Here is a 144,179-nt window from a genome sequence, read left to right on the forward strand (position 1 = left end):
GAGTGAAATTATCCATAACCATTCAATTTATATCCAAAACAAAATATACTACATGGATTTTTTTGTCCTCAAATTTTGTACAGTGTAATGTTAGATAAGATTATAACAAGGATACATTCTTTAGTAATGTTCCAGCCTTCAACAAAGAAAATTTTTTGAAATCTTTATCATAAAGTAACTATTGATTTGTTGAAACTGCGAGACACAAATGTATACCCTCTGGAGAGTATAGCAAATGTATACCCTCAGTATAGTATAGCAAATGTATACCCACAGTATAGTATAGCAAATGTATACCAATTTTTTTAGCCGGTGCCTTCGGCACCTCGGGGCTAAAAAAACTAGTTTTAATTTTATAATTGTACGTTCTATATCCGCGGAAAGCCGTTTATAATACGATGCGAGAAATAACTATTCTAGTGGCCACTGATTAGAACCGGTTCCTAGCTATACTGAAAAATTATGAATATGCTCATATTATATCCAGTTTTCTACGAATATAAAAATGTACAAAAATGAGATTAAAATCACAGAGATGCCGAAGGCACGGAGCTAAAAAAAAAACAGGTTATAATCTTATACTAATGTAGTGGCTTAACGTAAAATTGATTGTCTATATTTTTCAGATATAAATTTTTCAAAAAAAATTATATCTGAAAAATTATTTGTAGTTTAGCGAATAGCTTTTGTTCGTACAGTATAAGTATACAGTATATTCATGCGTAATTAATGGTTTCAATACATTTTTTCTTCGAACAAAAGTTTTTACTACAAACTACAATTATTAAAAGAAGGCAGGTCTTATAATCTTAGAATCGTTTTAGGTTTTTTTTCTGTCACTTCCTCCCCTTTAAATATAACTTTACTTTAATGATAATTCTTTTTTAAACATCTTATTGATCGTTTTTTATTTACCTCTCAACCTTAAAACTAGCCCAAAACTGACAACATTTTCTATAAAAATATATCCTTGATTGGTAAAGCAGTAAATAAGATGCTAGATTATACTTTATTTAATTTTAACTTTTCAAGTTTTATTTACTTTAAATAAGTTGATAAATTGCTTTTAAAAAATATTAGTATAACATTGTTAAGAAGCCGCGCCTTCAGCCGCTTTATTTAATCAGAGGTGAATTCTTAAAAAAACTTTTGCCCCACTAAAATCAGTGAGGCAAACTAAAAATTTAGAGGGGATAATTTTGCCTCACTAAAATTTTAGTGGGGCAAACTGTTTTTAGTTTTTTTAAGAATTCACCTCAGGTTTCGGTGACTGGATTTAAATTAAATATTAAAATATTGAAAGTTTTTTTACTGTTCAACTTGTAGCTGGACAAAGTTACTCAAAAATTCAGCCATATGACGTCATAAAAATTATGGATTATCCATCTCTTTTTTTAGGGGTTTCTTTCCCACTTCTCCTCTCATCTCTCTCATTTTTATGATGTAACATGGCTGATTTTTGTCAAGCTGCTTCAACTTCAGTTTTTTAAAATAAAATGGCATTAAGCCTGATGTTGACGTAATAAGGAAATTCCTCTCCTTGTTTCCCCAGGCCTCAAAATCACATAGAAACATTACAATTATTAGGAATACATTTACTAAAATTTTAATATAAAATTATTGTGCGTGCACAGGGTTTTTTCATTTGGGTGCGCAAAGAGCACCTACTACAAAATCAAGAGGATTGTAGTAAGTTGTGAGAACCAGAGGGGTGCAATACAGGGAAGAAGAGTGAAGTATCCACCCCGATTAGTTTTGCCAATGGGGATGGATATGACAATCTTTAGCTGGATTCAACTCTAGAAACTACAAATTAATTAGTAATTAGTGAGATCTATAGGATTGTAATACAGGAAATAAGATCCCCAGAGGGGTGTACCAATACCCCTTAATTTTTGCAGGGGTCATATACACCACCCTTTGGCTTCCAACTGGTTTGAGCTCTATAAACTACAACTTAATTAGTAATATTAATTGAAATAAGGAACAAAGTAAATAATTTTTACTTAGATTCAATAGAATAATAATAACTTCTAGGAGACAAGGACATCCAAGCTTTAACATGTTACAGGATTTTACTTAAAATAGTGAAAGAGAGAAGAAAAAATTCTTTAAGAAAGCTCTTCGTAGAAGTTTAGCTCCAACATGTGCAAACTTGTTAGTAAAGTATTCGTGGTGATATCTAACAGGTATACTTTATCTGGAAATCCCTGAAAGAAAGTATTAAAATTGGTTTAATTGTGTGCAGATGTGCTGAATTTTAATTTCCATATGTGTACGCAGTTTCCGCGGTGTTTCCTCATCCTATCTCAATATTTACTACTAGCTAAAAAAGCTTCAAACTTCCAAACTTTCAAAATTTTGAACGAATAAACGATTATTGAGATAGGATGAGGAAACACCGAGGAAACTGCGTACACATTTGGAAATTAAAATTCAGCACATCTGTGTGCAATTATTATCAGAAAAGAGAATAAGAAAAAATGTTAATAAAAAGATCAGATAATCTAATCAATTCTGAAAAGAAAGTCAAATGATTTAGATTTATACAAAGTGTGATGATCTTATATATGCATGGTAAATTTGGATTTTGGATGTCAGCATCGTAGTATACTTCTATCTGTTTGCTATTAGAAAGTAATTTATACTAATGTCAATTTTATCAGGTTTAGATTGTGTTTTAGACAATAAATTCTATTTTCATCTCTACTCATTTTGATTTTATAATTTTGTGCCAAGCTAAAGTTTGTACTAATGTAATCTAGATTAATATAGAAAATTTGAATAAACGGACTAACATAACTGTCCTCACAGATAGGATAACCCTTTTCCAAAATATTTACTTCCCCAACAACTAGTGGACTAGAATGGTTGCATTTCACAACAAAGCCCCCTTTCAAACGAAACAATATTTTTTGATAATTCCATGAATTTTGAGTTCAGATACTTATGAATGAATTACTGATCTTTGCCTCATAAAACCAGTCATGCAAAACATCTTTAAAATTCAATAAACAGATTTTTGATAATTTTTATTTCTTTTATGCGTAGCTTCTCTTCTCTTTGACGAGAGCATTATATAGTCTTATTATTTTTATTTTATCTAGCAAAATCTTTTTTAAGAATATAAAAAAATTCAATTAAGATTAAGTTGTGATGATAAAAGTTGATACAAAAATTTAGGATGGACAGACCAGATACGTGCCCGCCGTCCATCCTGCACAGTGCATTGATGATAGCTACATCAGAAGAGTCCTATTGTCCTGGTAAGATTCTAGGGTAGATGCCCGACTGAATCTGGTCTATTTCCTGTCGTGAGGGAATTTGGGTGGGGCTAACACAAATCAATCACGTTATTTTTATGGATTTATAATAAATTCTACGAAAGTTTTAATCCCAAAATTTACTACATACTAATTATAACAAATTTGACCTTATATTTTTTTATTTAAATATTAATAATATTAACTTTTTCTTTCAAATGTCTTTCATATTAACATTAAATCTTAATTGTAACAACAAGTATTGAAATATTAGTAGCAAATGTAGGTAACTCCCCAAATAAAAATAGTACAAAAAAGAGAACCAATTAGAACTGCTTCCAATTGTCAATTTGTGAAGTTATAATTATAGAAAAGCTTCGCTTTTAAAAATACTGTTATTAATTCCCTATTAAAAGACACTATTTTGTTTGCCTGGACTTTTGGCCCCTTGAAGACAACTAAACTGGAATGCTGTCTATGATACGATGCGATAAATAACTATAATTAACTTTATCAACAAAACTATATAGAATTTTTAGAACGGTGTGAGACCCGGCGTGGCTGGACAAGTACTTGCTGCTTCCTGCCCTAGAGGTTATAATATCACATATCTTTATCCAGGGAGGGATTGGAGAGAGGGCTGTTTATTACACTAGTCCCCAAAGTTTCATAATGACATTTCTCGTATTCATTCTCAATCCGGTGGATAGGAACCGTTTCTCATACATACGAAAAAACTATGTCTAGCATCGTATTACATATAGCTTTCTACGAATATATAAATACAATCATAAGATTAAAACTAGTTTTTTGGCCCGTGCATTCGGGATCTCGTGGCTTATAAAACTGGGTATAATCTTATAATTGTAAATTCTATATCCGCGGAAAGCTGTTTATAATACGATGAAAAAAATAACTATTCTTGTTCGTTGGTTTAACAAATTAAGGGACTTTTTAAAATTTTAATTGGTTGGTTCATTAAGTTGAGTGTCCGAACGTTTCAACCACTAATTGAAATCTACAGCAGAAGTAATTTTGTGTATTATCTTTGGAGATATACATCAATTTAATGACCATTGTCTTTTCCTATAGATCCTTGTATCTTTATCCTTAACCATATTGAGCCGAATCCTATTATATGTATTTTTCAAGACAAGCCTGGGGCCTAGGAATTACACATATTTCCTTATATCTATGTAACCATAACTTTTTTGTTAGACAATGAAACCCTATAAAAGTTCAGGGAAAAGGGAATGTGATTCTGACAAACAATTCTAAAGGAAAATTTCCCCATAACCCCCTTGCCTTTTTTCTCGTCCTTCTTACCCACTCCCCTTCACTTACATAAAAGACAAGTTATACCCATCATTACCCCAACAAAATATTAAAGTTTGCGGCAATTTTGATTGTAATTAATTGGCTGAATAGCATCCCCTGATATTAGTTGGCTTATTATCTAAATTATATGATCAGATAAATGTCTACATATTTTTCTCCAACAATTACAAAAAAAAACAATGTATGACTAAAAAATTTAAATTGATGGGTATCTGCAACAGTTCAGGATTAAATTTTATCTCTAATTACATGATAGATACTTAAAAAATACGTTTTTATAAAAAAAATATTTTATGTTACTCTATCATTAAATCCGATTAGGTTGTCACAATATAATTTAGTTTAATTTTAGGTTGTTCTCCAAGAAGATGTAATGGGTAAGAAAACAAAATTTCCTAATTTTTTTGCTGGATTTATTGTTAGTTACTAAAGGAAGTCGCCCCTTATAGGTTGCTTTCAAGGGTGGGGTGAGGATATTTCGGGAATAGTCCCTTTCGTAACATCGCCCCATAAGGGGCGATTCGTCGTATTTTTATAATGGCTTTTTAAAGGTTATTTTATGATAGGTTAGGTTATATTGGGTTAGGTGATTGCCCCACAGAGTTAGGTAATTGGCCCCGCAGGGTTAAAGCCCCCCACAGGGGCTAGAAATAGGAGAAAAGCTACTGTGAAAAATATGAAAAATCGCCCCATAAGGTGCGATGTTACGAAAGGGACTATACCCAATATTTCTTTTCTAGGTGTGATTTATCTTGGGAGGGTGGATTAGTTCCTTTAACAATTAAGCAGAGTCATATATGTAATTCCACCAGTCAGAAAGATCTTACTTAATGACACACAATCATTCAGATAAACTAAACATCAAGGCATTTCTAAAAGATGATATGATTTTTAAGCATGTCTGTCAACATACAGTAAAATATTATTGATTGCAAATGTCATATGTTTCCTAAAATATATATATTTATTTTTTAAATTAGATAATACTTTTAGGCAATTCAAGTGTGTAAAAGCCTTCAGAGGATGCGGGTATGAATGCTTCATTTTCTTAGTCTCATTTATAATTTTAATTACAAAACCATGCATTATAATATCAATAGAATATTTTAAAAATAGCTTCGCGGACCATAATCCATTTGGTCAAATTGTGCAGAGAATTTTTTTAGTTTAATTATCTTCAGAAACTTAAATAAGAAATCAAATTTCTTCATTTTATCATTAGCAATCATTTAAGGGTACATTGAGTATTAAAATCTTATGCAGGGACTTATTTTATGGGATTTGGGTTGATTGCTCCTTTAAAACAGCAGAATTTTAAATAATAGTGCAGTTACTCTATATTCAGAGTTCCTCCGAACGTCACTCCGTCACAACAAAAACGTTTTTTAGCTTGCAAGGTTTCGTGAATTTAAGCAGTTTTTTTTTTACAACTTACTCTATTTTCTTTTGCCAACTTCCTGTTTTCCCAGCCAAGCTATTTTGTTAATTCCTATGTTGCGCTTCTTATGTAAATAATTATCGCTGCTATTTTCAGAGCTCCATGCAATGGAGGTGGCAAATGATCATGCACGAAGGATTAACAATAAAATATTGGTGACAGATAATTTTTTGTCATTTTATTACATTTGTACTGTGTACACATTCATTTTTGAATAATTTTAGTTGTTACTTACTTTTTGGTCATTAATAAATATAATATTTTTAACAAACATTGTACTTATTTTTAAAAACATTGAATTACAAGCTTGTAGCAATCTCTACAACATTTTTGGAAGAGAAAATCACAAAAAAACAAAGAAAATTACCTGAAGGTATGTTTGTGTTTCCATCTGTCCAGTAAGATCTCGTAAACAACTTAACCGAAGTGAAGTGGTGAAGCTGCCATTAAAAATTTTATGGACGTTTATTAATCTTTAAAAAATATGTATTTTAGCTGTAGTTTTCCATTCTCGTACTTAGACAAATATAATACACAAATGTAAATAATAAAAATATGATTTGAAGCAATTAATTAAAACTACAAATTGTCTCATTGTCTCAAACGGGATCGCGACGTCGACGTTTTTGTGTTTAATTCTGTAGGAACTAGGAACATATTACAAATGTGGGGAGGGTGTAATCTCCCCCCATAGTTTTTGTGGTTTTTGATAGGGTCAGGTCTTATAACAATCTGTTTAAATGCAATTTCTACTGTTTAAGTGGGATGCTTCAAATAATATATGTATGTTGCTTTCGCTCAAACATATTTTTAAAATCATAAACCCCTCCTTTTAAGATGTTGTGAGGGCTTTAACCCTGCGAGACGTTATACTACGGAAATTAATCCTGCGGGGCTCTTCTAACTTATCTTGACCTAAAAAATCATAAAATACAAAAATAATCTTCTTTCCGTCCCTCAGTTTTGTTATAGGAGTTTCCGAGATCTTCAGACACAATTACACCCTATTATTTCTAATTGAAATTAAGCTTCTTGTTATTTTTTAAATTTTTGCTATATGAAGAAAAAAAAATTTATTTGAGCCTACATTAAACAGACAGTAAATATCAGTCTATTCTTCGTGTCAATTAACAGTTTGCAGACATATAAAAATAATTTTTTTTTCTTATTTAATTTTATTTGAAGGGTCGTTGTGTGCTTTGTTTTAAAACTAGATTTTATTTTCCAAATAAGGAAGCACATGATTATTATATAAACTTTGCTACTTAGTAGTAGGATGTTTGTGTGTGTGTGTGTATTCAGGAAAGGTATTTTGAATTTTCCAGCTAAAGAAAGCTCCCTCAAAAACACAACATTACGCGTGTGGTAGGGGGTTGTAGAGGGGTGACAAGAACTCTATTTTTCTTAAATATAAGAACAGTTCCTGTGCTACAAATAATTTAGGAGCTATGTGGTAAAATGTCCAGAAAGTTTTAACTCAGTTTGAACATTTTACCTCGCAGCTATCTATACGTAGCCCAGGAACGGTTCTTCTATTCCCAAAAAATCATATCGGTTCTAATAGTAGGCGTAGTATTTTTCTACTATTAACACAAGCCGCGCAATGAGAATTTTAAAAATATCCACAATTTTTGGCACACCCTTCATATATTAGTTGTGTACTCTAAAGCATGAATTTATATCTATTCCTAAAGTCATATAAAGATATATTAAATTATTTATGTATTATTTGTTTTTGTCATCTATTTTAGATTTTAGATTTACACAGTAATATATGACCTATTTTATTATAACATTAATTATGAATTATAATTATCCAGGGATTCAGCGATTAAACAATGTAAGATAAAATTTCCTTCCTGAAAATCTTTTGTGTGGTTTTTTTCCATTGGTGGCTGGTAAATTTTGAAGGGTAATATAAAATTCTAAATGTATTTACCTAGCTTAGTTCCTTAGCCTTCCTGAAAATTTTCAGCTTATACAATTTATGTAAATATCGTTTTTTATAATTTTTAAATATTTGTCTAATTCTGTCGTATGAAAATGTACAATTATAATCAATATAATTGTACCTTTTTTTTACACAAGAGACCATCCGTTTTGTTATTTTATAAGCAATAAACGCATGGAAGATTGACACAGGTATTATGTAGTATCGTCAAAAACAAGTCCCCGAAGAGAAGACAGAAATTTCAACTTTTGCCATGTGATCAAACATTGACAAAATGTCTGGAATACCCATTCCAGCATGATCAATGTCATGGAAATATGATTAATAATAGATAATTATTTTAAAAGCGAATAATATTTATTATAATTAGGGTAGGTCCGTCCGTCCGTAACGGTTAATTTAGACATGTTAGAATTGTCATATGATAAAATTATCCTATTTATCTGATTTTTGGAATACTTATTCCTAGTACAATTATAGGCGAAGCTTCTCTATAATCAAATCCTAAAAATGTAAGTATGTCATTAGACAGTATCCTGTAATTAAGCAATTTTGCAGCTCTACAAGTGTTACTGTTAGTTTGTCCTACCATATCAAAGCTTTGCTTTTATTGATGTTGTCATCCATGTTTTCTAAATATTTTTTTGAGAATAAGTAAGACATATATTGCTTTAAAATACTAACAATTTATTAAAATCTTTGTTATTTACAAGTATTTTTTATGATTATTTACATTTGACAAGTTTTATTTTCATATTGACACCAAGGACAGTTGCATGCATTGTTACATAGCTTAGGGTTGGTTGCAAGTTACAACAGGTGCAGTTACACAGTAATAATAATAATATTAATAACATGGATGTATAAATCACAGCTAAGCTCACAAGTAATTAACAAGAATACATGAGCATCACGGAATTATTTACAATTATTTACATTTTTTTTTGTACAAATTGGTTTTCATTTTGATGGTGACATGAAATTAAATTTTGTTTTCAAATATTTAATGCAATAATGATTTAAACTTAACAATAATATGTGTTATGATAAAATAATATCAATATCATAAACGGTTGTTATTGTAAAAAAATAAATATTTACTTAAAGAATTACTTTATCTATTTACATAATTATGTACAAGATACAAAGAGAGCACTGAATGAATACTATTTCAGTTGAACAAGGATAAGAGGCAAGCAGTATATAAGCTATAACAGCTAGATCTAATCTCTCCTATAGTTTAGAAATGTGACAAAAAGAGCTTTCCAAATTTGAACTATTTTCTTTCTTCACTGTTCGCTCAAAATTTTAGCAAAGCAACTTTTAAAACACATTTAAACAAAATAAGAGATTTAATAAGAAATTTTTTATGATTTGTGATGAACTTTTTAAGCCTTGCTGATGGGGTAGGGATGGTCAACAGCAGTGATGCGCCTCAGTTCAGGAGTTGCTTCAACCTTCACATCATCAGAAATATAAGAGCGGATATCCTCAAAGGTCCTGAAAATAAATTTAATAATTAAAGCAAAGTAATTTAAAAGATTTTGTTTGTCAAATGGCAAGGATATAAATACTTTGATAGGTACAGGAAAATTTCTCCTCACTTCCTGCTTTCCCTCCTCTTTCTTACCAACGTCCCTTTAGTTACAGCACAAAACAAGTTTTACACCAACATGACGCCGAAAACATATTCTTTTTTTTCATTTTCAAGTGAAATTAATTTTCAGACTCACGGCCTCTGGATAGGTACTTCTATGTGGTAGATAAACTTACTCATATAACTAATGTGTCTATTAGACAGATAGACTTATATTTTGCGCATTTTTTTCTTGGTCTTTGTTAGAATATTTTAAGAATATAAATACCTTAGATAAACAGGAGCCATGTGTTGCAGGATTCCACTTCTGAAGTTCTTGCTCTTATTTGGCATGGCACAGTGTTGGATAGCTCCATGGAAGATAACAACATCTCCAGGCTTTCCGGTCATCTGGATGGCGTTAGCGAAAAAATCCTCAACATTATCAGGATATCTGGGCTTGATGTGGGAGTATGGGCGCACTCCGGTACCGCCATTTTCGGCGGTGAATTCAGTCAACAAGGTCACAAACTGAAGGGATAGTGGGGGAGCGTCATCCAAAACGGCGGGGTTACCACGAGGCATAAAGTTTCTGTAGTAAGGATAATCCAGGTGGGGCAGTTGTCCCTTCATACCTGGCAGCACAGTATTGGCCGCGTGGCTGGAAATTTGAGAATTCTGGCCTAGGATTGTGTCGGAAATGTTTAGGATGAGGGGGTGCTGAGCCATCTTCTGGAAGATCTTGCCCTTGTTGATGAGAGCCCAGACCATACCCCGGTAGTTGTTGTGTAGCTCGTCCTTGTTCTCGTGCTTCTCATTCCTTCTCAAATATCATTCAATAAGTAAGGGAAGAAAAATTTAAACAATTCAAAATTATAATTTATTATCATATTTAGATAGATATATTTCAAAAATCTTTAATTATAGACAACAATCAGCTACGCCACTAGAGTGTTTTTAAGGGAGTGTTTTATCCCTGTATCTATAAAAGCTTAATTATAAAAATTAACAATATTAGTTCCGTTTTTTATCGAGATCCCTTGCTACACAGACAGATAGACATCTTGTTACTCTTATTAGGTGATAATTGCTGTTTTGTTTATCTATAAAAAAATTAAAATCTCACTTCTCCATGTAGAATTCTGTATTAGTGTGGTACATAACTCTTTCTCTGGCCATTTCAACATCCTTCTCAGAGTATACACCTTCCAGCTTAATCCAACCAGAGGCCTGAAACAAGAAATAATAACAATATAAATCCTTTTCCAGATTTTTAAACTTTCTTATAATATAACGGAGGTAAAGTATTATTAGCTTTATGGTTTTATTTTTTCTTATCATAACATAAATTGTGTGAAAGATTTGAGTGGAAATTGACAAGATGAAGAGTTTTTAGGTAGAAAATAATTAAAGTTACTACATTAAAAAAATAAAATATCCTTATAAGTTTACAAATGGATGGGGGTAACCCCCACCCCTCTAAAATTTTCAAAATTTGCAAGCTAGTAGAACTTACACTGGGATGAGTGACTGCATGAATGATTTCCTCCAGATTATAATTTTTGGGGTACTGGTAATCATAGGTGACATCATCATCTGTATACTTCAGGCCTTTCTTTCCTTTCTTGGTACACTCTACAATTAATAACATCAATAAAGTAGAGCTTTAAAAACAATCTTTTTAAGTAGACAAGGATGACAACATCCATAAGTAACGAAAAATCATGTAATGGGCAAATGGAAAAAGTAAGTTATAGAGCAGATGTTCAGTTGTCACAACAAAGAAAAAAAGAGAAATAATATGAAGAAAATCACGAAACCTTTCAAAATGAGGTTTATTTTATAAAAGAATTACAGGTTAGAGGCGCATATGTGATATAAATCTTGATTGAAAATTTTATCCGTCTATCATAAACAGCAGCCGAGAAAATAACATTTCCCCCCATAGAGTTACGGACTTACAAACGGTCAGACTAAGTAAATTGAATTGTGGCTAAGCTTTTTTAAACTGCTCAACTTTGATCTATTTAGTAGCACATCTTCTCCATAATTAGTTATGACTTGCCTAATTTGTAGAATACAAATATTTGTATTAAGAATCAGAGCTATCTCAGAAAACCTTTTCTTTTTAAAAATTAATACAAAATATAACCCTCGTTACCCTCGTATTTCTTGGTACAGTGCTCGACAATGTTGGTCCTGTTGGCCAGGCTAATCTTCTCATTGTTGACCAGGGGGGTCACCAGGCCGAATAACACGCTCAAAATTACCTAAAGAGAGATCAAAGTGTCAATTTAGGATAAAACCTTTTTAAAATGGGTAAACTGCAGAAGAATATAAAGCTGGTAAAAGTGTCTCCTAATAAAGAGGAGAAATGTTACAATGTTAAGCCAAACTGTTCAGATTGACGTCATATTATATGACGCCAATTGGAATACTTTAGCCAGAAGTGTTTAAATTTTTTCCACTTTTTTAAGGAAAACTTTTACAAGCTTCAAAAAAATATTTTCCAATTAAAAAAAAAGAAAATTTGCTTTGACAATTCTCTCTAATGATTGTAACTTTTTCGAAATTAAGTATATAATTTTGCTATATACGTTTAATGAAAGAGATTTCCAAATATAAGAAGCTAGAAATAAATATGCTTAATAAAAAAAATAAATCAAAGATACTAGATATAAAAGATAATGTATAAAATGTTCTTTGACTTAAGATAGAAAATTTAAACGTTTGAAAATTATAAAAAATAGGAAAGATAAGATAGATGGAAGATAGAGTAATTAAAAAGGATGAGTCTGTGTCTTAACCTAACCTAGCTTACTTAGGACATCTATCTAATTATTCTTAATCTAAGTCAGTGCAGGAACCTACCCGAAGGTAGAATTATTAATCTAATCTAAAACTTAATAACTTCTAATTTTCTATTCTAAATCTCTCACTGGATGACACTGTGTCAAAACATCATTGAAAACAAAGTTCAACGTATGCTTTTGACAAATAAATAAAACCTGAAATCAACCAAAAAAAATAAAAACACACAAAACCATTGTTTTTAACATCATGCAACTTACGGAGGGGGAATTTAAGGGGTTAAAAAATAATAAATAAATAATCATTACATTGTTACAACTATACAAAGAAAAACACATGATAAAATAAATAAATAAATAATATTTGTCTAGCTGTTGGTTCAATAGTAGACAGCCTAGGCAAATTACTTAGGAACCTTAGCACTAACAAGCTCCAAACAGCAGGATGACTAAAATCTGGAAGAGATCCAGGTATAAATCAAACTACCGTGCTGAAGGTTGGGTCCATAAGAACGCAATGCTTTTTTACTTCAACGAACCCAGTAGTTTAGGAAGGGAATTTCAAGTTATTTCTTATTTGATTTTTATGTTTGATTTTGTAGGGCACACAAAAAAAGGGAATAGGAAAAAACAGAGTAAACTAAATCTGCTCTAACAACTAAACTAAGGAAAAAATGTGCGTGTTAATAAACTGACATAGAAATGAAAGTCCAAAGTCAAAGAAAATAAACAAACAAAATATAAAAAAGAAAAAAATAAGAAAAAAATTAAGAAGAAAAAAGTTGAGCATATAAATGCTTAATCTTTGAAAATGTTGACATACTCTGGTGTGTACCAGAAGATTGTAGGTTGTGACAGGTCCCTGGTGCGACCAGCAGGGATGTGTCGATGCAGGGGCCGCTCTCTTGCGACGACGACAACTGAAATAGCAGGAATAAGATAAATAGCGAGGGCCAGGCAAGGGGCGTACTGGAGGAGCCAAAAGGGAAGCGTGGTGGACACGCCCCCTATAGGTCTGTCTCCACCCCCCACCCGGACACCTCTACACTAAGGATGAGAAGTATGAGAGGTTGGATGTAACCAACCTGGATGAAATAACGATGGTTTGTGACATTACAGTTAAATAAATAATAAATGAAAAAAATACAATTCTAAACATTTTATTCATTCTTTAAGAGTGCAAATTTAATTTTAAGTTTAATTATTAATTTTAATTCTTGATAATTTTTTGTTTTTCCTCTTTCCAGTTTGTTATTTGCACAAATAAAGAATATAAACATTAATTTTCTGATGAAGAAAGACCTGATTTTAAATTCAATATTTTCCATTTCAACATTATTCTAATAATCTAATACATGTTATTGTTCATAAAACATTTGGAAATATAAAAAATACAAAAATCAATTCTTTCTTCAAACTGATACATTTTAAAGTTTAACTCTAATTGTAACAACGCTCAGACTTCTGCTTCTTACTCTATCTATCTAAATGCAGAAGAACTATATCTATCTAACAAAGATTAAAACTAATCATAATTCTTAAGTAAACCATAATATACTATGTCTATTTAACCTACAATAAAACTAAAATAAACCTATCTAATCTTAACCCTAACCAACCAATAATATAAATAAACTTCAAAAAGTTAAAAAAAAATTATAACTCACATTCAAAACCTTTTATGTATATGAATATAAATAGTGACGCAAAAAAAATTAAACGCGAAATCGAACTTACTACCCAAATAAAATCCTGTTTATCATTAAATAAATAATACCTTACCAGAAGAATAAATAAGTTGAATTCGACAAACTCATGCAGTATGAAAAAGAGGATTAATCCACAATAATAAAAAAAATAAAGCTGCTCAAGATCTTTGATTTAATTGGAATTTAAACAATGCTTACTGCTTTTATTAAAAAAATAAGTTAGCGTTAAAGAAAAAAAAAAGATTTAAACTTGACATAAAGAATTGCATGGGGTTGAAGTATAAACTTATAAAAAAAGAATAAGATAACTTACAATTTGCTTCATGATTATGCTGACTCTTTCGATCAACTGAATCTGAATCCTTGTGGAAGCTCCTTAATATTTATACATTTCCTCCCAGAGGTTGGCTACATAGGCATCAGAGGTTAGGCGGAGAAAGAGAGGGAAGAAAGGAAAGAGACATGTAAAGGAAGAGAGAATTAAAAGGGAGGGGTAAAAATTAAGAAAATCGCGGAAAATATGAAAAACTGGGGAGGTTTTAACATTACAGAAGATTTTTTATTATGAAAAAATATTTGTTTACATTTGTGGGGATGTTTTTTAGGGAGAAGAAATCATACAAATAAGATGTAAAAGGGAAGCTTTATTAATTGAAGATAGGGGGATAAAACGCGCTGAAAACGATTTTAATCGAAGGTGATTTGTGGACAAAAAGGGAACGCTAAGTGGAATGAGGAAATTCGAACAACAATGCAATTAATGATTTTTTTCTTACAGACATTATACATGAATTTGTATACATTAAAAAAATTTATTAACAAAATACATTCACGAGCTATAAACAGATATTAAACAAGGACGACAATATTTAAAAAATACAATTATGTAAAATTTTAGAGGCATTATTGTCATAAAAGTTCTGTAAATGGTCTGTCCTAGTTGTATTCCTAATGAATAATATTGTACTTGTATGTCTTTTATGTTCTTATTCATCTTTTTGGGATGACAAACTATTGCCCATTGGCACCCAAAATTTTTTACACTCTTTATAATCAAAATCTAGGTGGGTTTCATATTTTTTTTGGAAGGGAATTATCTCATAGGTATTAACACATCCAAAACACTCAATGGAGGCTGTGGCATCCCATTGTATGGCGGAATGGGTAAATAAATTTTTTTTTCTCAAAAAAATTTAACTATCAAATTCGGGGGAGAGGGGGGGGGATGAACTAACACCCCATTAAACAACTTTTAATATCATTTAGGTCAGATAACGCCGCATCGATTCAAACATACCATCATAAGTAAAGGGTGAGAAAAAAAATGCGTACATTTTTAAAATTCAAAATGCGCGGCTTGTGTTAATGGTAGAAAAAGGTAGGCATACCGTTAGAACCGCTATATTTTTTTGGAAATAAAAAAAAACGATATCTGTGCTAGACATAGGCAAGGAGCTACGCGTTAAAAGTTCCCAACTGGCGTAAAACTTGACTTGCGAGTATATTACTAAATATTAGAGAAAAGGGCGTGCAAAAAGAACTGCGTACATTTATTAATTTTAAATTGAGCGGCTTGTGTTAATAGTAGAAAAATGTTGTGCGTGGTACAAATAATCTAAGAGCTAGGTGGTAAAATGTCCCAAACTTTAAGTTTAAAGACAGTTGGGACATTTTACCTTGTAGCTCTCTAACCATATGAAGCAGAGGAATCGTTCTTATATTTCCAAAAAACTGACTTCTTAGCGGTTCTAACGGTATGCGTAACATTTTTTATTATAAACATAAGCCGCCCTTTTTTAATTTTAAAAATCTGCAGGTTTTTTTTGCTCACCCTTTAATAACGTTTTTTGTGTATCTGTTTAGTTCTCAATTACCACTCAACCAATTGTTTTTTTTATTTTTGAAATTTTTTTCTGCCCTTCCGATTCAGGGAATTGGTTTAGCCTTTTTGGTAAGGGGGTAGGCATAGGCGTCCAAGGGGGGGGGGGGGGTAATGGGGCGATTACCCCCCCCCAAAATTTTTTTCATTTTACCCCCCCCATTCAAAATTTACCCCTACCCTGGGGGTGCCGTAGGCACCCCCAACCATTTAGTAGGGGGTATTTACCCCCCCCAAACAATTTTAGGAGGGTAAATACCCCCCCCAAAATAAAAATCTCTAATAAAAAAAAATTTTGCGCGCTTCGCGCGCATTTTTAATACTATATATTTAATAAAATTTAAATTACCCCCCTCAAAAATTTTACCCCGGGGGTAAATTTTGGGGGGGATAAACTAAATTTACCCCTGCCAACAGATTTCAGGGGGGGTAATTACCCCCCCCCCCCCCCCCAAGCAAATTTTACCCCCGGGGTAAAAATTTTGGGGGGGGTAAAAAAAATTTGCGGCGCGCTTCGCGCGCCATTTTACCCCCCGAAAACACAAATTACCCCCCCCCTAAAATTTTTTTACCCCCCCCAAAATAAAAAGCTTGGACGCCCCTGGGGGTAGGGAAAGTCGACCCGGCCCAATTGAAAAAGTTTACAATATATTACCCCCCCCCCCTGAAAAAAAGACAAGAAGAAAGATGTTGGTACCTGAACCTCCTGCCTTCCTCTTTGGCAAAGCTCCTAGATACTATAGGCGAAGCAACTATGGATTAAAAAGGCACATGGACTAAATCAATGTGGCTTTAGATATTCTCTATAACAAAGAAAATGAGTATTGTTATATAACTGTTACAAAGTAATTCGCAATATAATTATAAAAAGCACATGGTAGAAAAAAATTAGCATAGGACTCTCAAAAGGACTGTCCGTGGCAAAAATATTAGTTATAATAGAAGGATGATTATGTTCAATAATAAATGTTAAAAGTATAGATGTGTAACCCAGACAACTAACTGGCCCCTGTCTTGGGGACCTTTTCCGTTTTGTTTATGTTTTTTTGTAGCGACTTGAATGTGTTCATATTTACGATGCTGTTGTCTGATATTCATAGACCCAATTGAAAGTCGGCAAAGGTCCACGGAATGTGGACATAGTTATTAAGCCCCTTCCCCTTTCTTTTGTTAAATAGTATAGGTCGGAATGCTTTTAGGCTGCTTTTTAACCCTATTGGCAAAATGACAGAAAAAGTAAGTTAAGGAGCACTTAGTTTTTCTTCATAAACGATTGCATATAAAAAAGACTTGAAATTACATACATAAGTATTTATTATAAACAAACATTCATTTAAAATTTTCCATATTTGGAATACGTTTTACATACTAGTATACTAGTTTTTTGTTGTAGAGTTACAATCATAATAAAGTCTTTTATGAAACGATTGCTTTTATGAAACAAATTCTATGATATCATATGTACTATGTAACTGTAATTTAAACTTTAAATCGTATTAGGAAGGGTATATTAAGATGATCTTTTTTCTGTCCCAAACAAAAAGAATTGTAAATGATGTTGTAAAAAAAACAAAAGCATCATAATAATTGTCAATAAATACCAAAATATGACACTTTCTATTACGGTCCTTTCCTTTTTAGGAAATAATGATTTAAATATACACCCCCTTCCCAAAAATACCCTGATTTTTATCTGTATTGAATTATTGTAATTACAAAAGGAAAGCATAAAATCTACTAAAACCACCAGTACATTGATTTCTACCTGTCCATAGTATAAATAAATTGGTTAAGCAGCTTTCTATTTATAATATTCTTTAGTTGTGTTTCTAACATGGAATCAAAACTATTTTTACAAAATTTACAACAAATTAGGTTAAAATTTTAGTACTTTTCATTTATAATAGTAATTCAAAAAGTTAAAAACGTTTTATTCATAAATCAATTAAAAATAAAAAGGTGTAATTTTTTTTCTCACAAAACATGTTTATTTACTTTTTTACTATGAACTTGTAATGTTTCTTAGTTGTTATAACTTTTGTGTTGTTCAACATTCAAATGTAGCCAAAATGGTTATAATGTTAATTGTATGAAATTGTATGAATATTTCTTGTATGAAAGTAAGAGGATGTCTCTTTATCTCTCTGGATTTCTGTTTGTAGCGAAGGATCTAGCTAACCGCTGGACCTAATTTCCCCAATTTTTTTTACATAAAAATCAAATTGAAAGTGGAGGGTCTATTCCCAAATACCCCCCACCCCTCTAAGCTTCTCCTGAGTGACACTAGAGGAATCGAGGGTTAAGGAATAATAACGAACCTATATATGCTTTAAACGCAATCGATATAAAAGAATCATATTCCATATAACTAGGTTTACATAGATTTTAATTACGTTTATGGTCTAGATTGAATGTGTAAATTATTTTACAACAATCGGTTTCGCTCCTAGCCTCTAGGGGCTTTGCCTGAAGAGGTATAATTAAATATTCTTTTACCTTCTTAGTCAAAAAAAATGCGAATGTGTCGCAAATTTTCGCGAATAAATGGCGAATTCGCAAAATTCGTAAATATTCGTAAAAAATGGGAAGGATTTTTTTTTGTTTTTAAGGGAATAGGGGTGTCCCACCCCCCAAGAAAAAAGCCTAAAAATACCACAGGACCAGTAGGTATATTCCCTGAAGAATAATCCGATCGGTTCAGTGGTTATTGAGATTTTAAGGGACGGACGGACAGACATCATTCTACTTTGTATTATAGAGGACTATCTTTTTTAGTTGCTTGCTTCAAAAGTGTTTTGGTTCTGATGGAAAAGGAATTATGATAGTAAGAGGTAAAACATTGAAAATTCTTCGTACAGGATGCTTAATATCAACATTCTTACATTTAAAGACTTAATTATATAGATTCTTTGCTTATAAAGTGCCTATCGTCTCAGAAATAATTATTTAAATATCAGATGAATACAATTAAATCATATTAAATTTTTTACACTTTAAAAATCGGGTAGATGTGCTACTAAAAAGTGACTTTTTGAACTTTAAACCTGTACTTAATTTTGTTGATGATTTTTGATGCAATGTTAAGAATGTCCCAGAGAGATGTGTATAACAAAGCATGGAAGTCAAATTCTAAGGGAATACAAAAATTCTTCAGATCACCTCACCAAACTTGCAGTTGAAATTAGCTTGGTGGGTATTCTTTAACTACAAGAATTCTTATTCATTAACCAGTCGTCTTTTTATATGAAACTTCTTGAATATCAAATTATGGGTACTCCAAAATCACCAAAACAGCAGTTTACACATTTTTATTATCGAAAATCTTCTAGAATTGCAACTAATCTTAGGTATCATATGTACCTGGGGATGATAATTAAATAACAACCTGTATTATTCTATTAAATGAAAGAAACTTTTTTGCCTGATTTAAAAAAACTCATCTGGTCTATACTGGTCTTTTGTATGTTCATACACAATGCACATAGGGGCAACAAGGGGCATCAATTCACCACCCCCAAATCAAGTTTTAAACATTCTATGAGTATTATCATACCCAATGTACATCAGATTTCAAAGGAATCGTAAAAATACGCTTTTCAAGTAAGCATTCTAATGCATGGAAGTCAAGAAATGCAAAAATTTTCTTACAGAAAAAGGCATACTTTTTGTGTTTCACCAACAATTTTAAAAGTATTATAAAATCTCTTAGAACTAATGTAATTAGACAAAATAACTTTTGATGAGTCATGCATTACATATATTTTGACAGTATAAAAGAAAAAAACACAAATTGAAGAAATTAGTCCTAAATAATTCTAGTTGAAGTCAAGATTTTAGTTTATTTTTGTTTGTTTTAAAATCAACATTTAAGTAGACAGTATCAGGAAACATGTTTTCACTGGTTGCCACCGACTAAAAAAACGATATTTGATTGCCCAAAGACATATTATAATCGCCTGTACTGGTTTCATTTACCCCCCCGCGCCCCCGTAGGGGTTTTTAGCCCGTTTTCTAAAGGTGGGTGCAAGAAAAGGTTGTAAGAAAAAGCTTTTAAATGCGCTTTTAAAGTCAAATGTAAGATGTAATACATATAAATAAAAGACGCAAAAACATAGTTATGAGAAATATTTATTTGATCAGACTTTGAATATAAGTTGATAATGAATATTTTCAAGTTCTATTGACTAAATGATGGGGAGGGAAGGGAAGGGGGGGTGCTAAACCTAAATCTAAACCTCTTTATGTTTGATGTTTTAATGTAACTAAATAAGCGTTTCTATGGATTATTACAAATATCAGGGATCTAAAGGGAGAAGACAAAGGTCAATAAATTGATGTACATCCCCAATGATAATACACAAAATTATCCCTTGTGTAGATCAAAGTTAGTAGTTAAAATGTTTGAACACACAACTGTAAAACTTTGGGGACTAGTGTTATAAACAGCCCAATGTCCCCTCCCTCACTGCGGAAAGGTAAAGCTAACATTCAAATAACGTAGTGTTCTTATAATCATTTTAAATATGAATTAGCAAGTAGTCTATCTGTCTGTCTATTGGTAATGCTTTGTTTTTAAGTTTTGTAGTTACATGGTCTTCATGTTTAGCGTCTTCAGTTTTATTTATAAAGGGAGGGGACATTACACTAGTCCCCAAACTTCAAAGTTTTATAATAACATTTTGTATTCGTTGGCATAACAACTTTAGGAAATTTGATTGATTTTTTATTGGTTGGTTCATTAAGATGAGTATCAAAACTTTTCAACCACTAATTGTCATCTACAGACAATCAATTTTGTAAAATAATTTATTATTTAATGTATCTATATTGGGGATGTACAAGTACATACATTAATCGGTTATTGTTTTGTTCCTTAGATCCCTGGATGTTAATCTATAATACAAAGTAGCTTGATGTATGTTTGTCTGTCCGTCCGTACCAATAGATCTCGGTAACCACAAAACCGATTAGATTCTACTCTTCAGGGAATATATCTACTGGTCCTTTATAACAAGCTGATTTTTTACTTTTATGACAACAAATAATGGTTTTGAATGTTAAAAATATCCTATTCATCTGATTTACTAAATACTCAGTACTTATTCTTAGTACATTAAGGTATAGTGTTATAAGCGAAGCATCTCTATAATCAAGCCCTAAAAACGTCAGTATGTCCTTAAACAGTAACATGTATTTAATCAGTTTTAATTACAATCTTTTATAGCAGGCATTAATATTCAGTTCTTACACTTCACAAGTGTTAATGTTCGTTTGTCCTTCCATTTCAGAAATTCGCTTCTATGGATGTTGTCATCCTTGTTTAATTACCTCTTGGAGCAAAGCCCATAGAGGCTAGGGGCGAAGCCACTAGTATACATATAAACAGTAAACAAGAATCATAATATCATTATAAATATAGATATTAGCTAATAAAAATCTATGTCAATAATGCCCACATTTATAATGGATTTATTATTAAGTGAAACTTGTAGCTTGTTAAAATAAGAATCCCCATCCACCCCCTTTACACCATCCTCGGGGAGAAATGAATTCTGTGACCCCAAATTTGACACTTTGAACACTTTGATGGATAGTTAGATGGATAGGTAGATGAATAGATATATCGATAGATAGATGGATGAGTAAATGGATAGACAGATGGATAGATAGATGGATAGACAGATGGATAGATAGATGGATAGATAGATGGATAGATAGATGGATGGATAGATGGATAGACAGATGGATAGAAAGATGGATAGATAGATAGATGGATAGATAGATGGATAGATAGATAAATAGTTGATGGATAGATAGATGGATAGATAAATGGATAGATAGATGGATAGATAGATGGATAGATAGATGGATAGACAGATGGATAGATAGATAGATAGATAGATAGATGGATAGATAGATGGATGAGTAAATGGATAGACAGATGGATAGATAGATGGATAGACAGATGGATATATAGATGGATAGATAGATGGATAGATAGATGGATGGATAGATGGATAGTTGATGGATAGATAGATAAATAGTTGATGGATAGATAGATGGATAGATAGATGGATCGATAGATGGATAGATAGATAGATAGACAGATGGATAGAAAGATGGATAGATAGATAGATGGATAGATAGATGGATAGATAGATGGATAGATAGATGGATAGACAGATGGATAGATAGATGGATAGATAGATGGATAGATAGATGATGAGTAAATGGATAGACAGATGGATAGATAGATGGATAGACAGATGGATAGATAGATGGATAGATAGATGGATAGATAGATGGATGGATAGATGGATAGATAGATAAATAGTTGATGGATAGATAGATGGATCGATAGATGGATAGATAGATAGATAGACAGATGGATAGAAAGATGGATAGATAGAAGGATAGATAGATGGATAGATAGATGGATAGATAGATGGATAGATAGATGGATAGACAGATGGATAGATAGATGGATATATAGATGGATAGATAGATGGATAGATAGATGAATAGATAGACGGATGGATAGAGAGATTAATAGATAGATGGATAGGGTAAAGGGGGGCTATTTTCGTGGGGTGTTATTCCGGTAATTTTCTATCTACCTTCATTAAATGACCTTTATCTCCATGTTCCTTTCAAATGACAGAAAAAAACATAAAAGCAAATTTGTTCGTTGTTAAGTTGCCTACAAAAAAGTATGAAATGAAATTTTTGTGGGATGAATTTTAAGGGTACTAAATAATTAAATCCCCTTTTTGCTTGATTTGCCCCAATGTGCAATGTAGGACCAAATCCTGTAAATTTCATAGTCTTACATATTAACTTATATCTATTTAGCGCTAAGGATAGGAAATTTTAAAAGATTTTGCCTATGGTATTTATGTTTTAGCGGCATTCAGAACATTTGGGTGATGGATCTAAAAGAATATTTATAGCAACAGAAACATTTATCAACAAACTGTTGAAGGTAAGTTTTACCTAATATTCTAGTTTTTTGGTATTTTTGGCATGTAATTGTACACAGTGTGGTTAAGACATTGCCCCTGTCATTTATGGACCAGTTTATTTATCCAGTAGGAGAGAAAGGGATGGGATAAAGGGAGTGGAGGGAGGAATAGCCCAATACTAGTTTTACTTTTTTAGAGAAAATGATAATCTGGTGTTAGATCCAAGTAATAATAAATCCATTTCTAGAATCTTGATTTTGTTATAATTTTTGGTTGTGGATGTAATCATTCCTGTTTTTAATAATAGATGAGAAAAAGAGAAAGTGAATCTTGGAAGATGGAAGTTGTACAGGTACAATTTACAGACAAAACCCGCGGCATTTGCGTAAATAATAGCGTACCACTTTGCTGTCTGCGAGGTGTCGGGTTCGAGTCTGGTCAACACTGCTTCATACTAGAGACGTTGAAAATGGTACATACTGCTGCTATGTCTGGCATGTGATACTAATAGTGAGAGTAGGAGGAATGCCTTGGCCCATAAATAGGCGCAACTCCTTACCATGCACAGTTAGGACATCCAGACAAAACAATCAAAGGGTTGGTTGTCTGTTGGATGTTAACTAACCTTAAACCTAACATAGAGTGTCGCAACCCATTATACAAGCATATAATGCTCTGGCTTCTCTAGATGTTAGTTATGTGATATAAATAGTACGTAGTTCAAAGGATTATCTGTTGCAAAAAAATTAGATCTTCGCAAGTACTAAAATTATGAGATTAAATTGCAATTATTACATTATTATTTTTATAATTATTTTTCCTGATATTTAGGAACTAATGCATGCCAAACAAATTCTGGCTTTCTACAAGAATAAACAAGTTCAAAGTTGCAAAACTGTTAGGAGAAATAGATCAGGTATGTAATGTATAAGGAAATATTTCAGTAAACCAAAGAAAATTTGTCCAAGTATAACATGCTTTTCTAGAAGAGACCATGGCTATCATTCTGTCTAACTTATGATTATCTCCCTTCGTTGTCCTTTCTATTGATTAATAACCTTATCATTCATAAAGCTTCGTTACTTTTGAACATTATTGTTCTTATTTTATTTGTTAAACGTAAAAAATATAAGGAAAAAATTTAATATAAATAAGATATAAAATGGGGAAGAAAATTGCAAATAACAAAATACAACAAATATATCTTGTTTTTTTTATCATTAAGATACAATAGATTTAGAATTTACACTAATTTAGAGTTTTAATTTATTTAGAGCAATAATATAACTTTCTAAGATAGATATTCAGTGCGGTGAAAATAGAATATTCAATATGCTAATGAATTTTAAGAAGCTGTGAGTTTTGTTTGAATTGATACCACCCTTGGCTATGTTTAGGGGGTGCATCAGGGGGGTGTAAACAAGCTTACATATTGGCATTGGCGGTTAGAGATGTGTTCCCATAATTGGATGTATCCATATCCAACCCAGGGACCTAGGGATAGGACATTGAATTAAATATTCAATATTTATGGGGTTTCAAACCTTTGTGAAGGAATTAGCAGGTTTTGACTGACTTTGGTGACTAGCGCACAATTGCCGCTGAATTTTTATGACAAAAATAATTAAAGATAATTAGCAAAATTTCTAGCAGACCAAACAATTTGTATTGAATAATTTTTTTAGGCTGGTTCTAACAATTTCTTCCCCTATAGAAATATCATTTCATAGTTAGAAACTTTACTGTGATATTTGTGTAATAAACAATCTAAGGACCCTCTTATTTCAAATTCACGATCTTGGTTTTTTTTGGCGGCAGTTTATAATTATGGACTACGGGTAATTAGGTTCAAAGGGTGGTTTTTCTGGTGATTAATTACAAAATGTTTTCTTCATTGTGATGTACTGGTAACCAAATCTTCAAATAAATGCTTTTTTTTCTTAGAACTTTTTTTCATTTTTGAGTTTTCTGAATTAGATTAACATTACCTTTACTAATTTCTTCAAATTTTCTAGATAAATCTGGTTTTCTTGGTCTTTTAGGGAAAACTCTTAAATTTAATTAATTGCCCATTGTTCCATCCCTGTATCCAACCTAAATATTTCTGGGGAAACACCCCTCCTACGGCTACAATAAAGGTGGAATTTGATCCACTGACAAGAGTTTTTGGATTTATTGTAACTAGTTTCTACCCCATCCCTTATTCTCTACCCCACTTTCGCTTTCATTACAAAATTCTTCCATCCAAACTTAACAACGCTACTCAATAATATAGCTCACCAAATTTATACATAAGCTGACGTTAAAATAGGAAATACATATCATTCATTATGAAAATAATATATCCAAGTGCGTCTGTCGATAAAAAGAGAAAGACGCAATCGCTCATTTAGCTCTTTATTTTTAATTTTTTAAGTTTAACAATATCGTTTTCGGCTATTCTTTGGCCAATTTAGGCTTTTAATTATATCCTGGCAGAGACAAATTTAGATCCGTTGACTAATAAAAAATCGGTTCAGTTAGAGGGATACCCAACGTCTCATTTTATTGCTGCCCAAAGTCTTATAAATTAAATACGTTGCAATTATATACAAAACCATAAATTGAGTTTAACAAAAGGAGTATACTACACATTTAAATCACGCCCCCACCGCGTGGTTTAGTTTGGCATTAGTTTGTTAACAACCACAATAAAAACAATTTAAATATCCTCCCTTATCTCTGACCTTATTTTCCATTCTTCTAAAATATTCTTTATGAAGCATAGTACAAATCTTATATTCAAAAATAACTGGATTAACCCTTACATTTTTTTATGGAAATTTTTTATTCTTTGTTTTTATTTTAAGTGTAAACTATAAATTTTGAATCAGTCATTTAACTCATGATTTATAGGCATACATTTTAAATTTTTTCTCTAATTCATTTCATTTACAATTTAGTTTTTGTACCTTGCAGATAATAAAACACCACTTTAACTTGATATTCTAATGGCTAAAAATTGGTTTTAGGATGCCTTGAGCTAACCCAAGTGATTTTCCTTATAATATTTTTCAACAATTTTTTGAGAAATATATAAATCATTTCATAGCTCCCTTAAAAGTTATCATATAAAAATGAAATTTACATGTACAGATACGCCTGGTTATGTATATAGTTCTATAGTAATAAATAAAATCTAGTCATACAGATATTTAGTTACATAAAAGTCTCATGTTTTTGTTCGGTTTTTGGTATAATAGGGATGGACTCATGAAATGCTACACTTCTAAATAAAGGATCAACCTATTTTTAAGTTGTAGACCCTTATGATGCTTTCCATTGTACATGAGACGGCCATTAACACTTGCCAATTCTCTAGGCCAGGGTGATTTAATAATCAAACAGCTTCCACAAAAATTTGGGGTAAACTTGTAATGTAACCTAGACTAGAATACAAGATCGAAGTCAGCTGTTCTCAAAGCTTACAGCTTTTATTTGTAAACGAGCCTAACTGAAAAATAACACAACTTAATTTTGATACCATTTTAAAAATTCTAAAGTTTTAAACTTACAAAATTATTCTATATAATGAATTTTATGAGAATATTCTCCTGTTTCATAAATGTTCATAAACAATCTAATTATGAATTTTCAAATGGGTATAGAGGGAATGTATGAAATGTAGTTTTCAGATTTTGTTTAAATAAACTGTTTTGATTAATATATGTAAAATCAGTATGCAAAAATATAAAGAAATCTAGCTTTTTAAAATCTATTATTTTTCTTGGTATCAAAGTACAATGATTGAAACTAGTATATAGCAGTTCATTTTCCAATAGATTTTTTCCCCCTTCCCTTCTCCAAAACAAAATTCCTGTATTTTAAACAGCAAAAAAGCAAAGAAAAAAAAACTCTAATACAGTCAATGTTCTCTTTTAATCTAAAGAAATTATGTTTCTAAAATATTTTCAGTCAAATTATTTTAATCTATGACCCTAATAGTAATTTTTTTTCTTATTGCCTTAAAGGAAAAAAGAAATATTAAGTCAACACATAATTAAAACTTATGAAAGTTCTACATTTTATTCTATGTCTAAATAGTATGTTTGTAATAAACAATATCTTTAAATCATGTGTTTTATTATTAATATGTATTTATAACTTAATTGTCTCTTTCCCTTTTAATTTCATTTCTCCTTCTTATATTCTACACTTACAAAAATATTCTAAAACTTTCAACTTTAACTTTCAAGATTTTTTGCATATTCGAGAAAGGTTGATGTATTGAATGTAAGAAACTAATGGAAAAGCATATTTTAATAAAATGTATTAAAAGTTTGTTTAAAGAAAACAAATTTGACAGTGTATTGCTATAATATGCCTAATATGGAATTTTCTAAGCACTGATCTAGATGATGATTAGTGTGCACAGTGATATCACAATTAAAGCAGTCTTAAAATATTGGAATTTTCCTCAGATGTTTTGTTTGTTTGCATTTTTTAATGTTTTAGTATTTTTTACATTGTTATGATTTATTTTTTAATAACAACAAGGATGATACTTTATCATGTGATATACTTTAGTTTACATAAATAATAACATGTTTTTAGAGGTTAGAAAGAATTTTACAAAGATATGAATTAATCAAATGTTTTGTAATTTTAAAAGTTATGCACTTCTACCTTTATAGAAACGGGGGTCCGCTGCGTCTGCGGCTTTGGGTGGCTGAAGTAAAGCGCGACGTGGCTGCGACTAGGCCCAATTAAAACTTGTTGCCTACGCAGAGTGAGGCTGATTCTTTCTCAAAGCCGCGCAGCTTTGCGGTACATAATTCAGTTTTGCGGCAACAGCTTAAAGAGGGTAGCTGCGGCTTGTGTTGGATGAGGCTGAATAGGGCTTAGGATAGCTTCGGTTGAGGCTGTTTGATTCTTGGAGTGGCGGATTAAAAATTTTTGTGGCTGAGGTTTACTAGGGGGCTTAGTACACCGCGCGCCTGAAAATTAGGCTTATTTGGTGGCTCTGTAAAAAAGGTTTACCTACATCTTAGTTAGTTTTACAATTTGATAGAATGGTGCAGACCTACACACAGTACACAGTTTCTAAATTTAATTTGAACGTAAAAATAGTGTAAACCATCTTTTATTTATTTTTAGACATTAAAATTGAAGTAACTTAAAAACGTAATACAATAAAAAGGACCATTGATAGGCCAGTATACATTTTAATACTGGACTATCATTGGTCATTTGTATTGGATGACTTCATTCTTTTTATAGGCACTATAAGCTGCTTAATTAAAATTTTATAATCGTATTTAATTGTTGCGTACTTAATTCATACAATATTGCCTTATATAAGTGTTTGATTTAATATTCCAATTCAAGGGAGTTATTTTCAAGGATTTTATGTTAACAAGGATGGACGAACCCCAAACTGTCCCAGTTTTGAGCAAGACGATTCCTGTGACGTCATATAAAAAGGGAAGTTGGGAAGAAAATCTCTTCCCTTTTCTCCCATCTCTTTTGAAGAGATTTTCTTCCCCCCTTCCCTTTTTTCTTTCCCGAAACTTATATGACGTAACTGGAATCGTCTTGCTCAAAACTGGGACAGTTTGGGGTTCGTCCAAGGATGACAACATACATATGAGCGAAGCTCATCAAATCAGCCAAATATAGAAAAGGACAATAAGTCTGAAAAAAATCTGAAGTTTACTTATTGTAAATTGCTTAATTTGCAAGATACCTAATAATCTAATTCCTCCCACTCCCCACCATTATATTTTGAAAATAGACTGTAAGTAGAAAAGGAAGTTTTCTGGTGCTGCTGTTAATTGTTTCTGTTGGCTAGGTTGGGTTAGGTTATACTGAGTATAGGGTATCCTCGCAGGGTTACAGAACCGCACAGTAAAATTCAATTTATTCTGTGCTGGTTTTATGTAGTTTGAGGGGAAAAAACGGATGATTTTATTATGTGATAATGAACGAATAAAAAAATCTGCAATTTTTAGGTGGATGTACTAACCTTTGATAACATATATATAGTTGCTTTGCTCCAAGAATATTTTCTTGGTCAGATTCAACAATAAAATGTCGGAAATTGAATTCATCCCGCAACCCGGATGTGCAGATGCAGATGGACAGACACACTCTATATTTAGAGAAATACGTTTGCGATTAAAGAGAGGGCCGGGCATCGAAATATTACACAATATCTATCATTATGTACGTTTAGTTCTCTATAATTAGAACAAGGTCTTTGTGATCATAAAAATATCTGAAACGCTTTTTTTCATTTTGTTTTTCAATTATAAACGTAAGAATGTCCATATGGCGGCCCGCCTGTCTTTAAGAAATAGAATTGGGGAAAGGTTACTTATCAGCTAATATTCAAGATAGGCGAATATTCCATGTACCAAGCAGCATCCAGTAGATAATTTACTCAGTCCGTGGGTCTGGCGGTTATGCTACAAAATGCATATTTATATATAGCTTCTTTGATTATATCTTTTTCTCATTATATTAATCTCCCTTCCTTTTTTATTATCACTGAAAATCTGTCCTGTAACTTACTTTCGTCACGTTATTAAGATATTTTTTGTTTCATTTGCTACACATGAACGATGTCATCCTTTTATCTCAATATTTAATTTTCAATAAACAAGGATGAGAACATCCATAGAAGAGAAGCTCTAAAACGGTAGGACAAACGGACATTGCTTTGCTTATAATATTGTACTTTGTTGTTAAAGGAATCAGTATGCCAAAAATCACATAAAAATTTGTTGTTAGAAAGTAAAAATCAACATGTTTAAAATAGACGTACGGACATTCTGGTAATGGTTATAGAGTTGCTATGCTTTTTAAATCGTACCTAACTACTATAGGAATAACCATGAAAAGTTTGAAATTGATAGGATAATATTAACATGCCTAAATTAACGAAAAAAGCTATCCGTCTCGGACGGACGTACGGACGGACCGATCCTAATTATAGAAAAGCTTCGGTTTTAAAAATTTAATATTTTTATTTAGATTTTGTAGAAGATGTATGTAAAACAGTAAATAGCGGACTAGCAACAAGATTTCCTCAATCAATTTCAAGGTAATGTGTTTTTTAGACAGTTTCAGTATTTAACTTATTTTTAAGTCCATTTCGTTAGACAACACCTTCATTTAGGTAATTTCCTCAAGAAACATATTTTATACACATTAACAACAAATGAGTGACGCAAGGAAATGCCCTGGCTTAGAGAATCTTTGCTTATAAATATTTGAAAAAAATTGTCATATAATAGACGTTTATAACAAATTAATGTTTTTTGTTGCTTTTCAGGACTTTATCTGGGTTAGCCAAAGAATTTTTGTTGAAAAACCTTGAACAAAATGAAAATGAGGATTCAACAGAAAATTACGCCACACAGCTAAAATCTTTTATCCATCGTTTTCCTCTTTTAGTATATCAGGTTTGTTCTATTTTCATCTATTTATAGATATTTTTATGTACATATTTATGAACAAACAGTACTTAGTCAACATATTAACAAAAAGTTTTAATGTTTAAAGTTCACCTTTTTGGCTTTTCTGCATAAGGCGCTACCTAACCATGTCAGCCAAGACCATTTTTTATTAAAGCAAAATAGTAGACATAATATGGGCAAACATTTTTTTAAAGCTGGCATGTCGATATTTTAACGTAGACGAAGACCAAACTGCATAACTTTTGCAGCACTTTTGATGTCATATTCTCCATCTCTTTTTTAGGGGTTTTATTTCCCACTTCTCATCTTCCTCATTTATAGCGTCAAAGGAATCAAAAGTGACACAAAAGTTATGCAGTTTGGTCTTCGTCTTAACATATAGTCGAAATTAACTGTTGAAATTGCAAATCGATAAAATGAAAAATTATTTTATTTTTGCCTACCTTAGCGGGGTTATATCCCTGTTGAGCTTAGCCCTCCTAAGTGCACCCTCACCTAATTTAAGTGAACTAAACCCACTGAAGAAAAATAAAATATACATATAGACTTCTTCTTTTCTAAAGTAGTACATGAAACGTATACGGACATACTTGTGTAAAAATAAATAAAATCTGATGTAACAAAGTCCAAGACAATTGCACGTATAAAGGAATAGGTAACTTGACATTTAAGTACGTCGAAGCTTATTATTTCTTTATTTAATTTAACACGTATTTTTGATTCGTATGAAAAAGGTAAATAAGCATAGGATATTTATTGTCTAAAGTTGTGTGAATGTATAGTAGTCATCCTTGTTTGAATATTATCTGCGGAAAATGGAAAAAAACTCTATTATTTTATTCCTATACTTAAATAAAACAACTAGTAAACAACAACAAAATGTGTTTGTAATAAAATTGCTGCAAGATTTGATAATTTACAATGTAAGCATTCTGACATTAATTACCTCTTTGTTTATTATGTGGACATTTTTTATCTTTAAAAAAATAATCATGAATGACTACGACCATAAGTAGCGAGGCTCAAAAAAAGAGATGAAAATGTCCTTCAGATCATTACAGAAAGATTGACGGACCAAATGAGTTATAGAGCATATTCCAATTGGACAGCAATATAAAATAATAAATTTCAAACATCTAAGATAGCAGCCAATCAAAAAAGATTTTAAAGGGTAAATAGCAGAAAAAATATAAACAAACTATCAGAATCTAATAATCTTTTTTTCCCCAATTAGACTAGAGTCTGCCCAGAGCGTATACAAAAATTCCATAAACAAAACATATCCACACTATTTGGTACAAACATTTTTTACCTGTTTTATGTGATTATTATTCAGGAGCAGTCGCGGCCAGTATCAACAGGACGTGTGATTCCAGGTTTGGTATTCAATCTTGGCTCTGCTGGTTTACCCTATTCATGGAAGGATGGAGTATCCGGCAATTTGGTCATTTTATCCAGGTAGAATTTATTACAAATACTAAAATGCGTGAGAATTGTCTTAAAATATTTGTACATAGAAACATATTTGTAGTTACATATTTTGTTTTAAAATTGTTTCAAAACTTCGAATGACTAGGTTTTAAGTAATACTCTTTAAATGTAAAGTTCTCTGAATCTGAATTTTTTTTTATTTGGAGGGGGGGGGGGACTTTTTTTGTGCTGCTTTAAAATAAATTCATATAAAGATATTTCTTACAAATGTGTACCTATTTTATAACTTACTTGGTCCGTAGGTTCATTGCGGTCGGTTATATTAAGTTTTTTTTTGTAGAAGTGAAAATCAAGATGAAATTGTATTAGAAATTGATTCGTCAAAGATAGAAGATATCGAATTAAGGGTAAGTTCATTGTTTGTTAAAGCTAATTGATTACAAATCTTTTATGACTATACTCAAATTATTGAATTGTCGAGCCAAGGATGTTCATTTTTTTAATTACATGCGTTAAATTTGTTGTTGTCAAAACTTAACTTAAAAAAGCAAGGAGCGAAACATTTCACCTCCACTCCCTGTTTTACCTATGGACTTTCTTCTATATTTTTTTACTAATACACATTTTTAGACACAATAAAAACTGTCCCGAATTTGTATTAATTTTGAGGAACACGACTCCAGTTACGTCATATTTTTCTTTCCCGAAAAAGGGAAGGGGGAAAGAAAAAAAGGGAAGGGGGGAAGAAAAAAGAGATGGGAGAAAAGGGAGTTTTCCCCATCTCTTTTGAAGAGATTTTCTTCCCCCCTTCACTTTTTCGGGAAAGAAAAATATGACGTCACTGGAGTCGTGTTCCTCAAAATTAATACAAATTCGGGACAGTTTTTATTGTGTCACATTTTTTTACTAGGAACTTCAGGTGCAAAGAAGGATAGCTGAAGAATTGAAATGGAAAGATGTAAAGCTGGTTCTATGTGAGCAAACTATATCACCATTGTTAAAGCAATGCTTGGAGTTAGTGGGAATTCAGGCTATACAAGATATCGGTCATTCTGAGGTTCTGATTTTATCTGATATTTTAGGTAATTAATAGTAAAATTCTTGGGTAAAATTTTTAGAGTATATTTTGATTGAACAAGTAAAATTATAACGTTTTGAAAAGTTCTTATCTAAATATTGAAAGATCTAAAGAAAGCAAAACATTTAAAGTCTTTAAGTGTTTGTAAACAAAGACACAAACATACACAATCAGTTTATCCGTTTCAAATGCATTTATATACTTTAGGAATTGTTCCCTGGGATGCCGACGATAATTTACTAGCCAGCAGCTGTTTAATACCTGTAACAGCCAATCTTATTGACCTTGGAAGCCGGGATGTCGGGGTCAACTTAACAGGACCCCAGATCAGCTGTTCTACCATGATTATTTCCGCGCCAAATCAAACTCTTGCCAACCAATATTCTTCTTCAATAAAAGGTTACTCTAAGCATTACTTGAAAAATTCCCATATTAGCCTCATTCAGTATGAGTACAAACTGTCAGGGATCTAAAGGGATAAGACAATGGACGATACATTGATGTACATCCCCAATTATGATACACAAATTTACCCCTTCTGTAGATTAAAATTAATGGTTGAAATGTTGTAACACCTAACTTAATGAGCCAACTAATTAAAATTTTTAAAGTCCCAAAAGTTATTAAGCTAACACATAAGAAGACGTTATTATACAACTTTGGGGACTAGTTTAATAAATAAATAGCGCATTGTCCCCTCTCGCTCTGACAAACTGTATATATCATTCAGAAAGCAAAGGAGATTGAAAGGAAAATATTTCATATACCTAATTTTTAAAAGCGAAGCTTTTCTATAATTAGGGTCGGTTCGTCCGTACGTACGTTCGTCCGCCCGTCCGTAACGGATAGGTTTTTTCGTTAATTTAGTCATGATAGAATTGTCCTATCGACTTCAAACTTTGTATGATGATTCCAGTAGTAGTTAGGTACGATTTAGAAAGCGTAGCAACTTTATAATCGTTACTATAATGTCCGTACGTCTATTTTAAACATGTTCATTTTTTAACTTTATTAACAACAATTTTTTTATGGGATATAATCATCCGATTGGTCTGATATTTGGAGAACTGATTCCTATTACATTAAGATACAATATTATAAGCGAAGCATCTCTATAACCAAGTCCTAAAAATGTCAGTATGTCCTTAAACAGAATTTGGTATTTAACATATGTATTAATATTTTGTTCTAAAACTTCAGTAGAGTTAATGTTCGTCTGTCATACCGTTTCAGAGCTTCGTTTTTATGGATGTTGTCATCCTTGTTTTTTTATATGCTTACCAAATCTAAGTTTTTATTTTGATAAAGACCTTATCTAACTAATAAACTAATACAGACAACAAACCGTTTGATTGTCGATTGTCTTACTGCACTGGTTTAATGGCCACGGTATTTTCATAACCGAATCAGTAACCATTCAAGTCCGACAAAATGGCAAACGGATCTATTTTTAAAGTCTTTATATTAAAATTTCGACCCCTACCCAATCCAAATATTTTTTAGGTTTATTAAAAACAAGCGAGCTCCTATCAGAAGAAAATTTCTCTGATGACTGTTCTATTCAACAATTAAACAAACTCTCTGTGGATAACAATTGTGCAGCTCTCTCTAATTTATCAAAATCATTGCAATTTGGAGTACCTGAACTTAGTCAACATGGAAGACCTTCAGAACCACGTCCTGTTGTACCTGGAGAATCCAAGTTGACCTGGCTGATAGCTGATGCTGTTCTGGATATAACACATCAAATAGCAAGGTTTCTTGTTTATATTAGTTTTGTTATTTTATCAAAAAGTAGATTAGGATGACTTTCAAAGTCGTTTTATTCGTAGAAAAAAGTATAGCTGAAATTCTCATGTAAAAAATTGTAAGTCTGAGTTTAACTATTTAATTAAAATCTATATTTTGCAGGATATCTGGGGTATATACTTCAAGAAAAAGAATTGCCCAACTAAATTTAAACCAGAATAGAATTAGTAAGCAAGATTCAGATTCGGATAGTGATGATTAATTTTTATTGTAAGAATTATTATTTATACCCATGATTTTTTACTTTTAATAAATTATAAATAGTTTTTTTTCATGGTTATATTAAAAGTATATATACCGAATGTAAGTGATGGGTTCGAATCTTGGCCTAATCTACTTCTTAACTAAAGATGTTAAAACTCGTACCTAAAGCTGTGTTATGTCAGATGTACGACATTAGTAGTAAACGCAGGGGGGGGGGGGATGCGTCTCCCCTATTCAGATGCAATACATTACAATGCCTAATGAGGACTTCCAGATAAAGGCCTTTCAATCAAAGGGTTCGTTGTCTGCAATAGTTAGAATGTTATTGCCTTGGGATCTATTATAATGTTTATTTACAAATAAAAGTTAAACCTGGAGATATTGTGTTGACATGCAGTTTTCACAATAAATTGGCAATCAACAAATCGATCTTAATCAATATTCGAAGCAATTTTTTTCATTTTTAAAAGGGTAGCCTTTCTTCAATTAGGGATGGTCCGCAAGTACAACCGTCCTTCCGTAACGGATAGTTATGATCGTTAATATTAGGCATGTTTGCCTTTGATTCCTTTATCTGTTGGATAGAATTTAGAAGGTTTAAAAACTGTATAGTCTTCAACAAACGTCCTTATGTACATCCGTTTTAAGCATATTGATTTTTAAATTAACAAATTTCCTGCTTTGTCCAACGTTAGTACAGAAACATTTTAAAACCCGGAATTAAATTGTGAGGCTTAAAATTGCTACGGTTTTTTTTTCTCTTAACAACTTTACAAAGAATTCATAAACATAGTCTTTCGAATGACCTGTAAGTGGCGTTTTTAAGGCCAATTTTATGAGCAATATCTTATAGATTTCTTAATTAATACCAACACAAATAACCAGCCACATACACATGCTAAAGAAGGACTATGAAACATAAGGCTTTGAACATTCTAAATATTGAGCTCTATTAGGAAAGAAAGAGACAGGGAAAATAATTCTACAAATAAAAAAAAACAGTACAACAAAAAATAAGAAAGGTTTAAAGAAGAGAGAATTAAAATATTCGTGGTATTATAGACAGCTTTCCCCGCATAATAAATTAAAAATTCTAAGATAACATTCAGTTTTGCCCCGAAAGATCGAAATATATTATTTCTGATTTTTATTTGTTGAAAATTGTCTATAATAAATATTAAATACGATACATTATTTTTCATTGTGGCTCAGAACCAGTTTGAATCCAGCGGATAAAAGTGATTTGAAGTTCTTTGAAGTGTTTTAGGTCAGTCCGTTAAGCTCTCACTAAACACTGAACCGTTCAGTTTTTTATACCCCAGCCCTGGGATGGCTTTTTCTGGCTTAAGGCTATTGGTCTCCCCGCTTGAATAAATAACCTCTAGTATCCGTAAAAGAGTTTAGACTTGACTGTTTCTAAGTCAGGCGTGTTTTGGAGTAATGGTGCATAGGGTTCAATAACCAAACGCCTAGAAAGGTTACTCTTCTTTTTAGGTAAGGAAATTTTAAATTTTAAAACAACTAAATATTATTTTTAAAATTTGTCTTCAGCTGTGAAAAGAAGGATTAGTCCTTAATCCTAGCTCAGCTCAGATAGGATAAGACAGACATTCAGCATGAGAGAGACAGAGAGAGCGAGAGGGAGGGAGAGAGAGAGAGAGAGAGAGAGAGAGAGAGAGAGAGAGGGAGGACAAAATAGAGGTATATAAAGAGAAAAGTAGGAAATAGAAATGAAAGAGAGAAATAGGAGAATAAAAATAGATAGATAGAGATTCGAATGAAAGAGAGATACTGAAATTGAACAGAAAGATAAGGAAAATAAAAAAGAAAAATAGTTAGAAAAACAAAAAGAGAGATAGTGAGAAAAGGAGAGAGAGAGAGAGAGAAGATAGTGAGAAAAATAGGGAAAGACAAGAGAGGTAGAAAATGAGGGTGATAAGAAAAAATTAGAGATAAAGAGAGACAGAAAATAAGTTAGGATTAAATGGGCTTAGTTATAGAGAAAGGGAGAGAGATGCATAGAAAGAGAAGACAGAGAGACAGAGAGAGAGAGAGAGAGAGAGAGAGAGAGAGAGAGAGAGAGAGAGAGAGAGAGAGAGATAGGGAATAAGAGATTAAGTGAGAGAGGGAGAGAGAAAAAAGAAAGTAAGATAAAGAGAGACGGAAAATAAGCTAGGATTAAATGGATTGAGTCTTAAAGAAGGATCAGTCTTAAACCGTATTCGTAAGAGAAATATACATCATTTTTCTTATAAAACTATATCATAAAACTATTATACAGTTAAATAAGTGATTTTGAAAAAATATCTAAATTAACCTACAAAAAATGTCTTTTTGGGCACTCAGTGAGAAAATTGGTTCTAAGCGACTGAGGTGATTTCTTTTTTATTTAGTCGGATTATTCTTTAAATAAGAGCTATCCTAATGGACGGACAGACATACGGCAGAACCGACTCTAAATGTGGAAAAGCTTTACTTTTAAAAATAAATAATACAGGGGCAGAACAGTGGACAATGAATTAATTATCCAACAATTCGTAAAATATCATGTCTATGGTAGATAGAATATACAATATACATATATTTTAACGCTTTGGGTAATACTATTGAATAAAACTGAAAAATAGGATTTCATCCTTAAATAAAAGTAACAGGATACCAATCTGTCTGTCGGATGCCTGATATCTTACTAACCTCTGGCGAGACATTTTCGTTTAAAGTAAAGCTTTTTATAGGTCCAGGGAAGGATTGTAACTAATTTGGGTGAGGTAATTTCAACCCTCCCAAGAGTAATCGTCCCAGGAAAAAATACCCCTCTCTCAAAAAAAATAAAAAGAAGATGATTGTCTTTTCAAACCCATTCCCTAAACCTTTCCTCAAAATCCAATAGATGCTTCTAGGGGCGTAGCCGTTAGTTCAATTATAGGAAGGCTATATTTATTTTCAATTTGAGATTTTAGTTTGAGATTATGGAAGCTGACATTTAGAATTTTCTTGTTTTATGTAGCTTCAATTCTTTGGCTCTGTGTCTGTGTCTATGTTTGTGTGTGTGTGTGTGTGTGTGTGTGTGTGTGTGTGTGTGTTGTGTATTATTGAACATAATCGTCCTTGTTAACTTTGAGTCAATGCTGTTTTGTAATGTATTAATAGGCATTTATGGTATCGAATTACATACAGTTTTTCTGCGGATAGTGAAATGAAAAATTAAAGACCAATTTCTAGTTTGTTGGCCCCGAATGGAAATGTATCGGACTAGGAGCCAATTTGGTAATAAAATTCTTGTTTTAGAAATCCAAATTGGACGGATGATGAAATCTACAGATTTCTGGAATTATTACAAGAAAATGAAGTTCTACAATATATGAAGGATAATAGAACTAGACAAGTAAGTTTAAGTATCGCTTACCTCATCTTAAATTGTTTGGAAGTTGATGAAAATTATATTTTATATAATGTTTATTTTTTTATCAAACTTGATTCTTTCACTAATAGCCAAAAAAAAGTACTTCAGCTTCTGTATTCGATACTAGCTGCTAGATGTCATATAATTGATGAAGCTTCCTTGAAAAGTACAACACATATGTAGCAGCAATTTAGGAGATCTTTAGCTTCGGACAAAAACTTTTCTACTTATAAGATAAGATAGAATAAAAAGTAGAGTTTTATCGAATAAGGAATATTTTGCTTGCTTATTCGTTGGTCATTTTTTTAGAATGTATTTATAGATGTTTCCATTCTTGTTATAGGTGTTTCATTATATCAGTGCCAAACTAACCGAAGAAGGAAGAGAAAAAACTCCATTGCAGTGTAAAGTCAAACTTAAAAATCTGAAGTTTCATTGGAAGTAAGATAATTCATCGATTCCTCTCAATAACAAGGGTCTGTCAGTATGTGCTAGTGTCACATAGTCAATTATCAAAAGTGCCGTGAGAAGAAAACTTTTTAAGCAAACCTACTTTGTAAATGTGACCTTACCGCATGTCTTTATCTTTTGGGTGCAATAAGCAATGAAAAACGCCGCCTCAATGATTAGATCACTAAAAATGATATTTATGCAAATATGCCAGGGAGGGGGGATGTTGCAATTCATTTTTAAATTGACCACTTTGATTAAATCTTGGTTGTTTGTCCTATTATTGTCCAAAACTAGGGCTCAGCAACCGTTCGTCAGCCTCCTGTAAGCTTCAGGGAATCAACCTTTTACAATTCAAATCAGCCTAAGTCTTGGAAAGCTCAAAAAATGGATATTATTTACGTGATTTTCTCTATAAATAAAAGTAATCAATATCTTTAGGAGTGTGTTAGAAAGAGTTCCTTTCCTAGAAAAAGCTAATCTAGAAAATGAAGTCGATATGGTTAAACTTATTCAAGGTATAGACGCGTTACAAGTGTCTAATAGTTTGTCATTATAGATCAATCAACATTACTTCTTGCATTATTTCCTTGCAATTTTTAAAAGCAAAGCTTTTCTGTAATTAGGGTCGGTCAGTCCGTCCATCCGTCCGTCCGTAAGTCCGTAACGGATAGCTTTTTTCGTTAATTTAGGCATATAATAATTGTCCTATCGATTTCAAATTTTTCATAGTGACTCCTGTAGTAGTTAGGTACGATTTAGAAAGCGTAACAACTCTATAATCATTACCATGTACGTCTATTTAAAACATGTTGATTTTTTTTACTTTTTTTACAACAATTTTTTATGTGATAAAATCATCCAATTGATCTGATTTTTGGATTACTGATTACTATTACAATAAGGTACAATATTTTAAACGAAGCATCTCTATAACCAAGTCCTAAAAATGTCAGTATGTCCTTGAACAGAATTCTGTATTTAAGAAGTTTTGCAACAAATTTACGTATTTTACGTAATTTAGTCAAAATTTATTTATTCATATTTTCTATATTCAGTTCTGACACTCTACAAGAGTTAATGTTCGTCTGTCACACTGTTTCAGAGCTTCGCTTTTATGGATGTTGTCATCCTTGTTAAAGAACATTTAAATGTAATAAACATTAATTGTAACAAATTATTGATTTTACGACTTTAAAAGAAAATTTAATTAGAATTGACTTTTCCAAGCCGATATTTTTTTTATTCTTTTATATTAAGAATGTGAGAAGAATGGAATATCATCATTTAATGTCAGACATGTCAGGTTTCTATTTCTTATTCTTTAAAAAAAGCGTTGATTTATAGTTACGTCCGTCTGTCTGTAACTCAATCAGTTCATAAATATGAAATAAACTGTATAACCTCTACGCAGTGAAATGCAGGCCGGTTGTGCAATTTAAAACGTAAATGTGCAAAATATGCAGCATCAATTTATTATTTTGGCATTACGTTTACTAAGATTTTTATTATCATTGTATTAAAGATCGTTAATGCAGCGCTTAAAATTGTCCTTGTTTGATTTTTAAAGAACCTTTATTCTAAAAATATCATATTTTTTTTATTTAGAATGCTGAAAAGATTCCTGGATAGCCTAAATGCTCTCAAAAATGGATTTGTGAAAAACAGAACATTCCACCAAATTCATCAAAAACCTCCAATTTCCTTTATCGATGTTAATTCTATAACACAAAATGGTATTGAATCTACAGGGTGATTTTTAAATTCATTTTAACAAATACCAGCCGGCTAGAATATGAGTAGAATACTTGACCTTTCAAGTAAGTTTTTACTCCATCAACTATTGCAACACAAAAAAAAGTTTACTTTTATGCATACTTGTAAGGAAATTTTAACTTGTTTAACAAACGCTTTGCTAAATTCAGCAAGTACATTAATCATCCAGTAAATGTTGATTAAAAAGAAATTCAGTTCAGAAAATAAAGATTTAAAATTTTAGAATTGAAACTCCTTTCTTACTTCGAAGTATAAAATAACCTAACATTACTATAAAGTTCATAATTTGAAATCACTATTATATTAGTGAAAATCTAGTCCAGGATGAATATAATGATTCTAATCACATTGTCATCAAAACAGAGGAAGCTGATATTGAAGAAGTTGAAGGTCAGAATTTAAGTTTTAGATCACTGAATTAAATTAATAAAAAGATTGTTCAAATAGAAATACGAAAAGTGTTTCAAATCAATAGGAAATAGAACATGGGAAATTGGTTTTTTTTTCGTTTGAAAAAAAGATTTTTAAAAGTCTGAAACAAACAGTATAATTTTTTCTCAATAAATGATTAAATTTTGAAATTTTCATTTATTTTAGTTTTAGATGTAAGCGGAGAACCAACTGATTTAGAAAATTATGAAACCAAAAATATTCCTGGTGAAAAATACATCACAAGCAATGAGAAATGCAATATTCATTTGGAAGAATATTTTTCGAGAAGGTAATTGGCACTTTTAACAGCTTTTGATTTTAACATGTTTGACAACTCCTGAAAACAAAAAATAGAATTGAAGAAGGGTGGCGTTGAGAGTATGGAATAAAAAAAAGAATGGACATGTGAAAGGTTTCCAAGGCTTTAATAAAAGAGCAGCTACTGTATGCTAAAGGTTTGTTCGTAGATCTTTCTGTCTGTTTTTTTTTTAATTTAAGAAGTTTTTAACTGTCATTATGTAATCAGGGATCTTAAGGGATAAGACAATGGACGGAAAATTGAAGTACATACATGTTGAACAAAAATTTCCTATCTGTAGATTTAAATTAATGTGTATTAATAATTTGGACACTGCTAGCTTAACGAACCAATCAAGATTTGATATAAGTACCCAAAGTTTTAAGTGAACGAATGAGTGTTTATAAAACTTTGGGTACCAGTATAATTTACAGTCTAACATACCCTACCTCTACATGTCTAATAAAAGTATGTTTATCAATTGCTGTTGAATAAAAATTTTATAATCTAATTCTTTATTTGGATTATACTTCTGGTTGAGCTACCTACGGATTATAGTGTCATTTAAAAATTAAGAATTTATTGTATTTTAGAGAATCTTTGGAAAAAGAGGAATCCATGTCTCGTCTACAGATAGAATTGTCTGATAAGTTTCTGACTTATCAGCGAGAAGCAAGCCAAAGAACACTTAACTTCGAACAGGTATAATGTATAAAGAGTTTATGATGAAAAGTTGACAATATACCTTCAATACACAGAAGAGCGCCAATAAATTATTTTTTGAATTTTGATAAAAGAAGAGTTTCAGTAAGAAGTATTTAATTAAAGTAATGTATTACACTTATTGATTCGAATTATTCAATGAAACAGCAAAATGTATGTCAACTAGTGGAGGGGTTTTCAGTTGCCATATATCTTAGGGGTTGACCTATACAGTGCACGACTAGCCGCTATACACAATCATGGACTAGTACTTAGTGGACAGACAATTAAAGAGTTATCGATCCAGCTGTTTACGAAACCTTGCTGGACACACAATTTATTCTTAAAAATTTTACTCAAAATTACCTTTTTTTAAGGAGCAATTGTTAATGGAGCAAAACTTCTTGGAGAAATGGAGACTGAGCCAGAATGCATTGCTGGAGCAATGGAGAGAACAGCAACAACAATTAATGAACAGGTATGTATACATTATACATAAATATCAACATTCATAATCAGTTTATTACAGCTTAACTAAACTAAGTTGATCGTATTATACATTAACTTCTTTTTTACTAAAGCATACAAAAGACATTATATATTTCAAAGTAAAATTTGAATCACTAAACCTTAAATATATTTTTACTTTTATTTGAAGCAAACAAGGACGAGATCGTTTGAAGTTGGTTTAGTACTTTATGCGCAGTTCTACTTTAAGGCGACTAAGAGACAGACTGTTACTTTATAGTGGAGCATTGTTCTTTAAAATTAACAAATTAAGTTAATTTTTTTTCAAATTTTTTACTTTAGGTCTGGTAAGGTTATGTTATATGCAGGGTTAGGGCACCCCACCATAAAATCCCCCAATTTTTAACCTATTTAAAAAATAGAGAAGGTTTTCAAGCTCTTCAGGTTTTTTTAGGGAAAGCAACAAAACATGATACTAAAAATTAATTATGTTGTAGATGGAGAAAAGAACAACGGGATCATGATGAAAAACTACTCGGCATTTTTACAAACTTTATCAACCAATCAAATAATATGAAAAATAATAACTAGTCATTGTTGTTACAAATATAATTTATTAATTCAATTGTAATAATTGAATAAATGTTCTCGTGAAATTGGACTCATTATTTCGGTTCTATTTTTTTGTATTTAAATTACAGCTTTTAAAATTTTCATTCTTTAATTTATTCTCTCATTCTTTAACTGTTTTCCTATTTTGTTCTCATTTTTTTCTATCTCCTTCTTTTTAAACTTTCTGATTCTGATTCTTCTTTCTAGATCTTTAATTCGTTTCGCTACTGTTTGACCTAATAGTCCTTGTTAAAAGCAAAGCTTTTCAATAATCAGGGTCGGTCCGTCCGTCCGGAAATGATTTCTTTTTTCGTTAATTTATACATGTTAAAATTGTCCTATCGATTTATACTTTGCATGGTGATTTGATAGTAGTTAGGTACGATTTTAGGAAGTATTAGGAAGTGTAGCAATTCTATAGTAACAGTTAAACTGATTGGGCTCTATTATTTTATGGTCACATTATGGTTTTTACTATTTTTGGGGGGCGAGACACCCCTACTCCTTACACTGGAAAAATGACTCATCTCTTGGGTTCAAGTTTCTAAAGGCAAAACCTTAAATATACAAATTTAATAGAGCAAATCCTCTGACTGCACAGTCTTAGCTGTTTTACCGATAAAAAAGGGTCTAATATTCATATTATTTGCACATATTGTGAGCTCCATTCGAGGGAATTTTTTGGTTTTGTTATATCGGTTCTAAGACAGACACAGTCGGCCATTTATGGAGTAGAAGATAACATCAAAATATAAACTACAAATATCATAGACCATATAATTTCTAGGAGGGTGCTTACATAGTACAACAAAAGACAAGATAAGACATATAAAGTGTGTTACCTTTTTTATGTTTTATTATTATTTGGCCATAGCTTGGTCAAAAATGCTCACAATTCAGACCTTTTTCGACCGAAGATACTCAAATGGTTCCTTTACAAGCCCAATCAATCTGTTTTAAGATATCTTTATATTTCAAGGAAAATTGATGAAAATACTAAAAAACGGCAAATTTGGGTGTTACCTTTTATATTCACAGATACCATAAAATGAACAGAAAAAAATACTTAATTTTACTTTTCTGTCTTTTTTAAAGTTCGATTCTGTTAAATTGGCTATTCTTGAAAGGATTTATGCATTGATTACACTGAAACATAATATTGGACAGAAATTAATGTATTTCAAAGAAAGAAATTTTGGAAATAAGAAATTCGACCTCTATCACTTCAGAGGACAGCTGCCAACCTCTAGTTGACAGGATGTAGTTAAATACTTGTTAGCAATAATAATTAGCCCAAAAAGTAAAACAAAATTTTTTTTAATATGGTAAAAAAATGATAATCTAAATCTTAATTTTGGGGATGATGATCTTAAAGACGCTCTTGCTGTTGGTGATGATGACCCAGATGGTATCCAAATACATGTGCATTATGACAACTTATCTATTAAACTATGGTCCGATTTTTGTATTTGTAGCATTCTCCAATCAAGAGAAATCCTAAAACATACAATCATGGTTTTAAAATTCTCCAATTTATATGGTAAATATAGTAGTTTTTAAAAGATGGTTATATTTCTTGTTACAACTTTTAATTGGAGGCTGCTACAAATACAAAAATTGGACCATAGTTCAATAGATGAGTTGTCATAATGCTCATGTACTTGGATACGATCTGGGTCATCATCACCACCAGTAGGAGCGGTTATGTAGACATGTAAGAAAACCTTAAGTTTAAAATTTGAAGTCTCTAAGTCAGGATCAGGACCTGCAGGATCATACCTGGAACCTGAAAGTGACTTGAACACCTGTATTTCATATAAGGATGGACTACTAGAGGATATTTTAGTATTTTGGTATGATAAAATGCTTTGTTTTAGTCAAAAAAAATATTTTTGCTCTTTACCTGGATGACCCTGCCAGGTTTGCTGGCATCCTGTGCCCGCCTGGATGGAGATATTAAAAAAATTCCAACTCTCAGTTATGTGTCATACCCATACTTAAAAAGTCTCGCAGTTTGGGCTGGAGGGAGGGGGGGGGGGGCATTCAACGCCCCCTCCCCAACCGTTAAGGGTGAAGTAACTAAAACCAGAATTTAACATCGATGATCAATATATCAGTTTAAACAGCCTGTCAGCCGTACGTTTTATCAATGAAAGCAAAAAAATTGCCGAACAGGCGACAAATTTATTGTTGGTACAGTTTTAATTAGTTTAATTAGTTTCATATTACTGTAACGACAATTCTGAATCAATATTTGTGGTAAAAGTAGCGGAAACCATCTATAGTTTGCATTTTATTTTTAAAATATTTTTTTATCTCTTTAATTTGCTATTTTTATGTTTATAAAATTTCATGGGTCAGTAAAACGTCCAGGAAACTTAAAATATAAAAAAATAAGACCTGTGCTTTTTTGGTCAACATATTTTGTGTGGCAACACCTATATTATTATATCATCAAAATCTGGGGTTTTCCATAAAAGTGCTTTGTTGAGAACATAACCCCCCCCCCCCCCCTATCCCAACCTTATTTTGGCATATAAATTAAAATGATGGAGGGATAGTTTTTGGTTTGTTTGATTATTACTTTTGGTCGGGAAAAGGGGAACAGGGTAGCCCCCTAGGGTTAGGACTCCGAAGGTAAAGAAACTTTGTAGGGATTAGGCATAGGGGAAAAATATGCTGCTTTCTAATACTTTCAATTTATTCCAAAATAAGGCGAGGGAGGAAGGATGGGGGGTCGAAAGTAATTTTAAGGGAATGCAAAAATCAAGTTCTTTCACATATTCTAAAGCACGTTTTAAAGGAAAGGGTGCTTTGCTTACATTACATTGTTAACTGGTCACTATAAAACTGTGTGGTTTACACAAAGAATAAACAAGATTTCTTCATTCTAAAGAAATTTATACTTTTAAGCAGTAATACGGTTAGTAACGAATAAAAGTTCAAAGAGTTAACAGACCTTCCTATATTGTTTTTGATATACCGAAGAACAAAAAACCATGGATTGGCAAGAAAATGTTTATTAGTTACAAAAAGAATGAATTTTTTAAGAATATAAAATTGAAGAATGATAGAAAATGATAAAACTATTTAGATGTATTTCTGTTTTATCGACAGACCGAAAGTAAGTTGTATACTGGAAGCTCTTTGGGGTATCTTAAATTAGCATTCTATCTTAAATTGCGGCCGACAAAATCTAATTTCAAATATAGTGTTACAGACTGACGGATATACAGACAGAAAAATTGAATAAAAGAGTAGCTTTGCTACTTGAAAATAAACTATAATGTAGCTTTGCTACTAAAATGAAATTAAGATACCTCAAGAAACATAAAGTTCTCCATACAAAAATATTGATTAAAGAATTTAAGAAAATGTGGTTAAAAAAATATGTATTATGTGAAAGTTGCGTAACTTACAGGTTTTTAGTGACATAGGAATTTCTAAGAACATAACAGTAAAAAATAGATATACAAATAGGTTATTCTTTATATCTTTACATCTATTTACAAGATTAATTAGGAAAGGAAACCAGTGCACCTCACATACAACCCATACGTATTTATTATTTTTTGGTCAGATTAACTATCCATATGTTTCTGTACATAGCGTCAAAGGCAGTTTAACATTGACCATCCAACCATAAAGATAAAGCAAGTTGAAACGGTTGTATAAAGAGAAACTAGATCTATAAGCTCAAAAAGAAGAGTCCATAAAGTATAAATAATACATATATACCAAAAGTGGTCAAACAAGTGAAAACATGAGAATGAGTGCTCAGACAATATTTGTGATATTAGCAGTGGTGAAAATATCCATGGTTTTTACACAAGAAAGGTAGATTTAAATTTTCAACCAATTACATAAATCATAAATGTAATACGTAAATGTTTTATAATATTTTGGCTATTTTTAAAAGCGAAGCTTTTCTATACTTAGGGTCGGTACGTAAGTCCGTCAATGTTACATATTAGAATTGTCCTTTTGGCATGATGATTCCTGTAACAGTTAGGTAAGTTTATAAAGCGGAGCAACTCTACAATCATTACTAGGAAATCATCCATTTTAGACATGATGAATTTTACCTTTTTAATATTTTGATCACATTCTCTTAATTTTTGGAATATGGGTTTCTAGGATAATTAGGCATAAATGATAAGCAAAATATCTCTATAATTCAGTCTCAAAATATTAGCATGTCGATCTTAAGCATCCTATAAATAGTAATTATACGGGATTTTTTATTTCTAAATTATGCTGAATATCAAATGCGTTGGTACTCTATTTTTGTTAATGTACATTTGTCTCATTTTATCATACATTTTATTAATTTTATTCCCCTTTTTAGAAAAACAAGGATGCCAACATCCATAAAAGCGAAGCACTGAAACGGTAGGACAAACGGACATTAACACTTGTATAGTGTCAGAACTAAATAATCATAATATATATGTATAAGAGTCAAAGCAAAATTGTAAGTAAATTTGTTGAAAAACTGCTTGATTCAGGATAATGTTTATGGACATACTTACATTTTTAGGACTTGATTATAGAGTTGCTTCGCTTATTACATTATACTTTGTTGTCCCAGGAATCAATATACCAAAAGTCAGATCAATCGGATGATTAGATCACATAAAAATTTGTCGTTAAAAAAGTAAAAAAATCAACATGTTTAAAATGAACGTACGGACACTTTGGTGATGATTATAGAGTTGCTATGCTTTCTAAATCGTACCTAACTATTAAAGGAATCACCATGCAAAATTTGAAATCTATAGGACAATTCTAACATGCCTAAATTAACGAAAAAAGCTATCCGTTACGGACGTACGGACGGACCGACCCTAATTATAGAAAAGCTTCGCTTTTAAAAACAACGTTTTATTTAACAAAGATTGGTCTGTCCGTAACGGTTAGCTCTTTTTGTTGATTTAGACATGTTAAAATTAGTTTTTATGGCTGTTGTCATCCTTGTTTAGTGTGCAATTGCATCTTAATTTTTTTCTCCTTCAACGTTTGATAATATATTAAAGTAAAAGAATAGAGGGGACATAATCTATTTTTAAATCTACCCATGGGGTGGGGGCCTTGTGCTGACTCTGTATTGGGTCTTTGAAATCAGCTAATAACGTTAGAAAAGAACATAAAGCAATTTACTTGGGTGATAATTCTCTGGATTATACATCTATTATTATACATTTATTGTAAATATCTTTGATGAGATTAAAAATGCATAATGCATAAGAGATTTTGTTTAATTTATATTGTAAACATATTCAATGAAATCAATCAATATGCATCTTTTTATCCTTGTTAAAAGCAAAGCTTTTCTATAATTAGGGTCGGTTCGTCAGTCTGTAACGGATAGCTTTTTTTCGTTATTTAGCATGTTATAAGTGTCCTATCGATTTTAAACTTTGCATGGTGATTCATGTAGTAGTTGGGTACGATTTAGAAAGCGTAGAAACTCTATAATCGTTATCAGAATGTCCGTACGTCCATTTTTAATATGTTGATTTTAAACTTTTTAACAACAAATTTGTATGTGATAAAATTATCCTATTGATTTGATTTTTGGAATACTGATTCCTAGGACAACAAAGTACAATGTTGTAAGCAAAGCATCTCTATAATCAAGTCCTAAAAACGTAAGTTTGTCCTTAAACATTATCCTGTATTTAAGCAGTTTTTCAACAAATCTAATTAAAATTTTGATTCGATATTTATATATTATGTTCTGATTTTTCAGTTCTGACACACTACAAGTATTAATGTTCGTTTGTCCTACCGTTTCAGAGCTTCGCTTTTATGAATGTTGTCATCTTTGTTTTACAACTGATTTGAAGGCATTAATTGAATATAACTTTAGCATATCCTGTACCCAGTATATTGACCTTGACTACCACTGTGTTAGCTATCTAGATTGTGATACTGAAAGGTATAAAGTTTTATATTTATTTATTAACAACTACTGCATTCCCTGACAATCATTAATGTTATATATTGATTTTAGGGTTATTGTCATGCAATAGTTGGTTATAATGTGAACATGTAAATAGGATCTTAAAAAAACCTTTCCTGCTGGCCGACTCTAGACTACAAAAGGGCGTTCAATGAAAGGGTTAATTGTCAGTTGAGTGTTTTTAAACATATGTTTTTTTTGATGATCATTTTAGGACGAAAGAGGATCATGACCCTAATAAGAAAAGAAGAAGTTATTAACATTAACTTATTTTCCAGCAGACAAATTATATAAGTTGTAAACAATAACAAATAATAATCATAGCATTGAACCATTTGATCATGACCACTATCTAAATTTATTTGAAATGTATCATCAACTATAAAACAACATTTAGCATATACTCGAAACCTATATCTTCAAATTTTGACTCATCTATATAACAGTTTTTTTTAATCTAGACTTTTTGATCCTTTATGGTATGAGAATTATGTGGAACAAGATAAATCATTAAGCGATAAAAATAAAAATAGGTAAATACTTTTCTATGCTACTATATAGAATAACTAGCGGCTACATCCATATATGCCTCTAGGGGCACTTGAGGGGGGAAGGAGTTGGACCCCCACTTCCCGAGAAGAATAACCTTCAGACAAGCTCTTATTATTTAGACAAAAAACCTTACAAGTGTATATTATAGGATGACCTCAAACTTAATAGTATTTTTCTTTTTTACCATCAAATAATGTGTCTACTAATTTTTGTTGTTAATGCACTGAAGTTAATCATAATTGTCCTTGTTTATAAAGATTTTTTGAAGCCCATAAAAGTGAATGTGGAAAAGTTTTAGAAGTTTGTTGTCCTTCTCAACTTATAACTCGGTAAGTTGTTTCATAATAATAATAATAATAACTATTTGTATTTCCTACAACAGTTAGGGAGTTGAATCCATTTTTATAGAAGCAGAAATATAATCTATGATTATGGTTTGGACCCTCTAAAACTGTAATCTACCCTTCCACTTTCCCCTCTCTTGGTGAAGATATCTTCAACGCCGATACGATTTTTGAAATGTAAGATTCTACTTTCCCCTCTCTTGGTGAAGATATCTTCAACGCCGATACGATTTTTGAAATGTAAGATTCCACTTTCCCCTCTCTTGGTGAAGATATCTTCAACGCCGATATGATTTTTGAAATTTAAGATTCCACTTTTGCCTCTCTTGGTGAAGATATCTTTAACAAGAGAGACAAAAGTGGAATCTTATATTTCAAAAATCGTATCGGCGTTGAAGATATCTTCACCAAGAGAGGGGAAAGTGGAAGGGTAGATTACAGTTTTAGAGGGTCCAAACCATAATCATAGATTATATTTCTGCTTCTATAAAAATGGATTCAACTCCCTAACTGTACAAGCCGCGACCTTCTCTGGCCTGACGACGTGCACCTCCAAAGGGTGAAAGATCTGGCTGGTTATATACATTTACTATAGTTGGTAATCGCACATCCTATGCGGAGCTACCAACGTTTGTTGAATTCAATATAATGTGGCAGTGATATAGCACCACAAGTAATAAGTTTAAGCATAGTATGCAAAAATTTGGTACATTGTTAGCTCTACAAATAGTATGGAATAGACCGTTCAAGCACAGGGAGTGCGCGGCAAGTGAAAACTCATATAGAATAAACCTTATTTGGTGATATACATTTTACAATTTTTTTTCTGGTTAAAAATTTGATATCAAACAGATGGAGTTAACTATTACCACAAAAGTATACTGATAAAAAATCGGTGTAAATAATACCAATATTCAACATAATTTCATTGAAAATGTTTTTTTAAAGACCTCATATAAGTTGTGGAGTAAGAAACGAGGCAGGACTGGATGAAATACAACATCATTCAGGTTACCTCTTATGACTAAACATTGATTGTATAATAGATTTACTCACACATATTTACTAAACATATAATGCTCTGCGATCATAAAAAATCAACTAAAAACTAAAATCTACTTTCAGTTCTATGAACTTATGAATTTTTTATTTAGAAAGCATGTAAATTTTGTAGGAATATCATCAAAGTTTGGGGAATGGCCTCATGTTTGTATCATTCTTCAAGGTAAAAACATGATTGACTATAGGTTTTCTGAAATAGATTTTCTGAATGGACATAAATGTAGAAAAAACGTATAGACTGCGTGGGGACAGGGGAATATTCAAAATCAAATAAAAGTGGGGCTATTTGATATGATCACTTATTAACAAAAAAAATATAAAATGATATCAGGAAGTTCAGATCTAAGCTAAATAGAAAAAAATTGGCAAAATTTTCTTGTTTTTCGGTGTTCTCTCCAATTTAGGATATTTTTTTTATCGAATATACTATCTCCTTTAAGTGTCAAAACGGTAAAACCTTTAAAAAATACCTTTCTTGTCAATGTTATTTAAAATTTTGAAGATTCAATTTGGTTGTATTCTGGAAGTTAAACCAATCCTGAATTCTAAAAAAGGTGGTCTCCAATCCCCTTCTACGCCCCATGTAAACACCCTTCCTAATCGACATTGGTGAATGGAAGAAATATGATGTTACATGGTGTTTATACAATTTCCATTTTTTTATTGGCAAATGATAATAAATAAAATTGTGTAAAAAAGAGATAAAATTATCTTAAAATACTCAATAATCTTGCTTAGAAAAGATTGCTTCTAATCTTTTAGTCAAAATATTGAAGGGCCTTCAATGAATTTAGGGAATACCAAAATGAAATGTTATTATTTTTAATGTTTTGTTTCTTACATAAAGTATAAAAGACTTTGGCTAAACTAAGTCTATAATATCCAGTAATGTTTTTCTGGACTGTTTCGAATTCACACTAAATGTCCAATAATGATAGTAGTAACTTGATATGGATTTCATACACAGCGACAAATAAACACTACAGCAAATATTCATGTATTATTGTTTTACAAAGAAGGTGTATCAACTATTTTTTTTATAGCTAGCCGGTTCTTTTAGTAAGTAGTAGATGTAAAATTTTTCATAGAATTCAGATATGCAATCAGTTTTTTTGCAGACCTCTTATTTTTTAAGTAATTTAAGTTTAAAAAAAAAAAAATTAAGTCGATTTTAAGGTACTAAAATGCAACAAAAAAAAGAAAGAAAATGGTCATTATGAACAAAAATAGTAAGATCTTTAATTTGACACCTTACTTTTTCAATTCTGTCAGGTAATTATTGAAAAAATCGATTTTTTTAAACCCACGAGAATAAAAACTTTGAACTTAATTTTATTATTTCACAAATAAAAAAATATGGGTTCATATATATCTTTAGAATCAGAAAAATATTACGAATCCATTGTAAGCAAAATTGAAAAAAAAAGTTTACAATATAGTATATAAACTACAATAAAAGGAATTATATGAAAATATCATATTATGTTGTACAGGCAACGTCTTAATTCTTCAATTGAGTATAAAAATGGGAAGGGGGTAAAGAGGGGGTAAAAAAGGGAAGACAATAGTGTTGTCTGAACAAAAAAAATAATTGGCCATTTCTGTAATTTTTTTATTTTTTAATTTTTTTTAATTTTGCTTACAATGGATTCGTAATATTTTTCTGATTCTAATGGTATATATGAACCCATGTTTTTTATGTCTGTTTGAGAAAATATTTAGGTCTAAAGTTTTTATTATACCGAGGTTAAAAAAATAGATTTTTTCAATAATTACTCAACAGAATTTTAAAAGTAAGGTGTCAAATTAAAGATCTTACTATTTTTGTTCTTACTGACCATTTTCTTCTTTTATTTTGTTGCGTTTTAGTACCTTAAAACCGACTTAATTATCTTTTTTAAAAACTTAAATTACTTAAAAAATAAGAGGTCTACAAAAAAACCGATTGCATATCTGAATTCTATGAAAAATTTTACATCTACTACTTACTAAAAGAACCGGCTAGCTATAAAAAAAAAAGTTGATACAACTTCTTTAGTAATTTCTTACCGATATGTTATAAGTCTTATTGCTGAATTTTAATGCATATACCTAATCATTTTGTGCTGTCTTTCTATTTTTGAATTTTTCTATAACTGCTCATAAGTTCTCATAGAACTATATACTTTGTTTCTTTTAATTCCAAAAAAATTTATTTTGTTTTAAGAATAAAACACCATAAGAAACAATTCTCACCTGTCCAATAAAGCTCAGGGATTTAAAGGAATAAGAAAATTGCCAATAAATTAATGTACATCCCTAATATAAATACCCAAAAATTAACCCTCTTGTAGGTTATAATTAGTGGTTGAAACGTTTGGACACTCAACTTAACAAAGTTACCAAAAGTTATTAAAAGTTCCCAAAGATGTTAAGCCAACGAATAAGAAAACATTATTATAAAACTTTTGGTTTTTAGACTAGTGTAATAAATAGCCCATAGTCCCCCGGCCCCCCACTCTCTCTCTTTGAGTGAAGCTACTCAATAATTTGATTGTCGATCATTCCGTCTGTAAATAGGAAAGGTTTTTCTCTGCTAGTAGTTTTCAATTTAACTCACGACCGTTGCTCAAAACAAAGCGCATCCGCTCTTCGTCGGGAGGTGATAGGTTTAACACTGCGTCATAACTAAAGACATAAAAAGTTGTTCCTACTTATACTATGTCAGGTGCGTGACATAAATAGAAAGAGTAAGGGGGAATGCCTTGGCTCAAAACAGGAGCAACTCATACCATGCACTGTTAGGACTTCGGAGACAAAGGTCGTGTAATCAAAGAGTTAGTTGTCTGATGGGTGTTACTTAACCTGATAACCTGGGTGTTTGGACAGAAAAGGATGGTTTTCCTGGGATGTTTTTGTAAAACTTTTGGGACTTGTTTAAAAACAGCACAATATTCCCCCACTTTGTTTTTGTAATGTTATAAGCGAAGCATATTTACTAACAAGACTTTAAAAACAGGGATGGCAACATCCATTAAAGCGAAGCACTGAAACAGTAGGACAAACGGACATCATCACTTGTATGATGTCAGAACTGAATAATCAGAATATAAATGTATAAGAGTAGAAGCAAAATTGTAAGTAAATTTTGTTGAAAAACTGCTTGATACATAATAATGTCTATGTACATACTTACATTTTTATGACTTGATTGTAGAGTTGCTTCGCTTATAATAATGTACTTTGCTGTTCCAAGGAATCAATATACCAAAATTCAGATCAATCCAATAATTACATCACATAAAAATTTTTTGGTAAAAAAGTAAAAATTTAATATGTTTATAATGGACGTACGGCCGTTCTTGTAATGATTATAGAGTTGCTACGCTTTCTAAATCGTACCTAACTACTACAGGAATCACCATGCAAAGTTTGAAATCGATAGGAAAATTCTAACATGCCTAAATTAACGAAAAAAGCTATCCGTTACGAACGGACCGACACTAATTATAGAAAAGATTCGCTTTTTGAAAAGTATGTCAAAATAAAACGCCCTTTAATTAGTTAGCCCTTTTCGTTAATTTAAACAGGTGTGAATTGTCCAATCAATTTCAAACTTTTCATGATGATTCCCATATTCCTATATTAAATTATCATGACACTCTACTTGTTTTAATGTTCGTTTGTCGTACCATTTTAGAGCTTCGCTTTAATAGATGTTGTCATCCTTGTTTAATCATCATCTGAAATGTACGTCAATCTATCGTCCATATTTGCATAGGATAACATTTATTTATAAGGGTATTAATACATATCATTGATTACTGTAATTTAAAATCTTATTTTTAAAGTAGCTTCGCCCCAAAAAATATAATCTGTATGGGTTGTTTTGTCCCGCCATTTATAATGTAACTCCTACTTTTTTGTCAGGGATCTAAAGGGATAAGACAATGAAATATAAATTTTTATAAAAATGCAATAATTAAACACAAAATTACCCCTTCTGTAGATCACAATTAGTGGTTGAAACATTCGCACATTTAATTTAATGCACCAACCAATCAAATTCAATAGAAGTCTCCAAAACTGAATAAAACATTATTATATTGGAGACTAATTTAAAAACAGCACAATGTCCCCTCCCGTCGTTTTTTTAATGTTCTAAGCGAAGCATATTTACAAGCAAGTCTTAAAAAATTGGTGTATCCATAATAATTACCCTTTTATTAATTAATTTTTGTCCGAACTTGACATTTAATGTCCTATTACTCTACATGTGTTTATGTGTGTGTATCCGTTTGATTTATTGAGCTATGCTTTTATGAATGTTGTTATCCTTGTTTAATTAGAAACTCAACTTGTATAATTATCTCAAGTTTATATCTGAACATAAATTTTATTTTAATTTGTCGTAAAAATGTGGAAAATACGCGATATCAGTGGCATGTGTTAGGATTGTGTAAAAGGGTGTCAACACCCCCCTTAAAACTAATATTGGGAAGGCCTGTCTTTCACTTATTTCAATCGCTATCGGTTGCACCAACTCCTGGTGAATCACTGTGCACGCCACTGCTTTTTTCATAGATATTTTCATAGAAAAGTCGATCCGTAGATTTAGAAAATCTTAGCTAAAACTTTAATTGAATTATAATTCGATTTGATTTTCATAAAATAATAATTTTTTAAAAAGGTATAAGACGAAAATTATCTTTAGCTTGTTTACGCTGTGAAATTATGGTAATATATTTGTTTATTTGAAATTCATCTGCTTTTCCTAATTACATTAACTCCCCAACTCTAATTTTCATACAGGAAGTGTTTTATTGTCCAAAATTTTTCTGTCAAGGATAACTAACAAACAAGTTTTAAAAGTTAATAGCATTAAATGTGAACACAAAATAACGCATAGGGTCCTGCAGGGTAAATGCCCTATTGAAAGTACCAGAAACATTTTTGGTCCATGTGAGGGAAAATATCCCAAATTGTTTTTATTTTTAAAATCTTTTTTTAAACCTAATTAAAAAACACTCTACTAAAAAAACTAATTCTAAAGCACTATAATTAAAAGTGCTGAGTTTGCATAAAAGGTATGACTTTAATTTTTAACCTGATGGTATAAATTATTGAAAACTGCAGTCTGCACCTGTTTCTTGATAGCCTGATATCTAGTTGCCGAATGTGTACGCAGTTTCCTGAGTGTTTCCTCATCCTAGCTCAATATTTACTACTAGCTAAAAAAGCTTCAAACTTCAAAAAAAAAAAATCAAAATTTTAAAAATTCAAATTTATAATGTATATTGTATAAATCGTTTACACATTCAAATTTTGATTTTTTTAAGGGAAGTTTGAAGATTTGTAGCTAGTAGTAAATATTGAGCGAGGATGAGGAAACACCCAGGAAACTGCGTACACATTCGGCAACTAGATATCAGGCTATCTGTTTCTTGTAATTTCATCCTTACTCAGGGATACAGGGATAAGTAAATCAAAAATAAATTGTTTCCACTAAAATAATTTAAATCTTTACAAACAAAGTTTTCTTGTAATGTAAAGGTTGATTATGTTATCATTTAATGACCTATAATTGTTTATAGTACTCCAAGATACTATCACGTTTAAAAAAAAATATAAAAAAAAATATTTGCAAAAATTAAATTTAAAAAAAATCATAAATTATTTTTAAAATATCTGTTTTTACCTTTAAAAATACATTTACTCTTAAAATGAGAAAAAAGTTGTATTTAATACAATAAAATTTCTTTAAAATTATGATCGGTTTGCATAGCATATTATTAGAACTGTTATGAATAGATTATGATTAGACCTTTTCAGAAATACTACTATTCAGAAAATCTACACAAATGCAAAATCTACGCATGACCAAAAACATGTTTTTTTTTTTTTATAAATAATGTAATATAATTTATAATAACTAGCGGCTACACTCTAGGGGCAGTTAAGGTGAGAGGGGGAAAAGTCGACCCACCCCCGCACTTTTCAATTTGAGTTTTAAAAAGAAAAAGGAGGGTGGTGGTACCCTCCCCCAAAATAGTTAAAAACCCTTCCCGCTACCTTTGAGAAGCTACCCTGTTAAGGAGAACCCGATCGGTTCAGCGGTTAGCGAGATTCTTCGGTACAGACAAACATTTTTTTACTTTATCATAAGGATTAGACCTGTTACGCAAAATACACTTTTTCGAATTTAATTCTTCTGCTGACCTAAAAAGTTACTTTAGGGGCCTATAAATAACTGTACAAAATTTCATCTCTCTATCTATACTGGCTACCTAGCGCTAGGCCTCTAAAAATCAACAAATAACGGAAGCACGGCGGTTTAAAAAAATTCTCAGCAATGTGCAGGCTTTTAGCTCTTCTGCATATTTCAACTTAAACATATAAGGCCAAATATATGATATCCAAAAAAATCTGTTGTCAAAGTCTACCCTTCAACTAGCGCCGTTCAGTTTTCTATAAAAAATTGCTGAAAAATGTTTTAAAAAACAGACATCGCCAGCGCTAGTTACGATTCAAAGATAGCACAGCATACTTTTGACTTAATCGCATTTTAAAATGAAAAAGAATATGCAGAACACCTAAATTAATCTCCATGTATTTCTAGGCCACATAACAAAATAATATAAACAATATTTTTATATATTGAAATTATTTGTGATAGAGTGAGGAAATTGTTAAATTGAATAACCCAACCCTAATCTAACCTTATCCCTTTCAAAGAAAACTTCAAATAACCTTGAAATGTAAACTTTTGAGGCAATATGAGTTACAGTCAAGGGGTTGTGAAGGGGTCAGCATTAATCATAATTATTAGTAATGTAGGATTTTGTAATTCTACATGTAAATGGTTTATATTAGTTTCATGTAAAGTATACCAACTAATTCAAATATTTTAGAGGATCCAAATACTGGAAGAATAATAACAAGGTAAAACCCTTTAAAATGAAATCAAATTCTTATTCTAATAAACAAATTAAAATAAGAATTTATTTAATCTGTAATTTAAACTCTTTTTTAGTGATTTTAAAAGAAGATCTGCTTCTCTTATTGCTCCTGACATACTTTTAACTGGTAATAATTTTTGAAAAAAGTAGTAAAGATTGATATCTGTTTTTCTGCATTAGAGCGGTCATGTATATATATAAGCTGATCATTTCGTTTGAAGAATGGTCCAGTGCAGGATTTTGTTTATTTTGGGAAGCTACCCATTCATTATAACAATAAATTATTAAAAATTAAGACACAACCCAATCTTTCCAGATTTTGTATAATTTTTTGAGGAACACGACTCCAGTGACTTCATATTTTTCTTTCCTGAAAAAGGGAAGGGGGGAAGAAAAAAAGAGATGGGAGAAAAGGGGGGTTTTCCCCATCTCTTTTGAAGAGATTTTCTTCCCCCCTTCCCTTTTTCAAGAAAAAAAAATATGACGTCACTGGAGTCGTGTTCTTTAAAAAATTATACAAAATCTGGAAAGATTGGGTTGTGTCAAAATTAAAAGTAACAACCACATGAGTGCAACAAATTTAACACAATGGCATGTCTTAAAAGTTGGCATTACAATTGAATTTAGTTAAACAAGCAGCTAATAAAATATGATAAAATCTGTCTAGCTGCAATGGATGTTGAATATTCGTAGATATTATGAGAAATTTTTTGTCAATTTAGGTTGCAATTTTCCCATCGCTTTTATTGGTCGGACCGTTTATCCAGTAGAAGGGGAGGGGATTAGGTAAAGGAGGGGGATTGGGGAGATCGTTGTTTTAGACCGCTACAGAGTTCACTTTATTATAAAATACAACAATCTTTTGTAAGATCCAAGTGATAATATATCCATTCTAGCTGCAACCAGTGTTAGCAGTTATAAGAATGATGAAAATCTGGTAGCAAGGTGTGGAGACTGGCATCTACAGTTTGAAAATGAAACCAGGTATTGGCAACAGAATTTTTAAAAAAAATTTCAAAGTCATTAAACTAGGTTACAAATTTGGCTAATGATAATGGAACTTGTTTTTACAGTATTAAAAATCCAATCCCCCTATTAAGGACCTTTTACGTCTGCTGGCAAATTGTTTTCTGCTACGTGGCTGTGTTAATATTCCCGACACTATCGGTTGATTTTCAAAGACTCAATTGAGAGTCGGCACTAGGTCCTTGAGATGGGGACATATAGTTATTTATCCCCTTCTTCCTCTAGTGTTTTACTCTCATGGGTACCTCATTTAGCAGTATGATGTAAGAAAATACAAAATGCTTTCATAATAAATACATTTGAAATGGAATTAAATGTAATATTTCTACAGTTAGGAGGTTAAATCCATTTTTATAGAAGCAGAAATATAATCAATGATTACGGTTTTGACCCTTCAAAAAGCGTAATGTATTATTCCATTTTCCCCTCTCTTGGTAATGATATCATCAAGGCCGACATCATTCCATTTTTGCCTCTCTTGATACTGATATATCATTAACGCCGATACGGTTTTTGTAATGTACCATTCCACTTTCAAGAGAGAAGAAACTGGAATGGTGGTTTACTCGTTTAACATCGACATAATTGAAATCATACATAATATTTTTAAATTATGTTAATAGTAAAAATACATAAAATGTTATGTTTAATGGAAAAAAATTTATGTAAAATTGAAAAAATAATTAGTATATACCTTTACTATTATGTCGATCTAAATAAGGAAATAAATGTTTATGAATACGCTGGTATTCAAATACTAGAGTTGGGCTCGATATAATTATCTCGCTATTGGCTAGGTTTATTCAATGTTTTATTTACTTTCTTTTGGTTATCTGAATTCTGACTATAAACCCTATTCTTCCATTATCTTCTCCCTGACGATTTCTTTCTTTAAACTATTTTAGGATCTTAATATTTTTTATTTCAAATTTTCGTCCTGAAAGGGTTAAAATATTTAGTTAACTGTTAAATTTTAGTTCAATATCTGACCACATTACTTATGTATCGCTAGTATCAAATTATTTTTAAACTAAGTTTTCTTTTATTTACTATATTATAAATTTAAATTTTCTGTTTTATGGATAGAAATTTAAAACTTCAATATAATTCAAATAGCAACATAAAATAAAAAAAGTGAATTTATTCTTCATACAGTAAAATAATGAGTCTTATCGTTCTGGTCAATGAGAGTTTAATAAGGATTATTGGAGCACTATGAGTTTTAAACTTTTAACCCTTGGAAAACATGAGCTCATATATAGACATTTATTTCCTATATAGATATGTCATGGATCTTGATGCAATAAAGTAGGCTGTTTTGTAAATGTTAAAAATTGGAAGATTTCATTAAACAAAAGTTCCCGCAAATATAAGTATTAAATAATGGAGGTGATTGTGGAATCATATATTACCTTTTTTAGAGGGTCAAACTGTAATCATAGATTAAATTTCGGCTTCTGTAAAAATGGATTCAACCTCCTAACTGTATTATCAGGTAAACATTCCACCATGAAAACAAAAATAAAACAAATATCTTTTTCTTTTTAGAAGCCACCAAAGACAAGCTGTAGAAAAAATTATCCTACATCCCAAATTTAATATGGGAAATCACCACAACAACTTTGCAATTATTAAAACTAAAGGACATGTAAGTTTATTTATTATTTTTACTTGCTTATCTACTACATCATAATTAAGACTTTAAATTGGTTCCTTCGGCTACTATGTCAGATGATCGGCATTAATGGGAAAAATCTTGGCCCAAACTATGCATAACTCATTACCATGCACAGTTAGGATTTCCAGGCAAAGGTCCTTCAATTTATGAGTTAGTTATCTATAGGTTTTTACTTAATATAAAACCCAGGATTGTTTGGACAGACATGCTTACCTTAGTTATACTTGGTTGTTTAACCATGCGTTAAATTGTCATTGACAGTAAAATCTCCCGTTGTTTTAAAATCTGCAGCTGTTTTCTAACAACTGTTTCAGGTTTAATCCACTTTATATTATCAGCATTATAAAAAGCGATAACTAAAAAATAAGTGCTGTTTTTGATTCTAATAAATTCATGTCTAAAAAAATTGTCTCATATTTAAGCATTAAGTAAATTTATTATTCCTAGTTTAGATACTAGGACCATGTGCTCCCAGTGTGTTTACCTGATCCTGATTTATTATTCCTAGTTTAGATACCAGGACCATGTGCTCCCAGTGTGTTTACCTGATCCAGATTTATTATTCCTAGTTTAGATACCAGGACCATGTGCTCCCAGTCTGTTTACCTGATCCTGATTTATTATTCCTAGTTTAGATACCAGGACCATGTGCTCCCAGTGTGTTTACCTGATTCTGATTTATTATTCCTAGTTTAGATACCAGGACCATGTGCTCCCAGTCTGTTTACCTGATCCTGATCTATTATTCCTAGTTTAGATACCAGGACCATGTGCTCCCAGTCTGTTTACCTGATCCTGCTTTATTATTCCTAGTTTAGATACCAGGACCATGTGCTCCCAGTGTGTTTACCTGATCCTGATTTATTATTCCTAGTTTAGATACCTGGACCATGTGCTCCCAGTGTGTTTACCTGATCCTGATTTATTATTCCTAGTTTAGATACCAGGACCATGTGCTCCCAGTGTGTTTACCTGATTCTGATTTATTATTCCTAGTTTAGATACCAGGACCATGTGCTCCCAGTGTGTTTACCTGATCCTGATTTATTATTCCTAGTTTAGATACCAGGACCATGTGCTCCCAGTGTGTTTACCTGATTCTGATTTATTATTCCTAGTTTAGATACCAGGACCATGTGCTCCCAGTCTGTTTACCTGATCCTGATCTATTATTCCTAGTTTAGATACCAGGACCATGTGCTCCCAGTCTGTTTACCTGATCCTGCTTTATTATTCCTAGTTTAGATACCAGGACCATGTGCTCCCAGTCTGTTTACCTGATCCTGATCTATTATTTCTAGTTCTGATACCAGGACCATGTGCTCCCAGTGTGTTTACCTGATTCTGATTTATTATTCCTAGTTTAGATACCAGGACCATGTGCTCCCAGTGTGTTTACCTGATCCTGATTTATTATTCCTAGTTTAGATACCAGGACCATGTGCTCCCAGTGTGTTTACCTGATCCTGATTTATTATTCCTAGTTTAGATACCAGGACCATGTGCTCCCAGTCTGTTTACCTGATCCTGATTTATTATTCCTAGTTTAGATACCAGGACCATGTGCTACCAGTCTGTTTACCTGATCCTGATTTATAATTCCTAGTTTAGATACCAGGACCATGTGCTCCCAGTGTGTTTACCTGATTCTGATTTATTATTCCTAGTTTAGATACCAGGACCATGTGCTTCCAGTCTGTTTACCTGATCCTGATTTATTATTCCTAGTTTAGATACCAGGACCATGTGCTCCCAATCTGTTTACCTGATCCTGCTTTATTATTCCTAGTTTAGATACCAGGACCATGTGCTCCCAGTGTGTTTACCTGATCCTGATTTATTATTCCTAGTTTAGATACCAGGACCTTGTGCTCCCAGTGTGTTTACCTGATCCTGGTTTATTATTCCTAGTTCAGATACTAGGACCATGTGCTCCCAGTGTGTTTACCTGATCCTGATTTATTATTCCTAGTTTAGATGCTAGGACCATGTGCTCCCAGTGTGTTTACCTGATCCTGATCTATTATTTCTAGTTCTGATACCAGGAACATGTGCTCCCAGTGTGTTTACCTGATCCTGAATTATTATTCCTAGTTTAGATACCAGGACCATGTGCTCCCAGTGTGTTTACCTGATCCTGATTTATTATTCCTAGTTTAGATACCAGGACCATGTGCTCCCAGTGTGTTTACCTGATCCTACTTATTATTCCTAGTTTAGATACCAGGACCATGTACGAACAGTGTGTTTACCTGATCCTGATTTATTATTCCTAGTTCAGATACCAGGACCATGTGCTCCCAGTGTGTTTACCTGATCCTGATTTATTATTCCTAGTTTAGATACCAGGACCATGTGCTCCCAGTGTGTTTACCTGATCCTGAATTATTATTCCTAGTTTAGATACCAGGACCATGTGCTCCCAGTGTGTTTACCTGATCCTGATTTATTATTCCTAGTTTAGATACCAGGACCATGTGCTCCCAGTGTGTTTACCTGATCCTACTTATTATTCCTAGTTTAGATACCAGGACCATGTACGAACAGTGTGTTTACCTGATCCTGATTTATTATTCCTAGTTCAGATACCAGGACCATGTGCTCCCAGTGTGTTTACCTGATCCTGATCTATTATTTCTAGTTCTGATACCAGGAACATGTGCTCCCAGTGTGTTTACCTGATCCTGAATTATTATTCCTAGTTTAGATACCAGGACCATGTGCTCCCAGTGTGTTTACCTGATCCTGATTTATTATTCCTAGTTTAGATACCAGGACCATGTGCTCCCAGTGTGTTTACCTGATCCTGATTTTTTATTTCTAGTTTAGATACCAAGACCATGTGAGACCAGTGTGTTTACCTGATCCTGATTTAAAACCTGAACATCTTAATGACTGCTTCACCTCTGGATGGGGCAAGGATAGGTAACAATTGTAATACAATTTATTGAAGCAAATTATACAGATTGCTGTAAATTTTAGCCCTTAAGAAGTTATTTTATAGAGTTCTTTGTTAAATATTTAAAAATAAGAGGATTTGCTTTTCTTTTTAGGGGATGAAAATTGAAAATAATTATCTTCAAAAATGAGAATCCTTTGGATTTTCTGTTTGCCAGAAATGAAATCTACACATCTTGTTTAGCTATATTACAACAGTCTAGTTAAGATTGATAATTTCTAACAAAATTTTTCCGCAAAGAACTGTTGTGCAGAGGAAGGTCAAAGATTTTAAAAAAAATTTAATAGTTATGACTACTGTTTTAATTTGGCACTCTTACAACATTCAATATTATGGTTAACGACGACTTAATTCTATTTAATATAAATGTCAATAGATTACGTTTTGTTGACATTTATCTTTCTTGTTATTATTTCCACAAGTCGACTAAATGTCATCAAATACAAGTGGTCGTGTCTGACATGCCTACAAATTTTATGTTGATATAAAACCAAACTAAATGATATAGGGAATAAACGCGACGGCACTAATGACCAATTTTAAATACATATCCTAACACAATCTAAACGGCTAAATATTGTTTTCAGGACTGATGCCAACCATCCCGAAGATGTACAGAAAACCCTGAAAGTTGATTTAATTTCCAATAAAGAATGTCAGGAAATTCATATCTATGTAATTTAGTATAACAAGATATTTTAGATCATATGAAGGAAATGAAGTCATTCCTTAAAAGGACAGAAATTTCATTCCAAAAAGGACAGAAGTCATCTTCCTTTTTCTCAGATAATTGAAATATGGACAAAAATCACTCTCCTTTTTCTCACATATCTGAAAAAGAGAATAAAAATCACCTCCCTAAATCTCAATTAATCTTTCTAATCCTAAGAAAATTAACCTAGTTCCTCCAAATCCTACCTTTTCATAACAATGTCTACCTTTTCCTTACACATTCTCACTTATTCTCAGATAACCTACCTTATTCTAAGAAATTCTTCCTAAATCTAAGAAAATCTACCTGACTCCCCCAAATTCTTCCTTAGTCCCCCAAATTCTTCCTTATTCTAGAAAATTCTACCTTATTCTAAGAAATTCTTCCTTATTCTAAGAAAATCTACCTTATTCCCCCAAATTCTTCCTTATTCTTGGAAATTCTATGTTATTCTAAGAAATTCTTCCTTATTCTAAGAAAATCTTCCTAATTCTCCCAAATTCTTCCTTATTCTAAGAAAATCTACCTTATTCTAACAAATTCTTCCTTATTCTAAGAAAATCTACCTTATTCTAAGAAATTCTTCCTTATTCTAAGAAATTCTACCTTATTCTAAGAAAATCTTCCTTATTCTAACAAATTCTTCCTTGTTCTAACAAATTCTTCCTTATTCTAAGAAATTCTACCTTATTCTAAGAATATCTTCCTTATTCTAACAAATTCTTCCTTATTCTAACAAATTCTTCCTTGTTCTAAGAAAATCTACCTTATTCTAAGAAATTCTTCCTTATTCTAAGAAAATCTATATTATTCTCCCTAATTCTTTCTTATTCCCCCAAATTCTACCTTATTCTAAGAAATTCTACCTTGTTCTAAGAAATTCTTCCTTATTCTAAGAAATTCTACCTTATTCTAAGAAAATCTACCTTATTCTAAGAAAATCTACCTTATTGTAACAAATTCTTCCTTATTCTAAGAAATTGTACCTTACTCTAAGAAATTCTTGCAAAACATAGTAAATTCTTGCAATATGTAGGGGTCCCAAACTCAAAAACGAATTTTCAGCGCGATCCGACCACCCGTTCTTGAGATACGGTGACCTGGTGTCCTTGGTACTGATGGTAAGATTTGGGAAATGGTTCGAATCCTTAATAAATTTGGCAGTAAAGGCCAAAAATATTTTGAAGAAAAAATACTCAGGTGGACAAATAATTTTGATCAAAAATTGAAAAGTGTCAAAATATTTTTGGACTTTGACCAAATTTACTAAGGATTCAAACCATTTCCCAAATCTTACCGTCGGTACCAAGGACACCAGGTCACCGTATCTTGAGAAGATTAAGGTAGATTTTCTTAGAATAAGGTAGAATTTCTTATAACAAGGAAGAATTTGAGGGAATAAGGTAGATTTTCTTAGAATAAGGAAGAATTTGGGGGAATAAGGTAGATTTTCTTGAAATAAGGAAGAAATTCTTAGAATAAGGTAAGTTATCTGAGAATAAGGGAGAATTTGTGTAATTAAGGTAGAATTTCTGAGAATAAGGGAGAATTTGGTGAAATAAGGTAGATTAATTAAACATGGTTGTAATAGTGAGGAAAAGGAAGAATTTCTAAGAACTATGAGAAATTTGTAAGATGGTGGACAGAGGTCACCTTCCTTTAGTGATAATTTGTAAGATAGTGGACAGACTCACCTTCCTTACTGAGAATTTGTAAGAAAAAGGAAAGGAAATAGCCTTCTTATACCCAAGGAAGGTGATTTCTGTCCTTTTTAGGAATGACTTCATTTCCTTCATATGATCCGATATTTTTAATAAAAAGCGCCGCAATGATAAATCATTTTTGTGTAAGATTTGTAAAATTTTAATATTTTTTTAAAGCATAAAAACTACGGTTATAATATAAATTTTATATTAAAAGTCAGAATCTCATGAACTGTCCAAATTTTATTTTTCAAGAATCTTTTTGATACGGTGCCTCCCGTATTAAATATTATTGTCTTCCAGTGATCTACCACCGTTTCCTTGCAAAGCCCAGTCTGCTATAGTATGATAAATGAAATATGAACAATAGGAAAGATTTCGCCGGACAAAACTATCGGAATATTTCATTCTTGATGAGTAAGTTTTTCCAATTTTTCTAAATGAATAAAAATTAATAAAAATAGTTTTAATTAAATATGTAAGTTTTTTAATTTCTTAAAATTCTTTTATCTCAAAGTAACCTTATATATACTTGATGAGAAAATATTATTTCACAATAGTTTATTTATATTTTATTGTCCTATCCCTATGTATGACAAAAACCAAATTACTAACTTTTCCAGTATGGCTTCGAAACCGATTAATATCCGGTGGATTAGAATCTGTTCTCAACAATACTGAAAAATCACATATATCGTCAAATTACAGCCAATTTTCCATGAAAATAAAAATCATAAAATTAATCCAATTTTTTCCTGGGCCTTCGGCCCCTCGGGGTTAACAAATCTGATTTTAATCTTTTATTTTTTCATTTAAATATCCACGGAAAGCTGTTTATAATACGATGCGATAAGAAACTATTTTAGTTCCTTTGTATGTGGGGAGGGTTATTTGGACGCAGATACTTGTCATGGGGACGGAGGGAGTCCACTCGTCTGCCACCTCAAGTCAACAGATCATCAGTCTACACAATATGTACAGGTACATAATTGCAAGTTAAAAAATCACTGCAAAATTTTACAACGTCATGTCGTCTTTGGCCAAAAAATATTTTTTTTTTGGAGGGGGGGGAAGAAACTTTATAGTAAACTATTCCTCTATAAAGCTTACAACCTACATCTGCTATTCGTTTGCTAAATATTCTTAGTGGTTTAATACAATATCAAGCAATTTCCCTCAAGGTGCTAGCACAGAACCACCCCACCTCTTCAATCCTCATTTATTTTGAAATAAATTTAAAAAAAGGTTTGCTTCATTATATTGGGTACTGAATAGCCCAAAAGGAATATGACCTTCTGCAAGATTTAGGCATAGAAAAAAACTCCACCCCCACCCCTTATTTTCCGTTTATTTTAAATATAATAGCGCAGGATTTAGTGCTCGATCGACAATTTGAGAGAAAGCACCTGAACCCTTAATTATGTTGTACAATCTATATATTGTATATTTTAGGTTGGGATAGTGTCTTGGGGTTTAGAATGCAACACAAAAACTCCAGGTTCAATTTTTCAGTAATCAGGCTTCTCAAACAGTTATAGTCATGGCGGTCTGTTTGTTCGTCTCATACATTATCAAGCAAAGATTATGCCAATTGCTTTCTATTTACTATTTCCTTTCCTTATTTACTGTAATAGTATATTACTTAAATTTTTACTTCGAATGAGCTTTCTTCTAATGGACAAAATTATCCCTCTTTTGTTAAAAAAAAAAGTACACATCATTTGACCAATCTAACAAGATTTCCCAGACATTATTGACAAAGAATTAATCTTTTTTTATAGACGCTTTTGCGAGTGTAATGCATGGAATTTGTTGGATAGGTAACTTTATTTATTGTCTTCATTTGTTAATGTTTCTGCTAACCTTTTTCATAATAAGTTATTCGAAATTTCATATAATTATATGAATTAAAAAGTAAAATTAGGCATTATTGAAATCACTTTTTATTGCTTATATTGACTAAAACGACAACATCAGAACTTCAAAGGAAAAATGCTTTAAATTGATCTGAAAAATTTAATTGAATGAAAATTTAAAATTACTTTGTATCCAGGAGAGTTTTTAAAGTATCATTATTCTAAGTTCATTTGCTCATATGTCATTTTAAAGACTTGCATTTATATTTTTTGATTTTTTTTCAGATAAAGCTATTTCAGCCTTTACAATTGATGTAAGTTAATTTTTATTGGTTTATAACTTTTATTTTGAGAAGTAGCAGCTTTCTTTGTCTCAAGGGCTTTTCATACAAAGAGCAAGGGTCAATATTCATCGGTTTTATAAAACGTTAGGATTATTCTTATTTTATTGACTATTAATCTTTAGAGGGATGACATACCTTCCTACCAAATAAAAAGATTAAAACCTACTCTTACTCTGAATCTATAGAATCAATTATGTTTAGCAATTAGCGATCGAGATCTTTTGAGAAAAAAAGCAGATAGAGAGAAATCATTTTTAACGAAAATCCTTAAATATTATCTTTTTTATGTTTTTTTTTTAAGGAGGAGGATGATAACAATTTAGTGATGTTATCAGAGGAAATCAGAAGAAAATGTAAAAATAGATTTGTAGATTGATCTTGCATTTCATATCATATATATAATATTTTGCTTTACTTTTCATTTACATAGGTTTAAAAATCCCCTTTTATTTCAAAATAAATCTACATAGTATTTGGAAAAGCAAAACTAAAGTATTACAAAAATTTACATTCTTTTAAAAAAATATTGTACATAAACATTATATTTATAAAACATTTCTTTGTTATATTTATTTTAAAAAAACTACTTTCATACGGCTACAAAACGCTAAGATTGAATTAAAAGCAAATGTAGAAAAAAAGCACAATTTGCAAATATATCAGAAGGCAATTATATGTACACGCATTTCATTTTTTTAAATAAGAATCAATCAAAATGAGAATAATCTTTTCTTGGACATAACAGGAAAAATGTAAAAGTGTCCCAAATAAAAACGTTAAAATATAAAAAAAAGAGCTTAAGTATTGTTATCTATGACTTACGTGTAGACAGGGCTATGTTAAAAGGCACCTAAAAGTGTTAAACTTAGATATGTATGGTCAAAAGAAAAGGAGATCATGAAAAATTATGAAATCAGCGTTACTTTATCTTACACACATACAGAATGTTGATAGCATAGCATTTCAGTAAATGGAGCCGCACGGCTTCACATCGCTTTTATAAAATTACTAGTGACGAAGCGGCCTTAGGCCGCCTTAGGGTCCGAGTTATTAGAAAATACAGAGGGACATTTCAAATTATAGAGTAGCTTCTCTACTAAAAAATATTTTAGCAGGAAATCTTACATGAACTTTATATGTCTGTCTGGTACACAATCAGAATTATGATTTACTTTAAAATAAAAATAGAAAGCAAATTTGTCTGTGAGGATTTCGCTGACTAAAAAGCATCATATATTCAATTATCTTTGTCAGTCAGTCCGTCCATTATGCTAAAGTTTTAGTAATTAGATTTTATGGTTTTAGAGATGTATGTTTAAAGTTTACTGTATATATTTCTATTGAAATCTAATGTTTTAACCACATTGTCTATCTTATTAGATTTTTATTAACTTCACAAATTTATGGATGTTATCATATGTTTCTTTGTACTCTAATTGAAATGTCTTTCTGTCAGTAAGAAACCGTAAAGGAGTAAACGTGAATTTCTCTTCAGTTATTAAAAAAAATTTCTTTTTTAAATATATTAAAATTATTAAAATAGTGGGGTCAACTATCCCCCCCCCCAAAAAAAAAAAAATTCCCCCCCCCAAAATTAAATTTTTTTTTTTAAAATCTAAAATACGAAAAATTGGTTTGATTAAACCTCTTGAGGCGAAGCTGCAAGTTTATAAAATATGGAAGTGTATTTTCAATGCTTGATATGTACTCGATATGGGAAAGCACCCTAAACCTCACTTGCTTAATTATTATTAAATATATTTTTTACGCGCAGCACCTCTATAATTAAAAATGTCCGTCTGAGGGTAAAACATAATTCTTCATCTGCTTTAGACGGCTTTAATTTTAAATTAAAAATGAATTTTTTTCCCTTTATATGCCGTCGGTCTGTCAGTATATCTTTTAGTATTTCCAGGGAGGACTTTAGTATCTTATCTTCTATTCAAGTTTTGTATGATTTACAACATACAACAATAATTAACTAATAAAAATATTTTTATTTGTAAATATGTTGTCAATTTGATTTCAATGTCTCATTCTTAATATCTAATCTACTTAACTGATTGGGTTCTCTATTTTATATAAACTTAACATCGGTCCCGTGATGGTTTTAGGCTATTTAATTTTTAGATTTAAGTCTTGGGATGGGTTTAAGCTTTTTTTCTAGTCCGTATATAATAAAGGAGATAAAATCAACCTTATTCGACGTTCACTCAAAGCCCAAAAATAATGGACTTAAAAGTGTATTAAACTGTATATAAGACATTTGCGAATATATTGATACCATTAATTTGCCTCTTAGATAGAAAAAAGTATGTTTTTTTAATATTTTTCTCTTGCTACAAATCAAATTTCAAATTTGAGTCACCAAAAATGCTAAACTAATTTTTACTCTAGAAGAATCAATTTTTGGAGTTAGAAAGTGCTTAATACCTCATTTTAATCGCCTGGCATTGCTTTATAATATACAGGTAATGACTTGGTTTTTTATGGAACAGCTGACTAAAAAATCGAGGTTTTGTGATAAACCTACTTTTGTTGTTGCTCCATAAATGATATTTTTTTCCCCAATTTTTTTGGCTGTAAAAAAGCTTTATATATTCATATAATATCCACCTGTATTTGACTTTTGATATTTTATTTATAACATCACCAGAGGGAATTGAATTTTGGAAAAAAAATATCAATTTATATTTTACACTGCTATGCATTGTTCTTGTTCTTGTTTCTAAAAAAAATTTATATTATTAAAAAGAGAATTATTTAACGCTTCTATAGGTATGTTTATCATTTTTCTAGGCTAAATATAACTATAATTACACCATTTTAAAGTTAGACATCATAACATATTAACACAATTATTGAATCGGTCTGTATTATTAAGCTGGCAACTCTTAAAACAGCTGCATTTCATTATCCTTTTATATAAAGTAGTAATCTTTTTTGTCTTCAGCTTAAGATTTCGACCATTACAGTACCTATTGAGTTCTGTGTTTTATGGATGCTTCTTATAGGACCCTGGATAGTTTTGGAATTTTGAAAAAAATATCAATTTATATTTTACACTGCCATGCATTGTTCTCGTTCTTGTTTCTAAAAAATATTTTTATAATTAAAAAGAGAATTATTTAATGCTTCTATAGGTATGTTAATCATTTTTCTAGTCTAAATATAACTATAATTTCAGCATTTTTTAAACATCATTATATTCAAGTTATTATAATTTTTAAATAAAATATCAATATCAAGAACTATTGGAACAATTTTTACCATGCAAAACAAGGTGTTATAAAGTTTAGGATCCCTCACAATATCTATCTGTCTGTCTATAATGCATTACACATGTAATGCTAATAGAGAGGATGCTATAAGAGTGCTCTTATAATGTGAACTTCTCATAATTGAATGGGCTTCCTGAAACCAGAGACCATAAAGTTGGCCTAGTCACTTCAAGGGGGAGTGCAGGAGTATCCAGGGGGAGGTGCTTGTAAAAGGGTAATTTTTTTTAGGGATGGGGGTAATCACCCCCCGTAATATATTATGGGGGGTATAAAACCAGCCTTTTAATTTTTTTTTAATAGGAGTAAAGAAAATCCTTAAAACTTACAAATCTAGGAATCAAACTAGCACCCCAACCAAATGTAGGAGTGGAAAAACATTGGAGGGACAAATGCTTGAGTCCCAAACGTCAGAGTGGAACAAACGCAGGAGTGGGACAAACGTTGGAGTGGACAAACGCAGGATTTTTGGGACAAATATCGGAGTGGACAAACACAGGAGTCCCAAACTTTTTTTTCAATTTTGAATTTTTTTTATACAAACACAGCCCCCCCTACCTTCGTCCCGTTACTTTTCTTAGTTAGGTTAGGTTAGGATATAGGCTAGGGGGCTGAGCGCTGCAGCCATAGTCATTATTTTGTAGACAAGGGTATACAAAATTTCAAAATTGTAATATTATTAAAATAGTAGACACTCCTAGGTTTTATTTAAGCAATGTCCACTCCAATGTTTTCCACTCCAACGTTTGTCCACCTTGATGTTTGTCCACTCTGACGTTTGTCCCATTCTTACGTTTGTCCACTCCGATGTTTGGGACTCCTGCATTTGTCCACTCCGACATTTGGGACTCCTATGTTTGAGGTAGAACCCCAATAAGTAAATCTCAATAAAACTTGATTAAATTATGCAAAATATCAAAGTATTCAATCCCTGAATTTCAACCATCTAACTTGAATAGGAGTAGAGAAAATCATGAAAACTTGAAATGTAGGAATTGATATAGCCCACCCCAGGTTTTTGGCAAATCCTAATGAAACTTGATAAAAAATATGGAGTATTGATAGAGAGAGAGAGAATATTCAATCCATGAAAATTTCAGCCTTCTGTCTTTTAAAGAAGCCGAGAAAATATCGTTTTCCCCTTTCTGTCTCAGACAGACAGACATACTAATGAACATACATACAGATGAATGGACAGACAATGGACAGCCAAATATTTTGAATTATAGAGTAGTTTCACTTCTAAAAAACTAAATAGGATAATTGTTGTACACAAATTGATTTCAGTATGTTTTAAATGAGCTTACTTAATCAAGAACGTCCAAGCTTTTTGATTTGGGAAGAAGGGGGGGGGGAATTGAAATATCTAAATTTGGGCATCCCCATGTTCATTTTGTAGGGTAATCTTTATATAATAGAGGCAAGGACGTCAAAGCTTTTTATATTTTTTTTTTGGGGGGGGAAGGGGAAGATTAAAAATTATGGGGTTGCCCCAAATTAATTAATAACCCTTAACCCCCTAACCCCCCCCCCCCCCACCGGGACATCCCTTTACATAAAGTAATGATTATAAAGTTGCTAAGTACCTTACTGCTACAAAAATCATCTTCCAACATTTAGGATTAATTCTAACACGCCTGAATTAACAAAAAGAGCTAACCATGGCGTGGATATACACATCCTAATTGTAAAAATGTTTTGCTTTTTAAAATTGTAAATCAATTATTCAGGAATCGTTTTACTTTGTTTATTTACTAGCAGCTGCGCTCCAAGCATCTAGGAGCTCTGTAATTAAAGGAGTAAGGAAATTAGTAAAATAGCCTTATACTTTACCAAAATCTTCTACAGACAAAAAAGCTTTATATAATATGTATTAATTTGTAAAACTGCAAATGATAAAATATGACCTATTTTTTTCTCTTTAAAGATTCTCTTCAAACACCTCCCCCTTTTTATATAAAGATGCTAATTCCCCCCCAACCCTAAGAGGATATAAGCGGTAAAAAACCCCGCAGGGGGCACAATTTTCTAACACTTCTTTCTTATTTAGTCTTTTAAAAGGATTCAAAATGCATTGACATAGATATATATATTTTTTAACTCTTATTTTATACATCTTAATTGGAACTGATGATCTATTTTTATAGAGAAACATATGTATTCCATCAATAAAAATTAAGTGTGTTTATACATATAATAATTACTATATATAATAGGATAATGAAATGCAGCTGTTTTAAGGGTTGCCAGCCTAATAATACAGACCAATTCAATAATTGTGTTAATATGTTAAGATGTCTTTCTTTAAAATGGTGTAATTATAGTTATATTTAGCCTAGAAAAATGATAAACATACCTATAGAAGCGTTAAATAATTCTCTTTTTTATAATATAAATTTTTTTTAGAAACAAGAACAAGAACAATGCATAGCAGTGTAAAATATAAATTGATATTTTTTTTCCAAAATTCAATTCCCTCTGGTGATGTTATAAATAAAATATCAAAAGTCAAATTTAGGTGGATGTTATATGAATATATAAAGCTTCTTTACAGCCAAAAAAATTGGGAAAAAAAATATCATTTATGGAGCAACAACAAAAGTAGGTTTATCACAAAACCTTGATATTTTAGTCAGCTGTTCTATAAACAACCAAGTCATTACCTGTATATTATAAAGCAATGCCAGGCGATTAAAATGAGGTATTAAGCACTTTCTAACTCCAAAAATTGATTCTTCTAGAGTAAAAATTAGTTTAGCATTTTTGGTGACTCAAATTTGAAATTTGATTTGAAGCAAGAGAAAAATATTAAAAAAACATACTTTTTTCTATCTAAGAGGCAAATTAATGGTATCAATATATTCGCAAATGTCTTATATACAGTTTAATACACTTTTAAGTCCATTATTTTTGGGCTTTGAGTGAACGTCGAATAAGGTTGATTTTATCTCAAAGGGGCAAACGCTAATGATATATAAAGTTTGTTTTGTCTGAAGGTTAAAATCTCAATAACTACTAAAGCGATTGGGTTCTCAATTTTAGGTAAGCTTCAAATAGGTCCCATGAGGGCATTAGGCTATTTCATTTTTAGATGGTTTTAAGCTATTTTTTTTATCCTGTTTCTGCCCCTTTAATTACAGAGCCCCTGGATGCTAGGTATGCATCCGCTAGGTATGCATTTTTTTTATTCAGAATTAGAAATATGGATTTTGTTAAAATTTCCCTGACAATTCCTATGCCCTTATTTTTTTTTTTTTTTTTGGGGGGGGGGCGGGGGGTTCACTGTATATTCACAGGGGAAATATTAGAAAATAAATATAAATATATTAACTTGCACATAAAGATTACTTCAAGTTCAACTACTTTTTAGAATTTCTCTCCGGCTGATTTTAGTTATTTATATTATAATAAAAGCCTTTGATACTATGAACGTAATAACATTCTACCTTAGCGTTTTCTTTTTTTTAAACCTCTCTCTCACACTTGCTTTTTCTTATATTTTTTTTTTGATTTCTTTATTTGATCTTCAGATACGTATTTATAATAATGCTTTTTTCATTCTTTCAAAAATGCAATTTGAATTATGGAATTTATTTTCCATTATATATTTTTTTATATATTCGTCACGAAAGGGTTAAAATGTTTTTGATTTTTGTTTGTAAATCTGAACACATTAAAAGTGGCGCTAGAATCAATTTATTTTAAAACTAAGTTTTCTTAAATTTACTATATCATGAATTTATATTTTCTGTTTTAAGAATAGTAATTAAATACTTCAACATTATGTAAATAGCAACATGAAATAAAAAAGATGAATTTATTCTTAATAAAGTAAAATATTAAGTCTTATCGTTCTGGGCAATGAGAGTTTATTATGGATTATTGGAGCACTATGAGTTTTAAACATTTATCCCTTGGAAGACTTGAGCTCATATATAGACATTTATTTCCTATATAGATCTGACATGGATCTTGAAGCAATAATGCAGGCTGTTTTGTAAATGTTAAAAATTGGAAGAATCTATTAAATAAAAGTTATCGCAAATATACTTAGTAAATAACCAAATATTTCAGATAAAAATGTTAAAATGTCAGTTATTTGTAATAGCATGGTTAATTCAAAGTTGTGCCCTGCAACAAAACAACAAAGGAAACCGAAGGTTTTTTACATTCAGTTAATTTGCACCTAAACCATTGTCTACATACATTTTTAAAAACTGAAATATTGTTGCTTTCACTAAAAACTTAGTGCCCTAACCCTGTACCCAATAAAGCCTAACATAACCTGTAATGCACAAACAAACGAAAAACTACCCTGTTCCTTATTTTTTTTGTTTTAAAATATGGGCCTCCCTTTATATTTGTGCTAGTCAAGACACCGCCAAAATGGTAAATTTTATACGACATTTTTCTTCTTTTTTAGATTTTGTTCTGATTTTGGTGATATTGGATTCAGATGTTTGAAGAATTGTGACCAAAGTTACTTGATAAGTGTCCTGGAAGCAGATATTTCTGCGCAGAAAAGAAGGTATGAAAATCATGCAGTAGAAAGTCCTTCCTTGGAGCAGCTTATATCGACTATAAAAAAATACGTCATACAATACAAATGACCAAAGATAGGCCAGTATACATTTTACCATTGGTCAATAGAGTGTATTCTGGCCTATCATTGGTCATTTGTTTTGCATGACGTTATTTTAATGGGCACTATAAGCTGCTTCATAATAATTACAAAAATTCTGACCTAACACTATTTAGATATATAATTACATTATAATGAATTTTTTTTACTAATTACATTTTCAGTTATCTTATCTGTTCCAATATACTTTTTAGGGGCCTGTGATTTCTATAATAGCCTCTCAAATCCCCACAGGCTACCAATCCGATATAGCGGCTTGAACCTGAGTTGAAATATAATATACATACATATTTTCTAGTGAAATTGCTGCTGGTAGAAAAGCAGAATGTGAAAATAAGAACCAAAAATGTTGCTTGATAGGAAAATTCAATTTTAGGATGTTTAAGTTATTTTTAGAAAAGGAAATATAATTACTAACTAGTGGCTTTGCAAATATAGACTTCGCTTTTACATTTCTATTAATCGCTTTACAATACGTTTTACATCAAAAATTTTGCTAACTACCGACTAAGGACGTCCAAGCTTATTTTTAGAAATAACACACACTTGGTCGTTCCTACAATTCAATTGATTTTACATGTTCTTATGTAAATAAATAAAACTTAAATCATCTTAAGATTGGATTTGATTTGGCTGTATTATATAGACATTAGGTACGTGCTTATTTTCATAATAACAATCATATTCTATATATTACTTTGACCGTTTGAACGTACTTCATATTGATATACCCCAATATATAGATACTAGCGGCTGCACCCCTACCATCTAGGGGCTCTGTATTTCAAGAGCTAGGAAATGGCAAAATATGGCCTAAAACCAACCCAAGACATAAATCTTGAAATAAGATAATAAAATGAGAGCTAAATCGGTTCAGCGGTTAGTGAGATCCTTCGTTACAGAGAAAAATAGCTTATTACTTAATATAATAGGATATGAGAGTTATTTATTAAAAAGATTGCAAATTAAATTTTCCATGCTTAATGTTAAATAGAATGTATAATATGACTTAAAATCTTTACTAATTGTACTTAGTATTGCTCTATACCAGCTCTATGATATTCATTGTAATTTTTGCAAAACTAAATTTAGAATACAGTTTTTTTATTATAGTTTTTATAACTAATCTCTTTTTATTTATGATAGTCTCGACAAATGTGGCCAACGAAACCAAGGATATGACTCCATCAAAGGTGGGGAAGATAGTGGCTTAGCAGAGAAGGGAGAGTGGCCACATGTCTGCATGGTTGTAGGAGAGCAAAATATTAATTTTATACAAATAAGTAAAAGACACATTTGACACAATTAAATTAAAACTTAGATATATTTTGTGGTTGTAGTATTGAGACAAAGACCAAATTGTATCAAAAATAATCCATGTGACGTCATAAAAATGAGGGATGATCCATCTTTTTTTAGAGGTTTTCTTTCCCACTTCCTCTCTCATCTCTCTCATTTTAATGAAGTCACATGGATCATTTTTGACACAATTTGGTCTTTGTTTAGTAATGAGTTTTTAATTTATGTTGTTTAGACTTAATACTAATGTGCGATAACACAAAACAGGATTAAATCTAGGAGATGTGATGATGACAATTAATTTTAAATTAAAGCTAACTTTTATTCTCTATTCCATTAAAAAAAAAAAATATATATGCAGTTTTAAAAATCTTAATTTCCTAGAGAGGAGTAAAATATGACACATGAATTAGAGTTAGATAAAAATAAGGAAGCTCTTTTTTATAGTGTCTATAAAAAAAGGGAAAAACTTTCGGCCGTAGTAAATGACGTCTTTTAAGATACTTCAGAAAAATTTTTAATATTTATCCCCCTTTTTTATAGGCACTATAAAGAGCTTTCAAAATAAGTAACATATTGTTAGAAATACGTTTCAATATCTAATGATTAATAATATCTCTCCGTATCTTACCTAAATTACCTGTAAGCACTTTTGAACAACATTGTTTGAATAATAATAATAATAAATTAATATTTTCTAAAGAATACTATCCAAATGGAACATCTCAATACAGGAAAAACAATTTTACTGACCATGTTATAATGTAAAAGTAAAATAAACTCAGGATGATTAAGAGACTCGAAAAATGGCTAAAAAAATAAGCCGTTTGACGTCATAAAATGGAAGAGATAATAGGAGAAGTGGGAATGGTAACCCCTTAAAAAAAGATGGATCTATTGACGTCACACGGTTAATTTTTTCAGCCACTTTGTCGAGTCTCGTTGATTAAATTAAGAGTGAAACTCATAAATATTTTAAATAATAAATTGAAGTCACTTACCAGTTACCTTTTAATGCTTTAAAAAATAGGTCAATAAGTTTTCTTATACATCATCAAGAAGTAAATAAAGCATCTTATAGTGCCTAATAAAAATGACGTCATACATTACAAATTACCAATGATAGGCCAGTAGACATTTTACCATTGGTTAATTAAAATGTATACTATTAAAATGGGTGAGTGGGCACTTACTAGTTTTAAAATTCTTTTACTATCATTCTCTCTTCAATATAAACCTGCATTTTCGGTATAGTGTTACAGAATGACCGACCAACAGATATTTTTATTTCTAAGAATTTTTCATTAAAATTGTTTTGATAGGCATCCTGCTTCACTTGTGGGTCCAAATGTGTTAATATCAGGTATAAATGAACCAGGAGGCACGAAGATAGAGTCAGTCAAGCAACAAAATTGACTTACTTAGTCCAACTACAGAAATATCTTTATTTAAATTAATAAAAGCTTACTAAATGCTTTTACAGTTGGGTGCAATTGAATGGATAGTTTAACTTTTTAAAATTACTTAGGTCCTTTCACTTGAACCTATTTTTCGACCCTTCGAAGGCTCTAACAACGGGAGGTCCTATCTATACAAGGTACTTTTTTTGCAGCTGCAGATGATCCATAAAATATATAAATTGCTGCTGTAGTTGCTATGGCCTGTTTAAACAGGCATCATATTTCGACTGCGGTTGCGGATACCTAGTTATATACTATATCTCTGACTAATAAAAGTCATTTTTTGCGTATTTTTCGTAAAGTTAAGTGTTAGGGTTTAGTCAAATACGCTTTTAAAGTCAAACTGTTCTTAATTATGAACATTTCATACATATAATTTTGGTCAAAATTAAAAATAGTTTGACTTAATGAGCGCATTTGAGTAAACGCTAACACATATCTTTATGGAAAATGCGCGAAAGAAATGACCTTCTTTATAAACAGGTGGTAGCAGATACAGTGTTAGCGAGGATGCAGCTGATAATCTTGGCAGCTACAGAATTAGATGTGGAACTTGGAGACGAGAAGAAAACCCTGAGGAGAGGTAACTATAATGTATTATAATTTGAAGAAAATATGAAAACTATAAAATAGAATCGTACAATAGGACTTACAAAGTCAGATGCATAATAGATGCTCATTAGTTTGCAGAATATTCACAAGATATATCAAATTCATTTTTCATGTAGCATACAATTAAATCACATTTTCCAGTAATGATATTATAGTTTATAATGCTTACTGGTTAGGTAAATCTTCTTTCTCTTATAGCAGCCACTTAAAATTTATTCCTTTTATATTCCTATGGAGAGAAAGATGCTTCAGCGGTTGACAGGGGTTAAAGAGTATGTTGGCAACTAACGGATACCTTTAATCATAAATTTAGAGATGTTAGAATCAGCATATTGATTTCAAACCAAGCATGAAATTCTGTGTGTGTCCTGATTGTTCACTATTGCAATGTTGATTGTGTTTTTAGTGATTATCAAGAAGTAGAGATAGAAAAATTGATAGAGCATCCAGAATTTGACAGAAACAACAGACACAATGATTATTCCATTATCCTTACCAAGACTAAGGTGATTATTGTATTCCATATTTAACTGTAATAAACATGACCTAACATTTATTTTGTATTAAATTTTGGATGCTTTGTTTTAGTTTTTATACACCAACAGTATATTACCAGTTTGTTTGCCAAGTGAAAATCAGGTACAGTTTTACACAATATAATACTATAATACAAAGTAGAACGATGTCTGTCTTTTTTTAGCTTAAGATCTCTGATCAACCCACCTTCCCCCCCTCAAAAAAATCCTCCCCTATATAACATTTTTATTTCTTATTTTTGTAAACAAAAAAATTAAGGGGGGATAGGGGATCCCCCAACGCACCATGGGACAAAGCATCCGGGGAAAAAAGCTCCCACCACAAATTTTGTTTCCTGGGTTTAATTTTGCCATAGAGTAAATTTGCCAAGAAAATTTTTGATAATATATTTAAAGCTTTAAGAACGATTCTATATAGGAGGTTGACTTCCCATTACTTTTTGGGGCGAATCAGCCGCCTACCCAAATTTTTAATTTATTTAATTTTTTGAAATAGGATGAAGTTTTTCTAGAGGCGATTTCTCTTATGAGTTAAAACAGTTATAAACCTTCCCTATATTACATGATCAGATATATTTGTTTTAAGTTTTGCTTCTTTTAAAAGTAGATCACAGCAATCAATCAATATTAAATAGATACAATATAATTTATGTTTTTTTTAGGATTTATCTTTTTATACAGATTGTTACGCTATGGGATGGGGTGTAAAAGAGTAAGTTGTGTTTTTTGTAGCATTTTTAAAATCTATTTATTAAATGTTTTTGTTTTACATTTATTGAATGTTTCAAAATAAAAGGTATTTGTATCAGTTTCAAAATTTCATTCTCATATAAACGACCCCTTAAATAGAGGATGTAAATATTCATTAATTTCCCTGAGGTAGTCATTTATTTCCCGGAGGTAGTCATTTTTTCCCCGGAGGTAACATTTTTATGCTTAAATAACTCATTCAAATCTGTACTGCCTCTATCTGAAACATTTATCTCCTTTTTTTCTATCCCTCTGTCTCCTCTCTCTCTCTCTCTCTCTCTCTCTCTCTCTCTCTCTCTCTCTCTCTCTCTCTCTCTCTCTCTCTGTTTCTCATTATGTTTATGCTCTTATCTTTAGCTAATCATTTAAAGATCTCCAGGCCAGAGCTTGGCAGCCGCGCTTCAAGAAGCCTGCAAGAAATACCACGCTTTAACTGCTGAAAGACTGCCACAAGTAGACCAAATACCCCAAATTTGAAGCCTTTAGCTTCTATAACAAAAAAGTTCTAGGCATTTTAAAATGACATTTTATATACAATGAAAATTTTGAAAGAATTGCAATGCTCATGTTGAAAACTTTGAAATTAAACTACGTGGCCTAGAAACAAAATTATAAGCTTATTTTTGTCATAAATTTAGGTTTCCAGTAACTAATTATATTTTTACAATAAAAATACCCATTTTTATAGTCAAAATCATTAAAAAAAATTAAGTTTAACTTGCATTGTACCGAGTGTACTGTAGCCAATCAGAAGGCTGAATCAGCTTAACAACCAATCACAGCTGAGCTTGTATTAGTTTACCCCATTGTTTCCGCTATGATTTTTGTTTAAAAATGCAATTTGAATCGAATTTTTTTCATAGATTTTGACTATGAAATGTGGTGTTTTTATTGTAAAAATGTAATCAGTTACCGGCAATCTAAGTTTCTGACAAAGATAAGGTTATAATTTTGTGTCTAGGCGACGTAATTTAATATTGTTTTTTCTTTTATGAGCAATGGAAATCTTTCAAAAATTTCATTGTACATAAAATGCTATTTTGAAATGACTAGAACTTTTTTTGTTATTGAAGCTGAGAGCTTTAAATTTGGGGTATTGGGTCTACTTGTGGCAGTCTTTCAGCAGCTAAAGCGTGGTATTTCTTGCAGGCGTCCTTTAAACGTAATGGTCCTTACTTTTTTTAGGTTATATGCGACAGAATTATCCGAGATCATGAAAAGTATGCGGGTGCAACTTGTGGACAGAGATACTTGTCAGGAATTATTCATTACAATTATTTATGTATACATAATTTATTGGCTTTGAAATTAGTACAAAGTGTGTCTCGAATTCTTTAAACTTTTTAAGTTGCCCTTTCCTGGTGCACAGACAATGTAAAAATTTAGTTTTTAAATATTGTTATGGAAATGAATTTTATGATAGGAGGAGTTAAAAAAATCAAAACTAACTAATTTTTTCATATTACATAAGTAAGTTGTTTTACACTTAGGTTTAGGAACAACAGACAAACAAAAACATATATGCGATGCTCATCGTTCTTTAAAAACTACAAATCATTTCAGAAGTCTTAGCCATTTTTCATCCATTTATTGTAGCTTTATATAAAACTTGGGCCTTGATTAGGTCTTATGTATGATTTTAAATAACTATGTAATATCAGGACATGGATGGAGCTCGTACCAAATTTATTCCTATGGCTGTATTTAAACCCTAGATGTAATATTTAGAAATTTTATCTGTGGGAAAATAGAAGAAGATTACAACAGCTGTAAAGGGGATGGTGGTGGTCCCTTGGTCTGTAGGCATCCGGATTCTGGTAGATACGTCCAGGTAAAGATAGATAAAAATGTTTCCTAGTATGAAGACATTCTCTTTCTGGTAGACACGTCCAGGTATTAGTCCCTTTCGTGACAATGCTTCTTAATGGGCATTTTGTCGTACTTTCACAATGGCATTTGATAGGTTATTTTAGTTTTAGGTTATATTGCCCCGCAGGGTTAAGCAATTGGCTCCGCAGGGTTAAAACCCCCCACAAAGGCCAGAAATAGGTGAAAAGCTACTGTGAGGCGTTGCCATTTCAGGGACTATACCCATAAATAAATAAAGATATTTTTCTAGTTATTATCTTGTTTCTGGTAGATACATTTTCAAGATTATATCCCAGTACAATTACACACAGATTACATAATATAATTTACAGGAATACTGTTTCTTAATTTTTTATAACTAAATAATAAAAGATTAAACACAAGGATGAAAGTGGTCCAAATATATAAACCTTGCATGAAACATTTTATTTTTTTTTAGGTAAAAAGATTAAAGTTATAATATTATGTATATTTATTTTTAGATTGGAATTATTTCTTGGGGAGTAGATTGTGGACATCAATTTTATCCAGGTAACAATAAAAAAAATGACAACGTCCATAAAAGCGAAGCTATAAAATCAAACAATATTACAAACGAACACTTACTCATGTGTAGAGTGTCAGAACTTAATGAGCAGAATTCAATTCATAAGTTTAAACAATTTTGCATGTAGATTTATTGCAGTAAACTATTTTTAAGGACATACATATATTTTTGACTTGATTACAGAATTGCTTTTCGTATATCATTGTGCCAAGTTGTCCTAGTAATCATTATTCTAAAATAGATGAATAGAATAATTCTATCACATACAAATTAACTTGTTTTAAATGGACCTGATTTTTAGAGTTACTAAAGCGTAACCTAACAAGTATTCTAACAAGTTTGAAAACGATGTAACATTCTATCATACCTATATTATTGATAAAGGCTATCCGTTGCAAGCTAACGGAGGTACGGACTTACTCTACTTACATCCTGCCATCTTTCGGGGGTAGCTGTCTATAGTGCCCTAGCAAAATGGGGATAGATGTCAGTGCTTTTGGCCTACCTATACATTGACGTCATCAGGAAATTCCCTGAACCCCATCTCTTTTCTAGGGGGTTTCTTTTCCCCTTCCCTTTCTCTTTCCCTCAACTATGACGTCAATAGAAAAGGTAGGCCAAAAGCGATGATATTTATCCCCATTTTCCTAGGTTACTAAACACTTCTACCCTTCGGAGTAATTATTTAGCCTTTGTATGTTTTAAACTTTTTAACCTTCAAATCTTTTTTTAGATGCATATTCTTATCTTCCACCTGTTGTTTGCTGGATTTGTAAGTATTATATTTTTAGCACCATCTATCCATAAGCATTTGGATACAGTTAAAACATCTTCAGTAAAATAGTATAGGCTATTATAGATGTTTTTTTTTATAGAATGCTTTATTTATTTGACCTTTGACCTTTAAATAATGAAAAGATACTATTATTAAAAACATTTCGTGTATTATTTAAAAATATGAAGATATACATTATACATATTTTTTTATTGTATTTTAGTGAAAGAAATAATCAGCTATAACCAGGTATAATCAAATCATCATTAGTTTTATTATCAAGTATTTTTCTTTATGCTATATTATAGAGTAACAAAATGTTATTTGCGTAGATTTGAAGACCACGGCAACAAGCTATGCTAACTTACAATTCTACGTTGCTTATTTATATTTCTAAAAAGAGTGGACTTTAAAAATAACAAAAGGCAACTTTTTGGATCTACTGCAGTTCACGGTAAAATATTGCTGGTAACGAATATTGCTAAAAATTTATGAATTTTAAAGGCTGCTAGCTGCCAAACGGCTGAACGTACAGATCATACCCGCACACTATTTTAAGCGGCATAAGGAGGCCTACAAATAATCTGGAATAGCCAAGATCCAATGATGCACAGGGAAGGCTTCACTGAAGAAAAACCGCGTAAAATAGGTCTTTTTCGCGCATTTCTCTGCACTGCAAGATAATTATGCATTATTGATTAATGGCTATTCCAGATTATTTGTAGGCCTTTTTATGCCGCTTAAAACTATGTGCGGGCATGATCTGTACGTTCAGCCGTTTGGCAGCTAGCAGCCTTTAAAATTCATAATTTTTTTGCAATATTCGTTACCAGCAATATTTTACCGTGAACTGCAGTAGATCCAACTTTTTTGTTATCCAAACCCTTTAATTTTTATTTCAAGATTTTTTTTCTATAAAGTTTCCCTAGATCTATAAAAATTTCAGGAGAATTTTGGGAGCTATGAGCTGTTTGGAGGAAATGATTTACAGAAACAAAACTGTAGAAAATAATTGTAACCACATTAATTTTCATTACTTGTACATACTCATATAATTTTTAATGTACAGTACAGTACCAAGGACAATAATGTTCATAGATAACCCAGCACAAACAAATTAAGATAATCTTTTAAAAATCATAAAATTCCTGATAATCACGAAACCTAGTTTTAAAGAAAATATAAAAATATTAGATTTTTTTAGATAAAATGTATTGTTTACTGTCCAATAGGATATCCCAAACGGCATTAATATTTATTTAGACAAAACCAAAAAGTTAGGTAACATAAGACTGTAAAATATATTGGTCCTCAATGTTATACAAGCACGGTCTATTCTTTGGCTAAAAATTTAAGACTTTTCTTAAATTTTGGTTGTTTTGTGTTGAATTTCTAACTTTTAATATTATTTTATGTAATATATTTCATTTCTTGTATTATATTATAATGTATATGAATTTTTTATTAAATAATAATATTTAAAAAAAATACTATTTATTGAATTATATAAATGTCGTCTTATCTTTCAGAAATTTACTTGTCTCTAAAAGAAGAAGCTTACAGTGCCTAACAAAAATGACGCCATACAAAACAAATAAACAATGATAGGCCTGTATAAGTTTTACCATTTTGGTCAATTACATAGTAAACTGGCCTATCATTGGCCATTTGTTTTGTATGACGTTATTTTTTATTAGACACTACATGCTTTTCTTTAAAAGTAGAACAACATCAAATAGTAAACACAGTTTTCTGGGCTATAATTTTCCTTTCCTTTTTTGGTCTAAAAGTATATTTTTTAGTATGAGTAATTCTATCATGTATTCTTTAAACAGGTATATTTATAAGAAAGAAATCATCATAAGATGATTCTATAAATATTGAGAAATGTTTACGAAAATTATAAGAATAAAAAAAGCGAAGCACAACAATTTAACAATATGTGTAAGCATGTAGACCTGAATCTCTGAAGTTAGGATTCAGATGCATACGGGCCTACAGACGGATGCTTTATGTAGAAAAGCCATTCTCTCTTTGAAAAAGGAAGTGAGAGAAAGGTGGAATGGGAGAATATGATAATGTTTGAGTGGGTGGAGAGGGGGGGGGGGTGGGTGTTGTGAGGAGGTAGATTATAATAAGGCATATAATCATCATTAGTCATCAATCATTAATCAGTCGCCAGTATAGCTTTCCCTCTGTCATGAATATAGGAATAGGTATTCTAATGATTATCTATTGAATGGTCTCTAGAATAGCTTTTCCTCTATCATGGATATAGGAATAGGTATTCTAATAATTATTTACTAAATAGTCTCTAGTATAGCTTTCCCTCTATCATGAATACAGGAATAGGTATTCTAATGATTATCTATTAAATAGTCTCTAGTATAGGTTTCCCTCTATCATGAATACAGGGATAAGTATTTTAATAATAATCTATTGAATAGTCTTCAGTATAGCTTTTCCTCTATCATGGATATAGGAATAGGTATTCTAATAATTATTTACTAAATAGTCTCTAGTATAGCTTTCCCTCTATCATGAATACAGGGATAGGTATTTTAATAATAATCTATTGAATAGTCTTCAGTATAGCTTTTCCTCTATCATGGATATAGGAATAGGTTTTCTAATGATTATTTATTAAATAGTCTCTAGAATAGCTTTTCCTCTCTCATGGATATAGGAATAGGTATTCTAATAATAATCTATTTGAATAGTCTCTAGAATAGCTTTTCATCTATCATAGATATAGCAATAGTTTTTCTAATAATTATTTATTAAATAGTCTCTAGTATAGCTTTCCCTCTATCATGGATATAGGAATAGGTATTCTAATAATTATATATTAAATAGTCTCTAGTATAGCTTTTCATCTATCATAGATATAGCAATAGTTTTTCTAATAATTATTTATTAAATAGTCTCTAGTATAGCTTTCCCTCTATCATGGATATAGGAATAGGTATTCTAATAATTATATATTAAATAGTCTCTAGTATAGCTTTTCATCTATCATAGATATAGCAATAGTTTTTCTAATAATTATTTATTAAATAGTCTCCAGTATAGCTTTTCATCTATCATGAATATAGGAATAGGTATTCTAATAATTATTTATTAAATAGTCTCTAGTATAGCTTTTCCTCTATCATGGATATAGAAATAGGTATTCTAATAATAGTTTATTAAATAGTCTCCAGTATAGTTTCCTCCAACGCCAGGAATAAAGGGAATAACATTTTGTGCTAAGTAGTATTACATTAGATTACCCCCCTGAAAACTTTGAAAACCCTCATAAAACAAGCTTGGGCGTCCTTGATATCAGGCATTACGTTCTTTTCTCCAGTATAGTTTTCCCCAAAGCCAGGGATATAGGGAATAACATTTTGTATTAAGTAGTATCTAATATTTCCCCTCTGATAATTATAAAAAATACATTAGATTACCCATCTAAAAACTTTGTAAACCCTCATGAACCCCCCTTAAAGAAGCTTGGACGTCCTCAACATCAGTCATTACTTTTTTTCTCTGAAATATTTATCTCCCTATCCCTGAATGATTATGATAATTCTTACCAGGGGAAAAGGATATGGGGAAGTTTGACAAGGAACAAAAATTGTCTTATCACAGATTAAGGAGGTGATGATTGAGAGGGAGAGAAAGGTAGATAGATAGATAGTGCTAAAGGGAAAGATAGATAAAAATATAGAAGGAGAGAGACAGAAAATTATTGTTTTATGTTGCATAATGAGCAAAAAAAGATTGCAAAAATGTTTAACCTGTAATGTTATTATTTTGTACACAATATTCATACATAGTAAATCAATAAAAATAAACCAATAATTGATGATTACATTATTTTCTTCCAGAAACACATTTACTGTTAAATTTTTCCTTATTTGTATCACAAAAATATGAATTCTTTGAAATAAAATTGACATGCATATATTAGAAGTGTTTTAATTATCTAAAGCTACAATTAAAAGATTTTTATTGCACACACAAACTAACATACACAGAGTCACACCCACCCACACACACACACATCCACACACAAACATACATCATACACACCTTCACTAGATTAGGAGGAAGTTATATCTTATTTTAGAAAAAGTGGAAGCTGACAATTAAATAAGATGATTTCTAAAGCCATGTGACTTGTAAAGAACAACGCACTTGAAAGCAATTATTTGTTGTGATTTTACTGAGTTACAAGTTTGAAGACACCGTTTTCTTACAAATATGCTTACAATTCCTAAAAACTTTACAAAAACTTTGAATATGAAATGAATTAAGCAATTATCCCTATATAAAAGTAACAGGATGTCTATGAGTCTGTCCGTACCGAAAGATCTCGCCAACCGCTGAACCGATTTAGTTCTCCTTTACAATATAACTTGTCGTAGTTTATATTTATAGATAATAGATAATTAAGGGGAGGGTACCACCAACCCCCCAAAAAAATCGCAACGACTTCCAAATTTTTTTGTTATCTTATTTTTTTAAAAACTAAATTGAAAATGATTGGGGGGGTGGGGGTCAACTTCACTAACACCCCCCCCCCCTCAAGCGTCCCTATGAGATGCCTCTAGGGACATAGCTGATTGTGACTACATAAATTGCTAAAATCCTCAAAATGATAAGTTAATAGTGGTTAAATAATGTACAAAACCTCCAAAAAAAAACCAAGCACAATCATACCTGTAAACGCTATAGAAATTACAAGGTAGCAAATTTTTAGCAGTTACAGTGTGTTTTTTTTTGAGAACTTTTTTGAAAGCAATTTTACCCCACTTATAGTTATCAGAATTTAATGATTAATGGCTTATTTTCTTTGTTTTTTAAGGGAAATTAAAACAACAAAAAAATTACAGTTTTTGTTGAAAAAGTATAGTAAAGTTGAAAATTAAAAACTTAGGTGTCAACATCTAAAAATGGTTTTAGCGCATTTTTCTTATGCTCAAATAATCAACCTTTTGCAAGAATGGCTGCTAAACACTTCAAAGTTGAGATATAGAGCTAAAAATGTATACAGATACTATTAGGGACATGAACTAGAACATATCAAAGTTTGAAGGTCATATCTCAACCAGGGAGGGAGTACTGGCCCCCCAAAGTCGACTACAGAAAATCCATTTTTTTAAGAAAAATGCGCTAAAACCATTTTTATATGTTGACACCTAAGTTTTTAATTTTCAACTTTACTGTACTTTTTCAAAAAAACTGTAATTTTTTTTGTTGTTTCATAATTTCCCTTAAAAAACGAAGAAAATAAGCCATTAATCATTAAATTCTGATAACTATAAGTGGGGTAAAATTGCTTTCAAAAAAGTTCTCATAAAAAAAACACACTGTATATTACATAAATAACCGAACAGATTACTTTGAAATCCGCCAAAAATAAAAATTATTTAAGGTCAATTCTACAAATGCTATTTATATGTGTTTTTTTTCCTTCTAGCAAATAAAAGAAGAAATGTGGTCGAGATTATTTATTCTTTCATTGTATTATCCCTATATCGCTAATATTTCCTATGAATTACTAAATTTTAAAAATTAAAAATTGAATAAAAAAGAAATTTGAAAAGGAGGAATCAAGTGGCTCAGGTTAAATAAGTTGGAAAATGTTGATAATTAATTGCAAAAACAAGTCAAACCATTTTGCAAACCTTACTTTAACCCTTCTTTTCTAGATGATCAATAATGAGCATTTATGGTTTGTTTTATTTCCAAAACAAACAGAATTATTTACATAGTTTCAATTCGATCCAAAGGGGGACATGATATTTGGAAACAAAGTAAGGTGCACAAATCAACAGTACAAGGTATTGTTCATGTTTTGTTTTTATCCTATTCTTATCCCCACAGTGTTGATTTTAAAAAAAGAACTAGAACTGAAGAAAGTATTTCTTTCTTATTTAATAATTTATTCCTTTAAGAACAAACTATACATAATTAAATCACATAGTCTTGAAGTATTAATATATTCAGTTTAAAAAAATAGCACATAAATTGTTAATAACAAGATATATTATAATATACTGTAAAAAATAACTAATTATAAAAGTATTTATTTTCAACTTGTATTGAAAAAGAATAGCGTCTACGGCTCTAGAAGCCTCTATGGGGACTTTAGGTGGGAGGACTTTTCAATTTGAGTTTCACGAGGGAAATTAAAAATTGTATCTTTTATTTGGAGTGTGTTGATATACTCTGCCCTAAAATATTTAACAACCTCCGCTGGATCTGTATTACTGTAAGAAGTCTCACTGTAAAGGAAAACCATATCGGTTCAGCGGTTAGCGAGATCCTTCGCTACAGACAAAAAAATATTGATGCTGTACGTATTGGTGCAAAAAATGGGGACCAATTTCAAATTGTTTTGGCGTGTGACGTCATACCCCCATCTCTTTTCTAGGCGGTTTCTTTCCTCCTTCCCTTTTCTTTCCCCTCACTTGTGACGTAAATAAACAGCCCCGTCAAATCAATTTAAAAATTGTCCAATACGTACAGCATCCTATTGCAAGACAGAAAATCTATGGGAAATGGGGGAAAAACTCCACTGTGCCCCTTGTTTTAATCTTGCTATTTAAATTGCACTCCCCTCTTTAATGCAAATTTACAAATCCTTTCATTAGCTTGTTCAAACTTTTTGGCCAAAATGCATAACTTACAAATCAGGGACTAGGGACGGTACCTATTAAATAAACAATTCTATAAATCTATTCTTAAATAAAGATCATATGGAAAGGACCTAATAATTTGAAAGCTAGCTTTTTTAGTTCTCCTTTATTGTTGAAAGGTTGAAGTTATTTATTGCTTTGTACACATAATGCAGAAAATTAATATTTTGTATAAAAATGATTTTTTTTTGTGGGAAAACATAACTTCTTTTATTGCGACAAAAACTGCCATCTAATTTCTTATTTCATAAAATAAATATTAATATTTATATTGTGCGTACCTGTCCCTGAATTAAATGTTAATAATCCTATGAGAAGAATATCCTTAATATAAACCTATTTAGAGTTATTTTACAATATAATTTTCATATTTCTAACATTTCTAAAAACGGGAATTATAAATTGGTGGGATGTATTAATACAATGTAATGATAATAATGATATATACGTAAGTCAATATGCCTGCCTATATATTATAATAAAAGTGTTCAATTTGCCGCCAACTTTGGCGGCAATTTTCTACCCCTTCCCCAATTAGCTGGACGGCGCCCCTTCCCTTTTTTGGTTTGTGATTGCGTCAATATTTGTACTGAGAGGAGAAACAATAGGAGGATGGAAGAGAGAATTAACACGCACACACACATAAGGAGAGAGAAACATAGATCCTCATATAAGAGAAAGAGAGAAAGAGAAAGAGCTAGAGAGAAACTTAGAAAGATACTCTCTCTCTCTCTCTCTCTCTCTCTCTCTCTTTTCTGGCCGCCCACCTTAAGTTTGAGTGGCATATTGAAGCAGTTCTTATCAAACCCATTACAGACATAGACCATGCCCATACAGTGATTTTATACATACATACACACATATACATATTATAGAGTGACTTTTATACTATATTATATCTTTATATAATATAATCAAAATAAAAACGTATACATTTAATATATATGATCTATCCAGCAAGTTTTGCTATCTCCTGCGCTAACACCGCCACTCAGGGCGTAGGTTCCGCCGCAGCCGTTACAAACGCCGGTTTTCTACCAGCCACGGCGGCTGCCGGCAGCATGCTGGCTGAGCTGAACGCCGGCTACCACTCAGCCGCCAACAACTCGGCGGTATCCGGCGCCGCGGGAGCGGCCAACAATCTTCTGGAAAAAAGCAGCAGTGTAAGTTAATATTATATAGTTTGTCATATACCATAATTATCGTAATTCGCGGACAGTTACCCCCCGCCCCCCCCTTTTTAAATACTTTTGCCCCCTTTAATCGTCACGACAAGTGGAGGGGGGGGGGGGTCAACACCCCCTTCCCCCCGCGGAAAGTAAATGAAGGGGAACGGGGTATGGGTTGAAGGGGACGTGGTACTGATAGTTCAGTCCAGTGGTAGATACAAAACCATTAACATTTCTCATTCAATAAAACACACATACGTATATGTACAATAGTCAAAATATTAAATTAATAGTTTCAATTAATAACTTATATTATTAACAACAACATATGTATTAACATATGATGAACAAGTTAGAAAAGAACCAAATCATATGATTAGATATGAAGTTTAGTGCTAAATGAAACTGAAATAGAGCTTATACTTCGCTGGTAGATTCATATTTAATTATGATGACTAAGGTAAAAAAAATTTGCTGTTTTTCGGCATTAAAATAAATTTTTAAAGTATTATCAATAGGTAATATCTGCTTTGCATGGTTTAAACTTATAACCAACATAGCGTATAGAATTCTTAAAATATAAAAGTAAATTGGAACAGAACACTTATATTGGTGATAAGTATACCTAAATTTACTCTTTAGATTAATTAGGGAATTATTTATAGCTGGCTATTAGAATATAATAGGAGGACAGAACAATATAGAGCTATTGTAATCCAAGAATATAATTAATTTATAAACAACCTAAAGCCAAATTTAAAAGTTAAAAATTAATGAAATATTCTATTTAATGGAAAAAATGATATACCTAGCGGTATTTAAAAGTCAAGAATATGATTTAGATGTTTATTTTGATTAGGGTTCCTAATATATGTTTATAAGAAGCAGTAAAAGATATTTCAGCTTGCAATGATATTCCTCAATACACTTAGATTACGAGATATTAACACATAATCCTGTCTCCCTTTTATATTAATTTTAATCAAAACTTTTTTTTTTAAAGTTAAAGAATGACTTAAAGATATTCAAAAAAAGCCCACGATAAATAGGCCAAGCCCTTCTTTTCTTAAAAAGGAGATCCACTAAAGAAGAAGAAAAAAACATATCCTTCTTAATTTTTTCCTCCCTTTTCCCTTATTTTTCAAATATTGCAAAGTGAATATCTTAATCTTAATTCCTAAAATGGGGGGAAGGGAGATTTTATTGTCATATAAGATGATATTTAAAAGGGAAAGGGTTGAATTGGGTAATAGTGAACAGGGGTGTGGAGAGAGGGGTCCGATTAACATAAACTATCATGCAATCAATCTACTATCTACTCATAGACAAAATATTTCCCCCTTTTTAATAATATTCCACCATACCAACCCCTCACCCACTTCCCTTTTGCATAATTTAGATCTTCCTTATATGTTTCCTCAATTTTTTCTATCACCCAAATTTTTTTTTTAATAAAATTATTAAAATTTTCGACCTAAATATCTCACTTATGCTGTACTAATGGAATCAAAATTTTAAGAAAACAAGGATGACAACATCCATAAAAGAGATGCTCTAAAATCAGAAGCAGGACAAACAAACAATTATCTTTTAGAGTGTCAGAAATTAATAAGCAGAACATTAAACATTAAAGTCTGAACTAAATTGTACATAAATTTGTTGCAAAATTGTGCAAATATATGAAACAGTAAAAGGACATACTTTAATGTTTAGGGTTTGATTATATAGCTGCATTGCTCTGCTCATAATACTTTACCTTGTTGTCCTAAGAATCATTATTCCAAAAATCAGATGAATAGGATAATCATATCAAAAAATGTTAAAAAATCAGCTTGTATTAAATTGACGACTTTCTAGTAACGATTATAGTGTTGTTACGATTTCTAGATTGTACCTAACTGTTATAGGAAACATCATGCAAAATTTGAAATGATGTAAAAATGTAAAAAAAAACAATCTGGAGAATGAGATTTTTTGATAGACTTCGGCATTTGTTATAAAATTTTTCTTGAATGCAAAGTTGAAAATTTGCATTGTAAAATTTGTGTCTGTTGAAGCTGCAGTATGAACATGCACTTTATAGTATACTGCAAAAACTTAATTTAGATTCACTTTTAGTCTAAATCAGGGTTGATGGTATTGGACATTGGTTGTTTTAATACTAAATAAACATTTTTTTTTTATATTATCTATCTATTTGTATTACCACATAAAGTTTTGATATTGTCTTTTTATATATTTATTTTATTGGTAGTAATATTCCAGTATTCTTTTCTTTTTTACAAAAGAGTTAGACCAAATTAAATGACATTATTCTGAGAAGAAAAAAAGTACCAAAAAAAGGAATTTAACTTTTTTGGGGGTTTTCAGAGATTTGAATATTTGAAAATAACCATGAACAATAATATGCATTTTCGTTTAACTTAAATTCTTTATCCTAGAAATCGTTTTTACTTTTTCTTACTTTTTCATTTACAAATAATCTTCTTCTGTTTCTTGTTAAAAAGACAGATTTAAAATTTTGTCTCACTAATCAATGGATAATATTTTGAGAGGTAGTATTTTCATATTTCATCGTGTTAAAATTTCTAGTTAAAATTATATAAATTATCAATAGAGTGTGATACAGTATTTATTGTTGAGAAGTAGTAATTATCAGTGCGGGACAATTTTAGTTATTTTTGATTGGCAGTAATAGAGTACGTTTTTTCCTCTTTCTTTCAGGGATAAAGGATTAATATTTATTGCAATCAAATGCTTTGCTTTAAATCATTGAGAAATTAAAACCATTTTAAAAACTAGTTCTAACAGTGAAAGATGTATCTCAAGAAAAAAATATTTTTCCTCAACTTTTAAATGTCAGAATAATGTCAATATATAATATAAAACCTTTTTAAAAACTCGTGGAAGATATATCTCAAGAAAAATTATTTGCCTCAAATTTTGAAAAATAAAACAATGTAAAATGTTGGTAAAATGCTGTAAATGTTTCCAAGATTTTAATTGAATAAAGAATTTCTGGTAAATTGAAAATAATTGGTATAATTGTTGGGCTTTTCTAGTTGAATAACATTTCCCTTTATTTGTGATTGATATACATATTTATATTTTACTGAGGAGACATGAGAAATTAGACAAGTTTTTGGAAACCTGAAATTAGATCAACAGTCTACTATCAATTATTAAATCATGTTTTTAAAGTTATATCATATCACATTTTGTTTTATGACTAAAAATATTTTAATAAATACTCTTCAATTGCCACAATTACCCTTTTGGCGTATTTTTTTGCACAAGTATGTATCATTGTGCAAAGATGCGTAAGAGGTCATAAGTTAAGTTCAACTTCTTTTCCCCCCAATATTCAAATTTAATTTGGGAGGAAAATATTTTTTAATGTCACTCGCAAAACACTTCAATCTATTACAATCTTGAAAACAAGAAAGTGGACATCGTCCTCTCATTCGTTGGCTCCAAACTTTTATTAATTTTATTAAAACAACATTGATAGTTTCAAACTAGCAGTGTCCGAACTTTATAATCAAATATTTATTATCTGCAATAGGAATAATTTAGTTTTTCATCATTGGGGATATACATCAATTAATCAGCTATTGTCTAATCTTATACCTCAAGATCTTAGTTGAATATAGATATCTAAGCAAATAAAAAGTTAAGTTATTTTGTAGTTTAACCCCCTACTGCAAAAATGTTCATTTTTTACTGCTAATAAAGGTTGAGTCCATTTAATTAGTATATTTATAATTATATATTTTGTATATTTAGAATAGATGTAATTGTACCTATCCCCTTTTTAGGTTTGTCTATTTACAACATTCATAGGTTAATCCGGCATATTAAAGAGTTATAACTATATATTATGTTTTTATTATTTTATAATGTTATTTTTTTATGTAAAAATTATTCTCTTAAAGACAATTTCAAGACTTTTTTGACAAATTTTATTAGAAAATGATTATTAAAACAGGGAAGAAAAGCTTTTTTACAATTTTGTATGAATACCTTGGGTATAAATTGAATTTATTATGAGTTGGCAGGTTTAGACCAAGATGTCATGCAATATTACAGGCACAAGGATATGGCACCCCCCCAAAAAAAAACATTTGAATGTAACATTTCATCTAGTCAATGATTACATAAACTTTAGGGATAAACTTATTTTTTTTCTCTATTAATGTGGTAAAATAAGACGCAAAAAACACTTGTTTCAATATTAATTACTTCTCAATGAAGGAATAGTCATACACAAACCAAAATGACATATTTTAGAAGGAATGGAAAGGTTTTAATAAATTTATCAATTGCAACGTGAATTATGAAATTGATATCTAATTTTTTATCTAAAGAATATTGTTTCTAAACCGATTAATATCCGGTGAATTAGAACCGGTTCTCAGCCGTACTGAAAAATTATTTATAGCATCATAGGCGTCCAAGGGGGGGGGGGGGTAATGGGGCAAAATAGAAAATCTCTAACAAAAAAAAATTTTGCGCGCTTCGCGCGCATTTTTAATACTAGATTTTTGATAAAATTTAAATTATCCCCCCCAAAAATTTTACCCCGGGGGTAAATTTTGGGGGGGGTAAACAAATTTTACCCCTGCCAACAGATTTCAGGGGGGGTAATTACCCCCCCCAAGCAAATTTTACCCCCGGGGTAAAAATTTTGGGGGGGGTAAAAAAAAATTTGCGGCGCGCTTAGCGCGCCATTTTACATCCCCCAAAACCGAATTACCCCCCCCCTTAAAAAATTTTTACCCCCCCCAAAATAAAAAGCTTGGACGCCCCTGTATAGCATCGTCTTTTATCCATTTTTTACGAATATAAAAAAATACAATATGATCATTTTAATCTTATAAATGTACATTTTTATATCTGATGAAAGCTGTTTATAATATGATGCTATAGATAACTATTATGCACTTTTACACTTCTTTGGGTAGAAATTAAAGAAATTAGAATGATAATTTTTAAAGCTTATTTACGTATTTGGATGTAATGCTATTAGCTGGAACACATAGTTAATGTAAATATTTATAAATACATATAACTAAAAAGAGTTGCCCAAGTTAATGGTATGTTAAAAAAAACATTGACAATTTAAAACTCTGTTGCCAAAAAACAAGATAAGATGCAGAAAAAAGCATCTAGATTAGAAACCTAAATTGAGGGGTCTAAATTAGTAAAGATTAATCAGGAAGGGAGTGGATAAAGACGATTAAATTATTCAACAATTCTTTCGTCTCCCTGAAATTTCAAGTTATTAAAAGCAGAATTTCACATAAAATAATGTATGGGGGAGGGGGTAAAATAATTTTCCATTATCTTATCCCTGGTTCCATGAACCTAAATAGTTATATAGAAAAGTGGAAGGGGCAAGGGGGAGCTTTGAAATAGGGGTAAGAAAAATAAGTGCTTACATATTGAGGCCAACTTTAATGGCGTTTCATACTATATATGTATAAATACTATTAAATATATTAAGGCTTTGAGAAATTAACATATGTTTTTATGCAAAACTAAGGGTTTATTGATTTTTATTAGTAAGAGTTATTCAATTCAGCGCCAAGCAAAAATTATACATGTTCTAAAAAGATTGAAATTTTTTTTTCTAACAATTTTTATTTATTGGTTCAATAATTTATTTGTCTCGAAAAAATTTATAATAAAGAATTATTTTTCTAAAAAATGATTAAGGTGGAAATACAATACTTTTTTTAAAATTAATTTTTTCTTGAACTTAATTTCTATGGGCTAAAAACTTATAAATCTAAAATTTGTAATCATTTTATTTTATGTTTAAAAAAGTTTAATGACAGAACAAAAAAGAAAATTATTTTATATCAAAACTAAAATAACATCTAAAGTTTTCTTTGTTTCTTTCTTGGAATTTCTGACCTTTTGCACAATCTATCTGTTTACTGTCAAAACAACTTAGCCAATAAATATTAATTTGTTAAATTGATAAACATTTAAAGAGAAAATTGTATCAATTAAAGTTTTAATTGGAGTAGTTGTAGGTATTGATTTTCTGGTTTAATATATAGGCATTATAAATAGAGTTGCTATACTTCAAAACAATTGGATTGATTGATAGATAACAGGGAGTAGGGTTGTTCAAATTTTTTTACACTAAATAAATAAGTATTAAAGACTGTTACATTGAAGGTTTAATAGTTTAAATGAGAATATATTACATTCTTTTTCAAAAGACTTGTTCGCACTTTATTTTATACTAGAGGCTGCGCCCCCAGCATTCAGAGGCTTTGTATTCGAAGGGGTAGGAAATGGTAGAAAATATCCTAAAACTATACCAAGACTTAAATATAAAATATAGCCTAAAACAAACCCGAACCTATGGGCTGATTTGGAGAACTTAATAGGTTCAGTAGTTATTAAGATCTTAGCTTAGGCTACAGAAAAAATCCCTATTACTTTATATAATAGAATCAAAATTTTATTATCAAATAAAGCTATCCAAGTAAAAAATATCTAGAATAGGACACTGTAGCTGAAGCAAAATACCATTTAAAACATCCGGAGTTAATCCACTGTGTCTTGGAGCTATATCTTTATTTCCTTTTCATTTATTTGCCATTTTATGTGTCGTTCAAGTGACAATTTCACAGTTATAAGGTTTCAACAAAACAGGGACCAAGGGGATAAGTAAAGAAGATAAAAATAGAAATAAGTATTTAACTTATCTATATTGTACTACACCCACTATTTTCATCTTTTTGTGTGGGTAATTTTTTCTCTTTAAAGAATAATGGCAGCAATATAGTTCTAAACCTTTCCAGGATCTTTGCAAAGAACAAACATCTTCGTTCTCTTTGATCTGTTAAACAATTAGAGAATTTAAAAGTAACTTACTTATCCCTTTACACTGACGACAAGTCATAGAAACCTGTCACAGCATTTTTAGCTTGGAGGGGGAAAAAGAACAAATTAAAAACAAAACAATTAAGACAATTATTACAAGGAAAATATCATTTTATAATCTAATGCCAGTAATAAAGCTGGTGAAAATAAATATTTAACTAAAAAGTAAAATACTAAGGCTAAAAGTTTAACATCATTAGGTCTAGCACTTGATTTGAAATGATTTAATTTTCTTATTTAAAGTCTTTTTGATATAAAAAAATCTCCCAAAAAGTCAGCTAAAAAAGTTTGCGGCCACAGGCTAGGCCCCCAATTTACCAGATAAGGCAAAATAATTTTGAAATTACAGTATGTAAGTGCTGTATGATTTACTACAATTGCATATTAACCCCTGTTCTGTGTGTGTGTGTGTCCGTGCACGTGGGCGTGTGTGTGTGCAACACTAGTATATAAATATACACCAGAAAAGTGGCCGAGTTTTTAAAAATATAGTCTTCTCTTATTTTGAGAATATTGCTACAAGAGCTTTTAAATTAAATTCTTGATTATTGGTATAACAATATATTTATATGATAATAAAAAAAAACATTTAAGTGAAAATAATATTAAATTTCATTACATAATAGCTTTTTGAGAAAAAGGAATGAATTAAATTACTAAAATGTTAATTGATAAGTATTGTCTTTAAAAATTTGGACAATAAAAGAGGGAATGGTTTATAGCTAAGGCAGAGAAGGGGAATGGTTACACTATGTGTGGTTATGTGTTTGATTGTGTGTGTGTGTGAAGTATATTAGGCATGGCAGGTGAGTCGCGCTTAGCTAAGCTATGCCACTCTTCAACACAATGCCGCTGACAATTTTAAACACAATTTGGCGCCAATCGGCCGCCATTTTTACTTGACAAGAATTTAAGCTCTGGAGTAATAGACAGATAGAGGTGTTGGTGATTTTAGGCTCCTGTTACTTTTCTTCTGTGTAAGATTTTCTGTGTGTATGTGTTTTGTGTGTGGATCAATGCATGTTTGTGTGTACGTTTGTGTAATAAGCAAGAAAGGGCAATTTAAGACCTGATTTTCTGGAATTATCACTGATCAGTTCTGGAGGGTAAAAAGTCGGGGGTAGGTGTGTGCCCGAGAATAAAAAGTATGAGGGGGGGGGGGAGGGGGTAGAACAGGAAAAAGAATTGATTTCTTGCATCTGATAGAAACAAAAAACAGGGGGAGAAAAAAGTGTTGGAAGTTGGTGGTGAGATGAAATAAAAAGGTAAATATTTCCAATTAACCAATAAAATGGAATTACTACTACCCTGCATAAAAACATACACATAATAAGGGTGAAAATCAAGAGGAAAGTAATAGATGAACAATAGTAAAATTTTTCCAATAAAAAAAGATCTTTTGATACAGAGCAAATTTTATTTAATTTCCTAGTTTTGGTTGTCGAAGATTACTTTCGTGTAAACGACTAACTGTTGATGAATAGAAAACAGATGAATACGTAGGTATATCTATTTCTGTGAGAGATGTGCCAATATATCTTAGACGACTGATATACCTACTTCCCACTTTAGTTAAAGGTGAATATTTTTGCAAATTTTTTCATTTGCTTTTCCTTTCTATCCTTGGTCCAAGGGGATAAAAAAAATTTCCGGGGGTAGAATCACAGAAAGTGTGGATTCTTGGAACCTTGTGGAAAAACACTTCAACACTCAGTAGACCTGCAAAAACATCAATTAGCAAGGGAAATTATTTTTTTTTTTCATTTGAAGGTTTAAAAGTTTTACATGTGTACATGAAAAAAATTAAATTTGAAGTAACTTTTAAAAGTCTTATAAAACAGGAAAAAAATATGCTTTAACTATATTGCAAGAAAACAATATAAACAGTTATTTTGATATTATTGATGACAAGGGATATGACAATAGACGATAAATTGATATACATTTGCAATTATGATAAACAAGATTACCCCTTCTGTTGATTAAAATTATTGGTAGACAAGTTTGGAAATAACCAATTAAAATTTAGTAAAAGGTGCCCAATTTTTTTGAGCTAAGGAATAAAAGTACGTGGTTAGTGAAATTTACATTTTTAAGTCCCCTCCATCCCTTTTAGAATTTAAGAAAGATTTTAGCAATTCTATTACTTTAAATTAAGGCCTAAGAAAATAATTTTCAGTTGTTCTTAATTGTTCCCGATATTGTTAAGATCAAGTTAAGCTTCACATTTCATAATTATTTTAGAAAATTTTTTTAATACAAAAGATTTTAGAAAATAGATAACTTTATTCAATAAGTCGAGTAAGTAATTTGCTCCATTTTAGTCCACGAGATAAATGTTCTCTTTTGTTGATATGCTTATGTCAAAATTATTAACTATTTGTGTAGAGAATATACACATTGTTTTAATAATGTTTTTTTTTTCATTGCAGAAAAAGTTTAGTTTGCTTCTCTTTATTGTCAAAAAAGATATCACTCTAATAAATTTAATTGGACAATAGAAGGTTATCCTACAAAAATTTGTCAAATGTAAAACTCTAAAATTGTGTGTAGCCTGATCAGGCCCAATTATATTAGTCTCTCTCTTTAATGACAGGAACATTTACCCTAAAAAAGAATTTAAAAACTTGTTAATTAGACTTCTATTTGTCTGTTAAAAGGAAAGCTAGCATCACATCAAAAGTAGACTATAGTCAAAGTCAATGTTAGTTTTGTCGTTATGAATTTAAGATTATTAAGCAAAATATTGGAATATTGGAATTTTATGCATACAAGGTTTTTGCATAGGTTTTGATGGTGGTCTTCATCAATTATTTCAGAATACTTATCTGTAAAAATGTTAGAAATTTTAGTAACAAAATAGGTAGAAAATAGCTGAGTGGCTTCCTTTAAATATGAAAACACTATTTCCTTCCATTTCAGGGCTACCAACCAAAACGTTTTAATAAAAAAGTTGCCTTTGATTAAATAAATAAGGTCCATTAGTTTTTTAAGAACATACCAAAAAGTCGAGGTATAATATGATTTTTTTAGGTTAGCTTGCCATTATATTGATTATTAAAAAAACTAAAAAATAGATTTGGGGCTTTTGAAAGGATTGATTTTGCTCCACCCTCCTCTTCTTACAACATATCAGATACTTTGTTGTACTGTTTATCTCTCCAAACATTCACTATGGCGAAATAAATTTTAATATAGATTTGAATCTACCTTTTTTTACTTGCCCTTATTTTGAATTTTAATGCTTTTGCTTAATTTAATATATGAGGTATTAACCTTAAGTTTACTTTTGATTTTTTTTATTTGATTTATTTTTTTGTCCTTCGTCAACCCTGACTTGTATGTGATCTAATGAGCCAAATATAGCGAAGATAATTGGGAGAAACGGGAATCATTTCAATTTCTGCCTAATTTTATAATTCACTCACTAGAAAATTTTCTGTTTTTGCTAGATTTCTTTTTTATTTAATTTGTCAATTATCTTTTAATTTGTGGCTGAGGTAAATTTAGCTCTAACGCAATTTTATTAAAGTTTAATGATGTAGGAAAAACAATTTTTCCACCAACTTTACTGTTAGGTCAAAATTGTACAACAGTTCGTTACAGAATATTATGTAGTAAAACTTATTTTTATAATGAAACAAAATATGTCGTTTTTAGTAAAAACATTTATAATGACAATTTGAATGCCATTAAAATCTTCCATTATTGCATATTGGAAAGGATTCCCATAATCAAACAAAACTATGTTGTGACTGCATTTATGTATTTTGTAGTTCACCAAATTAATTTCAAAGATATATACTACTTAAATAATGTTCTATCAATGTTATCCGCATAATATGACTTTCTAAATGAAATTGATCAGTATATAGAATCTTCATAGTGTGGAGTTGATAATAGGAAAATTGTAATTTTAGGTTATACATTAAAAGCACAAAGTACATGTTGTACAAAGCGTTTAAAATGATTTTCCATACCTTTGATACCTAAAGCTATGCAGCGGTACTTTGACTTAATTAATGAGTGAGAAGCAAAGAGAAATATTGTAGAAAGCAAACAAATGAAAACCAAAATGATAGAAATATGAACTAATAACAGGGTGGCAGAGAACTCACAAACCAATTTGCAATGTTTACTTAAAGGGTTATGCAGCCTGAGAAGGAGGGGGGGATAATTATAAAATGAATGGGTGCGCTACAATTAACCACAAAAATATTAAATAAGGGGGTTACAAACCATAGAAGTCCCCCCCTCCCCCCACCCCTCCCTTAATTGGTTTAGAGAAGAAGGGGTATATTTTGTTTTAGGGTTGTTTATTATGGAATAATTGGGAGAGGCGAGGGGGTGTACTAACCACCCTTGCCATGTTATTCAGCAATGTTGTCATTTCTGTGGTGAAAAATTATCGATTAATTACTGGGCATACCGGAACCCTTTGCTTCATACCCTGTAATAAAACATCTGACCACAGAACACGGTAATTCATAGTTATTGCCCCCCCCCCAAACTCCATAATATGAATGATTTACCCTACACCCTTAAATGGAATATTATTGCAAATTTGTTTTTATGTTTGTTTCTCTTTTATGCCGGCTGATGCCAGACTTTCAACATTTCTAGAAAAATATAATTACAATAATCACTGAGCAGTTTATGTATCATAAATTTTTCTTATGTGCTGTGTTATACTTTACTAATCAAGTTTAGGAATCGCCAATTACAAATGTTCCCTTTTAGAATACTAAACTATAATTTTGGTTATTTGGCATAACTCAAGCATAACTTCAAATAGTTCGATTTCTAAACATTTATTGATTATTTTATGATATATCATTAAAGGTTATAGAAAGATTTAGTTAGATATTAAAGCAAATATTGTGTGATTAATATTTTAAAACAAACATTCTTGAAAATGATCTGAAAGTTTAAAGTTAAGGTTTCTTCTTTATTTTCTGTCTATTATGATGTGTTTAATGTTTATATCATAGTTTTATATGAATTGAAAACATGAATTTTGGAGTCAAAAATAGAGAATCACAGAACCTTGGCTTGATTTTATTTTTTTCTATTTAGTGTTTGAACTTATTTCTGTGACTAATTTGTGTTTCTAAGATCTCCTCAAAAATAAGCAGTAAATTTTTAAAAAAGCGCGAAAATGTATTTTTTTTGAACATATGCTTTAATGTATTATGTATCACAGGAATAATGACCTAAGAAGGCAATAATGGAAAACTACATGCTAGAAAATAATTTCAATTTATTCATATTGGCCCCATAGACGTACAAAATCTTTACAAAATAATTTCAAGATTGCTATATTTCTAAAGTTCCTATATTAAAGTTTTGCTCATACTGTATAAATACTTATTGACATTGTCTTGTTTGTTTGAAAAAGGCAGAATTAACAAAGTTGACCTCAATGATTAGTTGATACTATAATATCACACTACAATTTATACCTGAAAATTTAGTTTCTGTGTTGTGAATTTTATGGGTAGATTGTCTGTAGGCGTCAACTCTAGTTGAGTTGGTTAAAGATTAGTAATTAGGCGCTCTGCAAAGGTGACCGCTCAATAATTAACAATTATCGCCGATACCTTATCTAATTTATTTTACCGCCATCCTTTCTTTTCTGAGATTTGGGTTTATTTTACATATGTGTCCTAAAGTCCATTTTTGCTCTATCATCACAGGCCAAAAGCAGTGTTCCCTGGTCAATAATTCTTATGTAATATTAAATTGAAAAGAACAACTGTTTTATTAAAGAATTTTTACATCGTCTAATATAGGTTTTATTGTAACAAGTATGGCAAAATCCACAAAACAGCAAAATGAGTTTTCAGTAAAATCATATAAAAAACCTAAAAATTTTATTCCAATTTCATATTTAAACATAAATAGAACCAGCTGAAATTAAGTGATGTTTTAAAATAATATAAAAAAACTTAGAATTATGGTATAGCCAACAAGCGAAATAAATCAAAAATAATATTTGAGGGCTGTATTACGTCTGTATTACGAATATCTGAACTTGGTTTCAATGTAACATTCGGACAACACATATGTATAGAATAGTTACTTTTCTCTAAACGAATATAAAAATAGTATAAACCACATTCCTTGTAAAAGATTTAGATAATGTGTTGCCCTTAAATTATCTTACAATGCCGGTTCAAACATTACAAGGATGTAATAGCCCTTGTAGTTTCTTTACTTCCCTTTGTTAACACAATTAATAGGTTCATTTATCCTACACATATTCAAACAAAGGTTTTTGAGAAGGTGTATTAATCTTTTAAAAATTGGTTAGTTTTAAGGTTGATTACACTATCATGCCTCTAACTTATCTGCCAATCAAAATTAACAAAGTAAGGAACATTAAGCTGTTCTGTCTGTTGGTAAGTTCTTCAACATAGAGAAAAAACAAGTAGAATATGAAGAAAAAATCAATTTGTATTAATTTCTAAATATTTTAATGACAATAGCATGAACTAAATAGTTTTTTAATCGCATTATTTTGTATTTAGGCTTCTGGCACACTGCATACATTATCATTTTACGGTCGAAATAGGTGAAAAAATAATATTTCATAAAAAGATTGAATTTATCAAATATTTGATATTCTCAGTGAAGAATACTGGTGCAAAAACCAATTCTGCCTTTATGTAATATGTATACCTAAAATCAAGGCAAAAAAGACTGTTAAACCGAAAATGGGCCCTAAACAAGCTTTTTAAAAACGTAATGTAAATGCTTTTTTAAGGTTTATAACTGGTAAGGATTGTGCTCCACATTTTTTATAAGGTACACTTATGGGAATAATCAATTCTAATTGTTAATATAGCATAAAATTCTTAAAAGTGTAGAAAAGTTTAAGGCAAACTTATTTACTTTTACTTATTCTTTTATCTCTGCAACAGATAAAGTTTTTCCGCAATACAAATAGAATTAAGGCTTATTATAGTCAATAAATCATCTTTATTTATTATTCGGATATTGCAATTCATGTGGGTTAGCCGAACAGAATTTATTTGCAATTGCATTTTTTATTAATAGTTATTTTAATTGATTTTATCTCTTTTAATTTTCACTCTTTTTTTCCCCTTTTCTCATTTTCTTTTTCTTTCTCTTTTTCATTCTTTTTTCTATTTAATTTGGCGTTGAAACCTCTATTTACAGAAGACAAAATAATATAATGCAATAAAATTTATTTTTAATTTCTGTAAAAAAGTTGTGAATGATTTAACACTTTGTATTAATAGCAATTTAATTTTTTGTTGTGTATATCTAGGTGGTAATTTGATAATATGGAATAAAGGGTTGGGGAAAACAACACAACATTGTATCATGTAAGTTAAGGTTAATTAAAGAAACTTGGTATCGGATAAAATATTTAAATTATAGTTCTAAATAACATAAAAAGATTCAGTCATACTTGTAGTTTTACTAAACCCTTCAAATTAAAATCGAATTATAGTAAACTCTTTATTCCTGAATTCAAAAATAAATATATAAATTCAAGCCGCCCTTTTCTAACAAGTAAAAACTATTTGATGAAAATTTATTATTTAAAAATTTTAAAACAAAAAATCATACACAAACAAAATTTGCTTTTTTCCGTTATCATTTTTTAAATATTATTATTTTCAAAACATTTTATTACGTGCTTAAGGAAAAATTATTAAACAATACCAAAGCCAACCTAAAATGAATTTATAAATATTGTTGATATTGAATAATTTTGTGGCTGATATTGAATAAATTTTGAAACATTATCTGTCTTTGTATGTCCCCTAGATGCTCCTCTGCATTGATATAACTTTAGCCTAAAACCAAAATTTTATGTTTTTGTAAAACTACAAAAAAAGCTAGAAGAATGTCATTGAAACGAAATTGGCGTAGGGTTTTAATAATTCAAAGCATTTCTCTACTCGTACCATTATCATCACGAGATTTACATAGTTTAACATTGGTTCTAACATCTAAAATAACTAACAGACATGCTTTTCCTTCATTCTACATTTTCTGTTTTAACAAAACTCTGGTATCTGTCAAGTTGTTGTCTCTTGACTGGTCTACATCTGTCTAATATATGTAAAGGAGGAGAGGGATAAATAGTCAGAGAAATACAAGCAGGGCAAAGATTACTGTCCAACGAAGCAGCTTATACGCTTATGACGCCATACGATACAAATGACCAATGATAGGCCATTATACATATAACAATTGGTCAATTAAAATATATACTGGCCTATTATTGGTCATTTGTATTTTATTTAGTAAATTTTTATTAGACACTATAAGCTGATTCGTGTCAAACTCGTTTAAATTGAGAATTTATCAATAAAAGAATAAAAAAAATTCTTTCTTTTCTTCAACTTTTTCTATTTTTTAAAAATTATCCTTGTCTGCTTTAGTGTACAGCTTGATTTACAGAAAATGTTTCCCTATTCTTGCGGTTGTGATATTGTGACCTGTCACTCAAATTTGGAATTTGTGAAACGCCAATGACATCATATGTATATCATATATCTAGTTGACCTAAAATAATTATAGCCTACAAAATTTATGATGCAGTGGTCATTAAAATTTATTCTAAAATCTAAATTTAGTTTGGGAGGATTTAGAAGTAATACCTGCATTTAGGTATAAATTTTGGAAGATTTTTAAAATGAAATTACTTTTTGTTTACATTGTTTTTTTTTCATGGTATAAATAATATGAATATTTAAAATTTTTATTTTTTAACGCCTAAAATCTGATTTGTAGTTGGGTTATCCAGATTCCAGATAATTATTTAAACATGGCTAAGGCCCCTTTAAATCCCTCTTGCTATTGGGTGGGCTATGCTAAAAAATGCTGAAATATGCTGATGACATGAACATAAAATACTTAAACTAATTCTCGAATAAAGGGCATGAAAAATAACTTAATGGATTTTAAATTTTTTTTTGCTAATTTTTCAGGTTCTTATTGAGTTTAAAGCAAATTTCAGATGTACCTCCAACATATAAAAAATAATAGTCCTATATAATTTGGATTTATTTCTTTGTTTATAGCAAAATAGTATGTGTACAATAAATGCAAAAATCAAAATTTCATATAACTGATTTCATACAGTCTAAGATATCGTTAACAAAATAATTATTCTTTTATTGAAATATCATAACCAACATTAGAAATATTCCATTATCCCTGATCTAATTCGATAATTTTTGCAAAAAATTGCAAAATATGTAGAATTTTGTGGCACGGCTCAGAATACATTCTTCTCTTAATGTTCATGCACAAACAATTAACCCTAAGACACCATTCAATGTTTAAAAACGTTTAAAAGGTGTATTTAGATTTTTACCTCCCATATATGAAATGTTTTATAGAGAATCTCACTTTGATTTAGAACTGTACAAAAATACTATAAGCATAAGTTAGAATCATAAAAAGATGTGTTTATATTTTTACACCAAATATAGGTTTACCTACCTCATTAATTGATTCAACAAAAAAAATACAATTATGTTGCTTTAATAGTTAAAAGATTTGCGAATATCTAAAATTCTCTTATGGAAAGCTTTGTACATAAAAACAAATTCTAGACAACTCTGCTTAAGATACGCGACTCTATAATCAATTTCATATCTGTTTGTGAGAGTGTATCTCTCCTCTTAGTTTGATATGAAATGTGTTTACGAGGTTTTAAACCGTTTATACACCCATAATTTCTTATACACCCTATATTATTTTATCATTAGTTACCGACTTAAAAGTTGTTGTAAAAAAGCTTAAATTATAATATTCAAAACTATCTTATGTTTATACTATAGTAATAAGATATTTACGTGTGTTATCCAAATGTTATTTATGATACCTTTAACTTTTTTAACTGATGGGCATATGGACGCTTTACACCGCAATCATAGGGCTTAGGGCTGACAACCCTATCCCAAATCCATAAAAAGCCACATTGTTACAGAAACACTGACAAATTGTCAGCGGCCTATGCTCCCCCTGTGGAGTGAAAAGGGCTTGTTACTGTTACTTAACTTTTTTTTTAACCTATCTATCTCTGTCTCTGAAATTGAACTATTATTAAATTATAATTATCTAATATGGCAATTCATCTGATTTGAAAGTTGGAATTTAACCTTCCCCAAAGTCTTAAATATCAAACATAAATAGTCATATTATAAAATTTTATTGTATCATTTGATTTCAAATCATTATCTTTCTTTTTTGTAAGTATTACCTTAAATAATTCAAAATCTTTTTATCTATCAGTAGTTAAGGGGGTGGGGGGCAGGAATAAGGTATAACCAACAAGGAACACAGTAATAGTGTCTGACTGATTATGACGTAACAAAAAAAAATTAGCCAATAAGAGGCCGTTATTGACCAATGGTAAAATTTATAGTGGCCTCTCATTGGTTAATTTCTTTTGTTACGTCATAATCAGTCAGACACTATTACTGTGTTCCCAACAAGCAAAATAAATCTAAAATAATATTTGGGGGGCAAATGGAGAGGTCGTCAATTTAACGATGTGTTGCCCCCCAACGACAGCTGAAAAACACGTATAGGTTTCGTGATTTTCTTCCGAATTAATTTCATTATTGGTATGAGCTGGGTGGGGGGAGTTATAGTATTTGTTATTTAAACTGATAGGGTTAATCAGAGCAACCAATACACCCTTTCCCCCTCCCTTTAATTTAAAGCCTATATTTAATGGGCTAGCCTGGGACCGTCCCTAAGCCCATGTGTCCGCCCGTTAAGTATTGCTTTCCCTTATTTAATGCATATAATTTGTACCAACTATACCCCATTGCCTATCCGCCCCGTCCCCTTTAAATTTTGGGTTAAAAGTAGAAATTATCTGAAAAAGCCAATAGTTCACCAATAGAAGGTTACCGCCCATTTTTCTGTATTCAAGTACACTAAGCCATACCGTACCACCCCTTTTTAAACTTTACAACCTCTTCCCCTTAACTTAATGATTTTAAGTAAAGCGCAGAATAGAGACAATGATTGATAAAAATCAAAAATCAACAATAAAGTTATTTTTTATATCAAGTTTTACAAAGATTTGTGTTTTTTGCCCAATTATTTTTTTGGGAAAAAAAGCATTCTTTATTTTCGCATAAACATTATTTTGTTATTACGGTTGTTATTCGTGCAACCTTAAGAAAACACTTCCATGTTCCTATCCCTGTTTTAAGTGCGCAAGGGTTGTAATTAAGAAATTGTTTTGTTGCAGGAGTATCCTGGTCTGCGCGGGACCCCCCTGGCCATGTTGGCCGCACAGTGTAACAAACTCTCCAGCATGTCCCCGCCCCCTCTGGCAGACGCGGCCGTCGGCAAGGGATTCCACCCCTGGAAGAAATGTGAGCCGGGAGACAACAGTTCTTCTGAATCCAGTGGGAATCAACGTCCCTCAAGTGTGTCGACAGGACAGTTGCCAGGAAGTGCATCTTCGCCAGTGACGTCATTTTCTGGAGGATCCTCTAATAGTAATAATAATCAACAACAATCAACTTCATCCAGTCCTAGCTACAGTAAGTTAATAATTCATTTTAATAAAATAACAAACGCTTTGATTATTTATTTTGAGAAAAAAGTTTTAAATGAGTTTAAATATTATACTTAAGTTTATTTAAGAATTTAAGATCTTATTATATTATTTATTTTCCCAGGAAAATTTGCAAAATCTTCCAAATTTTGTTCCCCGCATTTGTGTGCTAATAATATTCCCTAATTATATTCAGTTGACTTATCTTGAATACACCTCTATCTATTTTATTAGTTAATCAATTATATTCACACAACCATTTAACTTTCCTTTCTTTAGTCACAATTCTTATATTTTCACAGTAAATAGTCTCCCTTGGCTAAAAGTTAGCTTTGAAAAATGTAATAATTTTTTGTTGGTGAAATCGCCATTTGTAATTTGCACAACGTATTAACAATTTATTCTCATATTAACAAGAAAATGAAAAAAGAAATAAAATGCAAATATTTTATTTAAAGAATTTGAAAGATTTTGATTGAAGTAAGAATTTTGTGCCGATATAGAGTTATCTAAAAATCTGAAACTCTCACCTAATACATTTTTAAAATTTTTTTATTTTCTGCATTTTGTGAGTTTAAAAAAGCATAAATGAGATGCATTATTGAATACAGATAAATCATTTTTTTTCGTAAGTTTTAGAATCAGTCATCATGATAGAAAATAAATATTAATTTCTGATCACATTTTGGTCGCATTTTGTTCAAATTTATGGTTAACTTTTTGTTAGAAAATAATAATGAGTTGATTACAATATTTGAACAGTTTCAAAGCTTAAATTATGATATTTGATCAATTTTAAATTATATTCTTTATCATTTAAATATGTGGAAAAAGCTTGTAGGAATTCATCATAAACATGAATTAAGTTATGAAATAATGAAAAAGTTAAAATTTATTAAACATGTAGATATGAAATTTGAATAAAATTACATGTATATTTTGTAGCTGCCATGTATTAAGATAATTCTATGCTAAAACTTAAATCTAAGATTTTGAATATTACTCTGAATAAGAAATATTTTAGGGAAGCAATAAATTTAGATTATGACTAATTTTAAAAATTAATTTTCCAAATTCATAACCTTAAAAAATGACTTTTTTCAAACCTCTCCTTTATAATCTTTTAATCAGGGACTTGGGTGAGGGGGGGGGGGTTGTCGATACCCCCTCTGAGAAAATAAATTTAAGCGAACTGTCATTCCACTTTTTCCTATCCAGATTACATTCACTCAAAAATTCTTTTTACTTTGCCTAATTTTATACATTATTTTTATTTCGTGAATATTTATCAAAACCCCTAAAAAAATTAAGTAGGGGCCCATCAAATCTTTTTTCCCTCCCTCCCCACTTTCTGCCACCACCACCAGCAACCACGTTTTTCCTCCAATTTCCAAATTTTTACCATTTTGGCAAGATCTCTGCCATTAAATATATTATCCCATTATTGTTCTACTCTGATCTTGCAAGTTCAGACGTTTATGGACATGCAACCCTTACTGTGTCAGACGATTTAATCAGAGCTTTTAACAGCGCAGCTACTCTAGTCTCATTAGAATGGTTTTTTTGGTCGTTGCTTGTCTCAGTTACTTGACATAGTAATTATTCTCTTCCTTTTATTTTTATATATGTAAAATTAAAAATTATTTAATGTTTTCAATGTGGTATGAATACTTTTTTCTTTCACTTTCCAGACAGTCAATCAAACGCAATAGGGCCTTATCAATGCGATACTCTACAATTAAAAAAATTGTATTATTTCCTACGTAAGAAATATATTTCATTTATTCTTTCCCATTGTTAAAATAAACTCTTTCTCTTTTAGCTTGTGTTGGACGTTATCATACTTGTTTATGTTGATATTCTAGAAACGCAAGTACCAATTAAGGAATAATAGCAGGCCTAAACTTTGTTCTCTTCGCATACTAAGAACTTAAGACTTGCGCAGGTCATTTTCTTGTAAGGACCATACAAAATTTACTTATTATTATTACAATTTATGGAAATAAGCAATTCTCAATAATTATAGATTGAAATGTATGTATAAATTTTAACGTTTGTTAATTTTCTTATTTTTTTCAGGTACAGGCTTATATCCATTTTCAAGCGGGAGTACCAGCATACACAGCGATACCTCCGCAATCAACACCTCCTCCATCATAGGCAAGGTAGACCCCGGGGCAGCGGCCGCCACCAGCGCCGCACATTTGCAGAGCATGCAGAGTATGTACACGCGGATGGCGGGAGTGAACCCGTACGAGTCCTGGCCGTTCAACATGGCGGCCGCAGGAGCTTCACATATCAAGAGTGAGGTGACCAACAGCCTGCAAAGCCCGGGCTCCTGGTGGGACATGCACACACAGGCGGCTGCCGGCAGCTGGTTGGATGCTGCAACTAGTGCGGCCGCCGGACTGGGCAGCATGCACGCCTCACAGATGGCCAACTATTCAGACTACAGTGCCGCCTCTGCCTTAGGCCTTGCAGCCGTCACCGGCAACGGTTTGTTAGGCTCTGCACAGACTGCCTCGTTTTTTGGCCAAACCGCAGCTGCATCACAGTTCAGCTTGGGTCAACCGTCCACCCCCACCTCCCCCAGGTCCCAGAGACGATACACAGGTCGTGCCGTCTGCGACTGCCCCAACTGTACAGAGGCTGAACGTCTTGGTCCGGCCGGCGCCCACCTACGTAAAAAGAATCTCCATAATTGTCATATTCCTGGGTGTGGAAAAGTATACGGCAAAACCTCACATTTAAAGGCTCATTTGAGATGGCACACCGGGGAGCGGCCATTTGTGTGCAACTGGCTGTTCTGCGGGAAGCGTTTCACCAGGTCAGATGAGCTTCAGCGCCACTTGAGAACACACACAGGAGAAAAGAAATTTGCCTGCCCGACATGCAACAAACGATTCATGCGGTCCGACCATTTGGCCAAGCATGCGAAAACCCACACCGAAGGCGGCAAAAGTGATTCTGATTCTGAAAATAGTCGCAGCCAGGAGAGTCCTATTGGCTCCCTGCATAATCCCACAAGTCCACACAATCATATTTCCTCCCCAGGACCAGTGTAGTAAAATTATATCTAGATTTTTAAAATATTTTATTATGACTATAAACTATTATGTAATCTAAATCCAAAAAAATTGATGAAAAAGCATTTATTGTCGAAAAAAGTGAAAAAATTTCACCAAACAAAAACAAGTCAAAGTGTAAGCATAGAAATCTAACCACGGTGCCTTGAAAATGAATAAAAATGTAAAACAAATCAGTCCATAGGCTGTGAACAGAACATATTAACCGCAAATCTGTCCGCTAGAAACCTTCTAGCCGCCTATACACAAAACGTGAAGATTTTTGCGGTCTTTGCAAACAATTTCGTTTTTTTAAATCCCTGAAAAAAATGTGATGTTATAAAAAAATCAGGGAATGAAAATGAACAAATTTAATTACAGTATTTTAGTATTTAAAAACACTTGAAACATTCAGACTGTTATAAAATCCTTTTTTCTAAAACTGTTTTTGCACGTCTTTTGATATATTTAGTGCTCACTATTAACCATATGTACGATAAAAGCTCATTGTATTGTACGTCTATAACGTACAGCTTTTGTTAGTACATAATCAATGCATATCCAACGAAAAATAAATCAGCAATATATCTAATTAATTACTCTTTTTTATCAGTTTACTTGTCAGTGGGCAAAATTTTTAATTATTTTGGATTTTATTTCTAAGAAAATTTATGTTTTTTTTTACAATTAAAAAGTTTCGTTAAGGAATGATTTACATTTGGTAATAATTATATTCTATTTGGAATAAATATTTGAATTATAAATATGTTTACTTTTATTTTGTTAGCGAATCTTAATGAAAACAAGGATGACAACAACATCTCTAATAGAGAAGCTTAACAAATTATTTTAAACTTTTCTTGGTTTGTAATATATCTTTTAAAAATATATGTCTGTGTTAGATAAAAAAAAACTATATTCATTTGTAACCCTGCCAAGAACAGTAAGACACACAAAGACTTCCTGGCATTTATTCCTTCAGGAGTAAAGGGGTCTTCAGTCGATAGGTTGGTAGAATGAAATTGGAGAATTTTTTTGCTGGTTTTAAAACTACAAATAAGTACTGTGCTGATAATTTGTTATATTTTTTTTCTAGTAAATAAATTTTTAAAAATTTATTTAGAAGGTGCATTAAATATACTGTACAAAATTAAGACTTTAATCAGCCTGTTATGTGCAATTCTGTTGGATTAATATTATACTTATATGGGCATCCATTTAACAAAAGAGCCATTAAATAGGTTAGGCTAAGTTGTGTTGTTTTGATTTAGTCGATTTGTGCCTCATACAGTAGTTAGGATAACACACTGTCTAAGACCCCTGCAGGGGCTAGGGGCTTTGTTTCTATCCTGTATGAGGCTAAGTTGTATTCTTTAGGGTTTGATATAATAAACTTGAATTTGCCTTACACAGTATTTGGGATAACACAAGGTCTACGACGCCTGCAGGGGCTAGGGGCTTGGTTGCTATCCTGTATAAGTGAAATTTCAATTGAAACTGTTTTAGAAAAGGGTTTAGGACAGTTTTATTTACCCTTTTATCTCTGATATTGTTCTAAAAGTCATTTCCATATCAATTTATCTTATTTATTTTCCCTCATAACCCACTACCTCCTACATGCTTCATTTCTTTACACGCTTTACAAATATGGTAGATTATTTTTCCCCGCAAGTTTTACACTTTTGAAATATTTTATATAAATTCAAAGTATCATATTATAAACTATTTCGTTGAAAAAGTGATGACATTGAGGCGATTTTATTTAAAATTAAATTGATTATTAATTTATGTTGAAGGTACGTGTCTTTCTTCAAAATATTGGATATTTTCTTTGGTTACAAACTCGTACTAACATGATAACTGTGAACAATTTAAAACATTTCAAAACTGTGTCTGATAATAATATTAAAAAAAAACTCTTTTGTGGAATTGATTGTACACCCATAAAACATTGTACAGAAAAAATCAGTTATTTTTGCTCTGTTATTTGTAGTTTTTTTTTGTAGGAAAGATAATCTGTGTTTTTAATTTTTAGTTTTATATTATACAGTTTTTACACATGTTTCTAGTTCTTATTGACAAAAGACACATAAACATTATACTAATTAGAATATTTTGAAATAACAAAAAATAACTAATAAAAAGATCACCTTAAATATATTACTTTTTATCTAAACGCAAAATAAATACGAAAAGCAGTGCATAAAGAGAAAGAATAAGGGGGAAAGAAATAAGTAACATTGTATTCAGAAGGTCAAAACGGTAGTTTATAGGTTGTTTAGCAACTCAAAAAGTATAATTTAACTCAAAACAAAAAATCACCTATAATATTTCCCCAGAGGTAATAATTTCTTGTGTATTGAATTATTTATTTTCCCTAGATACTTGAGGTGTTTAATGATGATTTGTCAGCTTCTCTCACTTCTCATTAGTTGCGGGGATATGAGCCCAGCACAAACAAAACCATAGTTCCCAATGGTTCTCAGGAAGGGACTTGGAGAATTTACCTACAAAAGAAATTAATCTTTTTATTTAGCTTAACTTATCTTTCCAATTGTACTTTCCAGTAAGAAAAACTTCTTGTCTATGATTTCCCAAAACAACCGGAGGGTATTTCAACCCTCATAAGAGAAAGGGCTTTAGAGAAATATTAGATTTTAGAATATTTCTCCCTATTACTAGGTTTGCAATATATTTATTTACTCCAATGGTTATTTATGATTTATTAAGTAAAATATTTGCTGTAAAAATTGATTCTTTTCTCAGTATATAGAAATGTCTAGGTGTATCTGAAGCTATTAAACTAGATAATTTGTGCTTTTTTAAAACTCCGTTCTTAAATGGTTCAATAAATATAAATTTATAATTGAAATACATACACACAATAGATACTATTAAGTAATAATCAGTAGTTTTTAATTGGATGAAAACTTTAAAGAAAAATAGTTTTTCTTTAGATGAAAAATCCCTCGTGTAATAAAGTACTTAATTTGTTCGTGTACAACTTATATTCCCTAAAGTCGGTCTTTTGTGTGCTAACCAATTACAATAATCCCGCAGTCAGCACAAATATCTGCCAACATAAACAGAGACTGCCAAGTGGGTATCGATTTTGTTTGTGTAGCGTAGCAACTCTATAGTTTGTGTTGCATTCATAAGTTTGTCTTTTCTGCGTCAGAACGTTTTTGAGTATGAATTTTAGCAGCGTATTCAATTCACTCTGTAGTTGTACAAACATTAAATGTATATCGACTTTTAGCACATCTAATATATGTTTTGCTTTGTAGGTCAGCAGGGGCGTCCAGGCTTTTTTATTTGGGGGGGGGTGAATGGGGGGTAATTTGCTTATGATTTTTTTTACCCCCCCCCCCCTAAAATTGTTACCCCGGGGTTAAAATTTGCTTGGGAGGGGGGGGGGGTAATTACCCCCCCTGAAATCTGTTGGCAGGGGTAAATTTTGTTTACCCCCCCCCAAAATTTACCCCCAGGGTAAAATTTTTTTGGGGGGTAATTTGATAATGTATTAAAATTTAGTAGTAAAAATGCGCCCGAAGCGCGCCAAAGTTTTTTTTTGTTAAGGATTTTTTATTTTGGGGGGGTATTTCCCCCCCTAAAATTGTTTGGGGGGGGGGTAAATACCCCCTCCTAAATGGTTGGGAGTGCCTACGGCACCCCCAAGGTAGGGGTAAATTTTAAATGGGAGGGGTAAAATGAAAAATATTTTAGGGGTGCCTACGGCACCCCCAAATTCGTTTGGGGGGGGGGATAATAACCCCTTTACCCCCCCCCCCTTGGACGTCTATGTAGGTCAGTATGTTTTTTTGTTCTATGATGAAACAGAGGATGTTTATTTAAGAAGTATTTTTCTGACTGAAATCATCTCTAGCTCTGTAGTATTTTTGGCATACAGACGGACAAAGTGTATAAAAAATTAGATGTTCACGGGAATCTAACAGAAAAATAAGCCGTTTACCTTTAATAGAAGCCAAGATTATCACATTTCAGACATACGGACAGAATCACAAAGTATTTTCGCTACTAAAGATAATATTTTTCAACTTCAAATATTTCCTATAACTTTGAATATTTAGCTCCTTGTTTAACCACCATTAACAGTTGACAAGTCAAGAGAGAACAAGGAAAACAGATGCTTGCAAGAGAATAACAAAAACAGTTTTTCTAGTATGGTTTCGCAGCCGATTAATAACAGCTGGATTAGAACCAGTTTTTAGCCCGGATCTTCAGCTCTTTAGGGCTAACAAAACTGGTTTAATCTTAATTTTTTTCATTCTATATCCGCGGAAAGCTGTTCATAACACGATGTGATAAATATCTATTTCCAATTAAAAACAGGGATGATATTTTTCCGGGCAACAATACTTTCAAAGCAACATTTTTGTAGCCAAATAGGTTTTTGACAATATCTAATGTAAATCAAATTTATCAAAGTAGTAACCTTCTAATTCTACATGTATACTAATTTTTTCTTTTTAAAATAATATGTTTATCTTTTTTTGTAAAAGAGCAATTTTCGCAGCAATATCATGTAAAACATAAAAATTAAAATAAGTTTGAAATTAGCGGTAAAGCATGTATCTGCTACGTTATGGTCATGAATAAATAACTTTTTATGATAAACTGTTTAATTTATATGGACCATACTTAGTTATGAATTTGACACCTAAATATTGGTGTACATGACAAACAAAATAAATAAGTGCACCAAGCAAAAAGATAGAAATTGTCTTTTAATTCTGGAAATAATAGATATTTAAATAAACAAAATAAACGGTTCATTTTTTTGGCATTCGTTAATGAGGTGAGTTGAATTTTGACTGTTAATTATGCAAGTTGCAAACATGTCCTCTTATACGTTAGTTCATAATTTTTAGAACTATTGAATCTTGATTGGTTTGTACAAACTAGCAGTATCCAAACTTTATATAATAATCTAGAAAGGGGTTCTTTTCTTTATCATAATTGGAAGTGTAGGTCAATTTATCGTTCATGTCATCAAATCTTAGAGTTTGGAAGTTGGAGAATTACCTTATTTTTTTTTAATATCTTCAAATATATATTTTATATTTTTCAAAAACGTTTAGTGAATTTAATTCAAACCTTCTTAAATAATTTTCTGATTTAATTTTGGAATTTGCCTAAGGTTAATCTTTTTCATCCTCTAAACAAATTTTTTACATTTTCCTTCACCCCTGATGAAATAAATGACCAAGGTTTTCAACAAATATAATTGGTAATTATACACCCGGCGACAATAAGACAGTAAAAAGAAGAAAAATGATACGACTAGGTCAACCATATATAATAAAACTTATCTTTGTCATATGCTTTTTACCACAATTTTGTAAAAATTTCAGCGCCAGTTTCTCAGAATTTTGTTTTGATTTTTTTCTTAGATATTTGTAACTCTAAAGAATAAAGTGATAAGGTTATAAGAGTGAGAAAAAAAGAGCAGGGAAAAATAAAGTTAGAAAAACTGAGAATATACGAAAAATCTAAAATCTAGGAAACTAATGAAAAAAGAAAGGAGAGAGAGAGAGAGTGAAAGAGAAAAGAAAGAAAAGGATAGATACAATAAATTAAGGAGATAAGGAAAGTTTCATGTATGACGTCATAAAAATACGTCTAAATCCATCTCTTTTTAGGGTTTTCTTTCCCATTTATCTCATCCTTCCTTTTTTGACGTCACACATGACACTTTCCGTATCTCCAATTTTAAAGATAACCATAACCAAAGAAAATAAAAAAGTGAAATTGGAAAAGTGTCTTTTTGGTTGAAATACTTGAGTAAAATGCAAGTATAAAACTAACAAAAAACAGAAGCAAATATTTGGGTATAAAGTCTGCCTTCAATTAGTTAGGGTCACCTGGCACAAGAAGTTTATTAGGAAGGACAGTTTGTTAAAAAATATACATATAGATGCATGGTCGACCCTTCTGTCCGTCCATAGCGGATATTTCTAATAAAATTTAGGCATGTTAGAAGAACACTATTGGTTTTAAATCTTACATGGTGATACTGATTTATGTAAAAACTTGGTACAGTTTAGAAAGCGCTGCATCTATTATAAATATGTTTATATTTTACCCCTTTTTCCAAAATTTTATGAAAGTTGATTCTTAACACGATTAGGTAAGTACCAGTAGGTCTTTATTATGGCAGATCTGTAAAAAATGAATAGTCAAAAGGCAAAAAAAGATAATTTTACTTTCATTTAAAATTTTATAATGAGGTTATTGTTAAAGATTTTATTTTGTTTCATATTTTATGCTTTGATTTCTAATAATTTTTTTGATTAAAACCGCTTTTCTTAATATATGAGTGTTATTGACATGCTCTTTATGAAATAAACATGTCGTCTATCAAATATAATCATATTATGTCACTTTTATGCAATTTTCATTACAAGAGAAGCATCAAATTTAGATAATGATATTTTATCTTGGAAATTATGAGAATATTTTGTAGTATTTAGGATTCAGCTTATGAAGGTTTTGCCTTAGAAATATTCAAATGTTGTAATAGGAGTGGAGGGAGGGGTAATTTAACCCTTAACGGTCGGGGGGGGGGGGGGGGGCGTTGAACGCCCCCCCATCCGGTTTTTTCTATCTCATTTTCTGTGTGTGAAAGATAAAGAGCCCAAACTGCTTGACTTTTTAAGTATGGGTATAACACATAACTGATAGTTGGAATTTTTTGAATATCTCCATCCTGGCGGGCACAGGATGCCAGCAAACCTGGCAGGGTCATCCAGATAAAGAGCAAAAATATTTTTTTGACTAAAACAAAGCATTTTATCATACCAAAATACTAAAAAATCCTCTAGTAGTACATCCTTATATGAAATACAGGTGTTCAAGTCACTTTCAGGTTCCAGGTATGATCCTGCAGGTCCTGATCCTCCAGGTCTCCAGAAATCTTTAAATGGCTCCTGTGGCCGCAATTTTTGACTTAGATACTTCAAATTTTAAACTCAAGCTTTTCTTACATGTCTACATAACGTATTAAAATTTCATGAAGATCTGCCGCCGTTTTCCCGCCGACCGCCGACTGCGGCGGCTGGCAGCTGCCAAGTACAGCTGCGGCCGCTGAAATTTATATTTTGATATTTCTGATGTAAAATTTACATAAAGATAAACATTTTCTGGGAAAAAATTTTTCTTCTAGCTTCAAAAATAAGAAAATTACAGCCGTTTGAAATTTTTAAGTAAAAAAAGACCTAAAAACAAAGGTTGTTAAATAAAAGGGTGAAGGAAGCGAAAATTGACTTAGACTTATAAAAGGTCGGAAATTCATTATCAAACAGGGGACTTGCACAAAAAAATTTAGCCCTCTAGCTCTAATAGGAACTGAGATAAATAGGGGGGGCGTTGAACGCCCCCCCCCCCCCCGACCGATTAAGGTGCGGCAATGGGCCCGACTATAAAGGGTTAAAATGGCGGAATGGCTTTCAACCTTCAAAAAAGGCTCACACATTGTTACATGAGGAGGATCAATATGAAGTTTTCCAGTATAGGAGAACACATTATGCAAGTATAATGTAAGATTTAAAGGTTTTCAAAGACAGAATTTATTATTGTGTCTCTATTGTACAATATAAATAGTCTCTTATGTGAACATGCTGTAATTGTGTCTCTATTATACAATATAAATAGTCTCTTATGTGAACATGCTGTAATTGTGTTTCTATTCTAAATACTCAACTATCTTGGCAAATGTTAAAGATACAATAACATGGGGAATTTAGCACAGCCAAAACTATTGCACTTTTTAAGGGATTTATACTTACAGTTTCTCAAATAAAGATTTATTGGTTAGAAATTCATCAAGAAAAAAAGACTAAACGTTGTCCAAGACCAATATAAGAATGTGGTGACTAGCTAGGCATAACTAGTTCACTACAATTTTTCATGGCATAGACAATCAAAAATTGAAAACTTTTAAGCGAGTCAATAACTACAAACCTCTGAAGCAGATTATAGTGCCTAATAAAAACTGACGCCATACAATTCAAGTGACCAGTATACATTGTAATTGACTAATACTAAATAGTATACTGGCCTGTCAATGATCTTTTGCATTGTATGAGGTTATTTTTTATTAGGCACAATAAGCTTCTTCAAAACCTTTGGGTTGTTTTCTTGTTGCTACTTTTCTACTTACACAAAACATTTGTTTTTCCTTTTCTTTCTTCATCATAGTAACTGTGAAGTTAATCACTAAAAGTAGGAAAATAAAGTAAACTCATAACTGACATCATTAGTTATTGTAAAATTCAAGGTTTAAAATATTAATTGCTTAATAGTTATTAAACGTGTCGTATTATAAACAGCTTTCCGCGGACAACAAGATAAAAAAATCGAAGATTAATCATAGTTTTGTTCCCCCCGAGGGGTTGTAGGCCCAGGTTAACAAAACTTGTGTAAATTTTATTATTTTCATTTCATTATTCGCTGAAAGATTGTCTATAAAACTAAAAGAAGGCAGAAAAAAGCTTAAAACCATCCCGAGAATCTAAATTGATAAAGGCAAATAAATCAGTTAAGAAGTAATTGTAAAAATCTTAAGCCTCAGCAAAAATCCCTACTACTTAATATAAGATGATAGTTGTCTTAATGACAATAGCTTTTTATTATTTTCCAAGGGTTGTCTTGGTCTTTAACACTGTTCATCTTAAGAGGGGAATAATATGAATGGTTTAGAGGGTTATGGGGTGCTTCTCATAAAAAGCAATTTATAACACAATTTCACCTTATTAAAAATGCTAATATGATAATCTTTATGTACATTTTATTTTAAATAGAATAAATCACATTGCTATAAACAAGGAACACCATATCCACTTGATTCCGTGATCTGCTGGATACATTAGAAACAATTTATCTTGCTATAAACAAGGAACACCATATCCACTTGATTCCGTGATCTGCTGGATACATTAGAAACAATTTATCTTGCTATAAACAAGGAACACCATATCTACTTGATTACGTGATCTACTGGATACATTAAAAACACTTTATCTTGCTATAAACAAGGAATACCATATCCACTTGATTCCGTGATCTGCTGGATACATTAGAAACACTTTATCATGCTATAAACAAGGAACACCATATCCACTTGATTACGTGATCTGCTGGATACATTAGAAACACTTTATCATGCTATAAACAAGGAACACCATATCCACTTGATTACGTGATCTGCTGGATACATTAGAAACACTTTATCATGCTATAAACAAGGAACACCATATCCACTTTATTCCGTGATCTGCTGGATACATTAGAAACACTTTATCATGCTATAAACAAGGAACACCATATCCACTTGATTCCGTGATCTGCTGGATACATTAGAAACACTTTATCTTGCTATAAACAAGGAACACCATATCCACTTGATTACGTGATCTGCTGGATACATTAGAAACACTTTATCATGCTATAAACAAGGAACACCATATCCACTTGATTACGTGATCTGCTGGATACATTAGAAACACTTGAGTCTGATCAGCTCCAAATGGATTTCCTATTCTAGCCCTAGTTTCCTAAAGTGTACAGCAGATAACCCAATTATTGCAGACCCTTTTTTCAGCTACTCCAGAAATTTGTGAAAACAAAGCGATTTATACATTATACATTCAAAATTTTAATGTTTAAAATTTAAATTTTTTTTTGTTGGAAGTTTGAAGCTTTTTTAGCTAATAGCAAATTTCGAGATAGGACGCGGACACTAGGTACACTTTCGGAAACTAAATTGGAGTTCATCTTGATTCTATTTAGATAATCAGGCATAAGGAGATATTTTTGTTCCCAGATTTTAGCCAATAAACTTATTTTAATTTTGAAAGTTTTTTTTGAACTGTATACAACAAAATAGATGGGTGTATGTACATGAGTATCTCGTAGACAGCTTTACCTATTGTTTCAAAGCTCTCAGGTGACATAGGTTTCGGTCTGTACAAGTTTTAGTCAATTTGGCTTGTTCTAAGCTATTTTAAAGTTAGTACGTTTTTCAACCTATCTTTAAAAAATACACGATTCTAAGACAAGAAGATATATTTTGATTTTACCAATCATTTTCAATTCATTTTGTCTAAAAAATATAGGTATGATACATGAGATAACAATAAAGCTAACAATAATATTCTTTTTTTTTAAATTGTGTATTCCCTTAACCCTGATTGATGAGAAATGGAAGCATATCGAGCTATAATATTGGTTTAACCATTTACCACTTACACATTAAAAGACACATTAAAAAAGTAGCATAAGAAATATATATAAAAAAGGCATTACTTTTTTCTCTGTTTTCAGTCATACATTGGGATAATTACATTGATAATATTTTATGTAATAAAGGACCAAAAAATAAAAATAACCCATTTTTTCAAAATACCAAGGTCTTTTTTTTCTTGCATAAATGATAACCCGTGGGTCTTTGGATGGCGCCTTTTGGTACAAATATGCGATCTTTGGCATACAAAATCATACACAATTACGTTAAAAATATTACTCTAAATTTGTCCTTCTTGGAAACTTGTCGTAAGATTTTTCTAAACAGATTCATTAGACTAACATTTACAAAATAGTCGTGTCTATGCTTCACATAACGGGTAGGGATAAGAATCCTGAAAAAAATAATTAAACATGATTAAAATAATAATAGTAGATCTAAATAAGGGAAAATTAATAGCACATAAACAGATTGTCTCTTTAAAGTGGATATTTGCTCGTTATAATGTTTGTTGGTTGAGTCATATATATAGAAAAGGGTCCATTGGAATCCAGCCCTAAGGAGTTCTACCAGTAATCCTTCAGAATCTTGGGAACGGGTGCATTCCTTTTTAGGTTCATCTTACGTTCATCATATGCTAAGATTATTAGTAAAAAAATCTTTACGACTACTCTACCCCGTCCTTTTGGTTGGGAAAGTATTCCTTAGTTGGCGCCTTTTTCAACTTATTTCCAGGAAAATTTCTAGCACTGTCTATAGCCAGGGATACAAGGACAGGATAATAGTTTGGAAAGTTACTTGGAAGTTTTTTAATTTTGTCTCAATTCAAGGATACAGGGTTATAGGAATGGCAACTTTGTCAGCTTATTTCTACCGCAGATTATATTCAGGAATACAGAGATAGGACAATGGATTGAATATCATTCCCTTTGTTTTTGGACTATTAAGTCAGAAATATAGGATTGAGTATTATTGGTTAAACACATTTTATCATATATATTTCGTCAATGGGAGAACTATCAATTGTCTGTTCTTTAACCAGGACATTTTTTTTATCATCAGCAAAAACTAATGTCCATCTGTCTTTTCAGATTTCTTGCATTGAATAAGCATATTTTTATGTGTGGTACGCTACTTAGGGTTTATCATTACTTTATTTGCCTTTTGGTTTTTCATAACTTTAAAGCAAAATAATATAAGAAAATTGTATATAAAAGAAAACAACATAATAAAGAACAATCGCTTTGCGGAAAATAAAAGCCCTACCTACTTTATTCCCAACCTATTAAACCATTAATCCAAATATTATTCTTGTTTGAATATTCTTAATATTGTAATCTAACATTAAGAAGTTTTAACATAACAAATAATATCATAATGAGCTAGTAGGCGTGAAGTTGAAGTTTATAGTAGCGAAGCTACTCTATAATGCATATTGCTTGTCCCTAGGTCCGTCTATCATTCACTAAGTAATGCTAAGGGGAAATGTGATTTTCTAGGCTGCTATTTAATATTTTCTGATGAATTTCCCCCTTAGGAAAGTACATCCAGTTAACAATTTACTCGATCCGTCAGTCTTTTGGTCATCCTAAAAATATATTTATCATTCGGAAAAATTTCATGATTTTAACATATTTTCACTTTTACATAACCACTGAACATCTGCTTTATATCAAAATTTGTTTATTCATACATACGTGATTTTTGTGCTGTGATCAACTTATACAAAAAACGAAATTAATTCGGCAAAAACGAAACCTATATGTGATTTTCAGTTGTCGTTGGGGGAAATACTTATTATTATTGACGACCTTCTTATCCGCTTTTATCCTGTTGGCTTTACCTTATTCCTGTGCTGCAATACTAATGGATGTTTTCATCCTTGTTTAAGCTTAGAATTCCTAGAATACAAAAAAGAACAAGTACAAACTAACATATACAAAAATATTTTAAAATTAAATAATAAGTATTACTTGGAACAAGATGAAATTATTTTTGAAATTGCAAGATTGACCCTGTCTAATGATACCAAGAGTCTTGGCGCCATTACAAGCATCCGAAGCAGCTAACAGTTCGATTCTTAAATTTTTCTACAATATTCAATTTTGTTAACACATCAATACTTTTTTACTTTGTAAAAAAGACAAATCTAAGAAAAAGTTTATTCATTTATTTCAGTTAAATCTTATCGTGATCTGATTAAATACAAAACATCAGAAACATGATTGTTTTGTAAAGTTAGGTGGTAAGAATTTAAGGATCAGACTCAGGTCTTCGTCTGATGCAATACAATTAGAATCATGGTTGTTATATAAAGTGAGGTGGAAAGAATTTAAGGATCAGACTCAGGTCTTCGTCTGATGCAATACAATTAGAAGCATGGTTGTTATATAAAGTGAGGTGGATAGAATTTAAGGATTAGACTCAGGTCTTGATCTGGTACAGTACAATTAGAAGCATGGTTGTTATATAAATGTAGATGGTAAGAGTTTAAGTATTAGACTCAGGTCTTGATCTGATGCAATACAATTAGAACTATGGTTGTTATATAGTCAGGTGGTAAGGGTTACGGAATATGATATTTTTCTATTTAAAATTTAAGTGTTATGTTATTGGTTAAACATTCAATGTGCCCTTTGTTCTTGTGTCTGATTGACCAATAAAGTTATTGATTATCTTTATTATTAAACTCCAACTTTTGCTATAATTTTAATTTTGTTATTTATAACACTAAGGGAAACTAAATAATACTTCTTTCTCGTATTCCTTCGGCACCTCGGGGCTAAAAAAACTGGTTTTAATATTATAATTGTACATTCTATATCCGCGGAAAGCCGTTTATAATACGATGCGAGAAATAACTATTTTAAACGCTTCTTCAACTGTATAAAAAACTGTATCTCATACTTTTATTTCTGAAGTATATATTAAGAGAACCTGTGTATTAAAGAACATTATCTTTTCAAAATCTTCAACAATAAAAAAAAGAAAAACTTGCAAATTTCATGGTCCAAACCCATATCATCCATGCATATATGATATTTCTTTATTTTGTAAAAATGTATGGAGATTGAATTTAAGACTATTAATTTAATTAATAAGTATACGCACACATATTTACTTGCGTCTCTAGCATCTACGGGCTTTCGATTGGTATCCCAAGATTCCATTAAAATTAAAATTCAACTTAGTACCTATACAAATCTTCCCTAAGGTGGAAAGCTTGATCGATTAAGTAGATTGCGAGATATCTAACAGGATGCCTGTCTGTTTGTACCGAATAACCTTGCTCATCACAGAACAACCGTGGTTTTTCTTTTTTGTGGAAGGTACCACGGTCCACCACCCGCCCAAAGGAAATCTCACCTAGAAAAAAATTATCCCCCCAAGTGTCTAGAGGCCTCAAGGGGCGTTGTAGTAATAGTTATAATATATAATAGGATAACCTATACCCCTGATCTGAAATTTATGAATGGATTTACAGTTTTATATTCGGCATAACTTCTTGGAATCTTAAAATATCCGACTTTAAAAATCATAGGTCGATCCTATAAAAATTACTGTTTAAAACTGTACAAAAATACATTGTTTAAATCTTATTTTAAAGGGGTACAGCTAAAGATTTCTCCACCCAAAATAGCTTAAAACTAAGTTTTTTCACTATAAAAATTTTTGCATGTAGGGGGCTGACAAAACAACAATACTGAATCAATTTATTTATTGATTTTGATTTTATTAAATAATTGGGTGAACTACCTACAACCCAGCCCCCCCCCCCCAAAAAAAAAAAAAAAATCCTCCCCCCCAAAAAAAGAATTTGTTTTACATTCTTATTTTAAATCTAAAATACAAAAATTTGGTTTGATCAAACTTCTTGGGGCCTAAGCCCCTAGAGGCTAGGGGCGAAGCCGCTAGTAATATATATGTCTATTGGCGTGTAGACTACATTAATTTGATATAATACCATTTATTATATCAGGCCTATTGGCTGGTGGACCATTATCATTTAATATAGTACGTCTATTGGTATGTAGACCACTATCATTAAAAATAGTATGTTCATTGGCTGGTAGACCATTTTCATTCAACATATATTAGGTCTATTGGCATGTAGACCATTACCATTTAATGTAGTACGTCTATTGGTATGTAGACCATTATCATTAAAAATAGTATGTTCATTGGCTGGTAGACCATTTTCATTTAACATATATTAGGTCTATTGGCATGTAGACCATTACCATTTAATATAGTATGTATATTGGCATGTAAACCATTATCATTCAATATAGTAGGTCTACTGAAATGTAGACAATTATCATTAAATATATTAGGTCTATTGGCATGTAGACCATTATTATTTAATATAGTATGTCCATTGGCTGGTAGACCATTTTCATTTAATATAGTATGTCTATTGGCTTGTGGACTATTATCATTTAATATAGTACGTCTATTGGCATGTATACCATTATCATTTAATATAGTATGTCTATTGGCATGTAGAACATTATCATATATCATTTATAGTATGCCTATTGGCATGTAGACCATTATCATTTAATATAGTATGTCTATTGGCATGTAGACCATTATCATATATCATTTATAGTATGCCTATTGGCATGTAGACCATTATCATTTAATATAGTACGTCTATTGGCATGTAGACCATTATCATTTATCATTTATAGTATGCCTATTGGCATGTAGACCATTATCATTTAATATAGTACGTCTATTGGTATGTAGACCATTATCATTTAATATAGTATGTCTATTAGCTTGTAAACCATTATCATTTAATGTTGGTACGGTTTAATCCTTTCGGGGATATGTCAAGGAATATGTACTGAAAGTCTTTAGATTTAAGAGTTTATCTTAAAATATATTAATAAGAAAACAATAATAAAAAGACATTTGGAATCTCATAACAGGGAGAAAAAGGGGTCAACGCACCTCCCCCCTCCTCCCTCCCGACAAAAAGAGACTAAAACATGCTAAGGAAGAATACTAAATATAATTCCCTTAAACTTCCCTAAAAATTATTGAAGGAATGCCAGTCGTTTACTAGACATTTCTAGACATACACACACACTCAACTGGCTACTTTATAGTACAAGATAAACTTATTAATTTCTTAGTAATCGTATTTCAACAATTCGGTAAATACTCCTTGAGGGAAATGGGTGGTAATATCCTGAAATATCATCTACTAGCTTGCTACATACATTTTTAAAAAAACTTCTCTATGACCCCCCCCCCCCCCATTAAAATCTGTATAAGTTAGGTTATCCAGAACGTTTTAACTTTAATTAAAAATTAATTGTTTAAACTTTTATTAGAATGAATAGTCATGATTATTTTTCTTTTTTATTATTAGGTTGCCTCTTTGATATTCGACGTCAAAATGTTAAGATGAACCAAATTATGAAACTTTTAAAGCAATTTCTACATTGTGCCCATTTTAGGTAACATTTTAGGAAAATTGAAAATATTTTTTTTCTTGTAAAAGCTCTTTAAACTCAAATAATTTTCTAAAATTCTAAAATCAGAAACTAAAAACATTCATGCCATCACGATGCGATTAATAAATATTTCTTATTTCGTAGTTGTTGTTTAAAATTTAATTCTAACTAAAATGTGAATCTCATTTTCATAAAAAAAACTTTCACTTAAAAATGTTAAAATTTTGATGACAAAATTGGTGTTGAAAATTGAGGGCCGTTGTTGAGGAATCGTCAACTCTCCCAGTGACAGCTTCCAAAAGAAGTCGTCAGCTCCCGGAAGGACAAAATAATTAGAAAATGAAAAAGCTACTTCGGCACAAGTATTTGAACCAATATTTAATGAAATTAATCTGATACTGCAATAAAAAGGCTTATTTTCTTTCAAGTCACGAAGCAGACTTTATCTCTATTGGACGTAATCGCTCTTTTTTTAAACTTAGAGACGGCGAATAAGAAAATAAATTTATCTTAAAAATTCTACATATAAATACATATATATGTACATAATATACATACATATATGTAGACTGAAGCGAGGGGTATAATTTATTTTATACTCCTGAAGAATGATATAAAAGAATGGATAGTCACACTAAAACTTTATGAAAAGGTTAGTCTTAATCAATTTATAAAAACAGCCATTGACAGCAAGCAAATTTTAAATTTTATTGAAAAAAAACTTTAGGGGCATGCGAATTTTAGGATTTTTAAAAGTTCTAAATAATTCTTTAAAAATTTATACTTCCTAATTTTTCAAGCACTTAAAAACCAATGGATTATTAGCGACTGTTGAGAAATATAAAGCCGCAAATAAACGCGCAGATTCGAGTAAGCTGAGCAAGAATCAGCCACCCTAAGCCGCAGCCATCATCAGCCTAAGTCACCAATAGCCACAGCTAATTCATTTCAATTCTGCCACCATTACCCTTAATCAGCCCATGCCATCTAAAGTAGCAGCCTTTCCTTCAGCCACAGCCGCGCGAAAGAAGGCGGGGCTGCCGACCCCAATCTTTACTATGATAAATCTTATTTTTGCAACCGTTTTTTTTTTATATTAGTAAAGCTTCCGTGATTTGACCTCAGAATGATATAAAAGAATGCCTCTTTATCTCTCTAGCTCTCTCTCCTTAATTTTCTTAAATATTTCCCCTACCTCCTTAATTTTTACCCCCACCTACCTAAATTTTAGTGTTTCTACAGGGATGCCAAAATATTTTGAATTTTAAATTTCGGAATTGACAAAAAATGAATATATTTCAATTTACTTCCTTTTTACAGACAATTAAAGTTGAAATTGTAAATATTCATAATCATATGATTCTTTTAGCATTATTTTGTTTATTTTTAGGTCTTCAACATTGGGCATTGGGTACAAAGGGAATTTTAAAAATTAAATCCTTTAACATTAAAATAGCTAAAACCCTATGATCTAACCTAAAAAATAACATTTTATCCTTCCTCCATTTAAATGAAACATTTTAAAGATAAGATTTTTATGCCTAAGGTTTAGAATAAACTATTATGAGATTTGTTTTATATTTTGTTTTTGTGGAAACACCCCGACTCTAATTTTATCTTGAGTCATTCCAAATACATTTTTTATAATGGCTCAAATTTTTCTTATGTTCTCCTGTTTGGTAATTTAGCTCAACCATTTGATTTAAATGCGTTCCTACTTTAAATAATAGCTAGTGTGTATATGTGTGTGTGTTTTCCTGACCCCTTTGGGGATCTTCTCAAGTTTGGGTTTATTTAACCTATCCTATCTTCGACTTATATTGCTTTTTCCTCATTTTTTTATGCTGGTTCCCCCTCCTCGCTCAAATTTCATATTAATCGTTTGAAATATCTTACTGAATAAATAGATATACACAAATAAACAAATACTTAATAATTTATCTTGTAGAAAGACGTTTCGATATTATATTTTAAGTTAGGCTGATAAGAATATACAAAAATCGAATAAAAATCTGAATGTTTCCGTATAAAAGGTGTTTCAAAATTAACTAATACACCGAATTTTTAGCTTATAAGATAAACAAAAATTATATCAAAACTTCAATCTATTTGTTGAAGAACCGTGGTACATAGCTATCCTAATTGCAGAAAAGACTTGCAAAACGCATTTTCTAATTATAAAAAATTAAACAGCCTTAAAAAGACAAATATGGAAAGAACAAATAAGGCATGTACGCGTTTGAAATGCACATGAAACAATTAAAGAATGAAACACATACATACTTTACTTATGGTTAAACAATTATGAAAAATTTATATAACTAGATAAAAAAAATTAATGCAAAAGGTAAATATATTGAGGGTAAGAATAATTCCTTGACCACAGAACCCCCTCCCCCCATTAGTTTAAACTTTAAATAAACGTGTTACTAGGCTTGTGGGGTTAAGGTTTAGGTTTGGTCCTATTACTACGGGGCCAAGCCACCCAACCTTAGTTAACAAAGCTAACCAAGAAAAACCATAAAAAAAACGATGTAAACCTATTTTGACGAAAAAGTGTTGTACATTTTCACTAAATTTTCATTAATTTTCGTAATAACTGGCTCTGTCGCTGACTGGAATGCAACCCAACTTGGCCAAAAATAGCTTAGTGTGCCCTCAATTTACAGTGTGGTCAAATAGTCTTGGACGTTTAGTTGCAAAAAAATCAGGGATCTTAAGGGATAAGACAATAGGTGATATATTGAATCATTGATGAGCATTCCATTAATGATAAAAATTATCGATCCTGTACATTAAGATTTAGGTTTAAATGTTTGGACACTGCTAGCTTGAACCAAGAAATGATAAAAATACCCACAGTTTTTAAGCCAACGAATGATGTAAAAAATACACTGTTTGGCCCTTTATGAAGGATTTTTATATAAAATTTCGATAAATGCAATTTTATTTTGCTTATTGTTTAATGAACTTATTGGAAGAAATCGTCATGTCTACTACAAAGCTTACTTTTTCAAGATCCACCCTGTAAATAGAGAGTATAATTTTCAGCACTTAATTCCTACCCTCCAACCACGCTCACAATCTTTATTTCTATTGGTAGATAATAAGTGGGGGAAACTCTGGTACTTAGTCATGTTACGGCCCTAAAAAAGGGGGAGGTTTGATTAATAACATTAAGCTGAGTTCAGAGAAATGTAGTTTTGCTGAAGTAGATGAAATAGGAGTGAAAAAAAAAGTTGGTTGTGTGTGGATGGTTAAAAAAGGGGGAGGGGGTATTTAAAGCTGGTAGATGTATCTAAAACTGGGTGATTAGATGTAGAAATGTGGGTGGGAGATGTATAAAAGGGAGGTGAGCAAAGAAAATAATGGTTTCAAGCCATGGGGCAGTTAATCATTAAAAAGATGGAAGGGAAAATGAGCAAAATTAGGCAGGGAGAGGGCCACGGGGGGAAACAATGATTTGTGGCCAAATTTTTTTTTAACCTTCGTTCTATGTACAAACACATAATAAGAACAAGGTGAGGGGGAAAGGGGGGATCTCACTGTTTTTAACATATTTGAACCATTAAAATACGTCTTGGGGGTGTCTTTACATTCCTAGCTTTTTATAATCTACTATCTTACAAATAATCTGGTTTATATTTAGAAATTTGGACTGTGCTTAAGCTTTTAAAAAAATTAATTGTTGTTCTTTCATATAATTAGGGACAAAATTTTTTTTTTAATTTTACAATTATGAAAATGACTCTTATCTCAAAATTTTTAACAAACTATAAAATATATTGTTTTATGATGTCTTGCTTTTGTTTGTCATTAAAGATCTAAAAAACAACTGAAAATTTGTATTCTATAATATGCATGTTTGTTAATTAGTTTATTTACAGAATAATTTTTTTCTCCATAGTTTGACTGAAAATTAAATAAAGTTTTAGGATAAACAATGAAATTTTAGCTATATATTTATGAATGGCATTGAAAAATATTAAAATTTATACTGTTTTACAGTTTATTTTGCATAATTTAAATTTTTAGAAATAATTTGATAAGTTTTTGTTTGGTATGAAGGGAGGCTGTCATGATAAACTTACTTTTTTTAGCCAAAATTTCACACTTAGCAAAAAATTTAATATTTCGCATAGATAAGCAGCATCTAAATATTTCAAGGTTTGACAGCCGCTACAAGTTTTTAGCTGCTAAATTACTTTGTCCAAATTATATATAATGCTTAATACTTATTTTAATATGCACGGTTTTAATTATTTTTAGCCAACTTTAGTCCCCAAAATTAAATCTAAAACAATTAGAGTTTTGAAAAAATGGATACAAGGAAATTTTAAAATTTGTATATGTATTTTATCGCGTATTTGCATACATGAACGGTGGTCAGAATTGCGGCTGTTCTCACCGCAAATATTTTGCGGGACTAAAAACTTGTTTATTATGATGCCAAAAATGGCGTGAAGTGAGTGAAAAAAAGTTTAGATAAAAAGTGTTTGCATATATTGACAAAGGTGCCAGGGATAAAAGAGAATTTAAAAAAAATATTAGTTTGAGATACTTATTTTTTACCCCCCAAAAAATTAAGGGGGGTGTGAAAGCCTTCCATTGCACCCATGATGGCGAAGTTATTTAAACTATGAACATAAAATATCTGTAACACATTTTTATTAACAAAATTTTTTTATAGTGTACGCTTGTACAAAATAGAGTTTTAGTAATAATGTCATGTTATTCGAGCAGTATTTCTGATACGTCAGCAATGAACACTTCTTATGAAACCATAGTTTTTACACAACCATTGAAATAGCGTATCACTAGTTTAGAAAAGAATTTATTATTGGTCAATATACATATTTCTACAACCTGGAATGCTTGCCTTTAGGCAGTAGGCTTAAAAAGTTGATTTTATAAAAATGGGACATAAATATTCTCTCTCCTGTTTTTCTAGCACTAAAATTTATGAAAATTCTAACCATATACGTTACAGATGTGTTTTTTGTCGATATAACAATTTTAATTTTCTTTTAAACTTCATATTTCAGATAATTTGTGTTTTAAATTTGAAGAAAACAAAAAAAGTAACATTACTATTTACTAAAAAATGGTATATATATACGTCAATCCCTGGCTAAGTCAAACGCTATATGAGTTTAGACTGACATATGAAAACTATCTAGTAGCTATGCTATATTATCAGAATTTTGCGTGCTAAAAAAACTTCTTTTTAATTAGACAAAAACAAAGTGAATTAAACATTTTGCAATTTGAACAAAAACAGACATTTTTTGCAATGTATGCAATTTACTAATTAAATACTAGAAAAATACAATAAACTGCCGACTATTAATAATCTATTTAACTATTTTCATACAAAAGTGCATTATTTTTGACTGGCAAAAAAGAAAAGATAGGTAAATTGATTAGAAAAATAGAAAAATTCTATTATATAAAAATGAATTGTCTAGCTGTCTCTTTAGATCTCACATACTGTTGCGCGACATTGTTCTCTTTATAAGAATGACTGTTATTGGAATTGGCCAGGTTTAGGACTCTTTTTCATGATAATAAAGAAAAATCTTCCTTCTACTAAAAAGAACTTGAAACTTACATTTATGGGCATGTTTAGGTAGGATTTTACTGCTCCTAACCTCATACTGGTAGACATAGGCGTCCAAGGGGGGGGGGCGTAATGGGGCGATTACCCCCCCCCATTCAAAATTTACCCCTACCCTGGGGGTGCCGTAGGCACCCCCAACTATTTAGGAGGGGGTATTTACCCCCCCCAAACAATTTTGGGGGGGGTAAATACCCCCCCCAAAATAAAAAATCTCTAATAAAAAAAATTTTTAATACTATATATTTAATAAAATTTAAATTACCCCCCCCAAAAATTTTACCCCGGGGGTAAATTTTGGGGGGTTAAACTAAATTTACCCCTGCCAACAGATTTCAGGGGGGGTAATTACCCCCCCCAAGCAAATTTTACCCCCGGGGTAAAAATTTTGGGGGGGGTAAAAAAAATTTGCGGCGCGCTTCGCGCGCCATTTTACCCCCCCAAACACGAATTACCCTCCCCCTAAAAATCTTTTACCCCCCCCAAAATAAAAAGCTTGGACGCCCCTGCTGGTAGATATGGGTTTGGTGGCAAGGTATTTATTTAACTTTTAAAATATAAGATTAAAGTAGGGTTACTTAATTTATCTTTTAATCCCTGCATAAAACAATACAAATCCCGAAAACAAAATAATGCTTTTGCCTTTAAAAGATCTTATTAGAGTCATAAACCAATTGAAAAGAATGAAACAGGGCAAAGCGCTTCATATATAATGCACGAAAATGAACCGAAATACATAAAAATAATCCATTACAACTTGAAAGAAGGATCAGTCTAAGGTTTTTCAGTCATGAGCATAAAGTTTCAGAAACTGCTGAACGGATTGAGTTTTCATACAAGCTTCATATATGTCGCTATGTGGTTTCCAGCTATTCTATTTTTGAATTGGCGCCTGTCACGAAATTGCATAAATCTTTGTCTACCTTGTTTTATCTGTTTTGTTGAAAATGTATATCCTCCCTTGGAAAGAGGTGCACAATACACAATACACATGGATATTCCTGTCATGAATCTACATAAAATCCATGTTATGTACGAAAATACGATTTCTAAACCTATCTAAGCACGCAAAGAGATAGTAACCCTCCCCCATCTATGATTTTTTATCTATTTTAAAACAACTTCTATTATTCGACTTGTGGAAAAGTCAAAGAAAATTTTAGTTCTGATGGGCCTTCATCTTTATCCTTTGCATATCTAATAAAACTACCAAAAATAAATCTTTCTCTGAAACTTATTTGTCACCTTAACACTTAACTTTGAATTTAGAGTTAGAAACTGATAGATTTAAACTTTTTTGTTACAATGTTACAAGCACATATATATTATAAACGTTCAAAAGCTTGTAGTTTAAAACGGGCCTTTTGTTTCATGCAAAAACTCCTAATATACAAATAAGTTTAAATTGTGTGGTTTATTTTAGTTTTTAAAAGAAAAAGCGATATTTTTGCTAAAAAATAACTAGGCTAGGGAAGACTACTTTGATTCCCACACGCGCGCCATGGAGGAATATGCCAAGAATTTTCTTGGAGCCAACAATTTGTTGTCTAAAGAATATTTATTAAAGTGTAGAAATGTTTTTAGAAAATTTATTTGACGTAGGCTGAAATTATTACAATTTTTAGACACGCCCACGGTTTTATGTGTACATATAAGCAATAAAGGAACTGGTAAATGTTGATTTCTTTCTTAGATTTATTTTCATCATTTGACATCATCTTTAAGTACAAGTGAAATCAAACCCTTAAATGTTCAGTAAGTTGAATTGTAGCATCTATTTCTTAAGCTATTTATAATTTATTATTACAAGTTATTAACCGTAGCTACTTCATAATTAGGTTAAGTAAGTCGAAAATGGTATGGCTTTCTAGTTTTGATAATTTACTTACCCTTATAGTAATGTTCGTTTTAGAGTTAAGGGGGACAATAGTTTAAGCTAAATTATTTCTAAAAAGAGAAGGCATTTTGGACGAGGAAAATTTATCTCAAAAATATTTAAACTTATGAGCAGGGAAGTTATAAAACAAACAAACTGTTTGATTGCAAGGCCATTTTCTGAAAGTTCTGACTGTTCCTGATAATAAGATGCTTCTGTTTTTACCATGATAATTATTAAAGTTTAGTTAAGGCCTAGTCTCGAGCTAATTACATTAAAAACATGACAGTCCGCAGTGTTTCTTTACTCTAAAATTCTAAAATGTTATAAAATTGTTGTTACTGTGCTATTTAGGAAAAAATTGTTCTTGTTTTAGCAGTCTAGTCCATGTCAATGTTGTTTGAAAGAATGATAATGCATTAAAAGAAGAGTATATTTAACAATTCATTCTAAATCAAAATAGAAAATTATTATCATAAAAATATTAAATAACATATATTAAACTATTAAACAGAACAATAATATGAAAAATGTATAATTAAATTAAAAATATTTTTTTCATACAGTCTTTTGGGCCTATGAAAAACTAACAGGGCTTTAAAAGTATTTGCAAAACTATTTGTAATTTGAAGCCTAGTATTTAGAAAGAAAAATTGGAATTTTAGTAATTTTTTACTTTACCTGTTATTTACTATTTTTTGTGCAGGGTAAAATTGAAACCTTAGATTAATTTGAAACTTGATACAAAAATACTTCAAATATTCTGTTTTTATTGATATTCTTTTTTCTCTCTTACGAAAAAGTAAAAAGTTGATTGAAATCTTTTTTGTTTCTATAACTACCAATAAATACAACCCACCCATAATCAATGTTTTTCATAATGTTGAAATGAATGTATGGCAAAATAATGCTTCAAATAGCTTATTATCTGTGAACGATGACCATCTTCATAAAACAATGCTTTCATGAGTGGCATTATTTCCTTCACCGCCAAAAACCTGACAAAGCAGCAATAGTTACCTTTTATGGTTTCCTGAAAAGTTGTTTATGTTCTTTAATATCGCCAACTGAACGACAGGCAACTAACAGAATCCTGTTTTTAAACAATTTTGCAACGGGTTTATATACAATTTGGCTAGACTTAAAATTTAAGTCGGTCTTTACGTACAATTTTATTGAAACTTATACATAATACATACATATTCTGTTAATTAAGTTCCACACTCTTCAGGTGTTGATGTTCAAGTGTCTTAATTTTAGAGCCTAGCCTTTTGGATGTTGTCATCCTTGTTTTTATTTTATTTTCACTGTCTGCTCTAATTACTTTATTCTATATTTTTTGACATGGCTCGAAGATTTTTGCACTTTTTATACACAAAACTTAAGTCATTACTTCCGTCCTTTAACTTTTATTTTCACACAAACTTGGAAAGATTGTTTATAGAAATGGAAAAAGAAATCTGAATAAAACTTTCTTTTCTATTTATAATTTCTGAAGTAAATAAAAAGTTTTTGCTGTACTCATGTGGTTTATCTGTTATCATAAAAGAATCTAGATATATTTTATAAACATACCAGTAACTATGGCCCTAGCATCTAGGACCATGTTAATATTTTGAAGAAAGGAAAACTTAATCTGCCCAACCCAATAAAAATACTTCTATACAATATAGGCAAAGACAAAAAAACTAGCAAACAATTTGAATACTCTTTTGTGAGAAGCTTTGTCTTAGTCGTAGCTAAATTTTAATATAGGCCCAAGACAATTTTAATATTCTTCCAAAATATTTTTGATGAATTTAGGGTCCTTTAAGATATATACAAAGTCAACGTCCCATAAGTTAGAGCCGAAGGCACTGTGAAATGTAAATAGTGTCTATATGTAGTGATAATTCCTGGAAGGAATGAAAGGAACTCGGAAGTCTGTCTGTGCACGAAAATAGGAAAATGACACCAAGTAACATGTAATAGAGTGTTTTTATGTTACTTCTCTCTTTTTTTAAATCTAGATAAAAAATAAACCAAAAAGGTAAATCTTATTTTTAGACATGTATGAAGCAGTTTTGAGCTAAATAGGAAAGTTTAATAGTTATTCATCGCATCATATTATAGACAACTTTCGGCGGATATTAAAATGAAAAGAGTAAAACCCCAGGGGCTTTCAAAGCTGGTTTTAATCTTATGATTTTCGTAGAAAATTGTCTTTGTAATACGATGCTTTATATGTCTTTTTTAGTATGGCTAAGGACCTGTTTTAATTCTGCAAATAGATTATTCGGGTTCGAAGTCATACTGAAAAAGCATTTTTTGATATTAAGAAAATGAAGAAAAAGATAAGTTTAATTTGTAATTTCACAATTCTAAATATTACAACAAACTTCTCTATGTTCTATACTGTGTGTATATCCATAACAGGAAGCCAAAATATTTGTATTTAAAACCAAAAACTGCCTCAAAATTGTTAATTGCTCAGTAACAAACCCTGTTGACTTTCAAATACTCATTTTAGTTTTTTTTTCACATGAACATTTTAAAAATATTTTTGAGAAAAAAATATTTGAATTCTTTTTTTATATTTTATTGAATATTAATGGTTTCTACATAAGATTTTCTCTGTTCGCAAAAAAGCATTATTGAGACAAAATGTTTTGTTTAACTGAATGTTTGTGTTAGATTTCATACTGCTATTGTTATATAGAATTCATATAAGTATATAATGTTATTTTTCATAGGCTGTAATGTTGAAGGAAAAAAATATATGTAAATTAAATAACCTAATGCTTAATTAAATCTAAATTTGTATATCTCATAAGAATTAGTTTCAAATTATTATTTGATATTTCTTTATCTATTTAAGGTTGACTTTGCTGTAGATTTTTTAACAGGGAAAGGCCTGACACATTTTATACTCGTAGGATAACACAAAAAACTTCAAAATTAAATTTTTAACCTGATATTTACATAGTTAAAGAAAATATTGGTTGTTAGTATAAATCAGTATGTGTATATTTGTTTTAAACATCTTTTTAATGCTTTTTTAGCAAATAAATAAAGAGAAAATCGGGAAATTTTTGTTATCTACCCCTGAATAAGAAAAGGCAAAAAATTGGCGCCACCAATTACTTTTCTCCCCTCCATGAAAACCTCCCACTACTGCCTGGTCTAGCCTGACTAGGGGGTGGCAGGGGGTGGTGTTGTGTTGGTTAAATACCGGGTAAAGTCTGCACGCACAAAATGCAAACATGCTCCGTCACACCCCTCCGCAATTTTGTGCAAATTGTCTGAACCTGCATGATCATCTTTTTTTTTTAAAAAATATGAGGCATGGAATATTTAGATTTAAAAAAAAATGTATAAGATTTAAATAATTACAAAAATATATGAGCTTTTTCTAACGATCCCATTCTCGAACATTATATGAATATAAAGACAAAGAGAGTTTTAGTAATGTTACGATATTGATTAAATCTAAATTAAACAAAAATGCATGACAGCATTTTTTTACTATGAAGTTATCTTTTTGTTATTAGAACATTATTTCCATTAACAACGAAAAATAAAAATTGTAGTAACTAGAACATACTTTTTTGCTTTTAAATACCAAAAATACTTCGCCTATGAAATTTAAGAAAATTCTTAATAATGTGAAGGAGTGATGTGACATTGGTTGTAGAATCTCTCTAGCCACACCACTACTCGTGGTGTCCGTTCTTGTCAACTTACATTGAAAATAGCAAGAATGTCTGATACTGGAATAATGTAGATTTGAGTTTGGAATGGTTTTCTTTCCCACTTCTCCTCGCATCTTCCTCAGTTTTATGACGTCAGATGGCTGATTTTTGAGACACTTTGTAAAGTTACTTGGAATGCTTATAATACCATATATGATTTTTCTGATTGTTTATAGGCTAATCTTTTTATTCTTCGGATTTTTAAAAGATGTTGTTAATGTTAATTAATGTTTAAAAATTTTTATTCTGTTCTGATCTGAAATGATAGAGCAAAGAATTACTTTACTCGTGCACTTCTGATATACTTGTCGCGTAAATACTTTGCTCATCAAACAACTTTCATAATTGAAACACGTACATAAAAGAACCTGTTTATTAGGACCAAAGAATGAAAGAAAGGCGTTAAGAGAAAAAAACCCAAGGTAATTTTATTTCTAAAATTGATTGCTGTTATCCTAAAACAGACATATTTTTAGATAATTTTTTGTTGTTTCCTGTGGACTCCCCAACTGGCTGTACTCACCACCCTGGCGCCACAATTCGAAAAATTTTGCAATTTTCAAAAAAAAATATTTTCACATATTCATAGAAGTTCTTAGAAAACTAAGCGAAGGATGGAAATATTGCCATTATTTTCTAAGCTATTTGGCAAAAGAATCTTGTAATTATTAAGTTTAGCTACAATATTTGTTTAGTAAAAATGTATAATTTAGTTTCAATACTATAGAGCTTGGCCCTCTTCTTACCTTGCAAAATATTTGAGCAGACCAAATCCGCTCGGTATTCTCATATTTTAGCTTTTTGTTGTTGAAAATTTTATGTTATTCCAATAGACTTTAAAAAGTTTTAGAAAATAAGGTTTCATTGAATCGCATCAAGGCATTCCTCCAACAAACTGCAACCTTTAGCCATCGGAGGATGCCTCATCCTTGCTTGGGCATGATTATATGCGTGAACCTAACCTAACAATCATAAAATTATAAACATACCTATCAAAATAATTTATCAGTCTTTTCAGAGACCTTGTTTAACAAATGGACTTACACCCAACAGTGGTTTCCCTAAACATTACTAGACGTGCTTTTATTACTGAAGAAGGCCAGGTCACATTAGGTAAAGGTAAACCAGCAGGGATAGGTCATCGCTAGATACTGTTTAATGTATATTTTACAATCAGGGATCTGCAGGGCTAATTTTCGTCGCTGGCTGAGGTGACTAAGGCCTCGAGTGGCTTATTATATCTTTCAGCCACATGCTGCGAATAAGACTTAGACTTTATTGCAAGGGGTGCAATTGATGGTGGCTGTAGCTAAGGCTGCGGCTGCCGAGCAGATTTTTGTCATTTTACTAATTGATAACTTACAAGAACAAATCTATGCCACTATAAGGGATAACAAGATCCTTGTTATTTGCTTAATATTACTCCGCACTGTTATAAACTAGGCGGAGCTTAACTAAACCTTCTTTTTCAATTTTCATCTTCTCACTCAACAGTGTCTCTCAGTAATACATTGATAAGTAAGAACATCTTAAAGGATTCTTCGATTAGGATTTATAAAAAATGATAATAACATCAAATAAAAGCAATTTTACCCTTCAATATGTTGATATTATGTCAGCCATATCTACTTAAAAAAACTATAGAAAAGTAAGAATTTTTAATACAGCATATCGATATAATGGCAGTCAAGACCTTTTTGGTAAAAGCCATATAGTCGTAACAAACCATTGAATTTATATTTCAGCAAAGGGAAAAAGTTTTGAGATCTTTAAATAGCTTCTCAGTAAGAAGAACCATTTACATGATAACATAAGGGGTTTGTGAGATCTTACGGTTCAGACAGACAGTAAAAACATACACATAATATAAAGATAAACTACCATTTTTCTATAAAAAAATAAACCTGTTAAACCCAAAGCTTTCCGTTGACATAAAATGACAATGATTTATAATTATGTCGTAATAAGTCATTTACTTACCCTTTTCCCCTATCAGCCTCTAAGTTCTCTCTAAAAATTTTGTTGGTATATTTGATTCTCTTGAAAAGTATTACTTGCAACTTTCAATACATACACAATACAATGCCGTCATTGGATAAGCAAAAACTTTTAATAAAACAAGGATGTACATGTTCCAAGACATACATATAATGTACAAAGATATTCTTAAATTTTGTCATAGAATAGGCAGAATTGTTTTTGTAATAAAGTAAGTTTAGATGAATATGTCTTATCTTTTTAATGATGTAGGCTTTTGATGTTACTGGTTACGATTAAAAACTTTTTTGTCTGTTTGTCCGTCCGTAACGCTCTGTGGAGAATAGGATTTACTCAGATGCTGTTGAAGCATTTTTCTGATTTTAAAAGTATTGAGGCAACTAACTATAATTATTATGATTAATTAGCATCTACTATATGTTACTTGTTTTTCTGTTTGTTTTCATTATACCTTTTAATATTTTTGTGTAACTGGACAAAGTGTCTCAGAAATCTCTTGTTTAGGGGTTTTCTTTCCCACTTCCCCTCTCACCACCTTCATTTTTATGACGTCACATGGCTGATTTTTTAGACACTTTGTCCAGTTTTTGTGCTTTGTTACTTATGGATGTTGTCATCCTTGTAACACATGGAATAGATCTCCTCCTCAGTCACCTATTTAAATTTGAATAAGCAATAAAGTTTGGAAATAAATAAATAAAAACTATAGAAAATCTTTGCTTTTAATAAAATTACATAGGTAACAACACCTTTTCTATCTCAATTAAATTCACTTTATCATGAAAAATAATATGAAAAGATTTAAGTATATAAATGTGCTACATATAAGGATTAAAAAGCTTGTTAAATAAATTTGTATACATTCAAAGATTAAATAAATGGAATTGTATTTTTATTAAGAAATAAAGGTACTTGTGTGAAACTTATTAGCCAGTAAAAAAACATACAGAAAAACATGTCATTTATCAAAATGATAATTAATTTATGTTTTAGTTAAATTAGTTTTCTTAAGTTAAATATTTCTCCTTCTCTTAAAAAAAATGTAATAAAAAGACATTATTAAGAGTAAACAATCAGTCTGAAATTTTATTTTTTTTTATTTCATGGGTTTTTTTATGTCAACATTTTTTAAATGGACGGATATACTTTTTGGTAGCGATTATAGAGTTTGTGTGCTTTCCAGATTATACCTGGCTATTACAGGACTCCTCGGACAGGGTTAAAAATCGAAAGAATGACTATAAAAGGTCCAAATTGATGATAGAAGATATCAGTTACAGACAGGCGACGAAACGACTTAAAATTTGTTTTCTTTCTTCGACTTATTTTTTATTTATTTACTGGAACACTGCTTGTTTAATTTTAAGAAGTGTTGTCTATGTCAATGAAATAAACTACCGAAAAGAATCAAATAAAAATGGTTTCTTTAGAAGGTATGCATTTCCTGAAATAACTCTTTCATAAATGGCCAGTCCTAGATCTTTACAATATAGTAGTGTCACTTTATATTTCTTCAAAACTTTAGCTTTTACTGTTCTGTTATATTTGTGAAAATTTTTAATCGCGAAATTTCAAACTGCCACAATTTTTTGTATTTGATAAACATTACAAACTAAAATTAAAATTGTTCCCTTTTAGGCTACATGTAGTTTTGTTAATATAATAATTTATAATTTGCAGTATTTTGGTATTAATATCATACACTTCTGTATTATATACCATATATTGATATTAAAATCTTAATGGAGATGATGGTTTGGTGTGTTTATCACAATTACCCCCTCCCCACCTCCCCAAATTCATTTGGAAACGAGTAGAAAAAATTACATTTTTGGAGTAAAATGTCAAAACTTTACCTTATTTATAAAAACTATGAA

The 144,179-nt window shown here is 31.0% G+C and overlaps 6 protein-coding genes and 2 long non-coding RNA genes across 14 annotated transcripts; 7 read left to right on the forward strand and 1 right to left on the reverse strand.

The window, feature by feature from the left end:
- The first annotated feature begins 3,720 nt into the window (after positions 1–3,720).
- Positions 3,721–6,310, forward strand: LOC145316967 (uncharacterized). The gene is made up of 4 exons (XR_013878786.1): positions 3,721–3,857; positions 4,954–4,978; positions 5,595–5,630; positions 6,136–6,310. It is a non-coding gene; the product is annotated as an uncharacterized LOC145316967 (long non-coding RNA).
- Positions 6,311–8,660: 2,350 nt separating this feature from the next.
- LOC145316627 (uncharacterized) lies at positions 8,661–14,452 on the reverse strand. Of its 5 annotated transcripts, none has more exons than XM_080157285.1 (7): positions 14,159–14,312; positions 13,200–13,296; positions 11,728–11,836; positions 11,083–11,201; positions 10,693–10,796; positions 9,856–10,386; positions 8,661–9,490 (listed from the first exon to the last, which is right to left on the reverse strand). In XM_080157285.1, the coding sequence occupies exons 1-7, from the start codon at positions 14,191–14,193 to the stop codon at positions 9,379–9,381; spliced, it is 1,107 nt and encodes a 368-aa protein (XP_080013411.1). In that variant the 5' UTR covers positions 14,194–14,312; the 3' UTR covers positions 8,661–9,378. The 5 variants fall into 5 exon arrangements, with proteins under 5 accessions (XP_080013411.1, XP_080013422.1, XP_080013400.1 ...); XM_080157296.1 differs by having other exon boundaries at positions 9,856–10,389; positions 13,212–13,296; positions 14,159–14,311; XM_080157274.1 differs by having other exon boundaries at positions 9,856–10,389; positions 14,159–14,310.
- A 3,317-nt stretch (positions 14,453–17,769) lies between these two features.
- On the forward strand, positions 17,770–34,973 carry LOC145316973 (uncharacterized). The gene is made up of 14 exons (XM_080157832.1): positions 17,770–17,839; positions 18,740–18,795; positions 19,050–19,153; positions 22,869–22,946; positions 23,234–23,278; positions 23,758–23,842; positions 29,941–30,010; positions 30,242–30,371; positions 31,723–31,844; positions 32,158–32,224; positions 32,728–32,899; positions 33,103–33,294; positions 34,399–34,651; positions 34,807–34,973. The coding sequence occupies exons 1-14, from the start codon at positions 17,799–17,801 to the stop codon at positions 34,904–34,906; spliced, it is 1,515 nt and encodes a 504-aa protein (XP_080013958.1). The 5' UTR covers positions 17,770–17,798; the 3' UTR covers positions 34,907–34,973.
- Positions 34,974–37,115: 2,142 nt separating this feature from the next.
- LOC145332780 (uncharacterized) lies at positions 37,116–43,093 on the forward strand. Of its 2 annotated transcripts, none has more exons than XM_080177841.1 (11): positions 37,116–37,281; positions 38,197–38,293; positions 38,655–38,752; positions 39,203–39,279; positions 40,022–40,067; positions 40,370–40,513; positions 40,845–40,927; positions 41,135–41,258; positions 41,861–41,969; positions 42,347–42,447; positions 42,935–43,093. In XM_080177841.1, exons 1-11 carry the CDS (start codon positions 37,235–37,237, stop codon positions 43,026–43,028), a joined length of 1,020 nt encoding a protein of 339 aa, XP_080033967.1. In that variant the 5' UTR covers positions 37,116–37,234; the 3' UTR covers positions 43,029–43,093. The 2 variants fall into 2 exon arrangements, with proteins under 2 accessions (XP_080033967.1, XP_080033974.1); XM_080177848.1 differs by having other exon boundaries at positions 41,141–41,258.
- Positions 43,094–46,665: 3,572 nt separating this feature from the next.
- Positions 46,666–68,914, forward strand: LOC145316648 (phenoloxidase-activating factor 2-like). The gene is made up of 18 exons (XM_080157323.1): positions 46,666–46,886; positions 48,922–48,990; positions 49,476–49,547; positions 49,824–49,895; positions 50,859–50,920; positions 51,085–51,135; positions 57,863–57,893; positions 57,985–58,037; positions 58,807–58,894; positions 60,485–60,584; positions 63,439–63,539; positions 64,161–64,231; positions 66,357–66,405; positions 66,855–66,969; positions 67,441–67,486; positions 67,770–67,808; positions 68,130–68,158; positions 68,490–68,914. Exons 1-18 carry the CDS (start codon positions 46,813–46,815, stop codon positions 68,562–68,564), a joined length of 1,197 nt encoding a protein of 398 aa, XP_080013449.1. The 5' UTR covers positions 46,666–46,812; the 3' UTR covers positions 68,565–68,914.
- A 6,615-nt stretch (positions 68,915–75,529) lies between these two features.
- LOC145316667 (uncharacterized) lies at positions 75,530–76,455 on the forward strand. Its single transcript, XR_013878643.1, has 3 exons — positions 75,530–75,626; positions 75,890–75,994; positions 76,407–76,455. It is a non-coding gene; the product is annotated as an uncharacterized LOC145316667 (long non-coding RNA).
- Positions 76,456–76,619: 164 nt separating this feature from the next.
- On the forward strand, positions 76,620–85,444 carry LOC145316656 (phenoloxidase-activating factor 2-like). The gene is made up of 15 exons (XM_080157326.1): positions 76,620–76,761; positions 77,255–77,359; positions 78,109–78,139; positions 78,728–78,770; positions 79,351–79,450; positions 79,886–79,985; positions 80,068–80,118; positions 80,678–80,727; positions 81,951–82,021; positions 82,187–82,235; positions 82,494–82,596; positions 83,117–83,165; positions 83,915–83,953; positions 84,180–84,205; positions 84,903–85,444. Exons 2-15 carry the CDS (start codon positions 77,352–77,354, stop codon positions 84,966–84,968), a joined length of 786 nt encoding a protein of 261 aa, XP_080013452.1. The 5' UTR covers positions 76,620–76,761; positions 77,255–77,351; the 3' UTR covers positions 84,969–85,444.
- Positions 85,445–91,415: 5,971 nt separating this feature from the next.
- Positions 91,416–114,112, forward strand: LOC145316674 (transcription factor Sp9-like). Of its 2 annotated transcripts, none has more exons than XM_080157343.1 (3): positions 91,416–91,808; positions 109,972–110,269; positions 112,363–114,112. In XM_080157343.1, the coding sequence occupies exons 1-3, from the start codon at positions 91,590–91,592 to the stop codon at positions 113,346–113,348; spliced, it is 1,503 nt and encodes a 500-aa protein (XP_080013469.1). In that variant the 5' UTR covers positions 91,416–91,589; the 3' UTR covers positions 113,349–114,112. The 2 variants fall into 2 exon arrangements, with proteins under 2 accessions (XP_080013469.1, XP_080013477.1); XM_080157351.1 differs by lacking the exon at positions 91,416–91,808 and adding an exon at positions 92,017–92,274.
- Positions 114,113–144,179: the final 30,067 nt, after the last annotated feature.

Source organism: Acartia tonsa, chromosome 1 (genome assembly GCF_053477335.1).
Source record: "Acartia tonsa isolate MP-2025a chromosome 1, ASM5347733v1, whole genome shotgun sequence".
Classification (NCBI taxonomy): domain Eukaryota; kingdom Metazoa; phylum Arthropoda; class Copepoda; order Calanoida; family Acartiidae; genus Acartia; species Acartia tonsa.

What these genes read in the sequence shown, in the direction of transcription:
- LOC145316627 (XM_080157274.1), bottom strand. Translation starts at nt 14,193, where the DNA reads ATGAGTTTGTCGAATTCAACTTATTTATTCTTCTG. An exon ending in TCAACTTATTTATTCTTCTG is followed by an intron (nt 13,297 to 14,158) that starts GTAAGGTATTAT and finishes CTGCTATTTCAG; the next exon opens with TTGTCGTCGTCGCAAGAGAG. An exon ending in ACAGAATTCTACATGGAGAA is followed by an intron (nt 10,390 to 10,692) that starts GTGAGATTTTAA and finishes ATGATATTTGAG; the next exon opens with AAGGAATGAGAAGCACGAGA.
- LOC145332780 (XM_080177841.1), top strand. Translation starts at nt 37,235, where the DNA reads ATGTCTTTTTGGGCACTCAGTGAGAAAATTGGTTCTAAGCGACTGAG. An exon ending in GAAGAATATTTTTCGAGAAG is followed by an intron (nt 41,259 to 41,860) that starts GTAATTGGCACT and finishes ATTGTATTTTAG; the next exon opens with AGAATCTTTGGAAAAAGAGG. An exon ending in CAACAACAATTAATGAACAG is followed by an intron (nt 42,448 to 42,934) that starts GTATGTATACAT and finishes ATTATGTTGTAG; the next exon opens with ATGGAGAAAAGAACAACGGG.
- LOC145316648 (XM_080157323.1), top strand. Translation starts at nt 46,813, where the DNA reads ATGAGAATGAGTGCTCAGACAATATTTGTGATATTAGCAGTGGTGAAA. An exon ending in TCTGGATGGGGCAAGGATAG is followed by an intron (nt 63,540 to 64,160) that starts GTAACAATTGTA and finishes TATTGTTTTCAG; the next exon opens with GACTGATGCCAACCATCCCG. An exon ending in AATTTCCAATAAAGAATGTC is followed by an intron (nt 64,232 to 66,356) that starts AGGAAATTCATA and finishes AATATGAACAAT; the next exon opens with AGGAAAGATTTCGCCGGACA.
- LOC145316656 (XM_080157326.1), top strand. An exon ending in GTTTGCCAAGTGAAAATCAG is followed by an intron (nt 80,119 to 80,677) that starts GTACAGTTTTAC and finishes TGTTTTTTTTAG; the next exon opens with GATTTATCTTTTTATACAGA. An exon ending in AATTTTTTCATATTACATAA is followed by an intron (nt 82,236 to 82,493) that starts GTAAGTTGTTTT and finishes TGTAATATTTAG; the next exon opens with AAATTTTATCTGTGGGAAAA.
- LOC145316674 (XM_080157343.1), top strand. Translation starts at nt 91,590, where the DNA reads ATGATCTATCCAGCAAGTTTTGCTATCTCCTGCGCTAACACCGCCACT. An exon ending in TTCTGGAAAAAAGCAGCAGT is followed by an intron (nt 91,809 to 109,971) that starts GTAAGTTAATAT and finishes GTTTTGTTGCAG; the next exon opens with GAGTATCCTGGTCTGCGCGG. An exon ending in TTCATCCAGTCCTAGCTACA is followed by an intron (nt 110,270 to 112,362) that starts GTAAGTTAATAA and finishes TATTTTTTTCAG; the next exon opens with GTACAGGCTTATATCCATTT.
- LOC145316973 (XM_080157832.1), top strand. Translation starts at nt 17,799, where the DNA reads ATGGAATCAAAACTATTTTTACAAAATTTACAACAAATTAG. An exon ending in TTGCAGTTGAAATTAGCTTG is followed by an intron (nt 19,154 to 22,868) that starts GTGGGTATTCTT and finishes TTTATGTTTTAG; the next exon opens with CGGCATTCAGAACATTTGGG. An exon ending in AATTTGGTCATTTTATCCAG is followed by an intron (nt 31,845 to 32,157) that starts GTAGAATTTATT and finishes TTTTTTTTGTAG; the next exon opens with AAGTGAAAATCAAGATGAAA.